Source organism: Macaca fascicularis, chromosome 6 (genome assembly GCF_037993035.2).
Source record: "Macaca fascicularis isolate 582-1 chromosome 6, T2T-MFA8v1.1".
Classification (NCBI taxonomy): domain Eukaryota; kingdom Metazoa; phylum Chordata; class Mammalia; order Primates; family Cercopithecidae; genus Macaca; species Macaca fascicularis.
This window is the reverse complement of record NC_088380.1, coordinates 183,448,632-183,587,768: the sequence shown is the minus strand read 5'-3', so window position 1 is coordinate 183,587,768 and position 139,137 is coordinate 183,448,632. Positions and strand designations below refer to the sequence as shown.

General features: G+C 54.0%; 5 protein-coding genes across 33 annotated transcripts; 2 read left to right on the top strand and 3 right to left on the bottom strand.

The window, feature by feature from the left end:
- Window positions 1-22,559: 22,559 nt before the first annotated feature.
- TSPAN17 (tetraspanin 17) lies at window positions 22,560-34,299 on the bottom strand. 16 transcript variants are annotated; one of them, XR_012414384.1, is made up of 9 exons: window positions 33,999-34,299; window positions 29,938-30,069; window positions 29,704-29,850; window positions 28,698-28,868; window positions 26,586-26,711; window positions 25,477-25,524; window positions 24,791-24,907; window positions 24,447-24,712; window positions 22,560-24,091 (listed from the first exon to the last, which is right to left on the bottom strand). XR_012414384.1 is itself a non-coding variant. In XM_073994764.1 (9 exons), exons 3-9 carry the CDS (start codon window positions 29,767-29,769, stop codon window positions 23,911-23,913), a joined length of 780 nt encoding a protein of 259 aa, XP_073850865.1. In that variant the 5' UTR covers window positions 29,770-29,850; window positions 29,938-30,069; window positions 33,999-34,299; the 3' UTR covers window positions 22,560-23,910. The 16 variants fall into 16 exon arrangements, 9 of the variants coding, with proteins under 9 accessions (XP_073850865.1, XP_073850866.1, XP_005558663.2 ...); XR_278491.5 differs by having other exon boundaries at window positions 25,468-25,524; window positions 29,938-29,988; XR_012414381.1 differs by having other exon boundaries at window positions 29,938-29,988.
- An 829-nt stretch (window positions 34,300-35,128) lies between these two features.
- EIF4E1B (eukaryotic translation initiation factor 4E family member 1B) lies at window positions 35,129-51,659 on the bottom strand. 8 transcript variants are annotated; one of them, XM_065547075.2, is made up of 9 exons: window positions 51,191-51,659; window positions 39,632-39,766; window positions 39,109-39,170; window positions 38,503-38,699; window positions 38,033-38,128; window positions 37,324-37,387; window positions 36,528-36,641; window positions 36,255-36,394; window positions 35,129-35,907 (listed from the first exon to the last, which is right to left on the bottom strand). In XM_065547075.2, exons 2-9 carry the CDS (start codon window positions 39,663-39,665, stop codon window positions 35,793-35,795), a joined length of 822 nt encoding a protein of 273 aa, XP_065403147.1. In that variant the 5' UTR covers window positions 39,666-39,766; window positions 51,191-51,659; the 3' UTR covers window positions 35,129-35,792. The 8 variants fall into 8 exon arrangements, with proteins under 8 accessions (XP_065403147.1, XP_065403146.1, XP_073850870.1 ...); XM_065547074.1 differs by lacking the exon at window positions 36,255-36,394; XM_073994769.1 differs by lacking the exon at window positions 39,109-39,170.
- Window positions 51,660-51,732: 73 nt separating this feature from the next.
- On the top strand, window positions 51,733-61,967 carry SNCB (synuclein beta). Of its 4 annotated transcripts, none has more exons than XM_073994772.1 (6): window positions 51,733-51,981; window positions 52,596-52,725; window positions 55,482-55,511; window positions 55,725-55,843; window positions 60,871-60,960; window positions 61,331-61,967. In XM_073994772.1, exons 2-6 carry the CDS (start codon window positions 52,605-52,607, stop codon window positions 61,361-61,363), a joined length of 393 nt encoding a protein of 130 aa, XP_073850873.1. In that variant the 5' UTR covers window positions 51,733-51,981; window positions 52,596-52,604; the 3' UTR covers window positions 61,364-61,967. The 4 variants fall into 4 exon arrangements, with proteins under 4 accessions (XP_073850873.1, XP_005558659.1, XP_015307763.1 ...); XM_005558602.4 differs by having other exon boundaries at window positions 55,482-55,523; XM_015452277.3 differs by lacking the exon at window positions 61,331-61,967 and having other exon boundaries at window positions 60,871-61,062.
- A 9,693-nt stretch (window positions 61,968-71,660) lies between these two features.
- On the top strand, window positions 71,661-86,492 carry GPRIN1 (G protein regulated inducer of neurite outgrowth 1). 3 transcript variants are annotated; one of them, XM_045394537.2, is made up of 3 exons: window positions 71,661-71,813; window positions 82,398-82,593; window positions 82,747-86,492. In XM_045394537.2, the coding sequence occupies exons 2-3, from the start codon at window positions 82,441-82,443 to the stop codon at window positions 85,480-85,482; spliced, it is 2,889 nt and encodes a 962-aa protein (XP_045250472.2). In that variant the 5' UTR covers window positions 71,661-71,813; window positions 82,398-82,440; the 3' UTR covers window positions 85,483-86,492. The 3 variants fall into 3 exon arrangements, with proteins under 3 accessions (XP_045250472.2, XP_073850863.1, XP_045250471.2); XM_073994762.1 differs by having other exon boundaries at window positions 82,398-82,613; XM_045394536.2 differs by having other exon boundaries at window positions 82,398-86,492.
- CDHR2 (cadherin related family member 2) lies at window positions 86,470-133,640 on the bottom strand. Of its 2 annotated transcripts, XM_005558600.5 has the most exons (32): window positions 133,568-133,640; window positions 117,110-117,176; window positions 116,780-116,851; window positions 113,695-113,834; window positions 113,502-113,552; window positions 111,507-111,596; window positions 108,912-109,001; window positions 107,874-107,999; window positions 107,657-107,803; window positions 107,501-107,576; window positions 107,274-107,389; window positions 106,925-107,158; window positions 105,439-105,594; window positions 105,195-105,356; window positions 104,222-104,283; window positions 103,709-103,952; window positions 100,798-101,037; window positions 98,123-98,192; window positions 97,367-97,972; window positions 96,384-96,455; window positions 95,568-95,617; window positions 92,615-92,766; window positions 92,359-92,467; window positions 92,179-92,267; window positions 91,653-91,721; window positions 91,469-91,546; window positions 91,314-91,374; window positions 91,113-91,237; window positions 90,477-90,590; window positions 90,316-90,396; window positions 89,512-89,569; window positions 86,470-86,764 (listed from the first exon to the last, which is right to left on the bottom strand). In XM_005558600.5, exons 2-32 carry the CDS (start codon window positions 117,159-117,161, stop codon window positions 86,624-86,626), a joined length of 3,933 nt encoding a protein of 1,310 aa, XP_005558657.3. In that variant the 5' UTR covers window positions 117,162-117,176; window positions 133,568-133,640; the 3' UTR covers window positions 86,470-86,623. The 2 variants fall into 2 exon arrangements, with proteins under 2 accessions (XP_005558657.3, XP_045250469.2); XM_045394534.3 differs by lacking the exon at window positions 86,470-86,764 and having other exon boundaries at window positions 89,192-89,569.
- Between the last annotated feature and the right edge of the window lie 5,497 nt (window positions 133,641-139,137).

Genomic DNA, 139,137 nt, shown 5'->3' with positions numbered 1-139,137 from the left:
AGTCTCGCTCTGTCGCCCAGGCTGGGGTGCAGTGGCCGGATCTCGACTTACTGCAAGCTCCGCCTCCCAGGTTTACGCCATTCTCCTGCCTCAGTCTCCCGAGTATCTGGGACTACAGGCGCCCACCACCTCGCCCGGCTAGTTTTTTGTATTTTTTTTTAGTAGAGACGGGGTTTCACCGTGTTCGCCAGGATGGTCTCGATCTCCTGACCTCGTGATCCGCCCGTCTCGGCCTCCCAAAGTGCTGGGATTACAGGCTTGAGCCACCGCGCCCGGCGACTGGTTTTCTTTAAATCCACCCTCCCTGGGGGGCCACACCGAGCCGTTCTGCATGGCGCCCTCTGCTGCCGGGTCCCAGGTCTCCAACCCTCGCGGATCCCAAGGGCGGAGTGCAGGCCCCGTGGCGCAGAAGCCACCCCGGGTGGGCGAGGCCCTTACCGGATGCCTGCCCCTGGGACCCGACTCGCGCCCCTTGGCCTGCAGCTCGGCGGAGACGCCTCCCTGGGACACCGCCCCGCACCCGGGAGCCGGCCCAGGCGGGTGGATGCCTTTCTCCAACCGCGGCGGCTCCCGGGAGGCGCGCTCCACGCAGCTGATTCTGCGACCTCCAGTAATAAATTGCAGCGGAGGCGAAAGTTGAGCGGCGGGGCGGGAGGTGCGGGGCGAGGCTGGAGGCTGAGACTCGAACCCCGAGAGGCGAAGTGAAGCGGGGCGGGGGAACGGGCAGGCTGCGAGGTGCCGGGTGCGGAGCGGGCAGGGAGCTGGACCCCAGTCCCATCCTCTGAGCTGCGGGGAGGCGGCAAGGCCGGAACAGAGCGGCACTGCAGCCTGCAGGAGTCTAAACAGGGATCCGCTAGGTCTTCTGGGGATTAAACAAGATGAAGCCCGAGCCTGGCCTCTCTCTCCGCCTCTGCACACCCAGTCACATCCCCAGACCCTTTGCAGGACGAGCCTTGCTCACTCACGCTTGGCGTCCGGGATGGCTCGGATATGTCCTCCTCCTGGTGTTGACAACCTTCTGCCTGGCAGCTGGGAGAGCCCCAGGGTGACAGGGAGAGGAGCTATCCTGGCCCTGTATGGAGTCTGGGGATCCCAGGAAGGGGGATGTCCGGGAGGGAGCAGTGGGGCCCACGGAGACACCCACCCATCAGGTCTCCAGCCACCAAGACAGCCCCTCCTAACTCCTGTGGGAGGGGCCTGGACAGACGGGTTGGGGGCAGCTTAGAGTCCCCATGTGCCCCACTGAGGCAGAATGTATGTTTTGAAGCAGAGGGGTCACCAGATTGGTCCTGGGATGTGACGGGGGACCCTGGTGGTCTAAGAGGGGCATGTGGCAGGGATGGATCCTGTACCAGGCAGGATGGAGGACTGTGTGGAGCCAGCGTGGAAGGCAGAGACCCCTGGGCTGTGGGTGCAGCGTGGACGTCACACAGATGTCTGGGGAATTCGGCCCCACTCAAGGCCTTGACCCTTCCTGGGTCCCTCCTCCACCTGAGTGCAACCACAAATGGACCAAGAACACCCCAAAATGGGCCAAATGTATCCTGAATTTACTCTAATGGGGACTCAAGACAGAAATTAAGTTTTGTTTTAGAAAACCTGAGCAGGGATTTTCGCACCCCCGAGATGTGACCTTGGAGACTCTACCCCACACCAGACACAGAGTTCTCAGGAGCATCTGGTGTCCAGGCAGGACTGCTGAGCATCTGCTCTGTGCTGGGCCCTGGCTCGGGAAGCAGCACAACAGGGTCCCTGCTTTGGGGGGCTGATATCAGAGGAGGAGATGGTCAGTGAAAGTAGCTCAGGAGCTCATTCGGATGCTGGCGAGTGCTGGGAAGAAATGCAGACATAGGGAAGGCCCTGGGACAGGACTGGGGACTGTTTTCAAGGGAGCGGGATCGGCCTCTCTGAGTAGGGCCACCGGACTGAGCATCAGATGAGAAGGGCTGAAGGTGAAGGGCAGAGGAGAAGGCACCCCAGGGAAGTGAACAGCAGGTGCAAAGGGCCTGGCAGGGACCTGGGCCCAGCTTGGGGAGATCAGCAAGGAGGGGCCCACCAGTCTGTGTGCTCACTGCTCAGCTCAGCCACCTTGGCAGAGAGCCAGCTTCCCTCTGCCAACAGTTCCAACAGGGGTGCAAGAATATAGCCCCGTTGGCCAGGCCTGAAGCCAGAGGCCAGGGTCAGCCTTGCCTAAACCACTGGGAGATGAAGGTTTGCCAAGTGAGAACCAGGAAGGAGAAAGATGTGGGCCAGGCAGACATGTGGAGCCCACCTTGTTTGGGGTGAGGACCGGAGGCTCCGATTCCTTAGGGAATATGCCCAGGAACCCGAAGTGGATTCTGGCTCCTAAGTCCGCTGACCACCACCCAATGCCTCCTCTGAGCCTTCCTCTCCCAGCCTCCTCCAGGCCTCTCCCTCTCCTGTGGCCACCAGGTCACCCAGGTACCTGGGACTGCCCCCTTCCTTCCTAGTCATCACTACCTGCCCTCCCAGCTCTTACCTGCTCCTGGCAACATCCTCACCAAACGGGGACTTGGGGAGCAGGAAGATAGATGGCTGTGTTCACCACTCACCCAGCCCTCTCTGTTCCCCTGACACCTACCCCCGGAGGGAGAGCGAGGAGGGCACGCTCAGCTACGCACCGGTGCCCATCGCATGACCAGGGACGGGGAGGAACAGCCACCCCGCCAAAGGCTGCGTTCACTGTCCCACATGCAGCCCCGGGTTGTGGGTGTGAATGTTCAGGCCACTCACGCAGGTGTGCCAAAACCACCACCTTACTTTCCTACTCTCTGCATTCTTCCTTTCCAACCTCCATTTTCTACTGAGTAGCAGAAAAGTCTTGATGAGTTCAGTTCAGCTCTGTCAGCTTCAACTCAGTTGATTCAGGGCCCCTCCCCCATCTCTTGCTCCCCTCAGATCCCAGCAAATATGGGTGATGTCATAAACATCAGGGGAGGTGGCAGATGGGTCATCAGTCGATGTCATCCCTACTGGCACCCCCAAGACATACACTGGGACATCTGGTTCCTGGCCATCATCTCCCTTCCGAGTTGGCAGCCGATGCGCTGTCTGTGTCCCCATCTGGTCTCTGCTTGGGAGGACCAAGCAAGTTTTGGCTGTGGCCTCCTCTTGTCACAACTGGGACGCCCTTCCAGGCCCTTCTTGGGAACTTGGCCGCTCCCTACAGGAGAGCTCGCTGGGCTGTCACAGGCCCTCTGTTGAGCCACTGCTCACTCCCTTCCAGTGTCTCCTGACCTCCTCAGGGCACAGGGCGCCTGGCGACCTTGCCCCTCCCAGGAAATGAGGTTCAGCCCCACCAATTCCGAGATCAGAGCTGCACTCCCCCGGGGTGCTTATCCTTCCCCAGCCGTACCCCCACCCAGCCCAGGAGAGCCCTCGCCCTTAGTTCCTTATACTCTTCTCTCCTCCCAGCCAATGTTTAACCTCATCTGTCCACGCTGAGGGGGAGACACGTGCTCTGCAGACAGCGTTCCAAATGTACTGCGTGTGGTAGGACCTGGACTTTGGAAGCTCCACAGCTAAGGTTCCCCTTCTCTTATTTCTCTGCTTCTCTGTTCAGCCTGCGTCCCTCAAGGATAGGGCCTAGTTGTTGTGGTAGTGGGGCATGTGACAGGAACAAAACAGCCCTCACTAGGGGTGACACCACAGTGTCACCCCCTGGAAAACTGGAAGTGGGGGCAGCCCTGGGGGGGTGGGTGCTACAGAACCGGGTGGCCCACTGTGGGGCAGGTCCACGAAATCAGCGAGATGCCTGGTTGGGGACCCCCGACAGGGGCCAGGGAAAGCTGCCCTGTCGCCCAGCAGCAAGTGGACATAGAAATCAGGACGTCCAACCCAGCAGTTGGTGAACAAAACCCCGGGGCTGAATTTGGGGTGGAGGAGCCAGGCGGGGCTGGGCCTGAGCCTCTGGAGTCCTTGGTTAGGTCCCTGCTGCTCTCCTGGGCATTCAGGAAGGCTTTGTTAAGCCCCAACAGTAACAAAACTGTGTTCAAGGACCCAAGAAAAAGGCGGTCCTTGTCAGAGCCAGGATGCATAAAGGGGCGGTGTTTGTCACAGTCCCCTCAGGGCTGGGTGGCATCATCACCACACCCCAGGGGGAGAGTGAAACTCAGAAAGCAGTGGTGTAGGTTTAATGCCAGCAGGAGTCCCTCGCAGGGCTCCCAGCTCAACGGAGGGGCTTGCAGATTCCAGGCGATGGGCTCATTGGTCTGGTCAGGCCAGGGAGTGTGACGTGGGCCCTGGCAGGCTCCCAGACTCTGAGCCACTCAGGAGGACTGATGGGACCAGTCAAGTATCTTTAGGTTCCAAGTGACCAAAGCCCTCCTGGGACCGTCTTAATCGTAAGAGGAAATTGCGGACTCACAACTGACTGTCAAGAGGAGGCCACTCAGAGTCCCCCGGGGCTTTGCAGGAACCGCTGGGAGGGAGACTCCAAGCTCCAAGGTCAGATCAGGAAGTGGCTGGAGCTGCTCGTGTGGCCAGGGTCTCACTGAGATGAAGCCAAGGCAAACTCCCGATAGTCCTGTGGTCCTGGAGCCCAGAGGTGCACCAAGCTAGCTCTGCCACCTGCTTTTTTCTCTTTCTTTTTCTTTTTTTTCTTGAGACAGGGTCTGGCTCTATCACCCAGGCTGGAGTGCAGTAGCACGATCATGGCTCACTGCAACCTCAAAGTCCTGGGCTCAAGTGATCCTCCTGCCTCAGCCTCCCAAGTAGTTGGGACTACAGGTACATGTCCCCGTGTCCAACTAATTTTTTAATTTTTTGTAGCGACAGGGTCTCGCTATGTGGCCCAGGCTGGTCTCAAACTCCTGGGCTCAAGCCATCCTCCAACTTTGGCCTCCCAAAGTGCTGGGATCACAGGCGTGAGGCACCTCACCTAGCCCCACCTGCTTTTGAAGTTTCCTCAAAAAGCAACTCCTCCCACTAGGATGACTAGAATTTAAAAGTCAGATAATGCGCCTTGGTGAGAAGTGTGAAGTCAGAACCCTCACACCCTGCTGGTGGGAATGTGAAGTGGCTGCAGCCCCTGTGGAAAACAGTCTGGCAGTTCCTGAAACAGAGCCACCAAATGGCCCAGCAATTCCACCCGTAGGTACACACACCCAAGAGAAATGAAAACATATGTCCACGTTGAAACGTGTACACGAATGTTTATAGCAACATTATTCATAGTACAAATGCTCCTCTACTTACGATAAACCCATTCTAAGTTGGAAATAATCGTAAGTTGAAGATGCATTGAAGTCACCTAACCTTCTGAATATCATAGCTCAGTCTATCCTATCTTAAACATGCTCAGAGCTTTGACATGAGTTGGGCAAAATCATATAACACAAAGCCTTTTTTGTTTTTATTATTTTTATTATATTTTTATTTTTATTATATTACTTTTTTCAATTATTATGATTATTTTTTTTTTGAGATGGAGTCTCACTCTGTTGCCTAGGCTGGAGTGCAATGGTACGATCTGGGGTCACTGCAAACTCTGCCTCCCGGGTTCAAGCCATTCTCCTGCCTCAGCCTCCTGAGTAGCTGAGACTATAGGAGCCCGCTACCACATCTGGCTGTTGTTTGTATTTTTAGTAGAGACGGGGTTTTGCCATGTTGGCCAGACTGGTCTAGAACTCCTTATCTCAGGTGATCCACCCACCTCGGCCTCCCAAAGTGCTGTGATTGCAGGCATGAGCTACCTACTGTGCCCAGCCCCACAAAACCTTTTTTATAATAAAGTGTTGAACATCTCATGGCAGAATGCTCACATGGGTGCTCGGAGTACAGTTTCTCCTGAATGGATGTGGCTTTCACACCACTGTAAAGTTGAAAACCATTAAGTCAAACCATTGTAAGTCAGGGGCCATCCGAAGTCAAAAAAAGGTGAGAATAACCTAACTGTTCATTGACTGATGAATGGATAAACAGAAGGTGGTATATCATTCGGGCTCAAAAGGAATGAAGTGCTGGTTATAGGCTCCAGCGTGCATGATCCCTGCAAACATGGTGCCGAATGAAGGGAGCCCAGTGCAGAAGGCCACACACCATGTGCTTGCTCTCCTGTGAAATGCCCGGACCAGGAAAACCTGTAGCAACAGCATGGAGATTTGTGATCGTGGAGATAGGGTGATAGCTAAAGGGTTTCTTTTGGAGGTGATGAAAATGTTCTAAATGGACCGTGGTCATGGTGGCACATGTCTGTGAATATACTAAAAACCACTGAATTGTATACTTTAAGGGGGGCAAATTGTATGGTATGTGGATTACATCTCAATAACGCTGAGTTTTTTGTTTGTTTGTTTGTTTGTTTGTTTAAGAAACTCCTTGTAAGTCTTGCAACTGGACTCTTGAGAGGGTTCTGGAACCTGAGAGTCTCCCAGGATAGAGAGCCCAGTTCCCAACAGGCCACCCGCCCCCTTCCCCCACCTGCTCCCATCATATCTCTGAGGGCTGGGACCAAGTGCCATCCCATGGTGGGGGATGGACAGCCTCAGCAGGGAGCCTCAGCCCCATACCTGATAAGCCTCGATTTGTCTCCCATGCTTGGAGGGAACCCTCCCCGTCTCCGTGCTGCCATGAGGGAGCCAGGGCCCCTGGAGGACTCTCCATGCCCATGCTCTGCACACCCCTGCCCTGGGCTGGCACCACCCAGAGACCTGGGTTTTGCCTTTGCCCTGCCCCCTTGGCTGTGCTGGCGGGCTACCCTGCCAGCCACCAAGTGCTGCTGATTTTCACCCAGCCTGAGCCTGCGGCCCGCCTTCACATACCAGGTCTGGCCCGTTTGCCCTTTGCCTGCCTCCCAGGAATCCCATCCACCCCCACCCAGTGGGGTCGCACCTGGAGCTCGTGGGGTCCCCTGGAGCTCTGTAGGTCCCACCTCCCCACTTCTGCTCTGACACCCTGTCCAGCCAGGGCTTTGCTGTTCCCCTCTCTGCCACCAACTTCCTGCCCAAGACGACCCCACAGGGAACGTTTGTGCAAGAGCAGCTGTGCGCTTCCCCTCGAAGCGGCCAGCTGGGTGCAGCCCCCACAGACGCTTTGGACAGCAATGGGACAGTGTCTCCTCCGGCTGAAATGCACCCTCCCCATCAGAGTTCACTGCTCACCTGCCTCAAGAAAACCTTGCTCAGACCTCTCGAAGCATTCTTTGTCACTGTGAAAAGATGGAAGCCACCCAAGGGTTCATCAGGGGGCACCAGGGGGCTACAGCACAGGACAATCACAGACAGGAGCACCCCAGACAGCTCCAGGAGTGACCGAGACCCACACAAGGCTCAAAAATACGTGCAATGAGAAAAACCAAGGTGCTGAATGAGATAGCGTGACACCTTTTAAGAAAGGGGTGAAGGACTAGGTGCGGTGGCTCATGCTTGTAATCCCAGCACTTTGGGAAGGTGGCTTGAATACCGGAATTCAAGACCAGCCTGGGTTGTGAATACAGGGAGACCCCACCTCTACTAAAAATAAAATTAGTCAGTGTGGTGGTACACACCTGTAGACGCAGCTACTCTGGAGGCTGAAGCAGGAGGATCGCTTCAGTTCAAGAGGTCAAGGCTGCAGTGAGCTGAGAGCACACCACTGCATTCCAGCCTGGGCCATAGAGTGAGACCTTGTCTCAAAAAAAAAGGAGGGGGATGGTGGGGCGGGAATTCACAAAAGAGTATTACCTCAGCCAGGCGCAGTGGCTCATGCTTGTAATCCCAGCACTTTGGGAGGCAGAGGCAGGTGGATAACGAGGTCAGGAGATCGAGACCATCCTGGCTTACATGGTGAAACCCATCTCTACTAAAAATACAAAAAAAAAAAAAAAAAATAGCCGGGAGTGGTGGCGGGTGCCTGTAGTCCCAGCTACTGTGGAGGCTGAGGCAGGAGAATGGCGTGAACTCGGGAGACGGAGCTTGCAGTGAGCCAAGATCACACCACTTCACTCCAGCCTGGACAACTGAGCAAGACTCCGTCTCAAAAAAAAAAAAAAAAAAGAAAAGAGTATTACCTCTTTTAAGGCATCTTTATATATTTGTAAAATCAAGAGGAAAAAAATCTTAATAGTTGTTACTTCTGGGAAGGGTAAAGGGGGCTGGGATTGGGGCTGATAGTCACAGGGTCTTTACCTGCGAAGTTCTAGTGTTTTCAAAAGGAGAATGAATCCTTGTGTGACATGTGTAATTTATCATAACCCAAGAAAGACAAAGAATTCCAACAGCTGGGCCACATGCCCCTTGCGCCAGCCTCATTGCTGTTTCCCTCAAGGACCCTCCGGGTGCCCAAGCGCCCCCGCCCCGTGCCCCGCCACACTCCCTGTCTCAGCCCCCAACCCCCACGCCTCCCTCAGTCCTCTGCCTCTCAATGGACCTAGAGCTGGAGGCTGTTAGATCTTCCATTTAAAACTCCTCTCCGCACCCGCACTGGGGAGTTTCTTATTCCCTTTCAGATGTAACTGTCTGTCACCAATAATAGTCTTTTTCGATTTCATTTCCTTCAGCTCCTGCCAGCCACTCTGAGAGCCTCCTTCCCATCCCTGCTGCCCCCCCAGCCCCAAGTCAAGGGAAAAAAATACATTTTTGCCTTTACTATGATGTATGCGATCCCATAAAATAGTGAAACAGATATGAAAGGTTGAGAGAAGGTAGATAAATGGCTCCTATTATTCTACCAATCAAATGAAATACCTCTCCACGTCCTCATTTGAATGATAATAAAACTCAGAGAGGCTGCTGGTTCGCTGTTGTCGTTGCCGCCAGCAGCTTGAGCCACGGAGCCATAGGCCAAGGTAACCTTGGGGTGTCCTCTGCAGGACCTGCAGGGGCCTGCATCCCCCCCACCCCATCTCCTCGCCTCCCCACTGCCTGCCCCCCACAAGAGCTCCTCCCTAACCGCACCCTCCCCTTCCTGCCGCACCCCCAGGTCACCTCTGTTTGCCCAGCCCTCTGCTCCCTCCAGGGTTCACAGGGTAGAGTCAGGGCCCAAGAATCAAACCCCCGTGTGTCTCCCCGCAGGAATGCCCTCCTTTCTGCCACGGCCTTGCCCTACACTGCTCAGCCTTCCTGGCCTCCTTTGAAAGCCCGTGCCTCGCATCCAGGTGGGTCACCTCCTCGGGCATTCCCCAGCCCTTGCCACACACCTCAGTGACCGGCTGGTAGCCTGCGCGTGCCAGGTCTCTGCAGCTCGCTTCTAAATTCCTAGCAGGTGGGGCCAGGAGAGACTGCCGAGGCCCGTGTGCTGGGCTTCATTCGTCCCACGCGAACTTCACAAATGTGCATGAAGACCCTCCCGTGTGGAGCCGCTGGGTCAGAGAACAGGTGGGAAGTCCTTCCCCGGGCTGGCCACCGTGTGGAGCCGCTGGGTCAGAGAACAGGTGGGAAGTCCTTCCCCGGGCTGGCCACCGTGTGGAGCCGCTGGGTCAGAGAACAGGTGGGAAGTCCTTCCCCGGGCTGGCCACCGCGTAGGTGGCAGCCACTTCTGGGGCTCGCAGTGCCGAAGACTCCTGCTGTTTCTGCCCCTTGGAGTTCACAGGTCTGTTTCCCGTGCATGGAGTGCCTCCGGCAAGCCCCACCTGACACTCCGCTCCCACTCCACCAGTGTCCCCAACCAGGGGACACTCAGGACTTTTTCCTTCCCTGCATTTCCCCCACGTTCTGGGGAGCCCACTGCAGGCCAGCTTAGCCGCCTGTCAGTCATGAGACTCACCCTCCACCCTGGTGGGTACTCACCCCTCTGTGCAATTTCGAATCTCAGCGGAATTTCTCATCTGGGAGGCCACACCGTAGAGAGGCTTTCCCTCAGTTCTCACCACCCGGCTCCCCAGCATGGCCCTGACTTCTGCCCTTTCCTTCCAATTAATTCCCCGTTGCACTAAGGCAGTCAAAGTCAGGCCAGGCACAGTGGCTCACATCTGTAATCCCAACACTTTGGGAGGCCGAGCTGGGTGGATTATTTGAGATTAGGAGTTCAAGACCAGCCTGGTCAACATGGTGAAACTCCGTCTCTACTAAAAATACCAAAAAAAAAAAAAAAAAAAAAAAATTAACCAGGTGTGGTGGTGCGTACCTGTAATCCCAGCTGCTTGGGAGGTTGAGGCAGGAGAATCACCTCAACCTGGGAGGCAGTTGCAGTGAGCCAAGATTGCACCAGTGCACTCCAGCTTGGGCAACAGAGAGAGACTCTGTCAAAAAAAAAAAAAAAAAAAAAAAGTAGTCAAAGTCAGTTTCTGGTACCAGGACTGGCCAAAGCATGGACAATGCCCCAAGTTGGTCCCCAGAGCATTGGGACCTCCTCTGTCATCTCCAAGGTCTGCAACAATGCATCTGCCTCTCCTCCATCAGGGCAGGGGCCTGTCTGGGTCCCTCTCCTCCCCTGATCCCCAGCCTCAGGGACAGTGCCTGGACCCACAGGAGATGGGGTCAATGACAATGAATGAAACTGTGGAAATGGCACCAATTTTAGAGGTGAGGAAGATGAGCCCCAGAGGACAAGCAACAACTCAGCACCCAGATCTTCGTCCTCGTTCCCTGGGCCTGGGCTCTTCCCTCTGCATCAGTTGCTGTCAAGTACCAGGCTGTCCCCTCTCTGGGGCTTCCTTGCACCAACAGAGGGGCAGGAGGTGGAGTCCAGGGGAAGGGTTTGCTAAGAGACAAGCCGGTGCTGAGGCCTTAGGGGCTTGAGGGAGGGGAGCATCCACTGTGTCATGCAGGGATCGCTGAGTGCAAGCAACGGAAAGCTTCCGGGAGGCTTTGGGAGGTTGTCAGGCAGCTTGCTGGGTAGCTGGGAGACAGAAACCTGGGCCTGGAGAGGGTGCAGAGCGAAGGCTGCCTGGAGCCTGCTCTGGCCATTTCTCAGTCCCTGTGTCAGTTCTCTGCACAAAGATCAAGGCCCCACCATAGAGAAGGGCCAGAGAAGACAAGCCCTCGGCATGTGGGCCTCCTCCAGAGAGTGTAAGGCCTTGGTGGAAGTCCCCACTGCTCATCCCCTGCAAATGCTAGAGGAGGATGAACCCCTAAAGCGAAAACAGGTGGCGTCACCTCCAGCAGGGGAATGCATTCAGGACAGCTGAAGCCCTAGAAGCCAGCCAGCCAGCCCACCCAGCCTGTCAGTCTTGGCTGTAGCCCTGCTCGGCCTGTGAAGGGCTGCAATGGGGCTGGGGTACAGCCCACTGCTGTGGCTCAGGCCCCAGCAGGATTTGAATCACAGGCTTGGAGCTCAGGGATCTCAAAGGGGACTGAATCTGCACTTTGCAGCTGAGGACCTCTAGGCCCCTGGAGAGGCAAGGACAGAGCCTTCCCACCCACCACAGAGCCACGCTGAATAGGGACCCCCAGGCCTCCCCCAGAGAAGAGACTGTGCACCGGTGGCAGTTGCTGTGAGCCATGTGATATTCAGCAGGCCACCATAGCTCCGCTCTGAGCCCAACTCCTTATGCATAAAATGAGGCTGCTTTGCAGGGCTACTGTAAGCATTAAGCAAGTAATATGTGTATGTGCTCCTATGCTGACAATTAGAATGGAAATGAAAACATAGGTCCACACATGGATTTGTACATGAAAGTCCACAGCAGCTTTGATCATAATCGCCAAAAGCTGGAAAGAACGCCAATGCTCCATCAACTGCTGAGTGAATGGAGAAGCTGGCGTAGCCCCACAATGGAATACTCCTCAGCAACAAAAGGAACAACAGGGATGAATCTCGGCAGCGTTATGCTAAGCGACAGAAACCAGACTCAAAAGGCAGCATCTGTATGACTGCATATATGGCCGGCTCTCATGCCTGGCAGTAATGTTGGGTGACATTCCCGGGAACACTGAATTCGCCAGTATGGAAGCATTACTCCCAGGGAAATGCAGACTTAGGTTCCTGCGAGGCTTTGCACACAAGATTTTGGTCATCTGACCAATGCATACTTTGTGGCATGTGTGCTTATGTTTAAAGATACCTTATTTGATATAGAGGCTGTTGATTTATGAGCATGAACTCATGGCCACAGCACTACAACTCATGACTCAGCAAAGCTTATCCAACACACGCATTTTCTCTGAAAGACACATCGCAGCCTTCTAGCATAGACGAGCACCAGCCAGCGCCTCACTCCGATGCTTGCGGGCCATTTTCAACAGCGAAATCTCCAACAAAAAGTACAAAAATGCGGGAAAGGTGGCCCTGAGTAGATGGGGGAAAGGCACTCATTGAGTTTGACCTCCGCAGGAAACGTGTGCATCCGCAAATGAAACTTCTCAGTGCTCTGCTGATGTCCAGGAATGATCACAAAAGTGTGAGGATTGATCTGGGGGTTACAAATGCATTTTTGCAAGTCATCAACTTCACAAATATGGAATCCGTGAATACTGAGGATTGCCTATTTGCAAAACTTTAGGGAAAAAAAAAAATCTAACCCACGGTGACAGAAAGCAGCTCAATGGTTGTTTAGAAGCAGGGTGGGAGCAGAGATTGACGTGGAAGGACCACAGGGCACCTTCTGGGTGATGGAAATGTTCTCTATCTTGGTGGTTACACAGGGGAATAAATTTGTAAAACTCACTGAAATATGCATCTAAAGTGTGGAGACTTCGATGTGTGTAAATCAGACTCAATAAATTGACTTTACAAAATCTCCTTAGCATGATGCCTGATCATTCCTCCACTCCTCTAGGGATCTTGGATCAGCTCCCTTGGGAGGGGCGCTGTGGGACAGGGGAAGAAGCAGGGATCGCCAGCTTGGGCTCCATCTGGAAGTGGTTTACATCTTGCCCCCGCCCTCGAGAGAGGGCATGTCTGACCCAGGCCTTCAACTTCTCCCTTCTTTCCCACTATGTCCATCAGGACTTTCAGTTGAAGATGACAGAAACCCAGCTCGGACCCCCTTAGACAAAACAATGGCTCTGCCATAAGACATGGTTACCCCTAGAGCTCAAGTGCCATCACCAAGCCAAGGTTGTCCACCTTCTCTGGACTCTATGTTTCTCTGTCAGCCTCACTCTGGGACCACAGGCAGGAAGGTGGTCACCAGCAGCTTTTAGAACTCCAAGGGGAGGGAGCGGAGCCTGTCTGTCCCAGGGAGGACCCAGGAGCAGGCATCCTCTGCCCCCTCCACGGCCAAGGCCGTGGAACATGCCGATGTCAGGACTGGGTCCTATGCCTCTCCCCTTGAAGAACACGAATCAAGGATGGAGGGATTCTCCCCAAAGGAAAATCTAGGTGCCACCACCAGAAGTTGGGGGAGAGACGGGGACCAGGCAGAAGCAGTAGGTGCCCGACACACAGCTTGCCCTGAGCCAGGGCTACCTTTCCTAAGTGTGTCATAGACACATCAAGAACCCAAACCTGGCAGTGAATAAACAGGAAGTGGGAATTAAACTCAATATTCTAGAACCCCATGGAAAACAGCAGCATATTCTGACACTCAGTGTCCCAGGGCAAAGAGTGAAAAGGCTTCCTCTTCTCGCTGCAGCTCCCCGTGGCTGGAAGACACCGCCTGGCTTGTTCCCCACAGCTCCCTGCTCCCTCTTCAGAATCCAGGGGCCATTGAGTCCTCTGCCACAAAGACTCCGCCAACCCAAACATCTTGCCCCTGTTTTTGGATCAGCCTCAACTATTTTGAAAATGATTTTCCTGGCATCCCAAGAGCTCTCTCATTCTGCTCTGGTCTTAGGGAAGTATCATGCTTCTATCTTTTTGGCAGATCCATGACCAATGGAACTTCTTGAAGACCACTGAATTTTTCAGACTCTAGCTACTCTGCTAGACTCCATTCTGCTCTGTCACTTTCAAGAACTTTCTTTAAGGATATAATGAATTTTTCTTCAATTTAATACAATTTATTAGGTATCTGCTTAATTGGAAACAAGAGGACAGAGATGGTTCCTGCCCTTGTCTCCTCCCTGCTAATCTCTATCCTTCTTATTTATTTTCTTGTGTTACTGCATTGGCTAGGACTCCATGACAGTGCAGAACTGTAGCACTGAGTCAGCATCCTTGTCTTGTTCCTGCTGCTAACGTTTCAACATGAAGTATAAAGTTTCTTCCATATGTCTGGTACATGCCCTTTATCAGGTGGAAGAAATTCCCTTTTATTTCTAGTTGCTAAGAAATTGTGACTTTTTTTTTTTTTTTTTTTTTTTTTGAGATGGAGTTTCGCTCTAGTCGCCCAGGCTAGAGTGCAATGGCATGATCTCAGCTCACTGTGACCTCTGCCTCCCAGGTTCAAGCAAGTCTCCTACCTCAGCCTCCTGAGTAGCTGGGATTACAGGCATGGGCCATCACGCCCAGCTAATTTTTTATTTTATTTTTTTATTTTTTTTAGTAGAGGCGAGGTTTCACTATGTTGGCCAGGCTGGTCTCAAACTCCTGACCTCAGATGATCCACCCACCTTAGCCTTCCAAAGTGCTGGGATTACAGGCGTGAGCCACCCCACCCGGCAATTTTTTTTTTTAATTATAAATTGATGCGGAAATTTATCAAATATTTTTTCAAGATCATATTTTGCTAGCATCCGTAATCCAAACACTATTCTATTTTTTTTCTCTGTCGAAGAGACGAGTCTGCTGTGGTCCTTTCATGTGAGACCCTCCCCTGGTTTGTGAGCGCCTGCCCAGTGAGGGTCGAGGGCACGCCTCAGCCCACAGGAACTGTGGTGGCAACATCCAACCTGGGTATTCGATAGTGAGGTCAGCACACATGACAAAAATCAAAAGAACAGTCAAGATCACCCTTGAAAATTGCTTAAATTGCCCGTAAGAAACATACATGGGTTTTAGGTCTCAAACCCTGAAAGAATTCTTGAGTGTCCGTGCCTGCTAGGCTGGCTCCATCCGCCTTCAGTACTGAGCTTTATTGTATAACCAACGCTCAGGCTGGGCACCGTGGCTCATGCCTGTAATCCCAGCATTTTGGAAGGCCAAGGTGGGAGGATCGCTGGAGCCCAGCAGTTCAAGATAAGCTTGGGCAACATAGTGAGATCCCGTCTCTACTTAAAAAAAAACAAAAAAAGAGTCAGGCGTGGTGGCACCTGCCTGTGGTCCCAGCTGCTCAAGAGCCTGAGGCGGGAGGATCGTTTGAGCCCAGGAGTTTGAGGCTGCAGTGAGCCATGATCTCACCACTGCACTCCAGCCTGGGCAATGGAGCAAGATCCTGTTGTAAAAACAGAAACAAAAACTTTAACTCTCATGAATAGATTTCTTAGTTGCTGGGAGCTGGGTTCTCAAGTCAGACAGAAGCGGGACGAGACAGGAGGTCACTGAGCCATGCCTGCAACAGGGGCCCGATGGCTTCTCCTAGAGTGACCAGGAAAGCCTCTTTGTATCCTGTGCATTTGGCCATGGCTGGCCCAGACCCCCGGGGCCTCCCCTCTCCCATTTGCAGGCACAATGACCAGGCAGTGATGGAGTCTTCCCAAGCCTGGCTTCCCTTAGGTCCTCAGGCCCAGCTGACCCAGGAAGGACCTCACTCTCAGCTTTTGTGTATGGTCCATACCACTCAGGAAGGGGGTCCTGCCCACTGATCCCTTAGACCTGGCACCTGGGCTCTGGTCTTGACCGTGACTTTTTTTGCTTTCCTGCCACCCATTTCTCAGCTCATCTCTTCCTCACAGTCCACACTGCAGCCACAATGGCCCCTTCTTTTTCCTGAAATGCCCAAGCCCATTCCTACCTCAGGACCTTTGCACTGCCTGTTTCCTTTGCCTGGAATGATTTTTTTTCTCACCATGAAGGTTTCAGCCCACATGCTGCCTCCTCAGAGAGACGTCCCTGGAAATCTTCTTCAAGTAGGACCTCTGTCCCATCACCCCATCACATAACCCTGTTTACTTTCTTCTGAGCATCTATCATCATCTATGCCCCCATCCATGGAAGAAGATCTTGACTGTCTTGGCCACTTCATACGGGCACCAGTCCTTGGCACAGTGCCTGGCACATGTAAGCACTTGGTGTTTGTTGACTCACTAAACAACGGCATCCTGCCTGCCCCATGCTGCCAGGTCCAGCTTTGGAGTGTCTCCCTCCCTCCCCGACACTGACTCCCCTCCGACACTGCCTGCCTAACCTTGGGGTCGCAATGCTCATAGCCTTCCTGGATGCCACCCCAGAACTCCAGTTCCACTTTCTAAGGCTGGGCCCTAAACCCAAGGCCTGCTCCCACCCCCATGGGCAGCTGAATTCCAGAGCTCCCCTCCTCCGAGCCGCATCTCCCACATCTGCTCATCCTGCCGCAGGACCCAGGTTGGCCAGCAGTCCCAGCTGCGTGTGGGGCCTGGCTCTGCACCTCTCCATCTGCCTACATCTCCGCCCTGTGTGGGCTACCGGGTAACCGTCCCTCGGCGGCACCTCCTGCCCCATTCATCCTCATTAGCCGCTGTCCACACTGGGCCCGAGGGAGATCAATTCCCAGCGCCAGCCACTGAGCCGTGTTAATGAGGATGTAAGTGCCCCTGCGGCTGGTGTGGGTGGGAGGGGCAGGAGGAGTCCAGGAGGCGGAGCGGGCCGTGGGGGATTCCTCACTGAATGCTAGGGGTCATGCTCCCTCTGGGGATGCTGGAAGATGCCCCCTGTGGGGCGGAGACCTTCTCCCAGCCCTCCTCCGGGAACCACAGTTTAGCTCAAACAGAGAAAGAGAGCAGAGGAAGCAACCTGACTGGGGCCTTAGGGGTCCAAGGAGCAGGGGCCATGTGGCTTGCTGTTGAGCAGAGGGGCCAGGCCAGGCCCCCCTGCCACCCACCCCTCTGAGCCTTTGCTCAGGCCGGTCCCTCCACCAGGAGCACCCTCCTTGCATCTACCCAACACACCACCGACCTGCAAGACTCCCAGACCACCAGCTCCCTCAACCCACACAGAACCACTCCAGCCCGGGGGGTTCCCCGCCCCTGGAGCTCGCTCTGGTAATTCTGACTATGTCAAATCGCACTGATCTGCATGGAAAGATGCTCAGCCTCTCTCATAATAAGAGCCATGCAAAGGAGAACCACAAAGAGAGACCATTTTTCTTCCATCAGGTTGACAAAGATGAACCGGGTGGGTGAACGGAGGGCAGGCTCCGGCTGCCACTAGCGGGAGGGCAGAGGTTCCACACAACAGTATCTGTGGCACCATAAATCAGTATAACCTCTTCTGAGGGCAATTTGGCAACAGCTATGTAAATTAGAAATGCACCTGCCCTTTAACCTGGCAATTTGGCCGGGCGCGGTGGCTCAAGCCTGTAATCCCAGCACTTTGGGAGGCCGAGACGGGCGGATCACGAGGTCAGGAGATCGAGACCATCCTGGCTAACACGGTGAAACCCCGTCTCTACTAAAAATACAAAAAATTAGCCGGGCGTGGTGGCGGGCGCCTGTAGTCCCAGCTACTCGGAGGCTGAGGCGGGAGAATGGTGTGAACCCGGGAGGCGGAGCTTGCAGTGAGCCGAGATCGCGCCACTGCACTCCAGCCTGGGAGACACAGCGAGACTCCGTCTCAAAACAAACAAACAAAAAAAAAAAAAACAAAAAAAAAACCTGGCAATTCACTTCCAGACATTTATCCCACAGAGATCCAAGTGCCCAAAGATAGAATCCAAGGGTGTTCACTGCCTAGACACCTCCTGCATGTGCAAGAGGATGGGCTGAGTGCGTCAGGCAGTGTCCACCCAGTGGGGCACTCCTGGCTTCCTCGCCTGTGCAGCAAGACCAGCAGGTGCCTATCCCTTGAGTTCTTAGGAGTAGATCAGTTAATATAAGCAAAGTGCTCTGAGAAGCGTCCAGCACATAGCAAGTATAAATTCTTGTTATTATTATCACTTTGCTGTTGTTGAAAATAACTGAGTAGATCTATACATACTGACATGTCATTATCTCCCAGAAATGCTGGTCAGTGAGAAACGCAGACAGAGTGTACAGAAGCCTCCGGCGGGCCGTGCAGGTCTGTGGATGTGGCTCTGGCCTGCTTTGTTTCTTGAGGAACTCGGCTTTCTAAGGCATAGCCCGCGTCCAGGGTGGCACAGATAGCACTGGCCACAGTCGCTGTCCTTGGGAGGGGAAGGGGACCAGGGAACAGGGGAGAGAGGGGATTTGCACTTATCTTTCCATGCAGTGTGTGGTTTTTAGCCACCTGCCTATACTACCTATTTGAACAAATCAATCACTTTTAAAGCCTGGTGATGTACGTGTCTGTGTCTCCCCCGGACAGTGAGCCCCTGGAGCGCAGGGACTGTGTTGGAGTCACTAATGAATTCCAGGTGCCCAGCACTACCTGGCGCACAACGTTATTTGGTGAACATTGGCTGATGGCAAGCTGGCTGAATTCCACGTGGTCCTGCTGGAGTGGACTGCACCCACCCCAAGAATGATTCCAGGGAGGTTCCCACAGATTGGGAGTGGGACAGACTGGAGCATCCTGGGAAGGGGCTGGTGGAGGAAAGCAGATCTCTGGCAGGGAGGACCTAGAGAGCTAATTCCCAGAGAGGATGATCCCGGGAAGCAGGACCCAGGTGTGCAGGTGCAGCCAGGCCTCCGGCACCCAAGGCAGCCTCTAGTCAAGGGCTGGATGCTTGGGCCACAGCAGAGGCCCCTCTCTTTGCAGGGTGCTGACATCCCTATCTCTCCACATGGCTGCCAAGGGGGCCAGGGAAGCATTACTGTGGCAACAGCCTTGGCAGGCAAGGGGTTCCTCTGTGACTTTCCCATCTCTGATGGGCTGATGCCCAGACCCTCCAGACCTGTGGTCTGCCCATCAAACCAACGCCTGGGCTGAGGAGCAGAAATGAGGCCCCTAGGCCTGAGCTGGGACCTGCTGGGGCCACCTCCATCATCAACCCTGATTTGGGGCCACTTCCCATGTCCTTCGTCTTCCTGCCCAATGAAGCAGAAGGTCTTGGCCATGCCTTGTACCAATATGCCTTGGCGTGGGAAGGGCCCCAAAGTGGGCACAGCCTGACAATCCTCATGCATCGGGTAGAGAGGAAAAGCATGGCTCACCCCTGCTGGGAGGCACCCCTGCAGTCATGACACGAACCGGCTGAATGCATGAACTTTATTTATTTTTTTTTTTTGAGACGGAGTCTTGCTCTGTTGCCCAGGCTGGAGTGCAGTGGCATGATCTCAGCTCACTGCAACCACCACCTCCCAGGTTCAAGTGATTCTCCTGCCTCAGCCTCCCAAATAGCTGGGATTACAGCCGCCCATCAACACGCCTGGCTAATTTTTTTTTTTTTTTTTTTTTTTTTTGTATTTTTAGTAGAGACAGGGTTTCACCATGTTGGCCAGGCTGGTCTCACACTCCTGACCTCAGGTGATCCACCTGCCTCTGCCTCCCAAAGTGCTGGGATTATAGGCATGAGCCACCACACCCGGCCAATTTTCTGAGTAGAATGGGTTCCTATTTCACTCGTGCTGTCAAAAATGTGTTACAGTTAAAATGAAAGGTCTTTGCTCCATCTGGCATTGACAGCAAGGCCCGCTCCGACTGACCCATTTAGTGCCAGGCCTGCCCCTGCCTCACCCTTGCTTGGTCCGCTGTGTCCCCACTCGCAGCAGGGCAGGCTCACGTGATGATGTTCACCGTGCACCGTGCCCTCCCTTCCTGGACCTGAGTCTGCAAACTCCAGCCATGAGGTGGATCCCACCCTTTAACTGTGTTTATAGAGCTCGAGAGCCAAAAACGGTTTTCTGTTGTTTAATAGTTGAAATTCAAAAGGAGGATGATATTCATGACCCATGAAAATCACATGAGGTTGGCCGTCAGCGTCCACGAGTACGATGTGATGGGGACACTCCACCCGGAGCTGCTTTCCACCATGAAGGCAGAGTCAAGGGGAGCACGGCCCCACAGCCTAGTGGATTTAATTAGGTTGGTGCAAAAGTAGTTGCGTTTTGGCCATTATATGTGACCTTTGGCAGACAAAGCCAGCTGCTCCCTGGCCTGGGCTGTGAGTTCCACGAGGCGGGGCCTTTGTTTTGTCCCTCACGTGAGTGCCCGCGGCAGTGCCTGGCAGCGACAGGGTGCTCCGTTGCCCTGGCTGAATGAGTGAATGGAGGTGTAGGTTGTGGAGCGCATTGCGTCATCCTCCTAGAGAGAGGAAGGCTCGCCTCCTTCTCCAGCTCTGTCTGGCAGACACCACCAACCGCCCAGCCCAGCAAGTGGGCTCGGGGCCTGTGAGCACTGAGAGAGGCACCCGTGGGCAGGCAGCATCATTTGCTCTACCCCCTGGAGAAGACAAGGCAGAGGGTGGTAAGGCCTGGATTTGACGCCAGCAGGGTGGGCCCCCGGGTCTCTGAAACGATGGCATGGGCTTGTTTGGCCCTAGGAGTCGCCCCAATGACCCTACACAGAGCCCCTTCCGCGAGCTGAGCCTGCTGTGCTGCGTAGGCGGCACTTTGGTGCCCTCTGGTGGTAACTGGGAGAGGGAGCTCTCCAGCCCATCTGACCACCTCACCCAGAGATAAAGGAGCTCGCCAGCCTGGGTGCTCTCTGTCCCTTCAGCCCTCTCTATAGGGCATATTGGTGTCACAGGATGTCCTCCCACCAAGCTGACCAGGGAGCTGCTGGCAGCCTCTCCTGTGGTTAGACAGGGGACTCCCAGGCTGCCAGTATGCACCTGTCTCTACCAGTGTGCATCTCATCCTGACGAAGGGTGGGAGGTGACCTTGGTCCCAAGGCCCAGGGACCCTTCTAGAGGGATGGCCAGCCTTACAAGCTCCCTTGTGTTTTTTGCGTATCTGGAGAAGCTGCATCATCTGTGGGTCAGAGCCCCTTGGTGCACAGAACTGCTCTAAGTTCTACTATGGGGACAGGAAATTTGTCTGTAGCCAGCCCAAGACCCCACTTAGCAATGATCATCATGTCCTTGTCACCACGTATACATTGTACATTAGCAAGCGTTCCTTGTCTGCCTCCAACAAGATACTGGGCTCCGGGAAGGTAGGGGCAGGTCTGAGCTGCCTCAGTAACCCCAGCCTCTAGCTAGGGCCTACCTGAGTGAATGGCAGTGGATAGCTGAGTGAGTCAATGGAGGATGAACATGGATGGATGGAGGGATGGGTGGGTGGATGGGTGAATGGATGGAGGAAGGGTGGGTGGGTGGATAGATGAATGGGTAGGTGGGTGGGTGACTGGATGAATGGATGGGTGAGTGGATGAATGAATGAACGAGTAAGTGGATGGCTGAACGGATGAAGGGTGGGTGAATGGATAGATAAGTGAATGTGTGGATGAATGGGTAGGTGGGAGGGTAGGTGAGTGGATGGATGAGTGAACAGATGGATGGATGAGTGAACATGTGAATGAATGGGTGAATAGGTGGGTAAGTGGGTGGGTGGGTGGGTGGATGGATGGATGGATGAGTGAATGTGTGGATGAATGGGTAGGTGGGTGGGTAGGTGAGTGGATGATGGATGGATAGATGAGTGAATGTGTAGATGAATGGGTAGGTGGGTGGGTAGGTGAGTGGATGATGGATGGATAGATGAGTGAATGTGTAGATGAATGGGTAGGTGGGTGGATGGGTGAGTGAATGTGTGGATGAATGGGTAGGTGGGTGGGTGGGTGAGTGGATGGATGGATGGATGGATGGATGGATGGATGGATGGATGGACATGTGGATGAACGGGTAGGTGGGTGGTGGGTGGGTGAGTGGATGATGGATGGATGGATGAGTGAATGTGTGGATGAATGGGTAGGTGGGTGGGTGGGTAAGTGGATGGATGGATGGATGGACATGTGGATGAATGGGTAGGTGGGTGGTGGGTGGATGAGTGGATGATGGATGGATGGATGAGTGAACATGTGGACAGATGGATGAGTGAATGTGTGGATGGATGGGTGGGTGGGTGAGTGGATGGATGGATGGATGGTGAATGTGGGTGGATGGATGGAAGAATGGATATCCAGTAGCAGAACTGAGCTTTGGATTACTCTGGGTCCCTAGCCAGGGCCTCAACCGCTCCTACTCATCACTCCCATCCCATCTCTTCAATTCTGTTTCCAAACAGATCTTGGTTACACCACTTCCCTGTGCTCATGCCCTTTGCCCCTCCCCACTCCCACATCTCCAGCCACCCCAGGCTCCCTCACATGGAGCCCACCGTGGTTTCAGGGCCTCTACAGAAGCTGGTACTAAAACCTAGAACATCATTCCCCCAGAGAAGCCCAGAGATGGTGCCCCTCCGCTCCCCTTCTCCCAGGCCCCTCTGCAGTCACTCCTGCTTTCTTCATAGCATGTATTACTAACAAAAATGCTGGCCAGCTTGCTTTCTGTGTCTCCCCCACAAGAATGCAGCACACAGGCAGGACCTCCCCCTGCTCTGTATCTCCACCCCTCAGTTGATGTTCAACTCACACTTGGGGGATGAATGAACCACCCTTATTATTTTGAGTACAGAGGTTTTACCCAAATGCATCAGATACACAGCACAGGTGTGGTGCAAAACTCCAGCAAGAGGGGTCAGACTGGTGTCCCTCCTCCCAGCTGTGCGCTCCAGGCAACCTCCCTCCTGAGTCCATCTCCTCAACAGGAAAGGAAATTCCACCACACAGGGTGTTATGTGACTTGAGGGATAAAATTAAAGTGAAAATGCAAGACACATGCACAATGCTGCGAGCTGCATTTATTGTATATGTATAAACCACTCCCAGCCAGCGCCTGTCAGGGGCCCAGGACACTGTCCAGCGGGGCCAAGGAGCCACATTGCTGGGCGCATGCCCCACACCCTGGCCACCCAGCAGCAGTGCCCAGCATCCCTGAATAGCAGAGCAGCCAGGGCCCCAGGGGTGACTGTCCTGGAGGGACCTACAGGGGCATGGGGCCAAAACTGGGCCCTGCACCTTGTTTGGCCTGCAGATTTGATTTCTGAATTCGTTTCTGCCAACAACTTAAAAAATCAGGACATCTCGCATACAAATCTGTATCTCTGGCTTCTCCAGATTTCTGGCATTAGGCCTGTATTCCCACACCACAGCAATTAGCTACATCTGAATATGGCAGCGGCCACTGTCAGATAGGGACCCGTGCTCTGCCCCCATCCCCACCACACTCTGTTGGTCTCAAGGTAAGTGGCTGTTACCGACTAGCTTGTGAGAACTTTCTCTCATCACGATGTCTTTGTCTCCAGCAACAGACGTAAAGTCACAGTGAAGCAGGCTCCCAACTCAAGGGCCTGTTTCATCCGTTTATACCACCTACGTGGACCCAGGGGCATCTGACTTTGAGATATCTGGATGAGCCCAGGCAGGGGGCGGCAGGATCACTCCACACATACCCCTTCACATAGCTGATGAGGCGGAGCTGAGGGCAGCAGTCAGCCTTCCCAAGCCTGAGCCAGTTGGCTCTTGAGAAATTCCCAAACTCTCGGAAGCCCGGGGCGCTAGTAGGCAGGCACAGGCTCTACCACAGTGAGGTTGCAGGAGGAAGCCAGACCCAGGGAGTGTGGGGCTGGCGCGCCCTCTAGTGCCCATCAGGCAGCTCTGCAGCCACGGCGAAGATGCTGAACTTGATTCCTAGGAATCAACCATCCAGAGCCCCCAAACAGGCTCCCCCCAGTCCCATGGCTTCCAGCTGCTTCTTTTGCAAAATTGTCCTGACCCCAACCCACCCCTCAGACCCTCTCCTGGGCACTCTACTCACACCGCAGTCCCCAGCAAAGCCACCCTTCCCAGGCTGCACCCTCTTCAGAGTGGGGTCCAGCCTCCCCACCCTTCAGGTCCCTGTGCTGCACTCCAGGTTGGCCCGCAGCGGCCTCGAGGTGCAGGGAATAACCTGCAGCGGCAGGAGAGGCCAGCTCCTAGTGTACAAGCGTCAGGCGGCACTTAGGTGAGTAGCACGGGCCAGCTGGGCCCTCGGTGACTGGGGAGGCAGTGTCCCAGGTAGTGCTGCCACTGAAGAGCCGGCGTAGTCAGGTGGTCATTCTTCAAGAGAAGCTGTGGGTCTGGACGCTTATGTGAAATCTACCAATTTTTAAAGGTTGGCTCAGGGTATAAACCACCCAGGCCAAAGAAAGCATGTCGGCTGGGTGGGGCCAGGCCAGGGGCCCCAATCACAGAGTTCTGCTGAGGCCCCGCCGTGGACAGGACCTCGGAAACGGTGGGTGTAAGCCAGTGGTTTTCAAAGTCATCATTCCATTTGCTCCTGAGAGGCAAGCAAGAGAAAGAAAATTCTGGGACCCATTTCAGAGTCTGGGACACTGAGGCTGAGGTGGGTTCCTGGCAGGCTCAAAGTTACAGCTCATAGAAAAGAGTGCTCTGAAGCTGCGTGAGGCGGTGGCTGGGGCAACGCGCCCCATACAGCTGTGCACAGAAAGTGCATCCCAGCATCGGGGGGTGGGGAAGGGGGGGGCCCTCCACACAGCGCCTCCCACCCCGCTTGGCCTGCACCCTCTGAGCTGCACCCTTCCTAGTCCCCTGGAGAGCCCACCACCCCAAATGTAGCCGAGACAGTGGCTCCCTGTGCACATGTGTGCCTGCATGTGTGTATACACACGCACACAGGACAAGCGGCCCAGGCAGAGGCACGGCAGCTTTCTCCGTGGGTGGACAGCACAGCAGCTCAGGCAAACCCCTCAGGGCTCAGTCCCAGCAGGAACGCCTCCTGCAGCCTTGCCCATCACGAGTATAGGAGGAGGGTCCTGGGGGGCCCCCCAGAGGCCTGGGTAGGCCGGGCATGTGGCCATGGCCTGTGGCGGCCTCACCAGTTGGCTTTCACTGCCTTGATGTCACTCACGAGGTTCTGGGCCAGGCAGATGCCAAAGATCTGTAAGACAGAGGACAGGTGAGGGGAGAGCAAGGGCAGCCCCGGCAAGGGGAGGGGCACGTGTGGCCACAAGCGTACCTGGAGGAGGGCGATGCCCACGAAGACTCCCGCCACCACAATCAGGTTGTCCTGCAGCCACTTCTCAAACTGGCCCACGCAGCCTTTGGTGTGGATGAAGCCCTGCTGCTCCAGTTCCTGGGGACACGCAGGCACCAGGCTCAGCCTGCCTGCCCTTCAGGCCGGCTCCCTCCCTCCCCAGGCTGCCAAGCTCACACCCACCCCAGGGCCTAAACCTGCAGCACCTCTCCCCACAGGGCCTCCACAAAGCCGGCTCTTCTCATGGGGTCTCAGCACGGACGCACGCCCCCTCCTGCCTGCCCAGCTCCTCTCCTATTACCTCCCTTATTTTCTTCCAGGCTTTCAACTGAAACCGTCACATGGCTGTTCATACTGCTTTCTCTAAGGGCTTACCGTCGTTCTCCCTCCACTCCTCCAGAGCCGACTGTCTCATGAGCACCAAATCTCTGGTCTCTAGGGCAAAGCCGGGCACCCCAAGGGTGCTCCACAGAGCAGGACTGAGTAAACCCACATCTTCCCAGGCCCAGGAATCTGCTCGCGCTCTGCTGCCTGGGTGTCTGGCTGGTTCCTGGGACCCAGCACCCTCTCCCCAAAGAACACCTCACCCGTTCCAGAAGAGGTTATAGACAGTCGCACTCCCATCCCAGTACCCCCGCCTGCCCCAGCGCAGTTCCTACCCCTCTCACCAGTTTGAGCCGGACGTCATAGCCACACTGGGTATTGAGGACATCCTCCTGAGGGCAGACAGGCCAGTTAGTGACTTGGTGAGGAACACATCCCATGGGGTCCATGGTACCTGGTCATTGCAGTGGCTTTTCCTTCTCAGAGGAAGCAGATAGGCCCGTGGAGTCTGCTGTGTCTGCCAGTCTTAAGTGAGGCTCTCTGAGGCCCATGTGCCTCTTTTATTTTTTTTTGAGACAGGGTCTCACTCCATTGCCCACGCTGGAGTGCAGTGGCATGACCATAGCTCATTGCAGCTTCAACCTCCTGGGCTCAAGTGATCCTCCCACCTCAGCCTCCCAAGTAGCTGGGACCACAGGATTGTGCCACCATGCCTGTCTAATTTTTTTTTTTTTTTTGTAGACCTGAGGTCTCACTGTGTCGCCCCAGCTGGTCTCGAACTCTTGGACTCAAATGATCCTCCCATGAGCCACTGCACCCGGCCCCACGTGCCTCTTTCCCAGACGCTGGAATGCATGGCTGCAATCACCAAGCTAGACCTGCCTACGTTCAGGAATCCTGCCTTATCTTATAGGGAGATAAGAATGGGGAGAAACCTGGCCCTTGGCATCCCAGATGAATTGTGACTGAAGAAACATCACCAGGAGAGGTTTCTGCCCTGAAGAAAGTCATAAGGGACAGAGGTCCCCACTCCCTCCTACCCTGCAATGGTGGCCCAGTGGGGTGGTGGCTGGCAATGGCCCAGGCGACCCCTGCCACATACAACTGTAACTGAGAGTGACAGCCTGGCCAACCTTCAAGCTGGCCAGGGGCAGACAATGGCTGTGGCTGTGTTTCTGTGGATGTACAGGGTGCAGGGAGGCCCTCCAGGCCAGTCCCCATCCCTGTGCCCCAGCGTCCTGCGGTTTCCATCTCATTACAATAGAAAAGACAGGTCTTGCTGAACAGGGAAAGCGGCCGCGCCCCAACAGGCTTCAGTGCCACCCATGTAAAATGGCCTCCCCCAGCATCCGTGCCTCCAGAGCAGGGCAGAGCGGAGCGGGCCCTGTGGGGGGCTTCCCCCGAGTCTGTGCACTGGAAAGCCCCGCACCGCTCCTCCCCCAGCCCCACTCACCGCAGGGTCCCTGACGCAGCAGGAGAAGGGCACCCCGCAGCGCTCCCGGCTGGGGTTCAAGTCAGTGCAGTTGAAGTAGATATTGAGGTTCCAGTCGTTGGGGCCTCGGGCTCCGCAGCAAGACCACTGTGGGGGAAGGGGAGAGCCCCAGGTGAGCCAGGCCCACCCCGGGAGCCTCAGCCTGTTTGGGGACAAGCCTAGGCTGCAGGAAAACAGGGCTGTCAGGGACGGGGCTGGGACAGCCAGGTGGGTGGCCACCTCCCCATCCCCACAGGCCTGGGCCCAACCTCCAGGTTCCAGGTTGGGGAAGCAGAGGGGTGCAAGGGAGGGGATCCTGAGCTTTCCCCCTGGCCCAAGAGAGGCTAGGAAAAGGGAGGGAGTGGGACAAGGATACTGGTTCAACGACCATGGCTTCCTCCAGACTACCTGAGAGGCAGGCGCTGGGCCAAGCCCTGTGGCGGCAAAGACCGCTGGGCCCCATGTCTGCAGCAGGCCTCCCACACTTGCCCCAGAGGTTCTACAAAGCCCTCTTCTCCGCAGTGCAGGGCCAGGAGGGGAGTCCTGCCCACCCCAGCCTGCCACTCCCATAGCCATCCCACCCCATTTCCTCCATACCAGCTGGCATCATCCGCACCCTATCACCCCCACCCAGAACACCCTAAGCTGTCCCCTAGTCAGGGGCAATGGCGAGGTTGGGATCTGCCATGAACTACGGTCTTGTGGGGCACACGGGTGCGCACAGCCTTCACTGAGCAGCAGCACCGCGGCTGAAGAGCAGCACACGGGGCTGGGGGAGCTCGAGCTCGGCAGCAGACAGACAGGCTCCGGGGCCAAGCCAGAGAGCTGGAGGAGCCAGGCCTGCCACATGCCCTGCATGTGCTGGTCCCAGGGCAGGGCTCAGCCTCCACCTGCCTCCTGGCACCTGCTCAGTGCCAGCTGCTCCTGCTAGAGAACACTCTCCCTTCTCTTCCTTCTCCTCCTTTGGGAGGCTTCAAGCTCTCCACGCAGAGGCCTTCCCATTCTCCACCCTTCATTTTGACTCTTACCACAATGTACAATTTTGCACACGTGTGTGTACATGCACACATTCGTTTGTTCTGCTTGTTCACCATCTGTCTCTTCCCAACTGCTATCCCTGAGAGGACAGGTCCCAGCTTTTTTCCCCGCCAAATCCCCAGGGCCTGGCTTGGGGTCTGGCATATGGTAAGCCCTTAACAATCATGTGCTGAATGAATGAATTGCATCATAACTGCTTGGCTATGTCTGCCTCTGCCCTGGGTTGAGAGCTGCTTGAAGCAGGCACCAGCTCTGCCTCATCTCTGGATCCAGAGCTGACTCTTGGTGGTGACTGGTGCCAAGGGCCTGTGGCCATGCGTGGGTGTGATCGGGTGTGACTCATGTGTGACTGTGGGACCATGTGTAGGTGCAGGTGTGATCAAGTGTGCCTGTGAGTATGTCACTGGGTGTGGGTGTGACTGTGGGTGACAGTGTGTGACTGTGTGTTTGTGGTAAGGGGTGAGTGGGCGAGATGGTGCAGGTGGGAGGCAGACAGGGTTTCGGGAACTCTTCTCTGGCTGTTCTTCACTAGGGTTAAGTTTGCAAGCTTGAGGGCAGACCTTCCGTCAGGGGTCTAAACTCTAACATGCACAGAGGCCAAATACAGTATAAATGAGAGATAAGGGCTGACAGATATAATAAAATACAGAGTGTTGGGAACAGTGGCAAACAGAGCCTCTGCACCAGTAAAAGGGCGGCAGCAACAGCTCCAGCTGATACTGTGGGCCCAGGGTTGAGCAGAAGTAGAAATCTATATTTTTACGTCTCATTTTCTCCATTCTCCTGTGTGTCGCGGGCCCTGGCGTGGGAGCTGCCAGTGTGGAGTCCATGCCCTCTGTTCCCCAAGGCCGTGGCCCTATGGCACTAGGCAAATGGGGAGCCATAAGGATCACCAGGGGCTGGCTCTCCTCGGACAAGGACACTCCTGGGTCTCTCTCCTGGGGCCCGCTAGCCCAGGTGGGTAAGGAGATGGTCCCATCACAGGGAACTTGCTTCCTCATTCGTCTGCCAGGAAGGTGCCTCCTACAAGTGTCCCAGGCTGGACACTGGACTCACGTATTCCTGAGCAAAGTCAATGAGGTTCTGGAGGTCAATGTCGTCCCGGTAGGCCTTGACGTTGTTGTTGATGAAGAGGTTGAGCTGGTCTCGAATCCAGTCCTTGAAGACAAAGGCCAGGATCCCTGTTGCCAGCTCCAGGAAGAAGATGAGGCCGAGGAACACGGAGAACTGGGGTTGGGGCACACAGACAGTGGGGGTTGGAGACGCAGGGCTCTGGTGGCCTCCCAGGGCTTGAGTGTGCCACAGGGAAGGGTTCCATCTCTACCTCCACCAAGACCCAGAGGCGCCCAGGGTCCCCACCTTCTATTATTTCAGTATTGTTATATGATGGTAAAAGGCATCTGTTCTTACCTACCCATCCAATTCCCTTTGTCTGCTCTCTGAAAAATCATCCTCCATGCAAACCTCTAGTTTCCAAGGTTCGGATGGAGCCACATCCCCGCACCCACCAGTCCCAGATACAGGACTGGCAAGTGCCCAAAGCTCACCAATCAGAGCACTACCTCCCTCGGCCTCCAGGGATTGGTCCAGAGGCAGCCAATCAGAGCCAAGGAAATGCAATTAAAGCACTTTGGGAAAACAGTTGGGAAGAGAGCTCTCAGCCTCCAGCAGGAGTTCCTGGGAGGGCATGGGGAAGCCGGCTCTGTTCCTGAGCCTCCTGCTACCTAGGAATGGAGCCAAAACGGGGGAGCGGGGGGACCTGAGAAACAGAGAGAAAGCAGGCCAAGTGACACTGTAGCAGTCCCTGGATCAAAATGCACCGGCAGCCAGCACACCCCTGGACTTTTCTTATTTGAGTCAATAAACATTTTATGCTTGGGCCACCAGGTCTCGGTCACTTACCATACCACAGAAAGGATCCTAGTAAATATAGATAACATAAATCTAACGATGACGATTATAGCATAATAATAAAGCTACACATCATTAGGCTCCAACTGTATTGCAAGAACTGGACGGGAGGAGATTGGGGTTCCCAGTGGATCTCGAGGGCAGCACTCACAAACTTGAGCAGGAAGGTGTTCTCCCGGAGGGCCCCGATGCACCCAGCAAAGCCCAGCACCGACATGACGCCGCCAACTACCACAAACAGCCACACGGGGTCAAGGCCTCCCAGATCTGTCAGCGCTGAGATGTTGGAGAGTACACCCTGTGCCGGGCAGCAGAGGCAGGTGTGGGGAGCTGACCTTCCCACCACCTCGTCCCACGCCCGCCCCACGCCCACCCACTGCCTTACCTTCTCACCCCAGGCCCAGAGGCCGATAGCCAGGAACAGGGCTCCCAGTACCTGCAAGGGCAGCAGCAAAGAGCTCAGGGCTGGGAGCAGCCCCAGGACTCTCCCGGCTCATCCTTCCCCAGTGGGCAGGGCCTTTGGGAAGCCAGTGGAGAGAGGAAGAGGCACAAGGGCTGTGAACAGGATCTGCGGTCCTTTCCATCTTCCCAAGAACATATCCCAGTGCTTCTTCCCCACAGGACACAGCCTGGAGGACTGAACCCTCCCCTAGCCTTGGGATGGACATCAGGGGCCCCTTCCTGGAACTCCAAACTGGAGCAGACTGTGGCCAAGACACTCCTGCCAAGGAGCAATAGCAGCAGTGGCAGCAGGGGTAGTGACGGCACCAGCATACTGAGCCTCTACTCCTGACCGAAGCTGGTGTTTGGGTCCCAGGCTCCTAGCCTCCGTTCTGCACCCTCCCAAGTCCAGCTCTCCTGCTGCCCTAGAGTCCTGTGACTGCTGCCCCACCTTCAACACTCCTCCCCAGCCCCATCCTACTCCTTTAACTGCCTGCCAGAGTCAGTTTCTGTGGCTCACAATCAGATGCCCTGGAATGACGAGGAATCTCAATGATCCCCAGCAGAATCCAGAGGGAAAAGCCTGTTCCAGGAGGAGGGTTGGGCAGAGGCAGAGGCCCTGACACAAGACCACGTCTAGTTCAAGGAACAAACTGAAGGGCAGACAGTCCGGACCCACAGGGCCCTGGAGGCTGTGGAGAGGAGACTAGACAGTACTCTAGCAGCAGTCAGAAACCATGAGCCGGATGGCCGGGCGCAGTGGCTCACGCCTGTAATCCCAGCACTTTGGGAGGCATCCGGCCTATGCCAGTGGCTTTGCCCCATGGTCACAGCTCTGCCTGGGCCTTCAGAACACCAGCCAGACTCCCCACCGGGGCAGTCCAAGTGCCCCTCCTCCATCCTCAGCTTTCCCACCTTCCTGCCTCAATTCCCTCCTGGGAAGAGCCCTGGATATCAAGGCTGGTTACCCTCACACCTGACCCTGGGCAGGTCCCTGGGCATGCGGTCTCAGAGGGGCCAAGCCTGGGGCCATGACCCCACCTCCTACAACCTCCCCACCCACCTGCTTTCTCTGCAGACTCCTTTCCCTCAGCACATAGCCTCGGCCAAGGCCTCTATCACCTTCCCTTCCCTGACCTTGGGCTCCCCACACTGCTCTATTCTTTCTCTGGAAACATCTTCCCTTCCATTCTACCTGGTAGGTCTGCTGATGTGAAACCAAACATCACTTCTCCTGCCTCCTCCCACTTGGCCTGCCCTTGGCCTTCGGACAGGGGACTGAGTGCCACTGTCTCCTTCCTGAACCCCACCTTCAGTTAACTCAACCCCATTCCTCCCCGAGCTCCTTCCCAGGATGCTCTGCCTTCACCTGCCCCACACCTGCAGCTAGTCCCACGGCCTCCAGCCTCAGCCTTCTGCCGTTCTTCCTCCTCACACTCGTCTTCCATCCCATCATGGCACCAGCATCTCCCGATCTCCACCCAGACCTCACATTGGTCCCACACCCCTTCGTCCACCCGCCTGCAGCAAATACCTCCACAACCCACCGGCACTGATCCCCGCCATGCCGGGAATTCACTGGTGAATAGGACGGACTCGACCCTCACGGAGCTTACACTCCAGCAGGGGAGACGGACAGTGAGCGAGCAGACAGGGAAACTTCAGATACAAACAGACCCCTTAACAAATATCGAGCAGGGTGATGAGAGGGGGGATGCTGGGGTTGGAGGTGAGCTTTAGAGAGGGCAGGAGGGAGGGTGGGGGCATTTCAGCTGAGGTTTGAATGATGAAAAGAGCAAGAGGGAAAAGCCTGTTCCAGGAGGAGGGTTGGGCAGAGGCAGAGGCCCTGACACAAGACCACGTCTAGTTCAAGGAACAAACTGAAGGGCAGACAGCCCGGACCCACAGGGCCCTGGAGGCTGTGGAGAGGAGACTAGACAGTACTCTAGCAGCAGTCAGAAACCATGAGCCAGATGGCCAGGCGCGGTGGCTCACGCCTGTAATCCCAGCACTTTGGGAGGCCAAGGCAGGCGGATCACCTGAGGTAAGGCGTTCGAGACCAGCCTGACCAACATGAAGAAACCCCATCTCTTCTAAAAATACAAAATTAGCCAGGTGTGGTGGCACACACCTATAGTACCAGCTACTTGGGAAGCTGAGGCAGGAAACTCGCTTGAACCCGGGAGACGGAGGTTGCAGTGAGCCGAGATTGTGCCATTGCACTCCAGCCTGGGCAACAAGAGTGAAACTCTGTCTCAAAAAAAAAAAAGAAAAGAAAAGAAAAAAAGAAACCACAAGCAGGTTCCAAGCAGAGCAACACCAGGGTCTGCCTGACATTAAACATGAAAACCTCTGGGCCTGTTTCACAGGCATCCTCCCTTAGGCCACCTTGACCCAAACCTGAAATCTCTCCAGGCCCCAAGTGACCCAGCCCAGTCAATTCAGCCTCTTGACTTTCCCAGCAGCCTTCCTCACCTTTCCCACCTCACCATCCCAGCTTTGCCCCAGCCCTGCCCCCGTTCCAAACCTCCAGGCCCTACCCCTCACCTACCCTCCACACATCAGCCAGGCAAGCGGTCTCCAGCACAGAAGCCAGATCAGACCCATCACCTGAAGCCCTCACTTCTCCATGCTGCCTTAACATAACACCCCACGCTCCGCCCCAGCAACAAACCCGGGTCTCTCACACCTGCTCCCCCTCGGTATTTGAGGTTGCTTCTGCTCACAGCTCTGCCTCACCTCCACCCTCAGCCCACTGGGCTGTCACCTTGGCTCTGTACTTTCTGGCTGTGTGACCCTAAGTAAGTGACTTAACTTCTGTGTGTATTCCTTCAGTTTCCCCATCTGTAAAATGTAGATAATAAGGTAGTTGTGAGAACACAACAGATTGAACTGATTGTATCTGCCTAACAGCCCTCCCAGGCAGATTTTTTATCATCCCCTCCCGGGCAGGAAAGCTGAGGCCTGGAGAGGAGAGGTGATTTGCCCAAGGTGTCCCAGCCAGGCCTGCTACAGCCAGGCCTTCTGACTTCCTTGCCAGTGCTCCCACACACTGCCCACACCCTCAAGAGCCTAGCGCTGCAGTGCAAGGGCACCCACCACACCAGTGAGCTCGGTGGCATGTGGGTGGAGGGCAGTGCCAGAGTCTTGCTGAACACAAGTGGGAGGGCCTGGCATCTTGACCCAAGGCCTCAGGAGCAGAGACTGCAGAGGCCACAGCTTTGGAGAGATGGGAAAAAGACTTGGCATGGCCCAGGGGGACAGACACCACCCTAGGAGGGGCACTAGCTGCTCCCTTCCCCCGTAGGGGCAGCTCCGCCCAGGAGCCTGAGCTTGTCAGCTGTGGAATGTTGAATTCTGTTCCCCAAGGCCAGCTCCCAGGCTCTCAACCGGGGAGATCCCCTCCCAGCCACCAAGGACTCGCTATTGCCCCTCCCTGCCCATCCTGGCAGGTCAGCCTCCTTGTGCAGGACTGAGGTGGGGAGAGGGCTGTGACCCACCCCACTTTGCAGGAGCCTAAGGTGAGGCACCCGACCCAGGTACTACTGGAAGGGAAAGGAGGCTGGGTAAAGGGCCCGGTGGCTCCCTTCACGCCAGAATCTCCTCCCTACCGGCTAAACCAGTGGTGGGGCTTGGCACACATCCCACATCCCACATCCCAGGGAGGGCAGGAGGGCTGGGCGAGAGAGGGGGCAACCTGCACCTAGCACGCCCCTAGGGTCTTCAAGGAAACACCTTCCCTTTCTCCACAGGGCCTCGGGATTACTCAGGGAGACTCCCTACCCCAACCCCCACCCCACGCTGTAGCTGGGACCCGCCCCCAGCAATCCGGGCCTCTGTAGCTACCTCGGGTAGTCCTGGAAGTGGGCGTGGGGGTGGCAGAACTGGGGGGATGGTTCCGAGCTCCAAACTCTTGGGGCAGGGAGTGGTCTCCCCCAGCAGAAGACTGAATCTCCCTCTCCCACCACCCCCCAGCACAGGGGAAGGCGCAGACCCCGCGCTCACCCAGAAGACAATGTTGAAGCCAAACAGGAAGTATTTCCCGCAGCAGCCGACCTCGGGTTCCTGGAAATGCTGGTGCTTGCCGGGCATGGTGAGCGGCCACCCACCGGCCCGGAAACCGGAGCCGGGAGCCAGGCCCAGCGCCCCGCGGGCCGCCCTGGGCTAGAGCCGCCCAGGGCCTAGCCGGGCGGCTGAGGCTTCATCGCCTCGGCCACACAGAGCGCCGGTCGGGCCCCGCCCGCCCCTCAGGGACCGCCCTCAGCATCCAGACCGCCTTGCCCGGAGCCCTGCTGTCCCCGCCTCTGTCCGAGCCCCGCCTCTGTCCGAGCCCCGCCTCTGTCCGAGCCCCGCCTCTGTCCGAGCCCCGCCTCTGGACCGGGCTCCGCCTCTGCATCAGGCTCCGCCCCCATGGCCCTTAGTCCCTTTGGAGCCCCGCCTTCTCACCTGGCTCCGCCCCCATAGCCCAACTCAGTCCCGTCTGAGCCCAGCCTCTGGATCTGGCTCCGTCCCCGAGCTCCGTCCCCGCAGCCTGATACGGACCTCCTCGCAGCCCCGCCTTCGGCCAGGCCCCGCCCCCGCGCAGGCCGCAGCCGCCGCGTTTCCCAGCGTCCTGCAGACCCGCCTGGGACGCCGGCTGATGGCACCGGAGGCTACCTTGCTTCCCCTGCTAGGTACCAGCGCCATCCCGATCCCCAGCCTGCTGTTGGAGCCCATCCCAAGGGAAGATTAACTGCGGCTCCGGGAGGCGAATGGGGAAGCCGGTCCGGATTGAGTTTTTAACACGTGCAGGACGTTTTATCATTGTGGAGTCGCATCAGGCTCACCTTCACCCAGCGGAAATTCAGCTCTACTTATTCTGGCTCAAACTCAGGCCAAACGAGGGCCTGGGCCTTGGTGCCACGCCGGCTGCACCCTGCCAAGTGCATATGCCGCAGCACCTGGCTCAATCCCCTTTGGTGGCTGAGTTCCCCCAACCGCACCCCCTATCCTCCATACTGGCCTGGGTCCCGGTCAGGCTCCTTGATACCCAGTGATCTCACATGAGCCCCTGTAAGACGGGACACGGGCAGATCAAAGTTTGGGGGAATCTGAATCTTACTCCAGTTTGAAGCGCTCTTAAAAATAATTCCAACTTTGTTCAGAAGTATTTATTTAAAACAGGAACAGAAACATGCTTAAGCTTTTATTATCAAGTTTATCCACTTCTACCAGAACCTTGGTGAGGTCTAGCCGAGCATCCCCCCACCTCTACTTCAGTCTGGTCCTGAGGCAGGCAAGGCCCAGACAGCCTGGCCACAGCTAGTGAGAAGGGGAGCGGCCTTGCAAGGCTCTCTCAGTCCTCAGCAACCCACATATCCCTCTGTACAAATGATGGCGTTCACCCTCCAGAGTGTCTGTGCCCTTGAGCCCCCCACCCATGGGAGAGTCTGTCTCTCAGGTCACCTCGCCCCCTTCTTGGGTAGAAACAGAGTAAACACTGGACTATGGGCTTCTTCCGCCTACCATAGAGCTCTCCTTCCCCCCCATGACTCACCCCACCCCCGGGAGTTTCCTCCACCCTCCTGCTGTCCTGTGGCCCGGGACAAGCTAGGTCCTCAGACTGCCACCACTACCCCCACCTGGCCCCTAGGGCCCAGGCCCCAACTCATGTTAAAGAATGTTTGCATTCCTGTTCACTTGAGGACAGGTAAGAACTAGGGCTGTCTGATCCCCAGTCCCACCCCACCCCACCCCCGCAAAGTAATGAGGCTCGGGTGGTGGCTGTCCCATTACAGAGAAGGGGTGCCAAGGCCCCCCTCACACCACAAACTTGTTCTTGGCTAGGGAGTTGCTCTTGGTGGCTGTGTCTGCGTGGGCCTGGTACCCAATGATGGTCTTCGGGGAGAGGCCCAGGCGCTCTTTGTATACACGCCTGCAGGTGTGGGGGACACAGGAAAAGAGACACAGGTAGTCATCAGAGGGTCCTAGAGGTAACCTAGGCCACCAGACTCCTACCCTCATTCTGGCCACAGCCACACCTGTTGTGTCTTACCCATGTGGAAAAACAAAGTATGACCCCCTTAATGCAAAAGGAGAACTGCACTGCCATAATAGAAAGTTAGAAATCTGGACACCAGACCCTTCCATACAGGTGAGCAAGGCAGAAAGGAGACAGGCTATGGAGACTTCCAGAGGTCTCCCTTGCAGGTCAAGCCACCTCCACCCACCTTCCCTCTAGAAGAGACCCAGCCCCCACTCCGTGCCAGAGAACCTCCTCACCCAATGTGCAGCACGCCCGCCTGGTTTTCTGCCTCCCTTGTCCACACAGCGATCTTGTCCCCCTTGGTGCGGATGTTGACGACAGCCCCACATACCTCCCTGCTGTGTTCCTCAAAGCTCTCCCCGATCAGACACAGCAGCTGGACCGGAAGTAGGGAGTTGTGAGATCACCGGCTGGGACATAGGGACTGGCCTGCCATCCTTGAGACCACTGCCACCATGAGACCCACACAGCCCGTCTCTTCCCCTGAGGACCCTCCTCCTCCAACTCACCGTCTCCAGCCACAGCCGGTCCAGCTCAATGTGGCGCTGCTGCTTGGCCAGGCTGACCAGCCAGCGGCCACCCCGCTTATTCCTGCTGTCCTCCCACATGGGCTCGATGCCATCCTGCAAGGCAGATGGCAAGTCAACTGCCTCCCTGTGTTCAAAGGGAAGTGGGGACCCACCTACCATCCCAGTCTTATCCGTTCTCTGCTGAGGCCCTAAGTAGGCCAGATTCTCTTATCCTCCTTCCCTCTGTGCAAGCAGGTTCCACCCCCAGCTACTCAGCCCCCGGACAGACAGCACTGGTCACCTTGTATAGCGTTGTATATGTGCATGTCTCCTTTACTGAGTTTCTAGAGACAAGCATTCAAATGGGGGTGGATTATGGAAGCCTCAGGGGGCAGACCCCAGTGCAGGCAAGGGGGACATCCCGGGCTTGGCTGCATGGTTCCCAGGCAGGGCAGAAGTCACCTGGGGAGATCTCTAAATGTCAGCCCTCCAGGGATAGGTGTGGCATCAGTGAGTGTCCTCAAGCAATTCTGATGCCCTTCCCTAGTTAAGGAGCCAGGCCAGCAATCTCTCTCCCTCCCTCTTCCCCTTCCCGCCTCTTAAGGTCCTCCAAGGTGCGGCTTGGGCCTGACCTACTCAGTATGGGGTCCTATAAAGCATTTCCTCCAGTCAGAAACCGCAACTGTGCTGAGAGGTGGCCCGTAGCTCCCCACCCCCACCCCTCTGAGGGATTAATGCAGTGGAAGCCGGGAGGGATCAACCCCTTGTCCCTTTGCAGGAGGGAAAGGGAGCTTACCTTGAACAGGGCATAGTCACAGCCGGAGGAGAGCTTGCTGGCCAGCTGGATGTGACTGTAGAGCCTGGACAGAGCCCCCCGCCCCCCCATGCCAAAAGTCAAGGCTTTTTAGGGCCTGGTTCCAACTGGGCTCAGCCCTCCCAACTCCTCATCCGACCCCATGGCCTCCAAGCTTTTGCTTACACTGGCCTGCCACCTGGGATTTCACCCCCCGTTTATCCAAACTCTCAAGACCCACCTTCTCCACAGAGCCTTCCCAGTGAAGGCTGAGCCAACCCCTGGGGAGGGTTTTGGACCCCCTCGTGCACCCCCCTCCAGCTACAGCCGAGGCCTTCTCGCCCTCCCTAGGGCTTAGTGCAGCCCTTTCAGAGCCACTCCTGTGAGCACCTGGACACTGGGGCAGCCGAGTCCTCCCCTTGCAGCTGAGACAGGTTCAGAGAGGGGAAGGAACTTGCCCAGGTCACGATGTCATGGAGTGGCTGAGTCAGGGTCAGCTCCCTGCTCCTCCCACTCCCCAGGTTCTCTCCTTGAGCCCAGAGAAGGTGGTGGGGTGGGGGGTGGCTGTGCTCTACACCCCCTGGGCAGAACCCACCAAGCCCCAGCCCTCACCAAGGCTGAAAGGCCCCAGGGAGGGCTGGCTCAACCCGGAGAGAGGGAGCCCAGAGCTCAAAGACCCCCAACTCTAGCCCCACTGGGGACAGACACTCACGCCCAGAAGTCCTCCACACTGTCCACCTTGGTGACCAGGTGCAGGTTGTCCTGCCAGGCCCGGCTGCGGTCATTCTTGAAGAACCACAGAGCCCACCTGGTGGGGGAAGCGGGAGGTAGCCAGGCGGAAGCAGAGAGCTCCTGAGTCCACTCCTGGGACACCTGGACTGACAGGGAGGACCCTCCCCTTCAAGGGCGAACCGGGAGATGAGATTTGGGGCGCAGAATTCCGCTCTTAGTTGAATGAAATCAGTTGTCCTGAAGGGCAGGGGAGGAGTGGGGGTGTTTGACCCACAGTCTCTGAGGGGTTAGGGCTGGAAGGGTCAACAGGGCCCAAGGCTTAGGTCAGCTCTGGCCTCCCACGGATGAAGAGCTAGGGCTGAGAAAGGAGCGGTTGCCCAAGGCCACGCTGCCAGCACAGAGTCTGCCTGAAAGCAGGGGGCTGTGTTCCACCCGCAGGTTCCTTCCTACCTGTTCTGCAGGGGGTGCAGCTCCAGCTTGACTTCCATGGGGATCCCCATCCGGGCCTTCCCTCTCAGAGACAGCAAAGTCCTGGGAGAGTTTGGAACCTCTTCTCCCATGGGCGTCCTCTCTGCTGCTTCCTCCTCCTTCTCCTTCTCCTTCTCCTCCTCCTTCCACTCTTGGATTCCACCCTTAGCTTCACTCACCTGAGCAAAAAAAAAAAAAAGGAGTCAGGATGGGTAGTGAGCTCTGGCCCTGCTTGTCCCTGTGCCCACCCTGCCCGTCCCCTGCTCCAGGAGGGGAAGGCAGGAGCACTCACAAGGCCTGCAGTAGCCATGCCCAGCTCAGGCTCCATGGAGGACCCAGCATCTGAAAAGCCCCCAGCTACCAGCTTTTAACCCACCAGCACCTGCCCCGCCCAGCTGGGGTGTGGGAGAGGGCGGGGCCGTGGTGCACTGGGGTAGAGAGGCCAGCCTGATTACCTCAACAGCAAACATTTAGTGAGTGCCTTCTCCACGCAGGCCTGGGGCTGGGGAAGCAGCTGTGACCAAGCCAACCCAGCCCCACACCGTGGGGGCCAAGACATGAAGGTAAGGGTCAATATTTGGAGTCTACCTGAAGGGAAAGCAAGGTCTGCATCCCATGGAGGGTGACCCCAGAATGTGAGGTGGATGGCCCTGCAGATGGCAGAAGCAGAGACACTGACATGGCCGTGGGGCCTCTGGCACCATCCCCATCCTCGCATCAGAGCAGGTATTCATCTGGTCTCTGGAAGCACCTGAGTTTGTTTGTTTGTTTGTCTGTTTGTTTGTTTGTTTTTAAATAAAACATCTTTTTGACTAGAGATGAAGGGATCTCACTGTGTTGCCAGGCTGCTCTCAAACTCCTGGGCTCAAGTGATCTCCCATTTCAGCCTCCCAAAGTGCTGGGATTACCAGCATGAGCCACCATACCCAGTGGCATCTGAGTTTTTTAAAAGTTTAATCATCTGCCAACATTTAGACATAGGGGGATTTTATACTAAGATTCACATTTTTGGTTTCTCTTGAGAATTTGGAAAGGTCCTCCTGAACCTACTGCCTCACAGGCCCCTAGTCCCTTTGGAGACACATGAGGCTCCCTACAGCCCCCACCTTACCTCCTGCCCCACCTGAGTGTTCTCTGCCTGACATGGATGGTGAGGGTCAGGGCCGCAGCCACACAGCCTGGGTTCCAGTCCTGATTCTAGCCTGACTGCAGCCAAGCTGGCACTTCATCGAGTCAGTTTCCCCATCTGTAAAATGAGAATGTTAATCATACACAACTCAGAAGCTTGTTGAGGGTATTACATGATATAGAACCCATAGAACAAGGCCTGGCTCCTGCTCAACAGAAGTCAGCTGAGGGTTCTCCCAGGTTGTGGAGGTTGGGGACTGGGATAGGGAAGGAAGGCAGGGAAGCTTTGGACACCTTTCTCAGCCTTCTGAATGACCCCTTTTCTGTGGAGGCTGAAGCCTCCCCAGGTCCTTTAAAGTTTTGCATCCTCCCCTTGGGCACTTTTAGGATCCCAGACGTATAAAAGGCCCTGCTCCTCCCCGGCTCGTGACCATCTGGAGGCTGAGTATTTGCTCAACCCACATCCTTAAGCCCTCATATGTGCTAGGCACAGGGTTAGGTGCTGCTACGGTGATGAGCAAAAAACAAGCGGGCTCTGCGCTCAGGTTTATGAGATTACGCATCCATCAGACAATCTGTTTCATCACAAACACAACCCACTGAAGGAAAGGGATTCAGGGCTGGGAGAACCTAAAAAGTCCACGATCCAAGCTGGGGCTTCAGAGCAGCAGTTCTCAGGTGTGTACATCAGAATCACCTGCACGGCTCGCTCATCACACGCTGCTGGGCCCTGTCTCAGAACTTCTGACGCCTTAGTTCTGGGCTTGGGCCTGAGGATGTGTCCGTTTTATTTATTTATTTATATTGTTTTGAGGCAAGGTTTCACTCCAGCTGCCCAGGCGGGAGTGCAGTGGTGGCATCTCGGTTCACTGCCATCTTGACTTCTCGGCTCAGGTGACTCGCCCACCTCAGCCTCCCGAGTAGCTGGGACTGCAGGCATGCACCACCATGCCCAGCTAGTTTTTGTTGTTGGTGGTGGTTTTGTTTTGTTTTGTAGAGGTAGGGTTTCTCCATGTTGCCCAAGCTGGTCTTGAACGCCTGGACTCAAGCAATCTGCCCACCTTGGCCTCCCAAAGTGCTGTGATTACATGCGTGAGCCAATGCGCCTGGCCCAGGATGTTTGTTTTTCTAACAAGTTCCCAGATGCTGCTGGTCAGGGACCCCGTTTTAAGAACCACTGGGTTGGAAGAAGCTCACTGAGAGGTGGTATTTGAGCTGAGATCTAAAGCATGAACAAGAAATAATAGGAAATAATTAACTGGGTGGGGGATAGCATCTCTGGGAGTGGGAACAGTATGTGCAAATGCCCTGGGGCAAAGGGATTGTGGAATACCAGAGGACGAGAAGACAAGCCAATGTGGGCGAAGCCAAAGGGGGAAAGAAATGGGTAAGCCTGATCCTAGGAGCAGTGGGGAGCCGCTGAGCATTTCGAGTGTGTGCAGACTGGCTGGGGAGGCCATCAGATATGCTTTTCAGCAGGTTCTCTGGATTGCTGTGTGGGAAACAGAACCCTGTGGCTGCAAGAAGATGTGGGGAAACACTGACTAGGATGCTAATGTAGTCGTCTAGGTGACAGATGGGATGGCAGAGAAGATGGAGAGATGATGATAGATTCAAGGGGTATGTAGAAGGAAAACTCAGTGATATTTGGTAGGCCCTGGAGGGGTGAAGCACTGTGTCCCATTTATCTATTGCTGCACAACAAACCACCCCAAACTTAGTGGCTTAAAACAATCATCATCATTTATTATGCTCACAAGCCTGCAATGTGGGACAGCCCAGCTCTCCTCCAAAGGGAGGTCAGCTAGGGTGGCTTACAGGTTGGGGCTGGAGTCATCTGCTCACTCACACGTGGGGCAGCTGATGCCAGCTGTCCGCCACAGCCTCAGCTGGGGGTGCTGGCCAGGATTGCTCTGCGTGGCTTCTCCATGTGGCTGCTTGGCTCCCTCACGGCGTGGTGGCTGGGTTCCCAGAGAAAGCCTCCCAGGAGACAGGAAGCAGAAGCTGCCAGTTTCTTAAGACCTGGGCCTGAAACCTGGCACCACATCAGACCCACTGTATTCTACTAGAGTCACAGGCCCAGACTCAAGGGAGGGGACATACTGCCACCTCTCCGTGGGAGGAGCATTGAAGAAATTTGGACAGAGGGAGCACTGGAGGAGGACCAGGCTGGGAAGAGATCACGAATCTAGATTTTGTTGTTGTTGTTTTGAGACAGGGTCTCACTCGTTGCCCAAGCTGGAGTGTAGTGGCATGATCACAGCTCACTGCAGCCTCAAACTCCTCGGTTCATTCTCCCTTCTCAGCCTTCTGAGGAACTGGGACTATAGGTGCACACCACCATGTCTGGCTAATTTTCAATTGAAAAAAAAAAGAGATGGGGTCTCAATATGTGGCCCAGACTAGTCTCAGATCAGCCTGGGAGGGTTCAAGTGATTCTCCTGCCTTTGCTTCCCAAAGTGCTGGGATTACGTGTGTGAGCCACTGTGCCGGCCAGGAATCTAGATCTGATGAAGAAAAAGGAAGGAAGGGCTCTCCCCCATTACCGGGCATGGTCTTAGCTACCTTACAACTGTGGCCCAGAGCCCGGCATGGAATGGCCCTCTCAGCCACAGCACCCCTTCCACCACCTTGCACAGCTTCCAGCCTGGGGAAGCTGCTGGAATCTTGGATTGAGGTGACTAAGGAGAGACCTTAAGAGCAACCCCCTGGCCCTGCAGGCATCCTGGCCTCTCCCTGAGGCCCTCCCAAGTCTGTCTATGGGGCACATCTTCATGTCGGGATTGAACCAGCAGGGGCTCTTGAATCCCAGCCCTACCATCCTGTTCCTAAAATATCTTGAATCTGCTCATTCCTCTCCCTCCCGACTCCCCTGACCCCAGGGAAGTTGGCTATGACTTTGGCTGCTACATGAGTCTTTCCTGACACTCCATTTGCTTCTACTCCTGCTTTCCTACAGAAAGTTCTCCAGGTTCCTCGGGGGGATCATTTAAAATATTAATCTGGTCACATAACTTCTTTGTTTAAAACCAAAGCCAGGTGTGGTGGCTCACGCCTATAATCCCAGCACTTTGGGAGGCCAAGACGGGTGGATCACGAGGTCAGGAGATCGAGACCATCCTGGCTAACACGGTGAAACCCCGTCTCTACTAAAAATACAAAAAAATTAGCTGGGCGAGGTGGAGGCGCCTGTAGTCCCAGATACTCGGGAGGCTGAGACAGAAGAATGGCGTGAACCCGGGAGGCGGAGCTTGCAGTGAGCCGAGATCGCGCCACCGCACTCCAGCCTGGGCGTCTGAGCAAGACTCCGTCTCAAAAAAAAAAAAACAACAAAAAACAACCTCTAGGACACCCAGGATGTGATCCAAAGTCCAGATCCTGGGCTTGCAAAGTTCTTGGGCGATTCAGCCTCCCATACCCTGAGCACATGGAGCCTCCAAAAGGCCAGATTTGTTCCTGCCTCAGGGCCTTTGCACTTCCAGTTTTCTCTGCAACTTTTTACAGAACTTCTCCTTGTCCTTCTGGGCTTGGCTCAAATGTCACCTTCTCAAAGAGGCCTTCCCTGACTGCTACCCTATCTAGAGAAGAACACTCTCCCCCATGCCCTCGAACTCATCACCCTGTTCTATTTCTTTCTTAGCGCTTAACACTACTTATTTCGTTTATTCATTCAAAAAATGATGACCTACCAATTACTTTGTGCCAGACACCATTTTAGGCTCTGGGAAGCACAGCTGTGAACAAAATGGATGGTTTCTCCTCTTTGCATCAGAAGGCCCTAGGACTCAGCCCTGGCACCTCTTCTCTGTTCTCTCAGTACTTGCTGTTTCATGCCCTTATCCAGTAATGGGCATTGAATGTCATTGAGACGGTGACATGCTTAGCCACCACCAGAAATCCAGAAGAGCATATCCAACTGCCTGCCCGACAGCTCCATCTGGGTATCTAACGTGCATCTCAGAGCTACCATGTCCAAGGCTGAATTCCTGACACCTCCTCTGCCCCACTCCAGACTTGCTCTTCCAACCGTCTTCTCCACCCTTCCAACTGCTCAGCTGAAAACGTTGGAATGGTCCTGGGGCTCTGTCTTTCTCACCTGTTAGCACATGCCATGACCAGTTCTCCCTTCAAAACATCCAGGACCCAACCACTTCTCTTGGTCTCCATTGCCACCATCCCAGCCCAAGTGACAGTCGTGCTACCTGTGTGATGGTGATGACCTCTGAACTGGTCCCCAGCTTTCACCCTTGCCCAAGAATAGTCCACTCCCTACTCCCTACACAGCAGCCATTAAAATGAAATCTGGATCACTCCCTCCTCTGCTCACAGCGCAGGAGCCCACAAGGCCCTCATCCCTCCAGCCCTCCTCTCCCTCCCTCTGCTGCGACCATGGTGGTCTTCAGTCATGCAGATCTGCAGATGTGCCAGCCACCTCCTGCCTTAGGACTTCCAGAGGCCGTCCCCTCCCTTCCTAACCTCTCTTAGGGGAGGCGATACCTGCCCATCGTATGTGACTATTCAACCCCTCAGCCCCAGTGTAGCAATTCCTCTGCTTCTCCTCCCTGACTGCCCCCAGGATTTGTCACCTCCTGACACACCATATATTTTACTGATTTATTTTACTCATCACTTGCCTTCCTCAAAGTCCCCAAGGCCCTTTTATTTTATTTATTTATTTATTTTTGTTTTTGAGACGGAGTCTTGCTCTATTGCCCAGGCTGGAGTGCAGTGGCACGATCTCGGCCCACTGTAACCTCCGCCTCCCGGGTTCAAGTGATTCTCCTCCCTCAGCCTCCAAAGTAGCTGGAATTACAGGTGCACATCACCACACCTGGATAATTTTTGTGTTTTTAGTAGAGACAGAGTCATGTTGGCCAGTCTGGTCTTGAACTCCTGACTGTAGGTAATCCACCCATCTTGGCCTCCCAAAGTGCTGGGCTTACAGGCGTGAGCCACCGCGCCCGGCCCCCAAGGCCTCTCTTGTTCACAGCTGTGTCCCCAGGGCCTACAACAGCATCTGGTTGATGGGAAGTACTCAGAAGTCAGAGGGAGCACGGAGGATTGGTCAATAGATTTAGCAAAGTGAGTGTCGCTGATGATTTTTACAAGAGCAGCACAGTGGAAACATCTTTTGTGGTTACTAGTTGTGAATTGTCTGCCCATCCTACTAGAATGCTGAGTTCCAGAGGGGCCCTTGCCCCTCTGCAGCTCCTGTTCCTGGAATGATATTGGCACTGGGTAGGCACTCAGGGAAAACTGATTGAAAAGAACAAAGGCCAGTGACTTTGCCTCTCTGGGTCTCAATTTCCTTATCTGTAAAATGGGAATGAAAATGCCTGCTTTGAAGGACTGCTGTGAGGACGTCATGACATAATGGATGGAGTACTTGGCGCTGTGGATGTACTTGGCATTGTAGATGTTCAGTAAATGTCCCCCATTCCCCTCCCTGTTCTCAGCTCCCCGTCCTGCCTGCCCTGCAGGACTCTGAGGCCTCTGGACAGCAGAAATGTTGCTAAATGTTTAACCTGCCAGGCGCCACACACACAGTTACAAAGGCACATCTGGATATTTGCAGAACCCAGGTGGGGCTGGGATCCCCAGGATCTGCTTAAGAGAACTCTCTGCTCCAGCTGCCCCAACCAGGATTTTCTCTAAAACCCTTTCCCACCTTTTGTCACATTCCCTTCCCAGAAGCTTCCAGAGTACATTCCTAGGAAGGGGAGAGGAAGAAAAGAACGGAAAGGCCCATTTCCTGGGGAAAGAGAGAACAAAAACAGTGAGAAGTCCTGAGGACCTGCAGGTTTAGGAACTGGCCACTGGAGGCCCATGAGCCCGAGCTTTGCCACCCCATGCTCTAAAGGGTGGTAGGGGTATGTGGCGGGGGAAAAGATCCATTCTGCTAGAAAGTGGTGACCCAGTATTCGTGCCCCCTTCTTCTGAGGGAAGCACATATGGAGCAAGAGAGAAAAATGTAGCAAATGTTAATAATTGGTGAATCTAGCCAGGAACGGCGGCTCATGCCTGTAATCCCAGCACTTTGGGAAGCTGAGGCGGGCAGATCACCTGAGGTCAGGAGTTCAAGACCAGCCTAGCGAATGTGGTGAAACTCTGTCTCTACTAAAAATACAAAAATTATCCGGGCATGGTGGCATGTGCCCGTGGTTCCAGCTACTCAGGAGGCTGAGGCAGGAGAATCGCTTGAACCCGGGAGGCGGAGGCTGCAGTGAGCCAAGATCACACCACTGCACTCAGGCCTGGGCAACAGAGCTAGACTCCGTCTCAAAAAAAGAAAAGAAAAGAAAAGAAAAGAGAAAAGAAAAGAGAAAAGAAAAGAAAAAGAAAGAAAGAAAGAGAAAGAAAGAAAGAAAGAAAGAAAGAAAGAAAGAAAGAAAGAAAGAAAGAAAGAAAGAAAGAAAGAAAGAAAGAGGAAGGAAGGAAGGAAGGAAGGAAGGAAGGAAGGAAGGAAGGAAGGAAAAGAAAGAAAGAGACAAGTGGCAGGTATTCTTTTTACCCTCCCCTCCCCTCTTCCTGCTGTCTGCATTGACATGATGGCAGGAGCTGCTTCAGCCATCTTGGGCCATTTGGATGAAATTCATGTACTAAGAATGGTACACCAGAAATGTAGGATTCTTGGTTCCTGATAACTGTGAAGTCATCACACCACCTGTGGACTGCCCACCACTGAACTTGTTTAAGTGAAAGAACAAATGCCTGCTTTGCCTAAGCTTCTGTGCTAGCAGCCAAACGAACTTCCTGCCTGACTCAGAATTTAACCTATTTTCTGTTACCTTGACACTGGACTTTCCCACCTGCTAGATGCCTTGCTGGGAATGGTCACCACCACCTGTGAGGTCCTTCTCATCTTTCAAAACCTAGCTCGAATGTCACTTTCTCCTGCAGGCTGTCCCCTGCTGCCCCTTCCCTCTTTGGGCTCACTGCTATTCAGCTTCCCAACTACCCACTTGCTGCCCATCCATTGCAGACTCTCTACTGCTGGTCTCCTTCAGCCTCCCTCTAGCATTTATCTAGTTGATCGCTATCCCCAAGGTCTCTGTGCACTTTCTTTAGCTTCTCTTTCTTTCTCACTGCCAGGGCCTTCTCAGTCTTTCTCCAGGTTACTCTGCTTCTGACCCCTGAAGATTGCAGCATCTTAGGAGTCTGTTCTGGGCACTCTCTTCTTTTTACTCTCTATGCACCCCCAGAGGATCACACTCAGCCCTGTGGCTCCAGCCACCACCTCTATGCTAATGACTCCAAACCCAGTGGGGCACTGATCTCACTTGGCTCACAAGAACAATTGTTAAAACTTCAGGAATTGGGCTGGTCACGGTGGCTCAGCCTGTAATCCCAGAACTTTGGGAGGCCAAGGTGGGTGGATCACCTGAGGTCAGGAGTTTGAAATCAGCCTGGCCAACATGGTGAAACTCCATCTCTACTAAAAATACAAAAATTAGCCAGATGTGGTGGTGGGCGCCTGTAATCCCAGTTACTTGGGAAGCTGAGGCGGGAGAATCCTTTGAACCCAGGAGGCAGAGGTTGCGGTGAGCCGAGGTCGCACCACTGCACTCCAGCCTGGGCGTCACAGCAAGACTCCGTCTCAAAAAAAAATAAAAAAAATAAAGAAAGAAAAAGAAAAACTTCAGGAATTGTGTGAGCCAGTTGTTAAAGCCATTACACTGTTAAAAATTAAATTATATAAAGTTATAGTTAAATTATGTTAAAAACATAGATAATACTCAAAACACATAACTTCCTAGTTATTTTACTATTATCTGTGCTCTTAAGGTTATTTTTATCTACTTTATCTGTATCACGAAAATTCTAGATAACTGAACCAATTTTCTGTTCAGTGACATCACACTGACAGCTTAGAATCAACTGTAGTGGGTGTATTTTACCCCACAGACATTGGCAAACTATAAATGTAGGTGTTCCTTCCTGCCTGCCCTTCTCCCATCCCAACCTTGGAGAGCCATTCGTGTCATTTGTTAAAGAATTCTGAGTACACTGTAGCTCAAATTTGCACCTGAAGCCAGCCTGGAGTGCTTTCCTGAGCTCTGGGCTCAGATACCCTACTGTCTGCTGGACACCCCCTCCAGCTTGTCTGTCATTCCCCCAGGCAAGCTCATCATCATCTCCCACCAAGCTGCTCCACCCCCTCAATGCCTGTTTCATTTTGCAGCAGCATCACTCACTCCATTGTCCAATCCAGAAACCTGGGAATCTTCCTCGACTTGTCCTTATCCCTCTCCCGTAACACCTAATAAGTTACTCCCAAGTGATATTCACATCTCTCCTTCCAGCCCTGCTCCAGCCCCACCGGAGCTTCTGTAGTTCAGGCGTCCTTTTCCCTCCTCTAGAGTCTGCCCCAGCCTCCTACTGATCTTTCTACAGCCAGCCTTATCCTCCTCCAACCCATCTCCGTTTGGCCCCATAAAATGTACATCTCATTAGGTCTCTTGTGCTTAAAATCCTTCAGTGACTTCCCGTTTCCTGTGATCTGAAGTTCAGATACACTTCATTTCATCTTCTTTCTCCCTTCCTCCTTTCCCTGCTCCTCCATCCTCCTTCATCTTTCTTTATCTCATACTCTGGCATCAGGACTTCTTAATCCCAAGCCACAGAAATCACTTCTGGGTGATTTAAGCAGATAAGGAGTTTATTAAATACTGGGCAGCTCATGGGCCAGGTGCAATGGCTCATACCTGTAATCCCAGCACTTTGGGAGGCTGAGGTGGGAGGATCACTTGAGGCCAGCAGTTTGAGGCCAGCAGTTCGAGACCAGCCTGGGCCACCTAGTGAGACCCCATCTCTACAAAAAATAAATAAGTAAATCACAAACAAATACCCCATCTCTACAAAAAATAAGTAAATCACAATCAAATAATAAATATTTGTTAAATTAGTCAGACATGGTGGCATGCACCTGTAGTCTCATCTACTGAAGGGGCTGAGATGGAAGAATCGCTTGAGACCAGGAGTTCGAGGCTGCAGTAAGCTATGATTGACTGTGCCACTGTACTCCAGCCTGGGTGATGCAGTGAAGCCTTATCTCTTAAAAAAAGAAAAATACTGGACAGCTCAAATAATCTCCAGGATAGCTAGAAAATCCACATTGGTGACCACACAGCCTGAAATGATGCCCCAAATCCCACTACCAGGCAGACCCATGAAGAATCCCAACACCATGGCTGGGCATGGACAGTGCAGCTTGTCCTGTTGGTGTTGGACACTCCCACAGTGAGTGTCAGTGCTGCCAATGATCCTTGGCAGGAGCTGCCACCACCACTTTTCCACACCAGAACACACCCCCGCCTCCTTCCCTGCTGCTTCCTGGGACTAGCTTCAGGTCCCAAGTCTGGAGCTGCACCTGTCAGTCACATGTCCTGGTTGCAAGGAAGACTGAGAAAGCAATTATTTGGTATGGTCATCTCTCAGAGGGGAAGGTGGGTTCTGCCTCAGAAGGTGGGGGACCCCTTTAAACATGGGAAGGGGGAATTCTGATGCTGACAGACCAAAAATAATTACAGGTATCCTCCATGCTAGTTCTTTTTTTTTTTTTTTTTTTTTTTGTGATGGAGTCTCGCTCTGTTGCCCAGGCTGGAGTGCAGTGACACGATCTTGGCTCATTGCAAGCTCTGCCTCCCGGGTTCACGCCATTCTCCTGCCTCAGCCTCCCGAGTAGCTGGGACTACAGGCGCCCGCCACTACGCCCGGCTAATTTTTGTATCTTTAGTAGAGACGGGGTTTCACTGTGTTAGCCAGGATAGTCTCGATCTCCTGACCTCGTGATCCGCCTGCCTCAGCCTCCCAAAGTGCTGGGATTACAGGCTTGAGCCACCGCACCCGGCCACTAGTTCTTAAAATAATACAAGTAAAATACTATCCAAGGGAAGATAATCAAACAGCACCAGGAAGGAAGGCAATGGAATGTGAAACTTCCTTCCCGGAACCCTCTCAGTCCCATTTCCTAGGTGCAACGCCCTTTAACAGTTTTTTCAGAAATTATTACAGATGTGTGGCCAGGTGAGGTGGCTCACGCCTATAATCCCAGCACTTTGGGAGGCCTAGGAGGGCAGATCACTTGAGGTCAGTAGTTCGAGACCAACCTTACCAATATGGTGAAAACCTGTCTCTACTAAAAATACAAAAATTAGCCAGGTGTGGTAGCACATGCCTGTAATCCCAGCTACTTGGGAGACTGAGGCAGGAGAATTGCTTGAACCCTAGAGGTGGAGGTTGCAGTGACCCAAGATTGCACCACTGCACTCTAGCCTGGGTGACAGAGGGAGATTCTATCTCAAAAAAAGAAAAAGAAAAAAGAATTGTATATCTAGCCATAAATATGCGTATGTTTGTATATAAAGTGTCTGTGTATAATGTATATAGTATGTGATAAGTATGTATATGTTAGTATATAATATATATTTGACACATAGAAAATTATAAATACTTATACATAAAATATAATTCCCTTTGTATCAAAATTGGCTCATTCCACACATTGCAGTTTGGCACCTTGCTTCTCCCACTTAACACCACATCTTGGCACACTCCCATGTCAGCACACATGGGTCTAGCTCATCTTTCCCAACCATAGTGTGGCACTGCACTGGGTGGACATGCCACAGTTAATTAGCCAGTCCTGTACAGGTGATCATTTAGATCATTTTCAGTTTTTGGCTACAAAAAACCATGCTACAGTGAATCCTTGCACAGATATCTTTGTGTGCATGTACGACTAGAGTCACACGGGATCAATTCCTGGAAGGGGAGCTGCTGGCTCCAAAGGCGCATGCATTTATGCTTTTGGTAAACACTGCCAAATTGCCTTCCAAAATGTCTGCGCCAATTTGCAGTTCTACCAGCGGCCTGGGAACGTTTTTTGTTTGGTTGGTTGGTTGGGTTTTTTTTCTTTTTCTTTTTCTTTTTCTTTCTTTTTTTTTTTTTTTTTTTTTTTTTTTTTTTTTTTTTGCAGTCTGGCTGCTGGTGGCCCCCTTACCTAATTACCTGTCACTTACACACCCTGCATTTCTGGCCACAGTGCCTTTGCCCATGTTGTACCCATAGCCAAAAATTCTCTTTCTCCCTAGCCTGCTAGATGAAGTGTTCCCCTTCCTGCCAGGCCACAGTTCAGATGTCACCTCTTTTTATGTCCTTTCCTGACTCCCCTGAGCTGTCAGAGTCCCTTTCCTCTGGGATACTACAGCTTCTTGGGCATAATTCTATCATAGCACCAACTGAGGGCCTACTGTGTGCCTGGCATTCTGTGATCATTTTGACAGTCCCCACCATAAACACACAAAAAAGTGGTTTTGTTCTCCACCTCCCTCCATCCTGGCTCTCCAGCTGCGCTGTCTTTTGTCAGCACAGCACTGCTTTGGGGCGTTTGCATTTGCACTCTCTATGGATCTTGTCCTCACCCATTGTGGTGCCATGGTGCCTCTCTGGAGTCTCTACAATTCACCTGCTGGTGGAGGCTTTCCCTGACCACCCTGTCTCAAGCACCCCTCCTCTAGTCCCCGTGTTACATCACCGTTACCTTCACAAATTACAAGCTGTAGTGACCTTGTTGCTTTCGATGTTGATCCGTTTATTTTCTGTCCTGTCTTCCCCCGCTGAGCACACGAACACACACACGTACAAACACCCCCATGGTAAGCTTCCCCAGACCAGGAACCTTGTTTTGCTTTTCCACTGCCTCCAGCCTTGAACCTGCACCACTTGTCTAAGCGCTCAGTAAACATTCGTTGAATTAACCATTCCTGTTTTACAGAGGAGGAAACTGTCATTCAGAAAGGAGAGCCAAGTAGCTCAAGGTCCCACGGTTAATAAAAAGCACAGCTGAGATTCGAGCCCAGCAGAACTCCAAATCCAATCGCGTGATTTCTTCCCCACTCTTCGCACGCCGCATTGTCCCCCTCCTCCACCTCCCAACAGACTACGAGAGTCTCACGGCCGGGGCCCCCAGGGGCGCGTCCCGGGCCCGCCCCGGGAGGCTCATCGGCTACGCGCAGTCACCCTCCCCGCCCCCTGTCAGTCAGGCCGAGGGGGCGGCGCGGCAGCCAGGCGGGTGCTGAGCTCAGAGCTGCCGCAGCGCCAGAGCCGGAGCCGGAGCGCGCGAGCTCGCAGGGCGGGAGGAACTAGCGGTGGCTGGCGACGCACCGGAGACCCGGGCACTGCTGCGCTCCTGCTGAGGACCCGCGACCCAAGCGCCTGACCCCGGCCCTATCCCCACTCCGGCCCCTAGTCCACCCCGGCCCGGCCTAGCGGAGCCCCCGCGTCCGCCCGCCGCAGCCACCGTTCCATCCCCAGCCCCGGCCCCGCATCCAGGTGAGGCGGCCGCGCGCCGGGGATGGGGAACGGGATGAGGGTGGAGAGGGGACTGAGGCGGCAGGAGGGAGCTGGGGAAGGGGATGGAAAATGGAGGGGGGTCCGGAGGATGCACATCAGTGTGCACCCCGGAGTATGTGAGTATGCTCCGGTGTTTGCAGCTGCCCGGGCGGCTGTGGGGACGTGTGTCTGCGCCCGTGTGGGTCGGGGTGTTCGTGAGCGTTGGAGCGTCTGCGTGTCCTGTGTGTGCACGTGAGCTTGTCCGTGGTGTATGTTTGTGTGCATGACCGTGTGACTCTGCCGTGCGTGTACAGGCGGGTCCTGGATCTTCGCGCCGAACCAGCACTCCGGTTCCACGGGGCTGCAGGTTGCAGGGCCCGGATAACAGAGGCAGTGGCCCCTCCCGCATTCCCGGGTTTCAAGGACGCTAGGACTCTCCGCGGCCCTGAGGCTTCGCACTGGGGAGTGGGGTGGGATGGGGGAAAGCGGGACGGGGCTCAGGGTCCAGAAGGGCGCCGCGGTCTCGGGAGGAGGAGGGGACCCACGTCCCTCGGAAGGGGCTGGGGTGAGGGTGCGGGGCCAGAGCACCGGTGCCCGTGTATCGCCCTCCCCAGGTCGCCAGGATGGACGTGTTCATGAAGGGCCTGTCCATGGCCAAGGAGGGCGTTGTGGCAGCCGCGGAGAAAACCAAGCAGGGGGTCACCGAGGCAGCGGAGAAGACCAAGGAGGGCGTCCTCTACGTCGGTGGGCGAGGGGCGGGGTTTCTGGGGCTGCAGAGCTGGGGATCCCCCAAGAGTGTAGAGCTGGGGCCGGGTCCCGAGAAGGGGGGTTCTGGGCAGGAGAATATGAGTCAGCAGATGGGGCGGGGTCAGCAGGGGTCACGGGGGACATAGCCAGCCCATAGAAGCCTGGGTCTGTATCCGGAAATGGGGACACGGGGCGGGCTGATGAGGGGGAGCTCCAGCTGAAAGGCCAGGGACCGGTGCAGTGATGAAAGCAGAGAACCTCCTTTTTCTTATCCTTATTACCATTATTACTAGTTACCTGGTGTTGAACACTTGCTGTATGCCAAGTACTGGGTAAAATGTCATAACATCCATTTCCTCATTTAATGCTCCAGCCCATTCTACAGATAAGGGAAACTGGGCTTCCCAGAGGTCTAAGTACCTTGCCCAAGGTCACCCAGCTGGTAAATGCTGAAACTGGGGTTTGAACGAGCTTTATAGAGTCGGAAGCCCCACCCCTTCCCTTGTGGCGCCTCCCTCCAGCACCTCCAAGGCTGAGTTGAGTTGTGTTCCAGGTCCGCCTGCATCACCACTCCTGTGGTCTTACCGTTGCCATCTCTCCTCCCCGTCCGCTTTCCTTGCAACCACCGGCTGGTATCAGGAGAAAGGCCAGGGTTGGATAACTTGCCCAGGGTTGTAGCATATTTGGATTGTGGCCATTTGAAAAATATTTTGTGTCCACTTATTATGTGCCAGGCCTCCTGCGAATGCTGGGGTTTCACAATGAACAGGAAAGAATGGTTCCTGCTCTCCTGATGGTGATACAGAGCATTTCAGTAGTGCAAGTTGACATCCAGTGGCTCCCCGAAGAGAATGCCTCATCCCTGAGTAATAAGAGGGGGCAGGGCTGCAGAAAAGCCAGGTGCAAAGGCCCTGGGGTGAGCTGGGGGCAAGGCAGGAAGTAGTGGTAGGAGGTGAGGTCAGAGTGATGGGCAGGAGACAGTTCACGAGGGCCCTTTGCAGGCCAGGGCAAAACGTTGTTATCATGGCCACGAGAGATTGTAAGCAAGGGACTGCCATGATGTGATTAGTTTAGAAAGGTCGCTTGGGCCTCTGGGGACAGAACAACTGCAGAGAGGTCTGATGGGAGATGGTAAAGCCACAGGATGAGGGTGGCAGGGACGAGGGCGGTGGCAGTGGAGACCGGGAGAAGGCTAAATTGCATGTCTGCTTGATACCAGCTCTGGCCTCCCTCCTGCCTCCTCCCCAACGTCTTTCATTCCTGCTGGCCTCTGGCTCCCTGACATTGTCTCTCTGATAATAGACTCAGCCCCTCCAAGCCATACTGCTCTTCCCCTTAGATTGGCACTTCCTGTTCCTCCCTCTGCCTGGGAGCCCCTGATGGACCCCAGTTCCTACAAGTTAAAGCCTCGGCTCCCTGTACCCTAGCATTCAATGCCCTTCATGGTCCTGCCTCAATTTACGTTTCCCACCACACCCATGGCTCCTGGCACATGGACTGTCCTGAAAGCACATTGCTCTGCCTTGTCTAAGTGGGTCCCTGGGCCTGGGATACCCTCTGCAATTTCCTTTCTGATGTCTATCTGCTCCCCATTTCTCAAGGCCCAGGCAGTGTTCCTTCCCTCCTCACACAGTCCTTGGAGGCTGGAAGTCCTCTCCCCACTACTTGAGGTCCAGGAACTGAATCTGTTCTCTTACCCACTTTAGACAGTGAGAGATTGGTCCAGGGCCTGGCACAGAGTAGGTGGAAACTGATGTTTTGTGGGAGGAGTGAAAGGGGAGCATGCAGCCTGCCCCTCCTGTTTCTGGGTGCTGGTTGGCCGTCGCCCTGAGAACCCTGTCTTCCCACGCCAGCCTCTCACCCCAACCCCCTGCCAGGCTCAGCCTGCCTAGACACCCAGTTCTGGCTCCATCACTGTTGTCTGTGTTGCCACATTGTCAGACGGGATACTCCCCGCCCCGTTTCCGGCTCCATCCTCCAGCCCAGATCAGGCCCTCTGGCCTTCCCAGCAGCCCCCAGCCATTTTGATGTGACTAAGGTGCTACCCTCCTAGGAAGGCCCAGCCAATGCCATGGGTGCCAGTCACAATCTGCACATCACCTTTAGACCCACCCTGAGCCTGACACCCCCGATTTTGGCCAGAAGAAGGGGTTTGCACCCCTGTTAGGAGAAGAGACTCTTTAAAGGAAATGGAATGGGGCAGTGGGCTGTGGGCAGTGGTGCATTGGGCACAAGGGGAACCTTTCAAATATATAGCTTTGTCGCCTCCCAGCTCCACCCCTACTCCCACCCCCCACCTGCCTCCCATCCTGGGCTACATGCTGTTAGAGTGGTTGGTAGCTGAAGTTTGAGGGCCAGAAAGGCCGGAACTTGAATGTCAGTTCAGCCACTTCCTAGTGGCGGAACCCACACTGAGCTTCCATCTGTGGAACAGGGACAATAACAGCACCCGCCTCCCAGGGCTGGGGAAAAGCGAAGTGCAACGGGGCAGGCAGAGGACCTTACACAGCACCGGCCCTCAGCCAGCATCCACTAGAGGGGTGGGGTATCGCGTCAGGCAAGAGAGAACTGCAACTCCTGCAGACAGAGCTGTGGGGGCCCAGTGCAGTGATAAGAGGGGGGTTAACATGAGGGTGCAGGTTGTAGGATGTGGGGACAGTGACGGGATGCCCACTTTGTCATCACCATGCTGTGCTGGAGTTTCTGTTCCCTCAGCACAGAGCCCTTAAATGTGCCGCTTTTTCTCCCTGCAGGAAGCAAGACCCGAGAAGGTGTGGTACAAGGTGTGGCTTCAGGTACCAGCCCAGCCCTGGCACCAGCCCCTTCTCTCACTTAGGCCGGTGATCTGGCCGGGAACCAGAGGGCAGGGGCGGGGGAGACCCCCAAGGCTTCTGCGGGAATGCGCTGTGGGAAGGGCAGGTCCCGGGATACAAGGTGGGGCATCGATGGTTCCCCCTTGCTCCCAAACCCCTTCCTCAACCCCCTCCCTGCTCCAGTGGCTGAAAAAACCAAGGAACAGGCCTCACATCTGGGAGGAGCTGTGTTCTCTGGGGCAGGGAACATCGCAGCAGCCACAGGCCTGGTGAAGAGGGAGGAATTCCCCACTGATCTGAAGGTAAGCGATCCTCCTGACCCGCACATGCGCGCACACACACACACACACCAGGCACACAAATAAACCTGTCACCATCCCCGCCCCCCCAGTCCTGCCACCAGCATGGAACACAAGCTACTTTGCCTGCCATCCTGCAGGGCCGTGCTAGACTCAGCTCAGAATGCATCTGAATAAAGGCGTGCATGGGTGTGATGTGTGATGCTCCCAGTGATGGGGACCCCCAGACCTGGCTGTCTGTGTGTATCGTGCTTGCCAGCGTGACCCAGATGACTACTGGCCATGTCTGCATGTGTCAATGATTGTTCATTCATTTCTTTTCATTCAACAAGTATCCATGCCAGAGAGGAATTGTCGTGGAGGCTACCGCAGTGAATAGGTTCCTACGTTCCTGCAGCTGACATTGTAGTGGGGGATGATAGTAAAACGCAAGCCAGCAGGCAGGATGCTTTCCACGGGGATAAGTGCTACAGAGAAAAGACAGAGAGAGCAATGGGACAGACAGGCAAGGGGTAAGAGGGCTATTTTATTCAACTGGTTCTTCTCTGAGGAAGAACCAGTTGAGCTGAAACCCAAAGGATGAGAGAGGCAGCCTTGAGATGTGTGGCAAGCGAATTTCAGGCCATAGGAACAGCAAGTACCAAGGCCCTGAGGCAGGTTGGAGCAGGTGGGAGCTGTGCTGGGGTGGGTGTGATCTGTGCAGTTGTGTTTCCTGGGGGCCACTCATGTGTGCATGGAGACAGATCCCCCTACTAGGACTCCCTGATAAAAGGGGATTAAGAGTTGTGAGCTCTGAACCCACCTACCCCTAACCTCAGCTGGGTTTGAATCCTAACTCCGCTACTTCCCGGCTGCGTGACCCTGGGCAGGTCCCACCATGTCTCTGAACCCGATAGTTCGCTTGTAAAATGTGAGTGAACACAATAGGACTCTTATGCAGATTGGAGATAATATAGATTAGATATTCTCAAAGCTTGAGTGTGTATCAATCACCAAGAGGCTGGGTTAAAATACAGATCATTGGCCCCATCCTTACAATTTCTGATTCAGTAGGTCTGAGGTGGGGCTGGAGGATTTGCATTTCTAACAAGTACCCAGGTGATGTTGATGCTGCAGTTCCAGGGAGCGTACTATGAGAACCATGGATGTAAAGAGCTGGGTTTGCATACTGTGAGTGCCCCGCAAGAGACTGTGGCCACGTGATCACGCAAGCAGTCTGTGTCTGCCTGCAGGGGATCCTGTGACCACAGGTGTGCCTGGAAGTGGACCCCCATGACATGTGTGTGCAGGCATTAGCTGTGGATGCTCTGTGCCTGTCCACGGACATGTGCAGACCCTGCCTCCATGGGGATGGGGGCTCCTTCTGCAGCGTTTGGTTTGGGTGACCAGTGTACGTTCAGCATGAGTGCATCCACCAGGCTGTGGGAGACCCCATGCTGCCCTCCACTCCTGCCATTTTGCATAGTTGATTCCTTCCACTGTTGGAAGTCAGGGTCTTGACTCAGAAGTTCTAGTTCCAGCCCTGTCTCTTTTCTTTTTTATTTATTTATTTATTTTTGAGATGGAATTTTGCTCTTGTTGCCCAGGCTGGAGTGCAATGGCACAACCTCTGCCTCCTGGATTCTAGAGATTCTCCTGCCTCAGCTTCCCAAGTTGCTGGGATTACAGGCACCTGCTACCACGCCCAGCTAATTTTTTGTGTTTTTAGTAGAGACGGGGTTTCACCATGTTGGCCAGGCTGGTCTCGAACTCCTGACCTCAGGTGATCCACCTGCCTCGGCCTCCCAAAGTGCTGGGATTACAGGCATGAGCCACTGCGCCCAGCCATGACTTCCCATTTCTTATAATCATGTTACCATAATCACTCCCATTCATTGATCTCTTTCATGAACAGGCACTGTCCTAGATGTTTTACATGAACTAACTCATTGACTCTTCACAATGTACCTATATGGCACCATAACCAGCCCATTTTACAGATGAAGACACTGAGGTTTAGAGAAGTGAAGTCACTTGCCCAAGACCCCAGTTCCTGCCTGCCTCCCTCATAAGGTGGTCAGGAGGATAAGCTCAGGCCATGTCACTGGAGTTGCTTGGTGATGGCACAGGGCCAGTCCTAGTGCTGTGAGCTGGGGTGCAAAAGAGAGGCAGGTGCAGCCTCTCTGTCAGCCCCAAGGCTGTTTGTGATGTGGGTGGTTGAACAGAATCATTTCTGTCTGGTCACCTTTCACCTACTGGTGCTTGTTGACGCCTCAAGTCTACTCTCCCAAGGGAGCCCAAGATCGTAGAGTTATAACCCAGACAACAGCTCCTTGGGCACCAGCAGCATGGGGGGACTCATGCAGACCCTGGGTCTGCATTTCTGAGACTCTCTGCTTCAAGCTTGCTTTCCATCCATCATCATGGAATCCTCACCAGCCTCGTTTCCCATGCAACGCTGCTGAGAGTAGAAGCAAAATCACTTGCCTGATGCCAGGTAGCTACCAGGTGGCCAGGCTGGGGTTGTTTGTTTGTTTTCTGAGATGGGGTCCTGCTATGTTGCCCAGGCTGATCTTGAACTCCTGGGCTCAAGCAATCCTCCTGCCTCAGCCCTCCAAGTATCTGGGATTACAGGCTATGGGATTTTTTTTAAGTGAACTTTTTATTGAAGTACAATGTACATGCAGAAAACTGGCAGCTCCATGAAATATTCACAAAGGGAATTCCCCTTGTAACCAGCAGCCAGCTCGAGACAGAACATTATCCCCCAGGACCCCACCTTGTGACCCCTTCCAGTTCCTATCCCCAGGGCCAGGACTAGGGGGAGACAAAAGAGGTGTCTGGGGAACTCGCTCATGGAGTCTCACTTGCACGGCCAGGAGAGGGAGGCCAGGCCTCCCTGACGTCTGCACTCCAGGAGCCTCACCCGCCTCCCATTAGTCCTGGCCCTGCCTATCCCCCTCCAAGGGGAACTGCTTTCTGACTTTTTGTTTTAGATGGAGTCTCACTCTGTTGCCCAGGCTGGAGTACAGTGGCACAATCTCAGCTCACTGAAACCTCCACCTCTTGGGTTCAAGCGATGCTCCTGCCTCAGCCTCCTGAGTAACTGAGACTACAGGCATGCACCACCATGCCTGGCTAATTTTTGTATTTTCAGTAGAGACGGGGTTTCATCATGTTGGCCAGGCTAGTCTCAAACTCCTAACCTCAAGTGATCTGCCCACCTCGGCCTCCCAAAATGCTGGGAGTGGTAACAGGCATGAGCCACTCTTCCTGGCCTTGCTTCCTGGCTTCTATCAGCACAAAATTAGTTGGGTGTTTTTTGACTTATTGTAAATGTTATCATGAGGCTGGGCGCAGTGGCTTATGCCTGTAATCCCAGCACTTTGGGAGGCCGAGGTGGGAAGATCACCTGAGGTCATGAGTTTGAGAATAGCCTGGCCAACATGGCGAAACTCCATCTCTACTAAAAATACAAAAATTAGCCGGACATGGTGGCACATGCCTGTAATCCTAGCTACTTGGGAGGCTGAGGCAGGAGAATTGCTTGAACCCAGGAGGCGAAGGTTGCGGTGAGCAGAGATTGCACCACTGCACACCAGCCTGGGCTGCAGAGCAAGACTCTGTCTCAAAAAAAAATGTTATCATGAAGTCCATGCTCTTCTATTCTGTATCTGGCTTCCTCCATTCATCAGGAAGCTTGTGAGACTCAGCCCTGCTCTTGTATGCATTGTTGTTCTTCATTCTTGTTGTGTAGTATTCCATTGTGTCATTAGCTCACAAGGCACACATCCATTCTTCTCATGTTGGACATTTGGGTTGTTTCCAAACAATGTGCTCAAGCTGGCTTTTTTTTTTTTTTTTTTTTTTTTTTGAGATGGATTCTCACTCTGTTACCTAGGCTGGAGTGTGCGATCTTGGCTCACTACAACCTCCGCCTCCCGGGTTCAAGCTATTCTCCTGCCTCAGCTTCCCAAGTAGCTGGGACTACAGGCATGCGCCACAGTGCCCAGCTATTAAGCTGGCATTTTAAACACTACATTCCATCCCTGGGTTCTGGTCATAACTGGGTGACTTGGGGGCAAAACAACGTTTCCCCACTTCCTAGGCCTTGGCATACCCATCTGTGCAGTGGGGAAATGAGCCAGGTCAGGAGCTGGAAACTCATGTGCCCACAGGGCCCACCTAGACAGGTAATGTGAAGGAGCTGACGCTGCCTGGATGGGACTGGGACACCCAGGGTGCAGATGTGGTCAGGGCAGGCTTTCCTCCGCACCATTGCTCCTGGATCCCAGGTGTGTGCCAGCCCACAGGAGGCCCTGCACAGGTTGTACATGGATCCCAGGCTGTCGCGTGTGCTTGTGTGTGCAGCCAGCTCGGTCCCGTGTTTGTTCACATACATGTGGTCGTCTGCAGGTGTCTGGCCATGTGTCTGGCAGCCCGCCCACATGCATGCCCGCTGGTCTGCGCCTATCTGGGCAGCAGACGCAGTGGGGAGGGGAGAGTCTTAGCTCACACATCCAAGCAACACCACGAGCTGTGGCTTCCAGCTTATCTTAAAATAGCAACAGCTGAAGAAATGAGGCCACACAGGGCCTGGGGGAGGGATGAGTGGAAGGTAGCAGGGAATGGCTCAGAGCCCCTGCCCAGCCCTGTCCCTGAGCCTCCAGCTCCCTTCAGCCCAGGGGAACCCCCAGGGTTATCTCTGGGGTCCCGATGCCCAGAACAGAGCCTGACACAAAGGATGAGGCATAAGCTGGTGACTGAGTATCCAAATGGTGGAAGTGCAGAGGCCACCATGCATGGGGGGAGCACTGTGGAGAGCCAGCTCCCGCTCCACACGGTCACTTCAACTGTGATTCAGGGGAATTTCCCCCTTAACCTCCCTCCCACTTCCAAGGCATTCCAAATAAACAGCTGAATTAGAAATTATCCTTGCTCTGCCAACCCACCCTAGCCTTCCCCACTCCAACCAGCCCAAAGCTTCCCAGTGTGGGTATTTGGGGGGCATCCTGGCTGTCCTCACCAGCCCTGCCCTTCTCTGCCCACAGCCAGAGGAAGTGGCCCAGGAAGCCGCTGAGGAACCGCTGATTGAGCCCCTGATGGAGCCAGAAGGGGAGAGTTACGAGGATCCACCCCAGGTGAGGGGGCAGCAGGGCTGGGCGGGACTTTGGGAATCCAGGATGATTGCTGCCGTCCCTAGCTGGGGTGGGACATCCCTGGCATGAGATGGTTGGGCCCGGGAGCTTGACACCCTTCTTCTAGAACCCAGGCCCCAGGAGGTGGGAGCAGGGAGGAGAGGGCAGATAGGGTCTAGCGCTGGGCCCCAGGAACCCCTGCCCAGGAATTCTCTGCTGTCCCCAACTTCCAGGCTCCTCCCCTGCCCAGGAAAAGGGGAAGGTACTATTCCTCCTTGAGGGAGAGGGTTATTGGGCCAGGGCTTGGCCATTTGGTCTCCAACTCCTCCTCCCTTTTGCTCTTCTCTACTTCACCCCCATCCCTGTGATGCAGGAGGAATATCAGGAGTATGAGCCAGAGGCGTAGGGGCCCAGGACAGCCCCCACCAGCAGCACAATTCTGTCCCTGTCCCTGCCCCGCCCCCTAGAGCCAGGGCTGTCCTTTGACTCCTTCTCCCCAATCACGAGATCTTCCTTCCGCTCTGAGGCAACCTCCTCGGAGCCTGTGTTAGTGTCTGTCCATCTGTCTGTCCTACCCACCCACGTCCAACCCTGGGGCGTGGACAGGGCCGGGGTTGCGGCCGCGGCTGGGAGCCTCGCCCCTGCAGTGTTGCCTCCTCCTGTCCAGCGTCTGCGCGGATGTAGCATGTTCTATGTGTTTTTAAACGAAGATCCGAAGCGACGGCTCCTCCCCGATCCCCGACAGTGGCTCTCCAAGGGGCCCCCGGGCAGCCTCAGAGCACCCCGCCCCACTCCCATTAACTCCGAGAACATTTTTTTTTAACCAAAACCAGGAGCCAGGCTGTGCCATGTCCCCCCTCCCACCGCCCCCAGCCGGCCCGGTCCGAACGCGGGCGTCGTGTGTTGTGATTGTGGCATGGAGAGTCCCCATCCCCCCCGTGTGAGCGTGTCCCGGGCGGGTGGGCCCGGCCGCCCCCCGCGAGTCCATGAATAAAGCTAATCTGTCTGTAGCCGGCGCCGCACGGGCAGGGCTGGGCTGGGCGCCGGGTGGGGGCGGCACGTGGCGGCGGGTGTTCCAGGTCCCAGTCTGCCCCTCTGCGCTCTTCGGGGTCTGGCACACACAGCCGAGGTACAAGACTGGCCACCTCTGGCTTCGTGTCTCCATCTTCTACTCTGTCCCCTGATGGCAGGTCGGGGAGGGTGCTCCCCGGGCTGGGAGGCGGGAAGGTGGCCTCGGGCGCCGCCTGCTAGTCCCTAAAGTGCCAGCTGGGAGTGCAGGATCTAGGGAAGCCCCATGACGCCGCAGTGTTGGGGCGGAAGGGCTCACATCTGGCCGCACAGGCAGCGCAGGCGCGCCGATGCCCACTCACGTGCGGACCCCGCGTGCCTGTCCGTGGGTCCAAGTGCGCGAACCCGAGTGTGCGCACTCTGGCTGCGCAAGCGTGCAAACACGCGTGCACGCACGCTGGCCAACACGTGCAGACCAGCGCGCTCCCATTCGAGCGCTGAAAGACCTCTCCCACTCCAGAACGTGGACACGCACAAAGCCCCGCGCATACCTACCCAACGCAGAAAAACCTGTCTAAGGGGAGGGGAAATGGGCAACTGCCCCTGGAGCCAGCAGAGCCCTGGCCTCCGGTGCTCCACCCTCCCACCCCCACGAAGGCGCCGGAATGTTTGAGGCCAAAAGTTTGAGGTGGGCGAGGGCCCGCAAAGGTCTGGGATGCCGCCTGGGAGCCTTGAGCGGATCAGGATCAGCACTAGGGGGCCCCCAACACCGCCTCAGAGTGAGACAGATGGAGGCGGAGATACTGCTGGCTCCGCGCTGAGGCACCGCCCCCCCATGTGCTGCCTTTATTGGCACAGGCACTCCCCGCTCGAGGCCCCGCCCCTGCCCTCTTGCCGCAGAGGCCTTATTTCCGAGCTTGCACAGAGGCCCCGCCCCCACCCGGACGGGATATTGGCGTGGCTGTGCCGCAGAGGCCCCCAAACTCGCCTGCGCAAGACCCTACCCTATTCTAAACCTCGGTGCGACCTCAATTCCGTGCCGCAAGACTGCGTCGCCCTCCAGCCCCTAGCTGGAAGAAGTTTGCTCTATTCAGTTAGCCCCCGAGTGTTAGCGCCTCTTTCCCTAAGTTGTTGGAGGCGAGAAGTGGTGCCAAGCTGGGAAGAAGGCCTTGAACGCTGCGGGAGACCGTTCTGCTCAGGTCACCTTGGCCCGCAGGGTAGGGACCTTTATTTCCTGAAGTAGGAGGCAGCTGGCAGACGGGGTGCGGGGGGTGGGGGGGGGGGGCGCGGGGAACAAACCGGTGGTCTTGGATTCTCTGAGTCACTTACGTGAGGATGTCACGCGCTCCAGATCCCTTTTGGTTGAATTAAGATGCTTCTCACAACCACAATCCGTGGGGATTGCAAATTCGTGGCCCTCAGGCTGAATTTGGCCTGTAGATATGTTTGATTTGCGAGCACAAGGTTTTAAAATTGTGAAATTTGAATGCCTTTAGGCTGGACACACCTTTTCCGCTTGGCCACGGTCTGTCCCCTCCTTTTGTATCACACCCATCCACTTCACTCATTTTCATGCACTGCCTGGCCTCTAAAGACTGAGTTTGCCGCCTCCAATCCAGCTACCAGCACCTGACCCCCATTTTTAAACGCCAAAAACCAGGTTTGCCATCTGGCTTGTGGGGAGATTCATTCCTGCTTCCTGGGTGCCAAGCCTCACATCTGGTCCCACTGAGAATGGTTCTGCTCAGAGACCAGTGTTCTTATCTGCCAGGGTCAATGCATTCCAGGCACAGGCTAGAAGTGTCAGCCAAGATACCAGTCTTGTGTCAGAAGCCTTGACCGTGTGCATGTGAGAGGCCACACATCTCATGGGCTCTCCCCTGTGACAGGGACCAAGCCATTTCCGAAGTGCCCAGTACATCCCACCATGAAACGCTTATCTCCAGTAATTTCACTGGAAACTGCCCTCAAGTCTTTCTTGTTTTTTACCCCCAATTTATGGATGAAGGAATGAAGGCTGGAGAGGCAGTTACCCTGCCCACTGTCACCGTTGCTGGGAAGTGGCAAAGGCCACATTCAGCCCCAAGCCTGTCTCCAAAGCTCAACTCCTTTGGAATTTCCAAAAGGGGACTGCTTTGCCTCTGAGGGGAGATAAACAAAAGACACGAGCAACAGGAAAATGTGGAGGTAGCAGTGTGGAGATTACGGACACTTGTGCAATTTCATGGAGCCAGGGAGCGAGGCTATGCACGTGGGTGGGTTTGAGCTGTGTGTGCACACTTACAAAGGTGGTATGGGCATGAAGTGTGCTCTGTCTGCATCAGTGTTCACGCATGTACACATGTTGCCCACAAGTGTTGTGGGTTCGTTTAGTCCAACAGTGTGTGTGGCACAGCTGCTCTGTCCTTAGATGAAGGAGGGGCTGCAGGGAACAGCCCTCAGGTCACTGCTCCAACTAGAGCTCACCTAGTGATCACAAAATGGCCAAGAAATACGTGGAACGAGGTAATCTTGAGTTTTACGAAGAACAAAGCAGAGCAGTGTGAGAGAATGTGATGAAGAGGAGGTGGTGAGCAACCTTAAAATAAGGCGACCAGGTCAGTTGTCTGAGGAGGGGAGGTTGGAGCTGAAACCTAGTGGAGAAGAGGGTGGTATGGGAAGACCTGGGGGGTGGCAAGTGTCACGGGTGGAGGAAAAGCCCACCTCGCTGTGTGTCTGTGTGTCCCCAGCAGTGTGGTCATGAGGCTGATCCCAGATCTCCTGAGATCTGTGGATCCAACCCCACCTCACCTGGCCCATGATTTCCCTTTGTCTGCCGGCCTCCTCCTCCACCCAGACAGCAGCCGTCACCTCTGCCTGCTGCAACCCTCCCTCTTCTGAGCTTTCCTTAGTCCTCTAACTGGAAGTGATTTCTCCTCCTCACCCCCATCCTGCTTTGCTGTGCACATAGAGACTGCCTTTCCACCTGTGTCAGCACCCTGAGGACCCTTGCTGGGCGGCTAACCTGAAAACTGCCCTCTCCCACTGATGGAGGGCTGGGGAGGGTCCCCCGTCCCCACTGTTCGTCGGTCTCCCCACCCCCACCCCCAGTAATGCAGCTCCACAGCTTTCTCTGGAACTTTATTTTTGTTTTCTCCCTTCCCTATTTATAGCTCTCTCCCCTTCAAACCATCCCTGCATCCATCCTGTTGCCTAGAAACGGGCTCTGGGCTGAGGGTGGGGGAAGGCCAGGCCGAGCCCAGGCAGGGGAAGGAAGAGCTGTCACCCACTCCCCTGTTAGCACCACCCCCAGGCTCCCAGAAGCCCACCCCTCCCTCTGCCCAGCACCCATGGTGTTTTTTTAAAAGAGAAAACAAAATGTGACAAGCAGCAGCCTTTGGGAAGTCCTCCCTGGCTCCTCAAGGGCACCATGATTATGATTTCACTCGCACCTCTCAATAGCCTATCCTGCCTGAAGCCTGGACCCATTTTTTCAGATGAAGAAAGGGAGGTTTCAAGAAGCAAAAGTCTTGCAGCCCAGGTACCCTCTCAGTGGCAGCTCCATGCTGTGGGGTTGAGAGCCTTGGGATATCGGCCTGACACACTGAAAAGAAAGCTTGAAAGCATCAATCATTCTGTAATTATTTACTTACAGAAGGATGGAGGGAAAAAGTTTACAACAAACCTGCCACACAGCAAGCCACTGGCCATGCATCCACCATGCCCTCTACCATGCGCCCTACCATGCCCCTGCAGTCCCCCCACCTACCTCCTACTGTGCACCCACCACACCCAACTGCAGCTTAACTTCTGGCCCTAGTGCTTCCTTCCACAGATTGGACCAGGCCTGCTTCCTGACTCCGTCACGCCACCAACTGTGGCAGCAGAAGTTCACATAACCTCTCTGAGCCTTGGTTTCCTGAGTCCCAAAATGAGGACTCCCCATAGGACTAGTAGGAGAATTACATGCAATACTGATGAGAAAGTGCTTTGTAAATTATAGAGTGCTGTAAATTGGGAGTGATCAGTTAGAATAGTTAATATTGTTTATTGTTGTTGTCGTTGTTAGGGCCAAGAGGTAGGGCAGGGGAGCCAAAATCAGCCCTGAGATTAGAGAGGGAGCCTCTGGCCAGTGTCCAGGAAGAAGGACTCCTTTCCCTGGCAGAATGAGGGACATGGGTGGGGGCTGCCTGGGCACACCTGCAGGATATCACGGAGTGGAGGAGGGCACAGAGGTCCTCTTGTGCCCAATTTCTCCCTCTCAAGTGCTCCATCCCTTATTGTCCACCCCCAACTCATTGTCCCCTGCCCTAAGGTTCAACTTTGCTTTCCAAATAAGCTCTCTGGGATAACTTGAGCCCAGGAGTTCGAAATCAGCCTGGGCAACATAGCAAGACCCTGTCTACAAAAAATACTAAAAATTAGCTGGGTGCAATTGCTCACACCTGTAGTCCCAGCTACTTGGGAAACTGAGGTGGGAGGATTGCTTGGGCTCAGGTACTGGAGGCTGCAGTGAGCTGTGATCATGACACTGCGCTCCATCGTAGGCAAAGCAAGACCCTGTCTCAAAAAAGAAAAAGAAAAAGAAAGGCTCTTGGGCAGTATGGGAGAGAGGGCTGCCAAGGAGCAGCTGGGCCATGATTCAGCCTGAGTCACCATCCAAATCCTGGAGCCTCCCTCATCCAGGTCAGGCTGCAGCTGCTGGGGGTGAGGGGGTGCAGCGAGTGGGGAGGGGGCCTGTGTGAGCAGCAGGCTGTGTGCATATGTGCCCAGGCCAGGGCTCTCGTGACCACCAGTGCAGCACTGTGAGGGCCTGGGGGCAGTGCCTATGAGGAGATCAGGGTGGGGAAGGTGACCCGATGTGCATCAGTTATCTGGGCTGACTGAGAAGGTCGGGTTTCCTTGTGTGTGTGCATGTGTGTGTGTGTGTAGCATGTGCACATGTATGAGGTTGTTGTATGTATGTCTGAGCGGGGCTAGAGTTTGACTCCCAACTTTGTTACTTTCTAATTGTGCAACCCTGGCAAGTTACTTAACGTCTCTGAACTTTTTAGTTTCCTCACGTACGAAATGGGAATAATTGTATTGTCTCACATGGTTTTCTTTAGGATTAAATAGAATGAGGTGAAGACTGTAAAACACGTATGTACAGTAAGTGGTATACTACCATCGTTGTCATCATCTGGGGAGTCCTGGGTGAGACATGGCACACAGGAGAACGGGTGTGGGTCCGAGTGTCTGTATTCAGAGGGTGCAGGTGTGTGGGGTCTGGGTATTTGTTATTTTTATTTTTAAATAAATTTTTTAAAAATTTCGTTCAATCTTCATAGCCAGCTATGGGTAAGTATTTCTTGAAGGAGCGTGTGCGTGTATCTGGTGTGTGCATCCCTGAAGCAAACACAAGAGCTTTACAGAAAGTTGGGTTTGTATGGCACTGCCTGCCCTCCACCACCCACACACACACACACAACCCACACGTGCACATACACACAGCACACACCCCTAGTGGCTTCAATTTGCTGAAATATGGCCTAGACCAGGGCCAGTATCCAGGCAAAGAGTTCAGGAACTGTGGATGCTGCTGTGTTGGGAATCTCAGACCTTCTCAAAAGTTTTAGCCTCAAACAAAGCTAGAGTGGGAGTAGCCGCCTGGGTGTGGGAAGGGGATTGTGTTTTATGGAGGAGATATGAACGTGAAAGAGAGGGGGAAAGAGGGCAAGATACATATTTTGTGTGTGTGTGTGTGTGTGTGTGTGTGCAGGGGTGGCTTTGGGGGGTGGCTGCTGTCTCTGCTCTGGTACGGTCTGCTTGTCTCCATGGTGCCTGTTGCCACACACGCTTGCTTTTCAGAAAGTCACTGGGATTGTTTATTCCACCCCCGGCCTGGGCGCCAGCCAAGAAGCTGCAGGCACTTGTTTATCTTGTGGTGCGTACGAGTGTGTATGGCTCCCCAGCGGCAGAGCAACCCGAGATACATACACACACTCACATGGGGGTGAGTGACCATGTCGGTTGTCACAGGGTGAGCCTGAACCCTAGGATGAGTCACAACCTGGGACCAGATGGATTTTCTCCACACGGGGACAACGATGACCCCCAGCAATTCCAGGTGTATGCAGCACCGATTCAGCAAGGCCCAAAATTCCAGGAGAGTGGGAGAGGCAGGTGGTTTTGGTTCTGTGCTCCATCCCTGACCCCCCCCCAGAACAAATCAGTGACCTGGGTCACTGCCCACCCTAGAGCTGGCACTGGGATCCATCCCACCCCACCACATGGGCTGGGGTGGGGAGGTGGTCTCCCAAGGAAAATGGAGGTGCCGTAGTCAGAAAAGGGTGCGCAGTGCTGGGCTTGCCATAACACTGCTGTCCACAGCAAGGGCATTTGGTGTATTTTTCATCCCTACATCTTCCTTACAGCTCTGAGAGCTAAGCATTGTATATGATGATATCGAGGGTAAGAGAAACTTCAACCAAGGCTACACAGCTAGTAACTGGCAAAGCCAGGACTGAACCCACATCAACTGCCTCCGTACCTGTTTTGAGCTCCTCTGCATTAGCAAGTGCTTTGTTTTGTTGTCTGGAAATTTTCATTATAAAAATGTTTTTATCAACAAGTCCCTATGGAACAAGAGTGGTTGCAGAGCATGGCAGAGGACCTAGATTGTAAAGAGGCTCCGATGTCCACATAGCAGGCACTGCCAGAATTCCGACCACATCCCCTTGGGTGCTCTTATCATTTTTGTGCCCACCAGCAGGACTCCCAGCAGCAGTACTGCATCTTTGTCAGAGAGATGCTGTCAGGCTGCTGGGACCCACTTTGCCCACATTCACTGTGGGCCAGGAGTGCCTGGGAATTAACACACAGCCCATGCAACACATTCCAGGGATGGCCCTTAACCAACATCTGCTGGTTTTGGGATATAAATACCCCACCTCCCTTGCCCTCAGCCAGGAGAATTCCAAAATGTGTATTTACCCCATTTTCCAAGAGTTCGCTGCAGGATTAGGCTTCACTCACTCACTGTGGTAGCCGACTTAATAATAACCTCATACTGGCTGCCTTCCCTTCCTGGGTCACCTTCCCACTCCCCTGCTGGTGTCCTTGCACCTCACAAATAAACCACATGCCTTTGATCTTTATCTCCAGGTCTGGGAGCTGCCCTGGGGTTCTGGAGCCTATCCCTGCCTTCCACCTGAGCATCCAGGCCCAACCCTGGTCCTCTCTTTTGCTGACACCTTGCCCTTTCCCTCTGTACTGGGCACCTTCCATCAGAATTTAAATGCCTTCAAGTCCCCTTCATCTCAAAATCCCATCCCTCTGGAGAGACTGTCATTCCTCTTTTCTCTCTCAAAGCCCAGACTTTCTGAGGAAGTTGTCTACTTGCCCACCCCATTTTCTTACTCCCATTTCCTCATCAGCCTACCCCCGACCATGGCTGCCTTCCACCCCCCTACTCCACTGACTGCATCTCATCAACTTTCAAAGTCCAGAGGACACCTTTCAGGCCATATCTTGTCTTCTTGATGTGGTTGACCCTGCCTGCTTTCTGGAACACTCTCTCCCTTGGCTTCTGAGATATAACACTCTCCTGGGCTGCTTCTGGCTTCTCAAATCACTGCTTCTCATTCTTTGCTGCAGCCTCCTTTTCCCAGCCAGTCCCTTCATGTTGGTGTGCCTCAGAGTTGGCCTAGGGCCCTTGTGTCTCCCTGCCTGGTGTGTACTATCCTCCCACGTGCCGACACCCCTCCCATGACCTCCAGCACCAACTGGAGGTGGATGGGCTCCCTTGTCTGACTTCAGCTTTGGCCACTACAGAACTCAGTTCTGGACTCAAATATATCAGCACGGCCATCCTATAAGCCCCCTTTTCCCCCCAGAACTCGTAAGTTATCTGTCCTTCATCCACCTGGCTCCCCAAGGCAGAATCTCAGAGAGACAGCAGAGATCTCTCTCCCCTCCCACCCACATCCACCTCATGGTCAAGCCCTATTGATTTTAACCCCTAAACAGTTATCCAATCTGACCCCTCCTCTCCATCCCCTACAAATGCTGCCGTGGTTCAGGCATCGTCATCGCTCACCTGAACACCTGCCACAGCCTCTTCACTCCTGCCTAGTCCCTGCTCCTGTCCACCCTCGTCCTGTCCCAGGGGGACCTTTTTCGATCACAGGTTGGTTCTTGCCACTTTTCGCATCTGTGAACTTCTCCAAGCCTTAATTTCATTTGTGTCATGGAGCCAGTAATGTTTACTTTGAAGGGCTGTAGGGAGAAAAAAATGAAATGATGAATGTGGAATAAGGGTTTGTAAGCTCTGAAGCGAAATGGCCTTGTGGGCAGTGAATGAGCAATTTTCAGGACCGGAAATGTGAGGAAGCAGCCCCGGTGTGGTGCTGTCCGTGGTTCTGAAACCGGTCCGACACGCTGAGGTTTTCTCCTTCCCTGGCGTGCTGCCTGGAGACGCCAGTCCCACGGAGTTTCTTCATTTACCACTTAGAATTTTATATATATATATATTAAGGATCACGGTGACTTAGGGTTCACTAAGTAAGAGAGGGGAGTAAAACATAAGAATAAGACGTGACGTTTCAGGAGTTAGACTGCATGGGTTTGTAATCCTAGCCCCACTACTAACTAGATGTGTGACTGCAAACAAGTTACTTATCTGCTTCTGTTTTCTTACCTGAAAAATGGAGATATAATACATTAATATTAACTTGCTCCTAAACGATTGGAAATTGAAATTAGATAAAACCTGTAAACAGAATCTTAGCGCCGTGTCTGGCCCTACATAAGCATCATTGCCAATAGTTGTTACCGTTAATTAATAGATGGTGGTGGCTTCATAGTACCGGTGCGAGAGGGTTTTGTCACATCTAGGGCAATTACGGAATTATTTTTTCTCCTCTGGGAAGTCAAGGGGAAGGGAACTCCTTCTCTGCAGGAAAATGTGGAGGGGGTGGGCAGCGAGTCTCCGTGTCCTTGGTGATTCAGATACCACTGGAAGTCCCTGAACACCTACTTTGCCCTTCCAAGACCACCACGAGGTGCTTAATGTTAGTTCTGTTTTACAGATCGGGAAACTGAGGTGCAGAGAGGTGAAATAATTTGCCCGAGGGTACCCAGGGGGAGGGGGCGGGCCCCCCGACTGGGAGGCCGCAGCCAGGGACTGGAAGACGCCTCTGCCGCACCACTACCTCCAGGCGTCCCCGCCATTCGCTGGAGCGTGGGCAGCGGCGAGACAAAGGGCCGGGGGCGGGGAAGAGGAGGCCGGAAGTGCGACCAGGGGTGTGGGGGGCGGAGGCGGGAAATTTCCTCGCTGGCGGAGCCGGGAGATCGCGCCGACCTGGGTCCCCATCCAGGCGACGCGAGTCCTCGGCAGGCGACTGCCCCTCTCTGAGCCCCAATTCCCTCCTTGGTCAAGCCAGGCGAGGGCATTCGAGGGGCTGGACTGAGATCTGCGAGACGGCGCGCCCCGCCCTCAGCAAGCGCGCAGCAAAGGGGCAGCCTCTCCGGCCCTCAGTCTCCCTGTCTGTGAAGTGGGAACCCGCCTGAGGACGGCGCGGAACCCAGGAGCCCAGGGGCCGCAGTTAGGGTTGGCCAGCGAGGGGCGCCCCTCCCTGGCTCCCTCGGGCCGCGGTTTCCCCGCGGTCACCGCCCCCTCGCGGTTCCGAGGCGGCCGGGCAGCCAGTGCGCATGCCCGGGGCGGGGCGCGGGGCGGGAGCGCAGAGCCGGCGCGGGGGACGGCGGCGCGGAGTCTGCGGGTCCTCCCGCCAGCCCGGCCGGAGGCAGCCGAGGCCGCTCGGGCGGCGGCGGCGGCGGCGGGAGCCGGAGCGCAGCGCGCCCAGGAGCCGGAGCAGCGGCACTGCCTGGTAAGCGCCGCGCCCACACCCGCTGTCTTTCCCGGCGGGCGGCGGCAGCCCCTTCATCCGCTGGCTGCCGCCCCGGAGCCGCTGTCCAGGGTCCTCGAAGCCCCGCGGCGGCGGGGCTCAGACATCGCGCGCGGCATGAGCCCGGGTGTGTGCGCGCGGCAGGGGGCGGTGGGGGTCTTGTTTCCAGGCTCCTTGCCGGGGCGGGTGGGGCGGGGCGGGGGCGGGTCCCGCAGCCCCGGGCCGAACATCCGAGGGGCCTGGCGGGCCAGGCTGCCCTGGCTGCGGGGTCGGCCCCGCGCCCCGCCTCGCCGCCGCCCGCTGGCTTTGTTCGGCACGGCCGCGCGGGAGGGGGGCGCTTCCCGCCACTGGGGGGAGGGCGTCCTCCCGCGTTGATTCATCTTCCCCGGAGCGAGCTCAACGATCCACTGGCTCCACTCGCACTACTGAGCACACTGGCCGTCACACACCCATTGTGGCACACACTCCGGGGCGCGATCACACACTCACCACCGCGTTCACGCACGGGCGCCTCATTTCCTCCAGTGAGGCCACAGGTCTACACACACACACACAATGGCTGTTGGTCATTCCATTAGACTCATACACACAGCCACCTGTCACCCAGGGTACTGGGTGGGAGCCTTGCGTACACACCCAGGCACAGCTACGCACTCAAACCAGCCATCGCGGATCACAGCATGGTCCACTCAACAATACTCCCCGATCACAACACACTCGGGGCCACCCTGCCCTGGCCTGCTCACCCCTGCTCATGGTGTCCCTTGCGTACCCGGAGACCCTGGAGTAGACTGCCACCCTTGTGCACACACTCCCTGTTACACACACACTCCTTAGCGTGCTGCCCACTCCCACCTACACTGTCCCACGTTTGCACGTCCATGAACGTCCCTTCTTGCCCTCCTATGTATGTATGTATGTATGGTCTGAGGACCGTTTCTGGAAGAAGGTCTGGCTAACACCTTTAGATTCCTTCTGCCCCGACATCCCAGAGCAGGAGACTTTGCTGCTCTGAGGGCACTAGGAGAGAAGGGGACAAGGGGCAGCAGACTGAGATTCTCAGACGTACACGACTGCCGAAGCCCCTCAAGCCTTTGTTGGTCTTGTCAGCATAGGAAGAGGTATTTGCAGGTGCTTGGCAGCTCTGGCCCTGTTTATGGGTGTAAGGATGGCTCTATGCTGGAAAGAAATCCTAGAGGGAAAGGAATGGCTGGCCAGGTCTCTGTGGCCTGAATGGGCAGTCATAGGGGCTGCTGCTCTCCCTGGGAGCAGGACACAGGCACCTGTGCAACACCCAGATAAGCTCTCCCAAGAGTGAGATGCCCACAGGGTCCAAGTAGCCCCCATGAGGCACAAACACACAGGCCATTCTGCACATGCAGAGTGGACATACACAAAACAAGCTCTTCTTGAGCAGAACACAGGAGCCAGGTCCTGGCCCCAGAGTGGCCCAAGCTGGTACATATATCCACAAGCAGTCTGCTCACTCCTCTGCACAGCAGGTGAGCCCGCCCACATACCTAGCAGTCATTCCTACCTTCTGCCTCAGTCGGGCCACACTCAGCCTGTTTGTGCCCAAGTGTGCAGGCTCATCTGCTCAGAGGGTGTGCACATTCCCACAGCTGGGGGAATGTAAGCAGGGGCATGGGGAGCTCCTGCTGCTTCTACTGCGTGCTCCTTGGCACTGTTACTTGGGAGAAGCCTTGGCCTGACCTCAAAAACCAGAAAGGGAGTTTTAAGAACCAAGTGTCAGGCCAGGTGCAGTGGCTCATACCTGTAATCCCAATACTTTGAGAAGCCCAGGCAGGAGGATTGCTTGAGGCCAGGAATTTGAGACAAGCTTGGGCAACATACCAAGACCCCCATCTCTACAAAAACATAAACATTAGCTGGGTGTGATGGCGCATGCCTATAGTTCCTTAGGAGGCTGATGAGGGAAGACTGCTTGAGCTGAGGAGTTGGAGGCTACAGTGAGGTATGATTGTGTCACTACACTCCAGCCTGGGCAACAGAGTGAGACCCTGTCTCAAAAAAAAAAAAAAAAAAAAAAAAAAAAAAAAAAAAAAAACAGAGCCAAGTGTCAGTGTCCACAACCTTAGAAAGAACCCAGGCTTTGTGCTTGGGCACAGTTGGCTTTGAACCACAGCCTTCCTCCCTCCCACCACAGCTGTGTGCCCTTGGTCAAGTCTTCTCCCTCTGACTTCAGTGGCCTCATCTGTGAAATGGGATGATAACACCACCCTCATGAGATTGTTGTGGGATCCAGATGATAAAAAGAGACTGAGACTGGGTGCAGTGGCTCACGCCTGTAATCCCAACACTTTAAGAGGCCGAGGTAGGTGGATCACTTGAGGCCAGGAGTTCAAGACCAGCCTGGCCAACATGGTGAAACCCTGTCTCTACAAAAAATACAAAAGTTAGCCTGGTGTGGTGGCACATGCCTATAATCCCAGCTACTCGGGAGGCTGAGGCAGGAGAATCACTTGAACCTGGGAAGGTGGAGATTGCAGGGAGCTGAGATCATGCCACTGCACTCCAGCCTAGGCAACAAAGCAAGACTTGGTCTAAAAAAAAGGAAGTCAGTGAGCATGCTGGGCCCAGGTAATGGAGCTAGATTGTAATGGGATAGTCGCAGGGAGAGAATGTGGGGCCCCAGGCCTGGGCTGCCTCTCGGAGAAGCAGCTCGAGGATCCTCAGGCCTCCCTAAGATCTAGGAAGGGCCCAGCAGAACTGTGAGCAGTAGAGCCTCTGGGAATGGTCTTGGGGCATTTCTTAAACCCAGGGCTGGCCTATAGCTCTTCCAGATATAACTACCTCCCTTCCCCCATTTCACAGATTGGAAAACTGAGACCCATCGAGTAGAAAAACTTACTCGGAGTCATAGAGGATGTCAGTGACTAAGCTGGGGCTTGACCCCACATCTTTCTACCTCCCTGACCAGGCTCTCTGTCCCTACCCTGGACTTTATCCCATCTCAGAGGCTGGAAAATACAAGTTGGAGATGGGGAAGCCTAGGGACTTTCAAAAGGGGCACGTTATCAGCTGAGCCAAGCTTGCCTTTCAGAACCTGTTTCTTCCTCTGGAAAACAGGACTACAACACCTGCCTGGCAGGTGGGTGGGATTTTCACATAGTAAGGGCTTGATTTGTACAAGGTCACCTCCTGCCTTTCTTGGCATCGAGGTCCAGGGTCCAAACTCAGGTGGCTACAGGCCAGGAGGGTGACATACATGAAGGGCCGGCTGTGAGAAAAACGACAGTGCAAATTCCATGATTGATGGCAGCAGACAGTCAGCCTCAGTGTCTAGGACACCATGGGGAAGGGGGGCGGATTGTGGCTGTTTGGGGAGTACACCCCCATCTAAGGAGGCTGTCCCTTCGGGGCTCCAGCTGAATGTTGCCAGGCAGGAAGCACGCTCAGATTGCCAAATTTTCGTTTTCCAAGAGAAGCTGGAAATCTTACTGTCAAATGAAATCTTCTAATGTTTAGAAGTTAATCAGTTAATTCCTTTTTAAAACTGATTTTAAAATGTGTTTAGCGCTGTGGGTCAAACAAGCACGTCTGAGGGTCAGGTTTTGCTGGTCTGTGTCTGCTGCAGGCCCTTTCCTCCCCTGCCCCCTCCTGGGAGCACAGCTGGGCTCTGACAGGCCGAGTAGATAAAAACAGGCCTTCCACAGACACAGACCAGCCCTAAAGTGAGCAGAGTCAGGCACACCCCTCATTTTCTTTAATTCTCATTATAGCCCTCGGGGAGCAGGAGGTGGGCTCTTCAGGGTCCCCTAGGAGGAGAAGGGCGTTGCTTGAAGTCACAGAGCTGATAAGCGGTGGGCTGGCCTGACTTTCTGCCCGGGCTTCACCCAGGAAGAGGAGCTTGTTGGCTGGGCTGGTGTGTGAGGACTCCAGGGTTGGGCTTCCAGGGCTGAAATGAATGGTACTGAGGGCCCAGAGCACCCTTCCTATATCCTTTGCTGACTTCTTCCAGCTCCAGCTAAGCTTCCTGTACACCAGCCAGGCAGCTGTTGAATTCCTATTTTCCAGAGAAGGAAACAGGCAGGCATGGGAGGCAGATCCTGGCCCTCACTGGAACCTGGGCCCTTTCTCTCTCTCCCTGTCTCTCTGTTTTAAAGACAGTTTCTTGTTCTGTTACCCAGGCTGATCATAGCTCACTGCAGCCTCAAACTCCTGCACTCAAGAGATCCTCCTGGCTCAGCCTCCGGTACAGGCAGGACTATAAGTACATGCCACCACACCTGGCTAATTTCTTTTTTTTTTTTTTAATTTAAATTTTTTGTAGAGATGGGATCTTGCTATGTTGCCCATGCGGGTCTGGAACTCCTGGCCTCAAGCAATCATCCCACCTTGGCTTCCCAAAGCACTGGGATTACAGCCGTGGCACTCAGCCCCAGGGCCCTTTCCCTTGACCATCTTCCCAGTCACCCTGGTGTATAACGTCCTTTTCCATAGCCCAAGGGCCAGATGGATCAGAGGTTGCAAGCTGGCAACCTAGGGGTCAAAGTTGGCTCATGAAAGTGTTTTGGCCGGGCGTGGTGGCCCATGCCTGTAATCGCAGCACTTTGGGAGGCCAAGGCAGCCAGGTCACTTGAGGCCAGAAGTTCAAGACCACCCTGGCCAACGTGGGGAAACTCCGTCTCTAATAAAAATTTTAAAAATTAGCTGGGTGTGGTGGTGTGTGCCTGTAGCCCCAGCTACTTGGGAGGCTGAGGCACGAGAATTGCTTGAACCTGGGAGGCAGAGGTTGCAGTGAACTGAGATTGTACCACTGCACTCCAGCCTGGGCGACAGAGTGAGACTTGGTCTCAAAAAAAAAAAGTGTTTTGTTTAGCCTGTATGATATTTTTAAAATGAGCCAATATTTAAAATACAGATATCCAGGCTGGAATTACAGGCTCATGCCTGTAATCCCAGCACTTTGGGAGGCCAAGGCAGGCAAATCACCTGAGGTTGGGAGTTCGAGACCAGCCTGACCAACATGGAGAAACCCCGTCTCTACTAAAAATACAAAATTAGCTGGTCATGGTGGCGCATGCCTGTAATCCCAGCTACTCAGGAGGCTGAGGCAGGAGAATCACTTGAACCTGGGAGTTGGAGGTTGCAGTGACCCAAGATAGCATCGTTGCACTCCAGCCCTCCAGCCTGGACAACAAGAGCAAAACTCTGTCTCAATAAATAAATAAATAAATAATAAATTAATAAATTAATAAAAATACAGATATCCAGATTTATGACTTAGCTTAAAAAAAAATTTAGGAAACCTGGAGGCACAGAGGCCACATTCACTTCCCTGCTTAAATACTTCCAAGGGGCAGGACACACTGGCTCACTAGGTGCTAGGTATAATCCTATTCTACAGACGGGATCTTGCTATGTTGCCCATGCTGGTCTGGAACTCCTGGCCTCAAGTGGTCAAGGTATAATCCTATTACTTTGGGAGGCTGAGGTGGGAGGATCGCTTGAGCCTAGGAGTTTGGCTCTTAGACCAGCCTGGGCAACATGGCGAAACCTCATCTCTACAAAAAATACAAAAATTAACCTGGCATGGTGGCACGCACCTGTAGTCCCAGCTACTTGGGAGGCTGAGGTGGAAGGATCATTTGAGCCAGTAGGTCAAGGCTGCAGTGAGCCGAGATTGAGCCAGTGCACTCCAGCCTAGGCGACAGAGTGAGACATTGTCTCAAAGAAAAAGAAAATACTTCCGGGGTTTCCGGTTCCCTTAGGCTAACCCCCCTCCTCCACCACGCCTCCTGATCGGCTGCCTCCTCTTCCGCTGCCACCCCCTTTCCAACTCCACTCCGGCTCTTCATGGCTGGCTCAGATGGTAACCGCCTCAGAGGGGCTTTTCTTGACCACATGTCTAAACCAGCTGCCCACTCCTTTGTCTTCACAGCATCCATTATTTGAAATAATATGATTTATTTGCTACTTGTTTATTACCCTCCTCCCAATCTTTCTGCATCTATAAGGCAGGGACCCCACATTTCTTATTCACTGCTGTATCCCCATTCCCAAGAGTAATGCCTAGAACATTGCCTGTGTGCTCAGTAAATGCTGAGTTAATGGAATAATTCCTAATTGGCCACAATTGGCAGGAATTGAGTGCAGTTGCCCCTTTAGAAGGGGCCAGTGCCCTCTAGTTTGCCACAGTCCCCACCACTCCCTTTTGTCTCCCTCAGTCTAAGGATATCAGGAGTCTTTCATTATCTCCCTTGCTCAATTGTTTTTCTTACAGGAGAAAACAAATATTTATCTGTGCCCATATCACTATCAAAAGGCCAAAGATGAAGATGGACTCAATTCATGCCACTCAAATCTGATGCCTGCCTCACCCCTGCAGGCTGGTGACCATCCAGTGATCCCAAGAATTCCACCAGACCTCTCCCGTGCTTCTGGCCTGCTTCCTACTGCCTCCTGGATGTCACCCTCCTTAAGCCCATGGGAACTCCAGTTCCACTTCCGAAACCCAGTGCCCCATCGTCCTCTGCAAAACTGTTCCTCTTGGCCGGGCGCGGTGGCTCAAGCCTGTAATCCCAGCACTTTGGGAGGCCGAGACGGGCGGATCACGAGGTCAGGAGATCGAGACCATCCTGGCTAATACGGTGAAACCCCGTCTCTACTAAAAATACAAAAAGCTAGCCGGGCGAGGTGGTGGGCGCCTGTAGTCCCAGCTACTCAGGAGGCTGAGGCAGGAGAATGGCGTAAACCCGGGAGGCGGAGCTTGCAGTGAGCTGAGATCCGGCCACTGCACTCCAGCCTGGGCGACAGAGCAAGACTCCATCTCAAAAAAAAACAAAAACAAAAAAAACTGTTCCTCTTCCTGTGTCCTCCTCTTAGTGATGGTCCCCCTCCCCCACCTCATAAGCCAGAGCCTGGGAGACCCAGTAGTGCACAGCATCGACTGCGTCCCCATCCAGAGACCTGAGGTCTGGCTAGGGACCCAGAGGTGTAAATGGCTAGATGCAGAGTGACATGAGCCTGTTACAGGAGGAGCAAGAGGCTGCAGGAATCCCCAGGAAGCTGGTAGCCAAACAAGACCCACTAGAGGAGGAGGCGTTTTAACGGAGACCTGAAGGTGTAATAGAGACAGCCAGGCCAGAAGGGAGGGAGAGATTCCTCCAGAAGAGGGTGTGTAGAAGCTGAGATCGTGGGGGAGAGACAGCGTGTGTGTGTGTGTGTGTGTGTGTGTGTGTGTGTGTGTGTGTGTGTGTGTGTGTACATGTTTTAGGGGTGGGAGGGGGTAATGAAAGATAAATCCCAGCACTTGAGTAGAAACATAGGGGCTTAGGAGCATATTAAAGAGTTGGACTTTACCCCAAATGTAAGAGGGAGTCATTAAAGATTTCTCTATAAGAAAAAAGAAAGGACTAGGCACACACATAACCACAATTTAAACATCACAAAGGGGCACACAAAGAAAAGTTTCTCGCACCCTCAGATCCCTGCTCTTCCTTCTGGGAGACAGTCACTGTCAAAGTTTTATAGGATTCCATCCAGAAATTCTCTCTTTATAAATAAACCCATCCATGTGGGTCCTTTTCCTTGGCTACACGCGTGGGATCCTAGTGGCCATGCTGTCCCCTGGTTTTTTCATTAATTTATCTTGGGTGCTTTCCCTCATTACCCCACACCTTCTAGTAGCTGCCCGGTGCCCCGTGTGGTTGTCCCACAGTTCACAGAACCTGCTTCCCAGTATGGTTCTTATCACTAGCCATGCCCTTGGGTACCCCAGGACCATCTTCAGGACCCCAGGTCTATCTTTAGGACCATGCCTAGAGGTGGGCTTGGTGGCTCAAATGCTATGTGTGTTGTAAACTTTGATAGAAATTGATAAATGTCCTTCCAAAAAGATTACAACCAATTTACATTTCCGGCAAGAATGAGGAGGGTTTTGAGCCAGGGAGGGCACGGTTGGCTCTGCATCTTAGGTCATTCAGTCATTCATGGAACAAATCTGTATGGGGATCTTCCTTGCTTACTGCATGTGTGCGAGGTCTCAACTCTGGGATATATCAGATAGCACAGCGAAGTCCCACCTCCCGGAGCTGGCATTTTAATGAGAGCAACACACCACAAGCAATAAACGAATGTATGTGATATGTCAGATGGTGACAGGTACTATGGAGGAAAACTGAGCAGAAGAGGGTGGAGAATGCCAGCCAGAGCTGGGGAGGAGGCGGTTTTACATTGCATGGGTCAGGGAAAACCTTGGGGAGCCGACCATGCAGATGTTTGGAGAGAAATCTCTCCATGCAGAAGAAGCAGGCAGCGCCAAGGCATGGAGGCAGGCGTGTTCAAGGCTCAGCGAAGCACCCAGCGTGGCTGAAGCAGCGGGAGGGAGAGGGAGAGCAGCAACAGAAAGGGCAGAGGAGGTGATGGATCCTGAAGGTGCAGGGACTTCTGAGCCATTCTAAGGAGTTTACTTTTACTTGGCGTGCCATGGGGAGACACTGCCTGGTTCCAAGCAGAGCGGGGACATGATTTGTCTCGGGTTTTACTAAGATCCCTCTGGCTGCTGTGTTGAGAATAAGCTATGGGGCAAAGGAAAACGTAGGGATAATCCAGGTGAGAGATGGTGGGGGTTCACCGAGGGCAGTGGCCAGGTGCTGGATATATTCTGAAGTTAACTCCATTATGTTTTGCTGATAGACGTGGGGTGCGAGAGTCAAGGGTGATTTGGGATTTGGGCCTGAACATTAAAGCGATGGTTTTGGAGCAGGTTTGGAGGGATCAGGAGCTCTACTCCCTTTGGCTACTGAATGTGTAATGGAACGGGGTTGCTTGTAGGTCCAGCTGCCTGCTGGACCCTCTTCTTCGATATCCTCCAGGCACCACAAACTCAGCTTGTCCAAAAACGGATCTCCCCCTTTCCTACATCTCCTGCCCAGCACCATCACCCACCAGCCCTCACCCTAGCCAGTACCCTGCAGACCACGCCTGCTGTTACCAATACAGCCTATTGGTACCTGTCAGTTTTCCTTTGGATTTCTCAATTCGGCCTTTAACTACCATCTCCAGGACCTCTGCTGTGCTGTCTCTCATCGAGATTCCTGCAACTGCTCAGGGCCTGTTGCAGGGAAAGGGCTAGGTGAATGAATGAAGGATTAAATGGATGAAAGATTAAATGAATGATTTACCAGCTTCCTAATCAGTCTTGGCCAACTCCTGTCCTCCTTCAGCCCAGCCTCCATACCATCCCAGGAGAACCTTTGAAAACACACATATCTGACTATGTCCCTTCCTTGACTATAAACCATTCACAGCTCTCCAGGGCCTACATAGACATAAACTGGTGGCCTACAGGCAAGTCTTGTTTGGCCCACCTAGTGTTTGGGGTTTTTTTAAAAAACCTTGAATTTATTAGAATGTTTTACATCAAAGTCTGGATTTCTCACTTAAGCAACCGGAAGAACTGGTGCTACCAGCTTGCCTTTTTCCAGGATAGCACTTGGCTGATGCAGTAGTGGTTCTCCCTTTATTATTTTTATTTATTTTTGTTTTTATTTGTTTATTTTTGAGATGGAGTCTTGCTCTGTTGCCCACTCTGGAGTGCAGTGGCACGATCTTGGCTCACTGCAACCTCTGCCTCTCGGGTTCAAGCAATTCTCCTGCCTCGGCCTCCCGAGTAGCTGGGATTACAGGCGTTCACCACCACACATGGCTACGTTTTTTGTATTTTTAGTAGAGACGGGGTTACACCACGTTGGCCAGGCGGGTCTTGAACTCCTGACCTCTAGTGGTCCATCAGCCTTGGCCTCCCACAGTGCTGGGATTACAGGCGTGAGCCACCGCACCCAGCCATTGCTTTAGACAGAGCATGTGCTCTCTAATTTGCCATAGTCCCCACCACTCCCTTTTGTCTTATACCTAACCCACTTCCCTCACTTAAATTACCTACCTGATCCCTGGACATCAGAGTTTGCAGCCCCTGGCCTAGAGGACAAAACATAACTTCTGGATAGTGTGTTGCATGGGGTGGGGTTGAACAGGGAGGGGCAATGGTAAGCAAAGTTGAAAAGTTAGGCTGTGGGTGGGGCACAGTGGCTCACGCCTGCAATCCCAGCCTTTGGGAGGCCGAGGTGGGTGGATCACCTGAGGTTGGGAGTTCGAGATCAGCCTGACCAACAAAATACAAAATTAGCTGGGCGTGGTGGCACATGCCTGTAGTCCCAGCTACTTGGGATGCTGAGGCAGGAGAATCGCTTGAACCCAGGAGGCGGGGGTTGTAGTGAGCTGAGATGGCACCATTGCACTCCAGCCTGGGCAACAAGAGCAAAACTCTGTTTTAAAAAAAAGAAAGAAAGAAAGAAAAAGAAAGTTAGGCTATGACCAAATTGTGAAGGGCCTTGAATGTCATTTTAAGATGTCTTTATACAGAGGGCCACTGGGAGCAGTGAAGCAGGGAAGTGACATGCTTGGGTTTGTGTTTTTAATCCAGGTCCTCTGACAGGTGGGGACCTGACGGGACACAGCACTCAGTGAGGAAGGGGAAAAGGAGAGGCTCCTCCCGCACTGAGCTTTGGGAAGTCTGAGTCAGCTCTCTCTCTGTTTCAGAACCAGACAGCAGCCTTGGGTGCAGGCGTGGTCCTGAGGGCAGATGGGCACTGCTGAAGACCCGGCCTGGCTCCAGCTGCTTCAAAAGGACTCCAGCCCCCCAGGACCCCGACCCACAGCCTTCTTCTGCCCACAGGATGGGAGCCTGGGGGCTGGCGGCCCGGCCATGAGGGATTACTGCCCCTCCCAGCAAAAGGCAAGCCCTGCACCCCCCAGGTACACCCCTAACCAAAGTCCAGGCATGGAGTCTAGACACAGAAGCCCCAGTGGGGCTGGGGAAGGGGCCTCCTGCTCTGATGGCCCCAGAGGGAGCCTAGCCTGCCCCTCCCCAACCTGCTTCTCTCCCCAGGAGGCACCCTCCGAGGAGACCTTGGAGGCACATGGAGCCTCCATCTCAGGGACACCAGAAACCACCATGTCTGGGAAGCCAGAGCCTGTGTCCTCCGTGAAAACTGAGCCCAAATCCTCAGATGACAGAATTCCTATGTTCTTGGAGAAGATGGATTCCAAGTCCTCAAAGCAGGCCGATTCCACTTCCACAGGAAAGGAGGATCCTGGGTCCTCGCAGAAGGCAGATCCTATGTTTACAGGAAAAGCAGAGCCTGAAATCTTAGGAAAGGGGGATCCTGTGGCTCCTGGAAGGATGGATCCCATGACTCTAAGAAAGGAAGATCTTGGATCCCTGGGAAAAGTAGATTCTTTGTGCTCCAGCAAGATGGATACAGTGTCACCGAGAAAGGAGGATCCTGGGTCTTTGAGAAAGATGGATCCTGTGTCCTCAGACAAAGTGGATCCTGTATTCCCAAGAAAGGAGGAGCCCAGGTATTCAGGAAAAGAGCATCCCGTGTCCTCAGAAAAGGTGGCTCCTACATCTGCAGAAAAGGTAGATCTTGTGTTGTCAGGAAAGAGAGATCCTGGGCCCTTGGGAAAGGCAGATCCTGTGTCCTTGGAAAGCATGGATTCTGTGTCCACAGGAAAGACAGAGCCTGGACTCCTGGGCAAGCTGACTCCAGGCTCATCCAGCAAGAATGGGCCTGTATCCTCTGGGACGGGGGCTCCTAGGTCCTCGGGAAGGCTAGATCCCACATGCTTGGGGATGGCAGATCCCGTATCTGTGGGAAATGGAGAAACTGTGCCCACCACAAAAGAGGACTCCCGGCTCCTGGGAAAGATGGACGCTGCCTCCTCAGGAGAGGGGCGTCCTGTGTCTGGCCACACGGATACCACGGCTTCAGCAAAGACAGATCTCACGTCTTTCAAAAAGGTGGATCCCGTGTCTTCAGGCAAGGTGGATCCAGTTTCTCTGGGAAAGATGGACCCCATGTGCTCAGGAAAGCCAGAGCTCTTGTCTCCTGGACAGGCAGAGCGTGTGTCTGTGGGAAAGGCGGGAACTGTGTCCTCAGGAAAAGAGGACCCGGTGTCCTCCAGAGAGGACCCCATATCTGTGGAAAGTAGAAAGACATCATCTGAAACAGTGAATCCTGAGTCTTTGGGAAAGACAAACCCTGTGTCTTCAGGTCCAGGTGATACCAGGTCCTTGGGGACAGCAGGTCCCCCATCTGCAGTAAAGGCTGAGCCAGCGACTGGCGGAAAAGGAGATCCCCTGTCTTCGGAGAAGGCAGGTCTGGCCGCCTCTGGAAAGGCGGCTCCCACAGCCTCAGGGAAGGCCAAGCCCCTGGCGGTAGGCAAGGAGGACCCTGTGAGCAGGGGAAAGGCAGACGCTGCCCCCTCTGGACAAGGGGACTCTGTGTCTAGAGGTAAAGTGGTCTCAACTCCAGGAAAAGCAGTCCCGGTGCCCTCGGGGAAGGTGGATCCCGTGTCCCTGGGAAAAGCAGAGGCTATCCCAGAGGGAAAGGTGGGTTCTCTGCCTCTAGAGAAGGGGAATCCTGTTAACACCACAAAGGCGGATCCCAAGGCCTCAGGGAAAGCAGAGGCGCAGTCTGGCGGCAAAGCAGAAACGAAGCTCCCTGGGCAAGAGGGCGCCACAGCACCAGGAGAAGCAGGGGCTGTGTCTTTGAAAAAGGAGACACTGCAGGCCTCAGAGAAGGTGGATCCTGGATCCTGCAGAAAAGCAGAGTCCATCTCCCTTGCTTCAGGGAAGGGAGAGCCTGTGTCCCTGGGGAAGGCCGACTCTGCACCTTCCAGAAAAATGGAGTCCCCATCCTTGGGGAAGGTGGCCTCCCTGACCCTGGAGAAGACCAAGCCGCCCTCCTCCTCCAGGCAGTTAGACGGCAAAGCCCTCGGCTCAGCCCGGTCTCCCGAGGGAGCCAGGGGCAGTGAAGGCCGCGTGGAGCCGAAGCCCGAACCCGTGTCCAGCACCGAGGCCTCCAGCCTTGGCCAGAAAGACCTGGAAGCTGCTGGGGCCGAGAGAAGCCCCCGCCCGGAGGCCGCAGCGCCCCCACCGGGACCGCGGACTCGCGACAACTTTACCAAGGCGCCATCGTGGGAGGCGAGCGCCCTGCCGCCGCCGCGCGAGGACGCGGGCACTCAGGCGGGCGCGCAGGCCTGCGTCTCAGTGGCCGTGAGCCCCATGTCTCCGCAGGACGGCGCTGGGGGCCCGGCCTTCAGCTTCCAGGCGGCGCCTCCCGCGCCCAGCCCCGCACCCAGACCGCCCTCGCGCCGAGATGCGAGCCTGCAGGTGTCGCTGGGCGCCGCCGAGACGCGCTCCGTGGCCACTGGGCCCATGACACCGCAAGCTGCCGCGCCGCCCGCCTTCCCCGAAGTGCGGGTGCGGCCAGGCTCAGCGCTGGCGGCCGCCGTGGCGCCCCCGGAGCCGTCTGAGCCCGTGCGAGACGTGAGCTGGGACGAGAAGGGCATGACGTGGGAGGTATACGGCGCCGCCATGGAGGTGGAGGTGCTGGGCATGGCCATCCAGAAGCATCTGGAGCGACAAATCGAGGAGCACGGCCGCCAAGGGGCGCCCGCGCCGCCACCCGCTGCCCATGCGGGCCCCGGCCGTTCGGGCTCGGTGCGCGCCGCGCCGCCCGATGGAGCCGCCAAGCGTCCGCCCGGCCTCTTCCGCGCGCTGCTGCAGAGTGTGCGCCGGCCGCGGTGCTGCTCGCGAGCGGGACCCACGGCCGAGTGATCTGTCCCCATTTTGTACGCCCGAGTTTCCGACCTTCTCAGGCTCCCTTCTTGATCACAGGCCCCTAGAAGGGGTCCCCTCTGCGTGCCACAGGCCTCCGAGGGGATGTGCAGCCTCTAGGGCTGTTGCGTCCCCATCTTTATAGCCCCTCCCATCACAAATACAGAAGAACCCCTTCTACCAAGCTCCCTTATGGCCACGAGCCCACGAACCCGGCCAGCCCTGACGCCCCACTGTTCCCTCACAGCCCTCAGCTCTACTCCCGGTCACACTGGGCGACCACGGGGACCTGCTCAGCACCCCCACCTCCCACCCCCTGAGAGCTGGGGCAGGCTCCTGGGATGTCCAGACTGGTGCGTTGTGGTCTCCGGTGGGGCCAGATCCCCAGAACAGGGAGAGACTGCATGCAAGTCTGAGTGGCAGAAGCTTCAAGTGGGTGAGGATCGGTGTGTGAGACCCCCGAGTGGGCACGGCTCTGAATGTGAGGCCCCGGGCGGCACGTTAGGTAGAACAAATGTGAGCATCTCCACTCTGGCTGACCCCGTGGCCGGGGCGTCTCTTGCATGCTGTTGGTGGTCCTTCCCCAGTTCCTATCTCCCACCCGCCTGGTTCCAGCCCCATGCCCTCTCCCACTGAGTCACAGGTTTGAGATTCCCAGAGAGGCCAAAGACAGCTGCAGGAAGTACCCTGGGGGCTCAGCTGAGAGAGAGAGAGAGTCACAGAAAGGCCAGAGGGTCTCAGGAAGGTCTGGAGGTCACAGCTGGGCTCACAGAAGCTCTTGGGCCCTGGCATCCTGGGTGACAGCTGTTCTTAGGTATTGGGGACAGGACAGAGAGCTCATTCTATAACCACAGTTGTCTTTTAAAGGCCACCCTCTCCAGCCCCTTGTCACCCCGTGCTGTGAGCCCCACAAGTCCCCTGTGACCACTCAGTGCCCCATCCCCACCCCTCCAGCCGCAGTTTTTGGCTAAACTGTCACAGCATACATTGGTAATAAAATGTTTCCCCAACCCCTGTCTGCCATGATTGGCCAAAAGCAGGAGGCAGGGCAGTGTCATATATTTTCATCTCCAGTGAGACAGGTGCAGTTAGGGTGTGGTGGGGCCTCTTCGAGGGGGGGCCAGAAGAGTGGGGGCCTCTGTCACAGGTCTGTGGTGTCCAGGCCAGCGTTGGTGTAGGACGGCCCCTCCAGCTGTCCGCTCGCACCTGCCTGCTGTCTTGACAGGACCACACTCAGGGGCTCTGGATCTGGCTCTGGTGGTGTGTGCGGTGGCCTGTACTCCTGCATGGAGAGGGAGAGGAGGTGTGAAGGGCAAGGTAAGGTGGGGCAAGCGCCCCAGGCCCTAGGGGAGTGCCTGGGCTTCAAGCTCAGAACCAATGGTTCCTTGGCAGGGGTCCTACCCTGCCCCTCCTGGGGCCTCTGGTCCAGGCTGTGTCCCACAGGTGGCCCTTGCTAATGGTGATGCAGATCAGGTGAGGGGGAGGGTGTGGCCTGGGGGGTCCACTCTGGCCTTTCCCCTGCCCACCAACACTGCGGCACTCTGCTATTCGGCCCAGTTCTGGATAATGCTAGGCCCTGTGTCCTGTGTCGAGGAGCCAGCCCAGTGCAGTTCCTGCCCCCAGCACCCCACGGCAGACACCGTGTGGGTCAAGGTCCATCCATTACCTCAACCACCCACAGAAAACCTCTGAGGGAGGGAACATGTCCTCTCTTCACAGATGTGGAAACTGAGGCTTAGAGAGCTCTACTGGTGAAGAGGGGGCAGACCACTGGTCTTGCTGGTTCAAAAGCGTGTCCATGGTGTGACACTGCCCTGGTTGAATTTGACGTCTCTTTGCTGCCCTCAGAGGGCAGCCCACAGGCTGGTCCCACCTGCAGTTCATCATGGCACACACTCATCTCCCCTGGCCTTCCTCTTCCACCTTCCCATGCAACATGCTGTGTGTGTGCACACACACACACCCTCCTGTGGAACAGCCAGGTCCCCAAGCTCAGCTGCTCTGCTACAGAGACACCCACAGGGCCAGAGCCCCAGCCACCACTGCCCTCCCCAGGGCACTCCAAGGGCTTTTTCCAGACTGGGGCTCTTCAGGTCCCTAGTAAACAGTGGAACATCTGAGGGGCCCCGGAGGGCTAAGTATTCTGCCTGTGTTCCTCAGAGCCCTCAAGACAGACCCTGAGTGGAGAGCTGCAGGCTCAGTGCCACCCACGATAACATGACCTGGTGCCAAAGACCCGGGTTCTGGTCTGCTCCTGTCCTGCATGCTGTCCCACTTTGAGCAAGTCAGCACCCCTCTCTGGATGTCAATTTCCTTGCTGGTTATTTGGGGAGGTTAGAGTGATAATCTCTGCAGCCACTCACACCCGCCGCACAGATGTGTGTGGAGCTTAGACAAGTCAGGGGACCAAGAGATTCCTGGGAAAAGGATCCACCTGCGCCACCCCAGCCATGGGAGATCAGGGGGCAGACAGCTCCCAAGAAGGCCCCATGCCTCGTGGGCCTGCCCAGAGACCCACAAGACTCACTCACTCACTGCTGCAGGAGAGACGGCGGAGCCTTGGGCAGCTTCGCAGAAATATAGCAACCCCCTGCCCTCCTAGGACAAAATCTGAGCAGTCTTCTGGCTTTGAAGACTTTCAGTGACTTGTCCCCCTCCCTCTCCAGACCCTTCTCCTAGTTCCCTGCCCCTTCCCAGTCCACAGATCCAGCCGCACCTCAGGGGGTCCTTAACTCCACTCCCTCGGGCTTGGAGCAGCATCAGCCTCTGCCACAGGCCATGCACTCCAGCAGACAAGACTGTTCCTTTGTCTCAGTTCCCCAGACATGTTCATTAGAGTTTTGGCCACTAACCATCTCCTAGCATCTACCCAGAGGCCTCCAGTGCTGCCTGGCTGCCTGCGTTACCACCCACACAACTGTACCTGGGGCCTCTCCAGAGGCTTCTGTGCCAGATTCCCTGCACCGTGTTATACCTGGGCCCCTGTGCAACATTCTACCATTTTAAAGACCAAGAGAGGCTTTGGTTGACCAAATCTTTCCATGTAAGGAGTCCTCGGGGAAAACAAATTCTGAACCATGAAGTCAGGCTGGGAGCCCCTAGCAGGCAGGGACCCGGCCAAGGCCAGATCCCAGACTGGGGGAAAATGTGGGTGAATCCTGCGCAACACCACACACAGAACCTCAGACTATCACAGCTCCAATGGGCCTTAGAGTGTCTCCTCCAGAGGTGGCTTTCAAAGTGGGAAGGAGAGAGGGCAGTTCCTTCTGCTTCCAGAGAGCCACCCCTCCATGTGCAGGACCCACCCCGCACTTAGCCCGCTGACCTGCTCTTGCGGTGTCCACCCTGCCTGCACCTTAGCACCCCCTGAGCAGCTTTTACAACAGGTCCACGCCCAGGCTCCACGTGGGCCATCAGAATCAGAACTCTTGGTCTTTAAAATACTAGAATGTTACACCCATGGACCTGGGTGTGACCTGGGCATCAGTATTCTTCGAGAGCTCCTCAGGTGCTTTTACGTAGCAGACCAGTCTATGAACACTTGATCTCATCCAACCAACTCACCTGTTTAACAGATGGCAGTACTGTTGTTTATTTGAACCTGTCTTCTCTCCTTTGCTAGACTATGCTCTTTCACCTCTGGATCTCTTTCCCCACCCCCAGCTGGCTTTCCTGTAACGGCCATAAAGGGCTGGAGGCAGATTGGTAGCGCTTGTTTGTGCCAAGTGGTTCTTATGCCTGCCCTTATTTAATCCTCACAATGGCCCTGCATGGTTGATGTTCCCAACCCCATTTACAGGTGAAAACACTGAGACGCAGAGGCAAGAAGTCAACCTCTCAGGGTCACACAGTGAACCAGTGGAGGAGCAGGAATTGGACCCCATTCCAAAGCCGCAGGGCTTCCTGGGGCCTGGTGCAGAGAAGCAGAACTGCCCATGTCAGTAGCAGGTCCCTTGAACTCTGTCCTGAACCCCTCCACAGGAGAACCCAAGTTGGAATCTCTAGGCACCAATTCATCCCCCATCTTGCCTTGACTTCCTCACTGTTCTTCTCCACATCCACAGAGTTGTCGTCCAGGGAGTTGATGCTGTAAGAGAGGTGATGGAGCGCAGGTGTTGGCAGGCCCAGTCCTCCCTTGCTGTGCCCAAGAACCACCACCTCCATCATCACCATCACCATCACCACCACAACTACCACCATCATCACCACCACCAGTGTCATCACAACTACCATCATCACTACCATCACCACCATCACCTCAACACCATCATCATTGTCATCATCACCATCATCACCACCATCACTACCATCACCATCACCACCACCATCACCACCACCATCACAGTAACTACCACCACTACCATCACTACCACCATCACCATTGTCATCACCATCACCCACCACCAGTACCATCACCACCATCACCACCACCTCAACGCCAACACCATCACCACCACCATCACCACCATCACCATCACTACCATCACCATCACCACCACCACAGTAACTACCACCACTACCATGACCACCACCATCACCATTGCCATCACCATCACCCACCACCACTACCATCACCACCATCACCACCACCTCAACACCAACACCATCATCACCACCATCACCATCACCTCACCGCCATCACCACCACCACAACTACTACCACTACCATGACCACCACCATCACCATTGTCATCACCATCATCACCACCAACACCATCACTGCCACCAACACCATCCTCATCACCATCATCACCACCACCATCATCATCACCATTACCATCACTACCTGTACCACCACCACCACCTAGCCTGGCTGTGAGGGGCACTGCTTACCTGACACAGTCCAAGTCATTGGAGGAAGAGAGGTACTCCAAGCCCAGGTCTTTGTTGGAGAGGTTCAGCATGGGATTGGCTCTGGAGAGAAAGCCTAGTCAAGTGGCCTGGCCCTCAGCCACCCCACCAGGCCTCTTACCTACCCTTTGACCCCTGCTCACCGCTCATTGTTGTACATGTTAGTCCCTGGGATGGCGGGGGCTGAGGGCATCACCCCTGCTGCTGTCTTCCTGGCCTCCTTGGCAGCCTTCATAGCTCGAAGCTTCCGGTTGTAGCTGTGGGGAACCGGAAGAGGGGTCACACTGTTGCTGCACACCTATTGTGTCCTCAGTGGAGGCCCTGAGTGTGCTGCTTCACAACATCCTGGGAGGTGAATGTTAGCTCTATTTTACAGAGAGTAGAAGTAAGAGCCAGAGAAAGCAAGTGATGTGCTGAAGGTCACATAGCCAGTGACAAGGCTTGAAGTCACACCTAGATAAGGTTGCTGACTCTATACATATTGGAAAAAGCAGCAACATCTATTAAATGCATAGTGTGTGCCAGACGTCTTGCTGGGTGTGAGATGCACATTACTTCCTTGAGTGCACTGAGGAATCTAGTGTCGTGCCCATTCGCAGATGAGGAAACTGAGGCTCAGGGAGGGGAGGTGACTCCCCCAAGATCTCACACTGGGTCACTGGGGAGTGAATGCATGTATACCTGTGCCTAAACCCCAGCTCTTTCTACCCCCGCCCCCCGACATCTTGGGTAGTGGGAGAGGGTGAAGGTTGTAGACACAGAGGCAATGGGAGTCGCACCTCTTCCGCACACACATGAAGGCCGTGGTCATGATCACAAGGACCAGCAGCAAAGCCACTCCCAATCCTATGATGACGCTGATGAGCTGATTCGACAGGTCTGACTCCTGGCTCTCCTGGGAGCCCTGGAGAAGGACAAGTGTGAGGGAGGCTGTGGGGTCCCAGCAGCCCCACCTGCTGCCCCGCCCTGCCCGCACTCACCAGCACCACCAGCCCCAGCTGCAGCAGCTGCATCAGCGAGTCCTGATCATTCCGGATCATCCTGGCCACAGAACTTCACTTAGGACCGAGGGACTTTGGTACACCCCAGGCTTCCTGCTCACCCTCACACCTGCCCCAAGGGCAGCCCCACTCACACGCTCAGCTCATCAAGGGTCAAGGCCGACCCATTGGGGAAGACAAAGTAGGCATCGAGGTAGGAGTGAGCTCGGGCCCTGGAGGGGGACAGAGCTGAAGAGTCAGCAGCTTGGATCACCCAGCAGGCCCCTCCTGCTACCGCTTATCTCCCTCACCCCCACCCCCAGGCCTCTGGGCACTCACCGAGCTGCAGAATCTATGTCCTGAATGTCCACAATGTATACTGTAGTCCTGGTTGCCTGGGTAAGAGCCCTGCAAAGGAGGCATATGTCACCGAGGGGTCTTAGCCTGGGTCTGTGACCAGGGCTGAGCCAATGGAATTAAGAATTGTGTGAGCGAGAAAGGGGCACCTCCTCTGGACAGCTCTGTTGGCTGAGTAGGTAGCACCTCTGTGAAAATTACAAAAGGAAATCCCTTCCTCTGGGGCTGGGTTAATAGCTTAGCAAGCAGAGTACCCTTGTGCAGGGCACAGCCTTCACAACTGTACATGGCAGCCCTGTTCCAAGGCCTTCCTCTGCCCTCGGCTGGGTATGGGCTTCTGGGGACATGCAGGAACGTGGTGCAGGTTAAAGTACAGGGTTAAAGACAGGGACAAGGTCAAACATGGGTCAGGAACAGGATTGAGAGACATCCCATCCAGCTTTTGTCGGGGACCAGGCTCCTACACCCTGTTCTTCCCACCGCTCCCTCCCGGGCCCCCCAGACCTACTCATTAATCGCCTGTCTGTTGGCGCCCACCTCCGCCTTTGGTATGGAGAACTGCAGCCGCGAGCGGTAACTCTGGTCCACGGTGAAGAGCTGAGGGAAGAGGGTGTGCAGGAGATGAGGCATGAGGGACTCTGGGGGCTGGCAGAGGGCATTGGGGGCTGGAAGTGGGACTGGCACTCACATTTAGGGTGGTGTTGGCTTCCAGGGAAGGACCCACGGAAGGTGTGTCCCTGGCCTGGACTGTCACTTGGTAGGTGCCTTGGAGAGTGGAATCAAGGCTGGTCACTGGCCTGTGGAAGGCGGGAGGTGCAGGTCAGTCTTGGAACCCAAGCTGAATCCTCAGGAGACTTGTAACCTCCAGGATGGGGGACTTGCTGCCTGAAAGCTCCTATCAGGCCCCTCCTCACAACCTCCCTCCCGGGGCCACCCGCAGTTACTGAATGCTCCCAGTGAACACGTCGGCCTCGGAGGAGTTGGAGATCCAGAAGATGCCCTGGAAAGGGATGGTGGCCCCGTCCTTAGAGATGAAGTCTACTCGGAGGATGGAGAACAGGATGAGGCCATTGTTCCCTGAATCATCGTCTCTGGCCTGGGAGCAAGAGTTGATAATATCTGGGGGCCCAGCCAGGCCAGGCATCCCTCCACCCCAGCAGGAATCAGAGGCAAGGGTGGCCTGGGAGGCTAGTCCTCGACGTCTCTATCCACCATCCCCACACTGTCCCGAATAAGCAAATGGTTTCAAAAAACAGTGTGCCTGCTCTGCAAATCCAGATTTGGACAAATCCCTGCCCCTGTTCCCCAATTCTAAACAGATCACTGCCCTAAGTCCCTCACATGTTGAAATCCTGCCCTGCTCCCCACACACCCCTGCACTGCCATAGTCTCACACACACTTACACACACACACACTCACACATACACTCTCACACTCTCACACACTCTCACACACACATACACACACCCCTCACACACACTCTCACACACACACACCCTCACACTCTCTCTCACACACCCTCACACTCTCTCTCTCACACCCTCACACTCTCTCTCACACCCTCACACTCTCTCTCACACACCCTCACACTCTCTCTCTCACACCCTCACACTCTCTCTCACACCCTCACACTCTCTCTCACACACCCTCACACTCTCTCTCACACACCCTCACACTCTCACACAAACCCCCTCACACACACTCACACTCTCACACACCCCTCACACACTCTCACACTCTCTCACACACCCTCACACTCTCACACACACTCACACACACCCTCACACTCACACTCACACCCACTCGCACCCACACACACACTCACACACTCTCACACTCTCATGCACACTACACACGCCCCCTCACACTCTCACACTCACGCACACACTCTCTCACTTTAATACACCCACACTTACACAGATGCACACACACACACACCCTCACACACCCTTACACACATTTATTCTCACACTCTCACATACACTCACATACCCTCTCACACTCACACACTTGTCCTCACACACACACACACACCCCCTCGCTCTCACAGGCATTCACCCTCACAAACTCAATTCACACACACACACAAATACACACACTCAATTCACACACACAAATACACAAACTTGATTCACACACACAAATACACACACTCACACAAATACACACACTCAATTCACACACACAAATACATGCACTCAATTCACATGCACACACAAATACAATTCACACACAAAAATACACACTCCACACAAATACACTCAATTCACACACACAAAAATGCACTCAATTCACAAACACGCACAATTCACACACAAATACACACACTCAATTCACATACACAAATACACTCAATTCACACAAATACAATTCACACACACAAATACACACACTCAATTCACATACACAAATACTTGCACAGTAACACACACACATGCACACACTCACAGTCACACACTTATACATACCCACAAACTGTCCCACACATTCTCATACACTTGCTCTTTATACACATACGCACACACATTCACACTTGGACACACACACACACACTGGCACGCACACACACAGCAATGCTCCGATTTCCTAAGCACCTCCCCTGGGATCCCTCATTTCGGTGCTAATGTGAGTACCAACTCCCCTAGTGGACCATGAAACTGGTTGGGGAGGGGACATAAACATTTTTATTCATTCTAGTGCCTTTCAGAGAAAAATTTAACCAGCACACAGAGCTTCGAGTTCACCAACGTTACTGCTGAGGATAGGCCAACACCGGTGCTTAAGTCTTAAAAAGAAGTCTATTTAAAGAAAATTGCCGTAGCTAAACTCATGACATTAGAACGAAATTGGCAGAAGATTGGGAAACTGTCTTAAGGCTTGAAAGTCACACAGTCACTGTCTCTAGCATGAACGTCAACGTAGAGAGGGAGAATTACTATCCCCATTTTACAAGAGGAAGCTGAAGCTCTGAGAGACCATGTCCCTACATTCAGCTCTAAGTGGGGGAGGCCAGCCCTGTCCATCTCCTATATCCATGTCCTTTCCACAGCATAGGGAGTGGCACCCACATGTCACATTCTGGGAACTGCCAGCTTCTTGTCGAAGAGGGAAACGGAGTCCCAGAGAGAGTAGGCAGCTCTCCAGGTCAGTAAGAAGCTCAGCCAGGCCCAGCCCTCGGTGGTGTGGGAGGCCTCATCCCCACACGGCATGGCCGCCACCCCTAATAAACTCGTCCACATCCGACACTATAAACAGCTGAAAGCCTTTTTATGATTTGGCTCTGATAATTTTTTTTTTTTGAGACAGAGTTTCGTCCTTGTCACCCAGGCTGGAGTGCAATGGCGCGGTCTCGGCTCGCCGCAACCTCCGCCTCTCGGGTTGATTCTCCTGCCTCAGCCTCCCCAGTAGCTGGGATTACAGGCATGTGCCTCCACGCCCGGCTAATTTCGTATTTTTTAGTAGAGACAGGGTTTCTCCATGTTGGTCAGGCTGGTCACAAACTCCCGACCTCAGGTGATCTACCTGCCTTGGCCTCCCAAAGTGCTGGGATTACAGGCGTGAGCCACCGTGCCTGGCTGGCTCTGAGAATTATTTAATGACAAGGCACTGGTTTAATTTACAATTGGCTACGAGTTCTCTGTACCACTCAAGAATTCTTGCAGAGTAAGAAATATCTAGACTGCGAGTGGTGTTTGCGGTCATGACATTTTTATGAATGTTACATTTAACACAGTGAAGTTTGATTACACTGATTAGATAGGTGTTTCCCTTCTGGGGTTTTCTTTTTCATATGTTGGAGCCCATATATTTTCTTTCTACCATTAAAGGCCTGAAGGCCTCAGCTCTGTGTCCACTGGGGCTCACGTAACCAACAAAGGCTGGAGCCAAGAACTTACCCGGACAGAAGCCACCTCCCGGTTGGGCAGCACAAGTTCAGGGATGATCACTGCAGGTGTGAATGGGAAGGGGGTCAGCAGGGTTGGGACACTGCCCACCTGGACCAAGGCTGGCCATGAGCACAGCTCAGGGCTCATCCCTCTAAATCTGCCCTCAACCTCTCTACTAAAAGAGACCCCCATTACAGTCACCACTGGGCCAGAAGTTAGCAAGTCATCCACCTCCCATTGTCACAGGCCCACAGGACCATGGGGTAATGGAGGCATAGAGAGGCAAGGTCTGGCCCAGGGCCCGACAGTTAGGTCAGGCAGAGCCGGAATGGAAACTCCAATGTTGGCTGGGCGTGGTGGCTCACACCTATAATCCCAGCACTTTGGGAGGCCAAATCATAAAGCAGGAAAATCATTTGAGGCCAGGAGTTCGAGACCAGCCTGGCCAACACAATGAAACCCCATCTCTACTAAAAATACAAAAATTAGCCAGGCACGGTGGCACATGCCTGTAGTCCCAGCTACTCGGGAGACTGAGGCATGAGAATTGCTTGAACCTGGGAGGCAGAGATTGCAGTGAGCCGAGATCGTATCATTGCACTCTAGCCTGGGCGACAGAGTGAGACTCCATCTCAAAAAGAAAAAAAAAGAAAAAGAAAAAAAAAATTCCAGTGTCGTCTCCTATTGCAGCCCTAGGAAGAGGCAGAATTAGAGGCCTCCCCCCTTTCTAAAAGTCCCCCCTGGGTCCATGGAGGGTCTGTGGGGGTTGCTCAAAGGTGGCCTCATGGAGCAGGGGTACGGTGTGTAAAGGGGGTTGCTGCTTACCAAAAGTCTTATCCTCAGGCAGAAAATAGGGTGCATTGTCATTTATGTCCTCGATGGTAATGAGGAGGCTTCCTAGGAGACAAGATAAGCTGGCTTTGGCTCTGGGCAAGAGCTTGACCCAAGGAGCCTGGGCCTCAACCTGGTGGTCCCCAGCCTCAACCCCATGCCCCACAGCCTTAACCCCATGCCCTGCAGCCTCTCTCCCATGTGTTCCCCATGTCCAGTCCCCTCCCCTGCTCCTGACCCAGAATGCCTGCTCAGTCCCCTCCCCTGCTCCTGATCCAGAATGCCTGCTCAGTCTTCTCTGGCCTGTGTGGGTGGGAGTATCATCCCAGACCTCAGAGCTAATAAGCAGCTTGTCAAAGTCACACAGCAATAGTGGTGGGCCAGGACTGGGCCCAGCCTAGGTAGATCTCACCTATGACATTATATGGACACATTCTAACTATGTAAGCTGGTTGTTTAAATGCCCATTCTCTGCCTCAGTTTCCTCATCTATAAAATTGGATAGGGACCGCCTACCCCACAGGTTGTGCGGAAGTGCAAAAATGCTTACGAGGTGCCCAGTGTAGTTCTTGGCTGTCATAAGGACTCAATATATGCTAGTTGTTAATGTGGCTATTATTGCTATTTGGTGTCAGAAGTGGGATACAAGTACACATCTGACTCTGAAGTATGATCTTTCTTTCACAGCATCTTGCAAAATAATGGCATTAATTTGATGCTACTGCATGCCAGGCACTGCAATAAATGCCTTACATCCATGTTCTCATTGAATCTTCACAGCCAACCCTACTGCCCAACTCCACTGGACAGATGGGGAAACTGAAGCTTGGAGAGGGTTTGGGACTTTCCCAATATTTGCAGCTGGAAAGGGCTGGAGCCAGGATCTGAGCCCAGATCTTATAAGTCCCAGCCCAGGGCTCCTTCCCACAGCCCCTAAGCTGTGGCCTGCCAAGCCCTGCAAGGCCAGGCCACCTTACCATTGTTGCTGTAGGCCTGGAAGCCAGGGTCTGTGGCTAGGTCACAGGCCCGCACAACCAGCGTGACCAGGTCACAGGCCTCGTAGTCAATGGCTTCGCTCTGGTTGATGTACACAGAGCCGTTGGCCACCACTGAGAACCAGCCCCAGCACAGGCTGCCCACATCGACCCCGGCCTTGGTGCAGAGAATGTTCACAAGTTGTATCTCCAGCTGGGCGCTGGTGTCCACATCCGAGGCAACCACCACAGCCACCTGGCCATGCTGTGAGCCATTCTCAGCCACACGGATGCCCCGGAGTGAGGCTACATCCAGGGTGGGGGGATTGTCGTTCACATCTTTCACATTCACGTGGACGTCTACTATGGTCTCACTCCCCTGGGGGTCTGGGTTCTCGGCACTCACTGTCAAGTTGAAGACGGGCTGTGTCTCGTAGTCCAGGCTCACATCCGGGGGCAGCCGGAGGTAGCCCTCAGCCCACCCAGCCCCCAGCACCAAGCCTCGGATCATGAAGTAGTTGGCACCACTCCCTGACAGGCTGAAGCTGATGCGGTTGTTGACTTCCGTCTGGTCTGCATCCCAGGCCTTCACCACGCCTACTAGCACTCCTGTGGACAAGGGGCAGAGCTCTGAGGGACTCTTGGCCCCGCCATAGGAAGCCTCCTCTGCCCTCGCCTCTCTTGGAACTCCAGATCCACCCTGACAAAGCCACGCCAGGCCCCAGCCCCAGTGACTCTCCTGGCCCAGGGAGCAAGTACCTGGATCCTCCTCCTTCACCGTAAAGTTATAGCTGGACTGGTTGAAGATGGGCAGGTTGTCATTGATGTCCTGCAGGCAGAGATAGGTCTGAGTCCCCGGGATCCCATCTCACCCTCCCCAGAGCCAACCTGAGAAACCAATAGTCCCTGTGCTCTGAGGCACGGGTTCTGCTAGTGCCCAGACCTCACTGCCCACTTCCCAGATGAGGAAACCGGCTCTGAGAGGAGGGAATTTGCCCAGGTCACACACCTGGGGTTCGGGACCTACAGTGGGACCTTGGCCTTACATATCCATCCTCAGGAAGCCCTGCTTGCTTCCTGTTTCTCTGACCACAGCTTTAGAATGTTCTAGACCCTGCTTTCTGGAAACACAGTTCTGGGTCCCCACCTGCGGCCCTGCCTGGCCCTGTTTGACTTCCATCTCTCGGATTTACTGTGTTGGCACCAATACCATTATATGTCCACAAAGGCTCCAAGGCCCACACTTTCCCTTGTCCCCTCCTACCCCTGTCCCTCCTGCACACAACTGAGCCCACGACACCAGCTCTGTGCTTAGGCAGAGCTGGGCTCCGGGGACCTGCAGAAGCTTAGACCTGCCCCTGCCTTGGACACCAGCTGTTTTCAGCTCTCACCTCTGTGGCCAGCCCTAGCCCACTGGGCACAGCTGGAGCCCTGCAACTATTGTCACAGCCTGGAGGTGACTCTGCCCTCCCCTGTGTCCCCTAACACTGGCATGTGCTTGGGGGATGCCCTGAGCACGCCAGGCCTTCCCGGGTTTGTGGGTCACATAACAGGTGTTTGTTTTTCTGAATAACCCTAGAGTGAACATTTGGAAGACAGCGTCCTTGCACCTTAGCTAGATGTCTTTTCTGCTGCTAATTTCCCAGAGATGACATCATTGGCTCCATGCACAAGACCAGCTGCATTCTCAAGGTCACCCTAACTCACAGAAGTGGCTAAGAGCGCTGATTCACATCTTGCTGCACCTCTGCCTCATGTGTGACCTTGACCTCTCTGGACCTCAGCATCCTCATCTGCAAAACGGGGTAGTAGTCCCACTAACAGGGCAATTGTGAGGACTGCTCACAGGGGTGAAGAAACCTGTGCACTCAGGAAATGAAGTTCTCTCTTTGCAGCCCTCCCATCCCAAGGACAACCAGCAAGTCCTCATTCTGCTGCGGTTTCTTCATTTCTGAGGTCTCACTCTCTGACCCTTGTGTGAAAATGGCACAGCCCAATCCAGGGGACATGGGACTGCTATGTGCAGTGGTGCTGGCTGTGCACTGCACAACCCTATGGGGTGCCATCTACATCACAGACATGGCAGAGGTGCACATTTGTTACAATACTGTTCCAGAGGAAGGTGACTTGTAGGCTGGTGGCAGCCTTAGAACCAGACTGATGGGAGTCAAAACCCCATTTTGTGACCCCAGGCAAGGTACTGAACCTCTCTGTGCCTCAGTTTCTTTTTTTGAGATAGGGTCTTGCTCTGTCTCATAGGCTGGATTGCAGTGGCATGATCATAGCTCACAGTAGCCTCAACCTCCTGGGCTGAAACGATCCACCTGCCTCAGCCTTCCAAGTAGCTGGGACTGCAGGTACATGCCACCATGCCTGGCTAATTTTTTATTTTTGTAGCGATGGGGTCTCGCTATATTGCCCAGCCCAGTCTCGAACTCCTGGGCTCAAGCAATCCTCTCACCTTGGCCTCCCAAAGTACTGGGGTTTTTGGCATGAGCCACCGCACCCAGGCCTGCCTCAGTTGCTCGATCAATAAAATGGTAATAAGCCGGGCTCAGTGACTTATGCCTGTAGTCTCAGCATTTTGTAAGGCTGAGTTGAGAGGATCGCTTGAGGCCAACAGTTCAAAACTGGCCTGGGCAATAAGTGACACTCTGTTTCTATGAAAAATAAATTTTAAAAATTAGCCAAATTAGCCAGGCGTGGTGGCACGCATAGTCTTAGCTACGTAGCAAGCCAAGGCGGGTGGATTGCTGGAGCTCAGGAGTTCCAGACTAGCCTGGGCAACATGGAAAAACCCCATCTCTACAAAAATAAAAAAATTAACCAGGCATGGTGGCATGTGCCTATAGTCCCAACTACTCAGGAGGCTGAGGCGAGAGGATCACTTGAGCCTGGGAGGTTGAGTCTGCAGTGAGCCATGATGGCACTATTGCACTCCAGCCTGGGTGACAAAGGGAGACCCTGTCTCATAAATAAATAAATAAATAAATAAATAAATAAATAAATAAATGCAAAAAGGTAATAACCACCCCGACCTTGGGGGATGCCCTGATGTGCAGTAGACACCAGCAGTGCTGATTTTCACCCCTTCCCTTTGCTTTTCAATGGTGGCAGGGAGACAGGAGGGTATCAGGTGGGACTTTGTGAGTGACAGTTAGAGCTGATATTTACTGATACCGTCTATAGGCCAGGCATGCTACCAAGCACTTTCCATTCATTAACTCACTTCATCTTTAACCTTTTCACCCCCGTTTTATAGACGAGGAGCCTGAGTGCTCAAGGAGGTTGCGTAATTGCCTGGGACCATACGAGTGAGCGGGACTGTAACCCAGGCAGGCTGGCAGCAGAAGGCAGAAGTGTGACTCAAGCTGGAGGGGCTGGCCATCGGCTTGGGAGACCCCCAGGCCCATCCTGGCTGAGCCAGGTCTTACCTCCACAGTGATGGTGACATTGACTTCGGTGCTGAGGACGGGCTCTCCGCAGTCAGACACAAGCACTGTCAGCACAATGCGGCCCCCCAGGGCGGGGTCGATGGCCTCTCTGTCCAGGGGCCCCAGGTTTCTGAGGAGCCCTGTGTCGGGGTCCAAGGAGAAGTTGTGGTTGTAGGGGCCAGGCAGCAGGCTGAAGAGCAGACGGCTGTTGTTGGTGCCCGGCTCATCATTATCGTGGGCCTGTGCAGGTAAGCAGGGGTTGGCCATCAGCCATCGGCCACGGGCATTCCCAGCCCCCAGCCCCTCCGATGCAGCCAGACCCTCCTCTCCAGCGCTGGCCCACGCAGGCAGTAATCAGGCCTGGAGCCAGTGGGCCCATCTCCCAGCCTCAGTTTCCCATCTAAGGGGCTCAGTTCAACAGTGTGCAAGAGCTTCTGAGATCTTCAGCACTGAGGTCATTCTTTCATCTCAAAAACGGCCACTGTGGACCTACGTGCCCAGCCCTGTTCCAGGTGCAAGGAATAGAACCCCCATCAAGACAGGCCCTTTTGCTACTGATACTCTAGCAGGAAGCGGGATATGGGGACAGGAAATTGTAGACATTCAAAGAAAGTTTTAAACTCGTAAGTGTGAAGTCCAGCAAGATTCTCATTTTCCCATAATGACTATGTCAGTGCTATATACAGAGTTTTTTCTTTTTTCTTTTTTTCTCTTTTGTTTTTTTTCCTTTTTGTTTTTTCTCTCAGACAGTTTCACTCTTGTCCCCCAGGCTGGAGTGCAATGGCATGATCTCTTTCGCTCACTGCAAACTCCTTCTCCTGGGTTCAAGCGATTCTCCTGCCTCAGCCTCCTAAGTAGGTGGCATTACAGGTGCCCACCACCATGCCAGGCTAATTTTTTTTGTATTTTTTAGTAGAGATGGGGTTTCGCCATGTTGGCCAGGCTGGTCTTGAACTGCTGATCTCAGGTGATCCACCCACCTCAGCCTCCCAAAGTGCTGGGATTACAGGCGTGAGCCACCATGTCTATCCTTTCGTTTCCTTTTCTTTTTTTGAGGTGGAGTCTCGCTCTGTTGCCCAGAGTAGAGTGCAGTGGTGTGATCTCAGCTCACTGCAGCTTCCAGTTCCTGGGTTCAAGTGATTCTCCTACCTCAGCCTCCCAAGTATCTGGGATGACAGGCGTGTGCCACCACACCCAGCTAATTTTTGTAATTTTAGTAGAGATGGGGTTTCACCATGTTGGCCAGGTTGGTTTCGAACTACTGACCTCAAGTGATCCACCCACCTCAGCCTCCCAAAGTGCTGGGATTACAGGCATCAGCCACCATGCCCAGTCATCAGTGCTATATGTTTTAAATAGCTGATTCTTCACCCACTTTGTACGTCTGTGAGTGTGTGTGTACGTGTGTGTTCCTGCCCTGCCAGGGCCCTGAAGGCGTGCTTGGTTTGCCTTTGGGGTGAACCAGCGTGGATAACACAATGGGTTCCTCCATGCTGCCAGGACTTTGCAGATTCTGTTCCCTCACCCCGATGCCCCCCACAACTTCCCTGCCTGACTCCAGGCCAGGTTGGCTCTTTCTCTCGGTCTCAACATAGCACAGGTGACACCGCTGGGTGACTGATGCCCTCTTCCCAACTGGGAGCTGCCTGGGGACAGGAAGAGTGGTGGCCTCATCTCTGAGGACCCAGGACCCAGTCAAAGACTGGGTAGGTGCTCAGCAAACGTGGCCTTGAATCCAGAGTGGGACCACTCTGACTTAACCAATTCTTTCCTTCCTCCCTGCTGGTCCCCACCTTCAGCTCCTCCATTTCGTTCTGCTGGGATCTTGTTTATTACATGCATCATTTGAAAGCAGCTGGAGACGTTTTTTTCCCAAAAGCCTGACCCTGTCTGCTCATCCCGTGGTGCCCTGAACTCAGGTCAGTTAATTCATCGAGTGCTTCCTGGGGCTCACACTGGGCACCATGGTTACAGCAGCCGACCGGAAATGCTCCTGCCCCAAGGAGCTCACAGACCAGGGGAGAAGTGCCAAGCAGGAAGGAGGAAAGGCCAAAGCTTCAGGGCCAGAAAGGTCTGGGCTGCAGCCCCAGCGCCGTCATTTACTGGCTGTGTAACCATAGAAAATCACTTAACCTTTCTGAGCCTGTTGTCTCCTGCAAAATGGGAAGTATTAGACTGCCTGCTTCAAAAGCTGGTCAAGAGATCAGGGATAGGAACATGGTCTGGAAACTACACAGTGCTGGAAAGAAGGGAGGGCTCTGTGGCCGCCAGATTGTCACTCTGAGGACCTGGTTTCTCACTTCTCACAAGATGCCTCAGGGGCGAAGCTTCCAAACTCCTCAGGACAAGGGAGGAAGCTACTCCCTGGTGTTTCTCTGGAGCCACTAGTGGGTTTTTATCTCATGAATTCTGTGAACCTGGCCACTGATCTCATTTCCCTTTTTGCTTTGGCCTCCACGAAGCTCAGATCAGAAATCGCAGCTCACTCCGAGCAATTCTGTAGCACTGGGTTCTAATTTTACCTTTGTGCCCTTTAACAAATGCCACCCTTATTTTCTCTTTTTTCTTATTTCTTTCATATATTTATCTTACTATTTACCTAAGCCACCTCAAGTCATTTTTGGAGTGGGGCAGGTGGGTAAATAAAAAAGAAGTGTATGTTTTTGAGGGATTGCTCTGTGGCAGGCCCAATGCTGAGCTCCTCACACAAGTCATCAAATTATTCCCCAATGACCCTGAGAGTAAGGCTGTAATTTTCTTCATTTCCTGAGAGGAAACAGGCCCAGAGATTCTGAATGACTGTCTCAGAGCCACACAGCAGAGCCCTGACTTTACCCAGGGCCAGCATACCCACAGAGCAGGCTCGGTCCCCTCCCCCAGCCCTACCCACCAGGTCCAGGCGGGCTCACACCTGGATGGTCACGGAGACATTGCCCTCCTCCTCCTGGACAAAGATGTTGTAGGAGCCGCTGACCACGGGCGCATTGTCATTGATGTCCAGCAGGTGGATCTGCAGCATGGTGGAGGAGGACAGGTTCCCGCCATCTGTGGCCTGCAGTGTCAGGTAGTACACGGCCTGGATCTCCCGGTCCAGCAGCTCACCGTTCCTCACCGTCACCGTCCCTGAGACGGGATCCACTTGGAAGAGGTCTACCCTGCTCAGAGGGGCCAGGTTCAGCAAATAGAGACACAAGATGGCCATTTCAGTGTGAATTTCAGATATACAACAACAAATATTTCAGCATATCCCATGCAGTATATGCAACATATTCATTATTTTAAAAAATCATTCCTTGCTTATCTGAAATTGAAATATAACTGAGTGCCTTCGGTCTTCCCCAGCTATTCTATCTCGGCGGAGAAGCACACAGGTGGGCCTGGGCCCTGCTCACCCACCTGCCCACGGCCCACCCTGAGCCCTTACCCATTTCCTGGGAGCAGGCTGTAGGTAATTTGGCCCCATGCGCCCGTGTCTGGGTCCGTGGCCTGTGAGGCAGAGACACGGCAGGGTGCTGTGTGGAGGCAATGCACACACTACCACCCATGCCATTCGTGGGGACAGAGCTGTCATGCTTCCTGACACGAAGGGAGAATCCCCAGCACACTCGGATTCACTCATGGTCACCCCCATCTCACACATACACACTCACACACTCACACTTACACTCTCACACTCACACACATTCTCACATACTCTCACACTCACACACACTCACACACTCTCACAATCACACTCACACTTTCACACTGTCACACTCACACACTCACACTCACAGTCTCACACACTCACACTCACACTCTCACACAGTCACACACACTCACATACACACATGCTCTACACAGTCACACACACTCACACTCACACGTTCACACACTCACACACATACACACAATCACACTCAAACTCACACTCTTACACACTCACAATCACACACACTCACACATACACTCACAATCACACTCTCACACTCACATCATACACACTCACATTCACACACTCACACACTCACTATCGCTCACACTCACTCTCGCTCACACTCACACACACTCACACTCACACTCTCACACTCACACTCACACAGTCACACACTCTCACATACACACACGCCCTACACAGTCACACACAGTCACACTCACACTTACACACATACACACACAATCACACTCAAACTCACACTCTCTCTTACACACTCACACACACACTCACACAATCACACTCTCACACACACACACTCACACACTCACTCACATCATACACACTCTCACATTCACACACACACACTCACACTCATACTCTCACACACTCTCACACTCTCACACACACACACACTCTCTCACACACACACGCATGCCTGCTTGCTGGGACCCCACAGCCCCACCGTGTCCACATCACTCACGTGGATGCTGTCGGTGACCACAGAGCCAGTGGCGCTGTGCTCCGGCACCCTGAGGATGTACAAACTCTGGGGAAATGTGGGCCTGTGGTCATTAATGTCTCTAAGGTGGATGGTCACCATGGCGATGGAGAAGTTCTGGCTGACTGAGTCTGTGGCCACGACCTGGAGGCAGGGGAGGAGGCAGCAGCTGTGGGGCCCAAGTGCCCCACAGCTTCTGCCCCCGGCACTCCAGAGCAGCCCTCACCTGCACCACCATCACCGTCTGCCTCTCGTAGTCCACCAGCGCGGACACTCTCACCAGCACCTGAATGGAGGCTGAGCCCGCTGCCCGCTCCGGGGAGACACTGAAGGCTTCTGCGTTGGGGCCCCCCAGCGACAACAGGAAGGTCCCATTGCTGCCCTGTAAAGGTAGGCTGTCTAGCAGGGACCTGTCCCCCCTGCTCTGCCTACCTGCATCTTCCCCCAGTCCCCAGGCTCTTATCTCTGGATGCCCCACCCGATGAGGTCCCATGGAAGGGGCCTCTCAAAAGACTGCGAGAGAGGGTGCAGGAGGCTGGGCTGGTGACCAGACCCTGCAAATGTGGGCTCCGTAGAAGACAGCTCCCTAGGCACTGTGGGTCCCAGGCCTGGGCTAGAGCCTGGACACACTCCCCTCGCCCCTGTCAACTGTCCCTCCCACCCACACTTCACATCCCCCACCCCCAACCCCCACAGCAACACCAAACACCACTCACACCCTACATCACCCCCCTGGCCAGTGCCACCCTTCTGGCCAACCTAACCCTGCCCGACGCTGTCCTCCATGCAACATTCCCACCCCCTCAGTATCACCTAACATCACACACCCTCCAGAGTTACTCATCCTCCAGCGCCACCATGTAACCCACCTCTCACTGCAGCCTCCACTTAAGGGTGCCCTCCCATGGCCAGTCATGGTGACTCACGCCTGTAATCCCAGCACTTTGGGAGGCTAAGGTGGGTGGATCACTTGAGGCCAGGAGTTCGAGACCAGCCTGGCCAACAGGGTGAAACTCCATCTCTACTAAAAACAGAAAAATTAGCTGGGTGAGGTGGTGCACGCCTGTAATCACAGCTATTCGGGAGGCTGAGGCAGGAGAATCACTTGAACCTGGAAGGCAGAGGCTGCAGTGAGCCAAGATTGGGCCATTGCACTCCAGCCTAAGCAACAGAGTGAAACTCCATCTCAAAAAAAAAAAAAAACACCCTCCCACCTCACACCCTCAAACCACTTGTCCCAACACTGCTCAGCCTCCTCCAGTTCCCATGACTACCCAAATCATGGCCACCCAATGCCAGGAGACCTTGTCAGCCACCCATCACCACGGACAATGACGTTCTACTCAGCATCATCTGACGTTCAACATCAGCCTCCACTCAGCACGGCCTCCTATTCAGCCCCACATGGATTGCCCAGAGGATGACATTGCTTACCGACGAAGGTTTCCAGAGAGCACACAGCACCCCCATTTTCCGTCACCACGCCCTGCACCACCAGCACCACCACCCAGCACCACATGGCACTGTCACTCAATCCGGGCTTCCACTGGCCTCCCCCAGCCACCCCTGCCCACACCCACGCCACCACACCTGCCTTGTCCGGGTCGTAGGCCACCTTGCCACCCCCGCCCACACCCACGCCACCACACCTGCCTTGTCCGGGTCGTAGGCCACCATGCCACCCCCGCCCACACCCGCACCACCACGCTTGCCTTGTCCGGGTCGTAGACCACCATGGTGAGGTCATCGATGGGGATGCGGGGGGAGGCATGCTCGTCCACGTAGCCAGTGAAGTTCACTTGGGCCTCTTCGGGGGTGAAGGTGCAGGCTGGGAGGCTGCAGTTGTAAAACTCAGGTTTGTGGTCATTGACGTCCAACACTCTCACTGTCACCCAGATGCTCACCTTGGCCTCCTGCCCGTAGATGTTGAGGTGTGTCTCGGTGGCCTGAGGCACAGAGCAGAGGTCAGAGGTCAGAGGTCAGAGAGCCAGTGCTCAGAGAGACCAAAAGCCAGAGGTTAGAGAGCAGGATTCTGACAGGGGTGGTGGGGCCTTTGCTCACCGTGACCTGCAGCTGCACCTCCTCATCCTCCTCCAGCAGTTGCTCACGGTCCAGGGAGCCGTTGACCCTGATCACCCCATCTGCCCCGATGTCAAACCAGCCGGGCCACGTGGAGTCTGGCAAGCAAGGAGACAGGTGGAACAGCTGGAACAGCTGCTCCAGTGGCTCTGACGGAGCACTGACCCCGGCCCCGGCCCAGCCCTGGCCTGGGGACACCCCATTCTCACTGGAGATGCTGTAGATCACAGGGTCATTGATGCCTTTGTCGCCATCCACAGCCTCCACTTTCAGCACCGAGGTTCCCTGGAATGGTGCCTGGTCAGTGCTCCTCAAACTTCCCCCGCCTCCCGCTTCCACTCATACCCCACAGGTCCCCTGGGCACCTTGGCTGCGTCCTCAGCCACAGAGGCCGAGTAAAACTCCCTGACAAACTGGGGGTCAAGGTCAGGCTGGTCCACCACGGAGATGGACAGGAAGGCAGGCAGGGAGCACTGGATGGTGAAGCTGTTGTTGAACATGCCGCCCAAGTCCTGCGGGGAGATGGCCGCCCGTGAGCCAGCGCCGTGGGTCCTAGGCCCCCCCTCTGGCACCCCCACTCACACAGGCCTTCAGCTCCAGCTGGTAGAAAGCGCTCTTGTTGTTGTAGCTGAGGCTGCCACTGAGGATGATGGAGCCATTGGCCAGGATCCGGAAGAGATGCTCGCTGTCCCCAGTGCTAGGGATGACCTGGGGCAGAGCAGACTTGGGTCAGTCTCCCTAGGGACAGCCCTGCCCCGAGGATCCCACTCAGCAACACAGGGAAGGCCCCAGCTCTACCACTGACCAGTCACGCCACTGGCACCAGGTCGTATGACCTCTCTGAGCCTCAGTCTCCAGCTCTGGGAAATGGGGCTGGTGACAACCCTCAGTGGGTTGAAAGGAGGATCCAATAAGATGCAGTCAGCCTTCCATCTCTGTGGGTTCCACATCCACACATTTGACCAGCCACAGATCAAAACTGTAGCTATGCTCACAATGGTTGTGTCTGTACTGAAGATGTACAAACTTTTTCCCTTGCCATGATTCCCTAAACAATATAGCATACATAATACGCTATATTTACATAGTATTTGCATTGCATTGGTATTAGAGGTAACCTAGAGGTGATTTAAAGTACACAGGAGGATGTGTCTAGGTTACATGCAAATACTACCCCCATTGCATGTCCAGGGACTTGAGCAGCCAGGGATTTTGGTGTCCTCAGGGATCCTGGAGCCAATTCCCCACAGATACCAAGGGGTGACTGCATGGTATGTGCCAGGCACGCGGTTGGTGCTCGGTAAATGGCGCTATCAACAGCAACTCTGTTTCCATGAGAAATGGGTTCACACGCCCCTTACTGTCTGTGGAACCTGGACAAGACCTGGGAGCAGGCGGGCGGGAAGAAGGGTCTGGTCTGCAGCAGGCACCCTCTTTAGGCAAGTGGGCAAAGTGAGGTTTCCGGGGAGGGGGGCTGGTGGCCAGAGGAAGGTTTGGGGGCCAGGGCTGGGCCAAGGCACGACCAACGTCCCCACCCCAACGCTCGGGCCCCGTGGGTTGTCTGTGGATATGCTGCCCCCTGGCGGTCACGAAGGCGGTCAGGGCCCCCTTCATACTCACCTTCTCTATGGAGTACACGACCATGCCGGCAGGTCCCATGTCTTTATCCACGGCCAGCACGGAGAACACCACGCTGCCCACGGGCAGGGTCTGCAGGGAGGGACCCGTCGCTTACCAGCTCAAACCCAGCTCCTCCTCTCCCTCGTCTGTCACTGCCCCCCGAGCTTCAGTGTCCTCAGCTGTGCACTCAGGGGACAGTGTTCCCCTGTCCTTCCCACCAGGGCTGCGGGTGGAAGGCAGCTGGGGGTGCGGGGCGGCAGGGAGGATCTCCCTCCTCCCCGCCCCACACAGCCTCTCCACCACCTGAGCTGGCTTCTGATTTTCGGAGCCCCTCAGAACCAGGACGAGGGATCATTCTAGAGCCCAGCCTCACAGTGCCACTGCACACTCAGACATCCCATGTGCTCTCTACAGCCTATAGCCATGGGTTTCAAACAGCACCCTACAGAGCTGGGGGCTTCTTCTGGGAGCCCTCTGCTCCTGGGCTCCTGTACACACGACCTCTACTTCCTTTTTTTGTTTGTTTTGTTTTTGCCTGAGACGGAGTTTCACTTTTTCGCCCAGGCTGGAGTGAAGTGGCACAATCTCGGCTCACTGTAACCTCTGCCCCCTGGATTTAAGCGATCCTCCTGCCTCAGCCTCCCCAGTAGCTGGGATTATAGGCACCCACCACCAAGCCCAGCTAATTTTTTTTTTTTTTTTTGTATTTTTAGTAGAGACAGGGTTTTGCCATGTTGGCCAGGCTGGTGTCGAACTCCTGACCTCAGGTGATCCATCTGCCTCAGCCTCCCAAAGTGCTAGTATTATAGGCGTGAGCCACCACACCCAGCCATGACCTCTACTTCCTAATGGTGGCCAAAGAGATCTTTGAAAATCATGAATCAGACCACATCACTCTTGTGCTTCAAATCCCCCAAGGGTGCCCCCATTCTGCCCAGATCACAGTCCAGACTCCTTCGAGCCTGGGCTGCCACCAGCCTCTCTGACCTCACCTCCTCCTACCCCTTCCCCTCCAGCCGCACTGGCTGAGCTTGTTCCTGCCTCAGGGCCTTTGCACCTGTTGTTCCCCCTGCCTGGAGCACCCCTTCCTGGAGCATCCCCTGCCAGCTCCTTCTTGCCATTCAGGTCTCTGTTCAGATGCCCTCAACTCAGAGAGGCCTTTCCTGACCCTTCAACCTAAAGTAGCGCCTTCTGCAGCCACTTCCTTCACTTTGCCTTCTCTCGTGCTCGGGGCGGGGCTCACCACCACCTGAAATCATTTTGCTCATTTTGTTTCATTGGTTCCTGTCTGTGGCCTTCCCTAGATGGTGAGCTGCTGAGAGTAGCAACCAGGTCTGTCTTGCTCCCCAGGTAACCTCAGCACCTAGGACAGTGCCGGGTGCCGAGGCATTCCATCAGAGCCTGTCACATGGCTGTCCAGACCACACGTGTCTGGCCTGGTGTGGGGCCCCCCACCTGGAAGGTCTTTGCAGGCACATGGCAACGGCAGTTCAGGAGTGGTGGTGTTTACTGCCCAGTGACCATTGGGGAACCTCCTTTCCACCCACGTAGCTTAAGTGGAACTGGCCCCACTCCTCCCCCTTGCTATGGGGAAGGCCCATGATGCAGACCTAACCTGTGAAGCCTTCCACACCCCTAAATTGACTCAAGGAGAGCACATGATCTAAAATGAGCCAATGAAAGTCAGCCCTGGGCTTTGGGCTGGAAAGATTGAGAAAGATGGTCTCTTCAATGTAAGCCTGTTCTTTTTTATTTTTTATATATTTTTATTATTGATTTATTTATTTGAGATGGAGTTTCACTCTAGTTGCCCAGGCTGGAGTGCAATGGCGCGATCTCGGCTCACTGCAACTTCTGCCTCCCAGGTTCAAGCAATTCTCCTGCCTCAGCCTCCTGAGCAGCTAGGATTACAGGCATGTGCCACCACAACCGGTTAATTTTTTTTTTTTTTTTTCAGTAGAGACGGGGTTTCTCCATGTTCGTCAGGCTAATCTCGAACTCCCGACCTCAGGTGATCTGCCCACCTCAGCCTCCCAAAGTGCTGGGATTACAGGCATGAGCCACCGCGCCTGGCGAGCCTGTACTTTTATCGCCACATGAGAGACTTGCCTCTCATCCCCCAGGTTGGAGGCAATGAGAGAAGCAGAGCTGAGAGGAGGAGAGAAACTCAAACCATATCTTGATGTGATTTGAGTACCTGGATCCAGCCATGCCTGAAGATATGATTTCAAATCAAATTTCACGATATGATTTGGCTCAAATCAAATCAAGATACGATTTGAGTGCCTGGATCTAGCCATGCTGAGGTACCTCTACATTTTTCAGATACACGAAAAAAATCAACTCCCTTTTTTTTTTTTTTTTTTTTTTTTTGCTTTCATCACTGAAATAATTCCTAACCTGATCGACTGCAAAATATTGCTGTCACCATTGTTTGTGGGGTTGCATCCCCCTGGCTTTGGTTCTTGAAGATGCCCCTGCTAGGAGAGGTTTTTCCCCACCCTGAATGCCCCCCTGACTGCCTCTGGCTCTTCCTACTCTGAGAAGCTCTTTGGGATGCCCCCTGCCCCACAGACACGTTAAGGCAGGCGTCACCTCGTTGATGCTGGTGGAGAATGCGGTGTTCTGGAAAACGGGTGCGTTGTCGTTTCTGTCTTCCACAATCACCTGCATCTCCTTCTGCACCTGCAAGTGAGAAAGCCCAGGGGACCCCAGAAAATAGAATTTAAAACACCAGAAAAGTTGCAAGTATTGTACAAAGAGCTGGTGTCCTTCATCCAGATCAACCTACTGTTTGGTCTCTCTTTCTCACCATATGTTTTTGGGGGCTTTTTTTTTTTTTTTTTTTTTTTTTGTAGAGACCAGGTTCTCTCCACATGTTGTTTTCTGAACCATTTGAAAGTAAATTGCAGGCATCATTAGTTAATTTTTTTTTTTTAAGACAGGGTTTCACTCTTGTTGCCCAGGCTGGAGTGCAATGGCGCAATCTCATCTCAATGCAACCTCCACCTCCCAGGTTCAAGCGATTCTCCTGCCTCAGCCTACCAAGTAGCTGGGACTACAGGCATGCACCACCACACCCAGTTAGTTTTTTGTATTTAGTAGAGATGGGGTTTTACCGTGTTGGTCAGGCTGATCTCGAACTCCCAACCTCAGGTGATCTGCCCGCCTTGGCCTCCCAAAGTGCTGGAATTACAGGCGTGTGCCACCACACACAGCAGTTAATTTTTTAAATATAAAATGTGCCAGCCAGCCAGGCGCAGTGGCTCATGCCTGTGCCCTTTGGGAGGCCAAGATGGGAGGATCACTTGAGCCCAGGAGTTCAAGACCAGCCTGGGCAATATGGTGAGACTCTGTCTCTACAAAAAATTTTTAAATTAGCTGAGTATGGCTGGTGAGCGCCTGTAGTCCCAGCTACTCTGGAGGCTGAGTTAAGAGGATTACTTGAGTCCAGGAGGTAGAGGCTGCTGTGAGCGGTGATTGCACCACTGCACTCCAGCCTGGGCAAGAGTAAGATCCTAACTCAAAAAAATAAAATAAAAAATTGGAAAAAAGTTCCTGTCCTATTACAGGAATGTGCATTTTCACTTTGTTTGCCATAGTATAAATCTGTGAACAATGATGTGGCCACCAGAGGGGACCAGCTTAAGAGCGGCTCCCACCCTAGATACAGACGTTACAAAAATTAGGGATTTGTATGCAGACCCAGAGATAGCTCTAAGCTCAATCGCTGAATGGGCAAGGCAGCTTTCAAAACAATATAGACAGCTGGGTCCCACTGGGTTTCAGAAAACACACCAAGAAATGCATGGAGGCATGCACCTCAGCGCTGAGGGCTGTCAAAGCACACAGTGACGGTCGACACTTCAGTGGGAGTGAGCCGGGAAGGATTTTCCAAGGGAACTTTAGTTTTATCTGTAATTTTTTTTTTTTTTTTTGAGATGGGGTCTTGCCCTGTCACTCAGGCTGGAGTGAGGTGGTGCGATCTCAGCTCAACACAACCTCCACCTCCCGGGTTCAAGCGATTCTTGTGCCTCAGCCTCCTGAGTAGTTGGAATTACAAGCCGGCGCCACCACGCCCAGCTAATTTTTGTATTTTTAGTAGAGATGGGGTTTCTCCATGTTGGCCAGGGTGGTCTTGAATCCCTGACCTCAGATGATCCGCCCACCTTGGCCTCCCAAAGTGGGAAATAAGAGTGTAGTCGCCAACACATTCAGCCAAAGCAGTTGAGAGTGATCTTTTTGCCTCTGGAGCCCTGGGGTGGGGAGGCATTCGGCACTTTTCTAATCAATATTTATATACATTAATAATACATTTAATTTCTATTTAAAATATAACCAATATATTTATATGTAAACAAAAAAGCCCTCTATGATACAAATAATATATTTACATAATTTAAATAAAATTTTAAAAATACTGACATCTTGATAATATCAGATGACAAGGAAATGGACTCGTATAATCTTGATATAAATAGACATTAAATTCACTGTTAACTGGGGCTCTCTCCCTTGCCAGAGGTGGGGACGCAGTCAGAAACGGGCTCTCGCGATCCCTGTCGACCCCCCCGGCACCTCCCGACTCACCTGGGTGTAGGGGTCGCTCACGGAGATAGTGACTTTGAATGTGTAGAGTGTCTGCGGCAGCCAGAGAGAAGGGGCCGGTGGTGAGCCCATCCTGGGTGGCAGCACAGGGGGTGCTGCCACGAGGATGTGGGCTCCCGGAGCCCTCCCAGCCCCTCCTCCGCTTCCCGTGCCCTCTCCGGCTGATGCTCTTTACCTCGTAGTCCAGAGCGCTGGCCAGTTTCACTTCCCCAGTGTTCGGAGTGACAGTGAAGAAGTAGGCATTGGGGCCGCTCATCCCATAGGTCAGAGGGTCATTGTCTGGGTCTTCAGCTACCAACCAGAAGACCTGGGCACCTGGGGATGGGACAGGGGCCACCCAAGGTCCACAGCCACCCTTTCAGTGCTGGTCTGGCCAAGCTGGCTGTGAGGCTGGGCTGGGTGCCTGGCTGCTCCGTGCACAGGCTGGACTTGCCATCTGGGACCTCCCCAGCCCTCAGGGCCTCTGTTCCTCCACATGCATTCTGAGGCCTTTGGATAGCAGCATCCTGACTTCTCTTGTGCCAAGTGGCTTGAAGGGCAGTGGACACAGTGTGGGGGGCGGGGGCTGTACCCAGGCATCTGCCCCTCCCCTTGCCAAGCCTGTGGCCCTGCCCTCTCCGGAATACCGAGTTCCCGTGACACAAGACTAGACGTGGCTGGCGTGAACCTTTCCAGCTGCGGCAGCTGGATGCAGACTAGAGCTTTGAAGAACCTTCCAGGACACCCCCTTTCTGCTCAAAAGCTGTATCCAGTCTGCTGCTGGCCTCCTGAGAGCCCTAACTCTTGTACTGCATGTCTGAGCACAGCAGCAGGCTGGTTGTCCCCTCCCTAGCCTGAAAGGAACTTTTTACAGATTCATCAAACCCACCCTATCCCTGAGCCCCACCTCCTTTACCCCTCCAGCCTCTGCTCCAACACCTCCGCGGGCCCCGCTGTTCATTAGCAAGGAGTTTCTCCTCTTCACGAAGATGTGTTTCCCTTGAGCTCCACCACAGGGCTCCGAGGGCTTCAGCCACTGGCGTGGGAGCCTACACCCCCTGATACTTTCATGGCCCACAAGAAAGTTGAATTTCTTTTAAAAGCAGAAGGCCAGGTGTGGTGGCTTACATCTGTGATCCCAGCACTTTGGGAGGCTGAGATGGGGCATTGCTTGAGCCTAGGAATTTGAGAGCTGCCTAGGCAACATAGCGAGACCCCCATCTATACAAAAAAATTTTAAAATTAGGCCAGGCGAGGTGGCTCATGCCTGTAATCCCAGCACTTCAGGAGGCGGAGGTGGGAGGATCACTTGAGATCAGGAGCTCGAGACCAGCCTGGCCAACATGGTGAAACCCCGTCTCTACTAAAAATACAGAAAATTAGCCAGGTGTGGTGGTGTGCACCTGTAATCCCAGCTATTGGGGAGGCTGAGGCAGGAGAATTGCTTGAACCCAGGAGGTGGAGGTTGCAGTGAGCTGAGATTGTGCCACTGCACTCCAGCCTGGGCTACAGAGCGAGACTCTGTCTCAAAAATAAGTAAATATAAAAATAAAAAATTAGCCAGGTGTAGTGGTGCACAGTGGCTCATGCCTGTAATCCCAGCACTTTGGGAAGCCGAGGTGGGAGAATTGCTTGAGCCCAGGAGTTTGAGACCAGCCTGAGCAATGTAGCAAAACCCTGTCTCTACTTAGAAAAATAAAATACTAGCCAGGCATGGTGGTGTATGCCTGTAGTCCCAACTACCTGGGAGGTTGAGATGGGAGGATCGCTTGAGCCGAGGAGGTGGAGGCTGCAGTGAGCGTGATCGCACCACTACACTCCAGCCTGGGGCACAGAGCCAGACTCTGTCTCAAAAAAAAAAAAAGAAAAAGTCCCATACACTCCTCCCTCTCCAGCCTCCATGGGGTAGACATGAGAACAGCAGTTGCCTATAGGGAGCAGAGATTGACGAGAACTGGACACAGGGAACTTTCTGGGGTGATGGAAATACTTTCTCTTGATCAGGGGATTGCTTGCACAAGTTTTGTATTTGTCAATACTCCTTGGTGTCTCTTGTTTCATCTGGCAGCTTTCGATATTCCTGGATTCCATTTTGCGCTATAACAAAGGCTGTGACTTGTCCCCCAATATCCATTTGTCTCTCTTTTCTGAAAACAATGGAGCCCCAGATTTTGAGCTGGCCACATGGGCAACCAGAATGAAGGCCACATTTGCCAGGTTCCCTTGCAGCTAGGCGTGGGTCTGCAGCTTAGTTTTCGCCAAAGAGACAAAAGCAGATGCAATGTGTGTAAAATCCAGAAAGGAAGAAGCCGTCTTGGCCCCTTCCTCCTTCTGTGGCGGGAATGGTTTCTTGTCTGAGCCATCCTGGCCCATGTGGGTGGGACCATGCCTTAGGGAAGGTGGGGCACTGAACAGGAAGAAGGCCACCCCAAGCCCCACAGGGAGGACAGCCTGATGGAACACGCCCCCACAGCTCCCAGCTCCTGGGTGGCCTCAGGGGGACAGTAATTCACCTCTGCCTTGCTTGCATCTCTGTTATTTGGGGTCCCAACCAATACGGCCACCTATGGTTTCTACTGCCCCAATCTATATCCTGCCTTCTGGGAATCTGATATCTAGGCCCCCCGGCTCCTTCCAAAATAATGTTACCAAACTTCATTTGTTCCTGCGCCACTGCCATGACCTTTGCTGTGACTTTTGCCGAGACCATTGCTACGTCCGTGTTCTATTCCTGGTGCTCGTTCTTTAAATTGACTTTCCATCCCATGTAAAGACATGCACTTTAAAAGCAAACTTTACATCGCAAAACCCATCTCACCTACCATAGATAGAAAGTAACTTTACAAATAAAAACGAAGCAAAGTGAGTCATCAGCTTCTGTGAAAGGGTCTGAGCCTGACACCTGCTCTCCCTCAAAAAAAAAAAAAAAAGCCAGGGTCGGGGTGGGAGAGATTAGCAAGTGTGAGGAAAGAGAAGGAAGCCTGGCCCAAGGGATCCTCCAGTCAGAGACTGAAAGCGATGGGCAATGGGGGAGGCCGGATAATTTGACGCTGGTGTGAGGGCCCCTGGAGAAGCGTCTCACAGCTTTGGGGACACTGCTCTTGACCCAGAATCTGAAGAGGAGAAAACAAACTGCTGGAATCGAAGGAACTGCCTTCAGGTCCTCTCTGTCCCACAATAAGCCGTGGAGTTGCAGGGACGGTGGGGGCTCAAGAGGGCGCCCCAGGACTTTCTTGTGAATCAGGACCTGGCGTGGGGCAGACACAGGGACTGGGACTCACCCACAGGCACGTCCTCGGCCAGGATCACTGACGTCATGTTGGCCAGGAACTTCGGGGCCATATTGGCTGCCACTGCAGGGACACAGAGTGCTGGAACACCCCTGCAAAACCGGCCCCTACCTGCTCCCCTGGGAGCCCACACAAGTCTTTATGGCCACCCAGGCCACCCGTCCAGGCCTGGATTCCTCCCCAGGCCTCCCCAGCTCAGCCAAGCACAGGGCTGGCCCATAGGAGCTGGTGTTCGCTGATGAGGGATCCCCCTCCCTTCCGGAGGGTCCTGCCAAGGGTCTCTAGGTTAGGGCTGCGTGGCCAGGGAGAGGAGACACCTACCAGACACCACGAGAGCAGGAAGCAGGAAGCAGGACAGCCATAGCCGGGCCATCACATCCGCAGGGACCTAAGGGAAGAGGTCAGGGAATGGTTCCTGGACTCAGGCCTCCCTCCTTTTGGCAGACCCCCATCTGCCTGGGTCTGACCCGAGCCCACCCACCACCGCCGCTTAGTAGCTCTCCCCCAGGGCCTCTATCACCCTTTGTCCGTTTTCCAGATGCTCCAGGGTTGGGGGAACCAAGGGGGAGGCCAGGTGGGGTGGGGAGGAGCACGACAGCTGAACCTGAATCCAGGACCCACCATGCACCAGGAACTGCTCCAAGGCACTGGACATGCAATTGTGTTATTCCTACAACTGTGAGGTGGCTGCTAAGACACCAGGATAGGAAGGGGCTTGCCTAAGGCCACAGGGAGTCAATGACAAGACCATGCTTGGAACACAGGCATTTTGGAGTCCAGAGTTCATTCTCTCCACCACTGCACTATCTCCACCTGCCTGTTAGAAGTGTTCAAACTAATAGCATCTTTCAAAATCAAGGCTCTGAAGAGGGACCATAATTTGTCCAGGACCATCCAGAGACTATGGGCGGGCAGGGTCCTCTGTTCACCGGCTGATACATCTAATGGCTGTCTTTGCAGCCTTTCCCAAACTGTGCTCCATGGAACCCTGGCCCTCTGAGATGCGCCACGGCAGAAGGGTTCCCCAGTCAGGTGGGTCTAGGGAGGGTTGCATAACTCTGGGATCCTCTTGTTGATTGACAACTGGACAGAGACCCTTAGAAAACCCTGCTGGGCCAGGCTTTTTGGTCATCTTACATTGCAAGCTGTCCCTCATTTGGGAAAACGAGAAAAGGGGGACTTGATTCACTGTCACAGAGAGACCTGAAACGCCAAGGCTCTTTTAATGCCCAAAGACAAGGCCGGGTGCAGTGGCTCACGCCTGTAATCCCAGCACTTTGGGAGGCCGAGGCGGGCGGATCACCTGAGGTCAGGAGATCGAGACCAGCCCGACCAACATAGTGAAACCCCGTATCTACCAAAATACAAAAAACATTAGCCAGGTGTGGTGGCGGGTGCCTGTAATCCGAGAGACTCGGGAGGCTGAGGCAGAAGTGTTTGAACCCGGGAGGCGAAGGTTGCGGTGAGATGAGATCACGCCATCACATTTCAGCCTGGACCACAGGGTGAGACTCCGTCTCAAGAAAAAAAAAAAAAAAAAAATTCCCAAAGACAACTGACGTGTCACTCCACAGAAAGCAGGAGAGCAGGAGGGGCCCCCACATGTTTTGTTTCTTGCTGTCTAGAAAATTGTCTGTATGCTCTATGTTCGCTATGCTACTCTATAATCTTTTTGTTAGACAGGGCTTTTTACTGTATACTTTTTTCTTTTGAGATAGTGTCTCACTATGTTGCCCAGGCTGGCCTTGAACTTCTGGGTTTGAACTCCTGAGTAGCTAGGATTACAGACGTGTGCCACTGTGCCCAGTTTTTTACTGTATACTCTTTTGTGCTAATTGAATATATTAACTTTTCCAAAAATGAATTAAACTAAAGCTTGGAAGCAAACTAAGGAACACATTTGCTACTGTAAACTAAAAATAAAATCGTACACCTCCCGCCGACTAAATGGCCCCGCTTGTGGCCCAGGAGACCCCAGTAAAACTTCGAAAACTTAGTTTCCAGGCCGGGCGCAGTGGGTCACGCCTGTAATCCCAGCACTTTGGGAGGCCGAAGTGGGCAGATCACGAGGTCAGGAGATCGAGACCATCCTGGCTAACATGGTGAAACCCCGTCTCTACTAAAAATACAAAAAAATTAGCTGGGCACGGTGGTGGGCGCCTGTAGTCCCAGCTGCTCAGGAGGCTGAGGCAGGAGAATGGTGTGAATCCGCGAGGCGGAGTTTGCAGTGAGTCGAGATAGCACCACTGCACTCCAGCCTGGGCGACATAGCGAGACTCTGTCTCAAAAAAAAATAAAAAATAAAAAACTTAGTTTCCAGCCACGGCGGGATGAGGGGATGAGAGGCCAATCACGCCTCATTACACCCTTCTCTTTTACAGTCGACACACAATAACTGACCAGCATTAATGTTAAAATAGAGATCGCAGGACTGAAAGAATAGACATTCCGTGGCAGTAAGATGCCAAATTATAAACAGGACCTGAGGCCATGCCAGGCCAGGGTGAAGTCAGGCAGCCCTAAAGAAGAAACTCTGTTCTAAATGCCACGAGGGTTTTCTTTTTTTCTAGCAGCTAAATAAGCACTGGCCTAGCAGCTAAATAAGCACTGGCCTCGAGAAAAGCCAAATTAAAGCAATTACAGCTCATCCAGTTCACAGATGCTGACGAACTGAGCCCCTGTTCTACCAGCCATAGCCGCAGCTTTTTTTGTTTGTTTGTTTTTGAGATAGTCTTACTCTGTCACCCAGGCTGGAGTGCAGTGGTACGATCTCGGATCACTGCAACGTCTGCCTCCCTGGTTCAAGTGATTCTCCTGCCTCAGCCTCCCAAGTTGCTGGGATTACAGGCACCCACCACCACACGGGGCTAATTTTTGTATTTTCAGTGGAGACAGAGTCTCACCGTGTTGGCCAGGCTGGTCTTGAACTCCTGACCTCAAGCGATCCACCTGCCTCGGCCTCCCAAAGTGCTGGGATTACAGGTGTGAGCCACTGCGCCCAGCCCATAACCACAGCCTTGACTGGACAAGAGACTGATTTCAGTAACTTTCTCCTGATAAGAGCCCACCGACCACAGACTGGCTCCAGCTCATACAGAGATTGCTTACTCATGCAACTTCCGTGTCTCAAAAAGACGTTTTGATGTACAGGGCGTAATTGTGATACATTTCAATTTTAAGTCGCCACCCCAAGTGAGCATGGATCCTATGTTACATGCACGTGTGTTCAACATGCATGTGTCAGGAGCTCCTTTATTAACATGCGTAGCTCCTCCTGTAACCTGTTGAATATGTATGTGTAGCCACCCTGTCTAGCACCAAGCTCCTTTCCCAAACCCCATTTCGAAGTGTCTGTCTCTGGTCTTGGCCGGAGGGATGGCCACCTGCACACAGTCCCCTCTCTTTTTCTAGATTGATATTTTGTGTTTTTTAAGAAGTTAACACTACCAAGCACGCTCACCTGGTCCTGGGCACCTCTTCACGTCCCTTTCCCTCCTGCCCCAGAGCATCTGAAGTGGGCAGGCAGCCCTGGGGAGGAGTGGGGAGGAGGATGGCTTCCAGAGCCGAGCCCTGATGGTGAAACAGCATCAAAAACCAGAGCTCCTCTCCTTCACACCGCCCACCCCTCCTCCCGAGCTCCAGCCTCGGGGAGCCACCCACCTGCCCACGCCATTCTGACACCTCCTTCTCCTGAACACCCACGCCCAATCCGTGCAGCCTACTCTGGCTCTTTCTAATCAGTCTGCATCTGTCCATCCCATACTGGCTGCCCTCCCTGGGGACACTGTCCTCAGCCTCCTCAATGCCTCCCTTCCTCCAGCCTCTCAAATCCATCCCACTCAACCAAACTAATCCTTCTGCACGCAATCTAATCTTTTCCGCCCTCGCTCAAAACCCTTCGATGGCTCCCCGTTGCTAGAGTCCAGACTCCATAAAAGGGCTTCTCAAAGACTAGCCTCGACCTCTCCAGCTTCACCTCGAACCGCTCCCTGCATCGCAGCCCACCTCTCGTCTCCCGTGAGCCCACGGGCTCCCTCTGCCTGCCCTTACTACTGCCCATCCCTCTTTTTGGAATGCTCTTCCCCACCTTGCTACCTGATGAGCTCTCTTCATTTTTAAAAGCCAGTTCCAAGGCTGGGCATGGTGGCTCACGCCTGTAATCCCAGCACTTTGGGAGGCCGAGGCGGGTGGATCACTTGATGTCAGGAGTTTGAGAGCAGCCTGGCCAACATGGTAAAACTCCATCTCTACTAAAAATACAAAAATTAGCTGTGCAAGGTGGCACACACCTGTAGTCCCAGCTACTCAGGAGACTGAGGCAGGAGAATCGCTCGAACCTGGGAGGCGGAGGTTGCAGTGAGCTGAGATCATGCCACTGCACTCCAACCTGGGCGACAGAGGGAGACTCTGTCTCAAAACAAACAAACAAACAAACAAACAAAAACCAACTCCAGGATCCCCTTCTGTCCAGACACCCTCTCAGTGCTCCCACGGAGGAGCTGCCTCCTCCACCCATCCGTCGTGACCTTACAGGATGCTCCATAGACCCTCGAATAACCTCTGTAGCTCTTGGTGTCTGTGATCTCCTTACAAACGAACCTCTCCCACCAGGCCAGAAGAGATGTGAGGGCAATGTCCAAGTCTGATGCACCTCTGTGACCCCAGGACCAAGCACCGGGCTGAGCCCAGTGGAGGCTCAGTGAGTATTTCTGAAAGGAATGCATGGATGAGCCAGTGAGTCACTGCAACCCCAGGTGGCTTATCCAGAACACCCACGAGATAAAGCAGAGTGTAATGTGGTATGTGGACCTGAGAGCCTGGGTCCAAATCTGGCGTAACCTCGGGCAAGTAACATACGCTCTCTGGGCCTCAGCTTCCTCATCTGTAAAATGGGAATAATAACAGCACCTACACCAGGGGTTTGTGTTGAGGCTTACACAGCGCCTAGCTCACAGTAAGTACGTAATGAATGTTAGAAGTTATTGTTGCAGGAAAAGGAAAGTCTGTCTCTTGCCCTTCTCATTGTTGGAGTTCCTATTCCTGGTCCCTCCCTTCTGGGGAACTCTGCCCTGGCCAGCACTGGCTAGCTGCAGGCCCTCCTCCCCGAGTGTGCCCTCAACAGTCAGAGATCCTGCTTCTGATCTGGCTGTGTGCTCCCCGGGCATGGTTGGCACCCCCACCCTGAAGCCCCAGCACAGCATTCTCTCTTTTCATTCAGATTCATCTCGCCATGCTCCCCCGAGACCTGCTGGGGAAACATGGGACATCAGGAAGGCTGACAATCTTAAATAGCGGCTGGCGTTTCCTGAGCACCTACTATGTGCCGAGTACCCTGATTGACTCATTCATTCCCGCAGTAAATAGTTATTCAGTGTCCATGAGCTGCTACCTGCCAGACCCTGCTCCCAGCAATGGGAAGGCAATGGTGAGCAAAACAGTGCAGGTTCTGAATGAGACAGACTGCAGACGAGTAAACAAAGTCCCATCTAATAGTGCACTGCGTCCCTGCTGTGGAGGAGGGAAATGTGGGCACTATGAGAGTGAAAGGAGGCAACCACTTTAAGTGGCATGGCAGACAAACAGGACCACAGATCTTTTGACATACCTCCCTGCAAGAGGTGAGGACTGTGTCTTCTTCCCTTGAATCTGGTATATTAATCATTCTTTTTTGGCGTATTATTATTATTATTATTATTATTATTATTAAGACGGAGTTTTACTCTTGCCGCCCAGGCTAGAGTGCAGTGGTATGATCTCGACTCACTGCAACCTCCATCCCCTGGGTTCAAGTGATTCTCCTGCCTCAGCCTCCCAAGTAGCTGGGATTACAGGTGTGTGCCACCATGCCTGGCTAATTTTTGTATTTTTAGTAGAGACAGGATTTCACCATGTTGGCCAGGCTGGTCTCGAACACCTGACCTCAGGTGATCCGTCTGCCTCGGCCTCCCAAATTGCTGGGATTACAGGTGTGAGCCACTGTGCCCAGCCATTTGTTTTTATTTTCTCTGTTTTATGATGCTTTGACATCTTTGGGGCCTTGCTGGCTAGGGAGAGACTGGCTAATTCCCGGAGACGGCAAGCACCTTGCCTTTAGACCTGCCTCTCCTATGCAAACCAACCAATCCAAAGCCATGCCACAACCACCCTTTATCTAATTCTCACATACCCAGCCGATATTTCCTTGCTGTTAAACACCTCTGGCCTCTACCCACTAGATACCAGTAGCAACCCCCAAGTTGCAACACCCAAAAATATCTCCGGACATTGCCAGATGTCTCCTGATGGGGGACGGAGAGTGGTGGTAAGATCACCCCTAATTGACAGCCACTGTTATAGATTAAAAAAATCATAATGCAGGAATTAAAAATGTAATGGAGGGATCAGAATATAAAATTGAGATACGGAAACTAGGAGAGAAAAATAGGAAATTACAGGATTAATCCAGGAGGTCCAATGTGTGATTAATAGAAGTCCCAGAAAGAGAAACAGAGAAGGAAAACAGGGAAAGGAAACTATCAAATGAGGACAAACAATAGATTTTGTAGAAGTGAATAACACATTTCCAGACTGAAAGAATTCCAAGAACAAATTTTAGAAAGGAAGGAAGAGAAAACCCAAGCCAAAGCGTTTTCAGAGTACTAGGGACAAAGACAAGACCCTGAAATCTTCTGCAGAGAAAAACAAGTGACATACAAACACCCAGAATCAGAAGGTTATGGGGCTTTTCGGTAACAATCCTGGAGTTAATGGAGCTGTGTGTGGGAGATTAATGGTGTCACAAATTCTTTGACATTCCTTCTATTGAGTAGTGGAGTCTAATCCCCTCCTGTTGAATCTGAGCTGGCCTTAGTGACTTGCTTGATCAACAGAATGTGGTAGAAATGCAGCATTCAGAAGCTTTGCAGCTGACACCTGGGCCTCTTGGGCCACTTTGCTCTTGGAACCTGGAGATACCTTGTTAGAAGTTCAACTACCCTGAGGCCGCCATGTTATAAGGAAGCCCAGGCTACCCACGTTGAGAGGCCTGTGCATTGAGGGAGAGCAAGATGTCCAGCCAGTCCCCACTGTCCAACCCCTAATCTTTCACATACCCCCAGCTGAGGCCCCAGACACCATGGAACAGAGTTGAGCAATTCCTGGTATGCCCTCTCCCAACTCTCATCCTATAGAATCAGGAAATATAATAATAAATTGTTGTTTAAGCCACTAAGTTTTGGGGCATTCTATCAAGCAGCAGTAAATAACCAGAACACGACGCCTGCAAAATACTGAAGACAAATAATCTCCAACCTAGAATTCCACACCCACCAAAATTATCAGTCACATATGAGAGCAAAATAAAAACATTTTTAGACATGCAAAGTGAAAAATGCTACCTCTTCTGCATCTTTTCTTGGGAAGATAAGAACATAATCCATTCTATGAAGGGAGTAAGCCAAGATAAAGGAAACAGAGAGATCAACACAGAAGAGAGGGAAAGGGGCACTGAGACCACAGCGGGTCCCGATGGGAGGAAGGGCTCAGCGAGCTTTCGAGGGCTGTCTACACACATGGAAATAGAACTGATGGCGTGAACATTTCGAGGAGATTTACACCTCTGGCTAGGGCGAAGGGATGAACTTGTGATACCATGTAAAAAACTAAGCGAGCAGCCGGGCACGGTGTCTCACGCCTGTAATCCCAGAACTTTGGGAGGCTAAGGCGGGCGGACCACAAGGTGAGGAGATGGAGACCCTCCTGGCTAACATGGTGAAATCCCATCTCTACTAAAAATACAAAAAAATTAGCCGGGCTTGGTGGTGGGCACCTGTAGTCCCAGCTACTCGGGAGGCTGAGGCAGGAGAATGGCGTGAATCTGGGAGGCAGAGCCTTCACTGAGCCGAGATGGCGCCACTGCACTCCAGCCTGGGTGACAGAGCGAGACTCCATCTCAAAAAAAACAAAAAAAGAAAGAAAGAAAACTAAGCAAGCAAAACCAGTGACCATGCAGGAAAGGAAAGCTGTACTAGAAAGAATCCAGGAACATCATTCGCCAGTGGCTTAGCTGGGACTGTTCCCATGGTCGATGGACCACAGTCTTACTGTACGCACTGGGAAACTGTGTTGGGCTGTAAGATAATAAAATCCTCATCTTTCACTTTAAGAAATTAACAGATAGGCTGGGCGCAGTGGTTCACACCTGTAATCCTAGCACTTTGGGAGGCCGAGGCAGGTGGATCACAAGGTCTGGAGTTTGAGACCAGCCTGGCTAACATGGCAAAACCCCATGTCTACAAAAAATACAAAAATTAGCCAGGCACAGTGGCAGGCACTTGTAACCCCAGCTATTTGAGAGGCTGAGGCAGGAGAATCGCTTGAACCTGGGAGGCAGAGGTTGCAGTGAGCCAAGATCACGCCACTGCACTCTAGCCTGGGTAACAGAGCAAGACTTGTTTCAAAATTTAAAAAAAGAAAGAAAGAAAGAAAAAGAAATCAACAGATAATGACTTAGCCTAGGAGGTCGAGGTTGCAGTGAGCCGAGATTTTGTCATTACACTCCAGACTGGGTGACAGAGCAAGACCCTATCTCAAAAAAAAAAAAAATCTAAGAAGGTGATAATAAAAAAGAAATAAACAGATAATGTCTTAAAAATTATGAGGCCGGGCACAGTGGCTCACGCCTATAATCCCAGCACTTAGGAGGCCAAGGCAGATGGATCACTTGAGCTCAGGAGTTTGAGACCAGCCTGGCCTACATGGCAAAAACCCGTCTCTGCAAAAAATACAAAAATTAGGCCAGCATGGTGGCACATGCCTGTAGTCCCAGCTACTTGGGAGGCTGAGGTGGGAGGATTACTTGAGCCCGGAAGCTTGAGGCTGCAGTGAGCCATGAATGCACCACTGCACTCCAGCCTGGGCGACAGAGTGAGACCCTATAAAAAAAAAAAAAAAAAAAAAAGCAAAACAGCAAAATATTGTTAAATAACAGGCCAGGTGCGGTGGTGCACGCCTGTGGTCCTAGCTACTCGTGAGGCTGAGGTGGGAGAACTGCTTGAGCCCAGCAGTTTGAGGCTGCAGTGAGCCAAGACCTCACCACTGCACTCCAGCCTGGGCAACAGAGCAAGACCCCATTGCTAAAAAAAAAAAAAAAAAAAAAAAGGGAAAGGAAGGAAGAAAGGAAGGGCTGGACATGGTGGCTCATGCCTGTAATCCCAGCACTTTGGGAAGCCGAGGCAGGCGGATCACCTGAGGTCAGGAGTTCAAGACCAGCCTAGCCAACATGGTGAGACCCCGTCTCTACAAAAAATACAAAAATTAACCAGGTGTGGTGGCATGTGCCTGTAGTCCCAGCTATTCAGGAGGCTGAGGCACAAGAATCGCTTGAACCTGGGAGGCAGAGGCTGCAGTAAGCTGAGATCGCACCACTGCACTCCAGCCTAGGTGGTGACAGAGCAAGACTGTCCAAAATGAAAAAGAAAAGAAAGAAAGAAAGAGAGCAAGAGAGAGAGAGGGAGGGAGGGAGGGAGGGGAGGGGCAAAGGAGGTGAAAGCAGTTGCTTCTAGAGAGTGGATACTGGGGACGTCGGGTGTGGGTCGGGAAAAGGCCGGCTTTTGTTATAAACCTTGTTGTATTGTTTGATGTTTTTGTTTGTTTGTTTTTAAGGCTAGTCAAGTGAAGCAGTCTGAGTGGAGAAGGAATAAAGCGATCTGCAACGGGTTGTGATAAATTAGCTGTAAACACCACTGCACTTGGACCAGCCTGTTAGGTGTTTTTTGAGACACGTTCTTGCTCTGTCACCCATTCTGGAGTGCAATGGCGCTATCCTGGCTCACTGCAGCCTCAAACTCCTGGGCTCAAGCGATCTTCCCATCTCGGCCTCCTAAAGTGCTGGGATTACAGGTGTGAGCCACCGTGACTGGCCTATTTGATTTTTTTTTAAATTAAATACCCATATTGCTGTGATAAGGTGAGCACTGTTATGGGAGAGTCCCAAGTAGCACAAACAATATGAGAGATGGCCTGGGCCAGGGAAGAACCAGGTATATTCCAGGAGTTCAGAGAAGGTCCCTATGGCTGGGTTGCAGGGAGACAGGTGGAGAATGACGGGAGGGAGGCAGATTCAGAAATTTTTCAGGGCCAGAGCATGCTCCACCCTGTGAAACACAGGAAGGATATTTCATTTTATTCTAAGAAAAACAGAAAACAGGAAAACAGAAGGTCATTTCAGAGGGTTTTTGTTTGTTTGTTTTGAGACGGAGTCTCGCTCTGTCTCCCAGGCTGGAGTGCAGTGGGGCAATCTAGGCTCACTGCAACCTCTGCCTCCCGGGTTCAAGTGAGTCTGCTGCCTCAGCCTCCCGAGTAGCTGAGATTACAGGCGTGTGCCACCACACCTAGCTAATTTTTGTATTTTTAGTAGAGACGGGGTTTTTTCCATGTTGGCCAGGTTGATCTCAAACTCCTGACCTCAGGTGATCCATCCACCTTGGCCTCCGGAAGTGCTGGGATTACAGGCATGAGCCACCCAGCGCACCTGGTCCATTTCAGAGTTTTAAGCAGGGGAGTGGCAGGGACTAATTTCCTCTTAAGATCTTTCTGGCTGCTGTGTGTCGCCGGGCTGAACCGGGGGCAGCAGGGCTGGAGAGAAGAGGCAAGAGCAGGGCTGTAGTTTGGAGGTAGAATATTTGGGATTCACAGAATTTCATCTTCACAGCAACTCATTTTGCAGACGAGCAGACGGGCTCTTGCTGGGAGTGTGCTGCTGGGGCCCTCACAGCTGAAAGCGAGTGGGAATCACAGCCGCTCTCCAACCCCAAGGCCCTCGCCTCTCCCTGAGGCAGGGAGAAGGAGGCAGCCCTCCCGTGGCCCCAGGGCCCTAGCAAGAAGAGAAAACCCCAGTTCAGATGTGGACCCCAAAGCTTCAAAATGTTCACCCTGTTGACCTACTCATCCAACTAACATAAAATAAGAAGCTCTTTCTGCAGAAAGTTGTTCACCAGGAGTGATTATTTATAATCATGGGAAGCTGGAAGTGACCATAACATGAAACACAGGCAATGACGAAGAAAGATGTGGACAAGCCCTGGGTGGGATGTTCAACAACTGTTAAACATTACGGCACTGAATAGCAAGAGACCCATGGAGGAAGCACCTCCCGCCTGCCAGAACTTGAGCCGGGCGCTAATGTAATGCTCACAAAAACCCCTGGAGGCCGCATGTGGTGGCTCATGCCTGTAATCCCAGCACTTTGGGAGGCCGAGGCAGGCGGATCATGAGGTCAGGAGTTCAAGACCAGCCTGGCCAACATGGTGAAACCCCGTCTCTACTAAAAATACAGTAACTAGCCAGGTGAGGTGGCGGGCGCCTGTGATCCTCAGGAGGCTGAGGCAGGAGAATGGCATGAACCCGGGAGGTGGAGGTTGTGGTGAGAAGAGATCGTGCCACTGCACGCCAGCCTGGGAGACAGAGCAAGACACTGTCTCCAAAAATAACAAAACAAAACAAAACAAAAACAACAAAACAAAAACCCTTCTAGACTGGTACCATTCTACCCACTTCACAGATGGGGAAAACGAAGCTCAGAGAGGTGAAGAGGCTGGCTTGAGTTTAGAGTCAAGAAGCAGCAGAGCTTCGTTGGGCAGTTCACTGCCCTTCTCTAAGCGTTCCCTCCCCTGTGAGAATAATAACCCCACTAAGTGATGAGGGTGGGCAGCGGGGATGAGTGGGAATAAGAATGTGCCACCTCAGCGCCTGGCACACAATAGGCGCCCAGCAAATGCAAACCTTCTTCCTTCTATGGGGTTGTCCTCACCTTATGCCTGCTCCTCCCACTGCAATCACCATAGAAACAGCTTCCTCCCTCCCTGGTGACTGTCCACGCTCCCTGGGGTCTGAGACTGCTTGCAGAGGTCAGAGCTAAATGGGCAGGGCCAGGGCTATGTGTGGAGGGGCCCTGGGGCTCTTTCTGATGCTACCTTCCATGTGACTCTAGCCAGGGGAACCTTGGGAAGTTGCTATGGAAAATGCTGGCTTGCCAAGAACCCCGGAGATGACAGCTGGGGACAGCCCACATGCTGGACGGCAGGGCTGCACTCAGCCAGACTGATAAATACAGTTGTGCCCCTCTGCTCAGGGGAATTAGTAAGTTCTCAATCCTCAGAATACCCAGCAGTGCTGAGCCACAATCCTCAGTGAGACAGGGACAGAGATGTGGCTACAGCTATGCCCTGGAGGGCGACAGGTTAGCGCTGGAGTCAAGGGCAGTGGCTGAGGTGGTCATGGAGGCAGGGTCCAATATCAGGATAGGGATCCCTCGGGGGTAGGGGTGGCACTGGTGGTGGTAAGTGGGGATGGACGTGCTGATGACGTGTGTGCTGATGAAGGTGGAGACGCAGGTGGAGGTGACAGTTGTGGGAGGGAGATGGTGGTGGTGGCGGGCTGGCGGTGGAGATGCAGGTGAGCTGCGCATTAGTGGTAATGCTAGTCTACAGGCGTCTGTGGTGTGAGGAACAGCCAGGGGCTGGATGCATGCAGCCCTGGCATCCCTCTGAGGCTGTAATCTGGGACCTAATTCCCTCATCACTTTTTTCTCTCATGTTCTATCCTTCAGAAATGAGTCAACTGCCACAGGACAATTAGTCAGCAGGTGTGCAGCCAGCAGGCGTCAAGGTGGATTCATCATCATTACAAAGTTCCCCTGGGTCCAGCTTGCAGGACAGCAGATTCCTGCCCTCAGGGTCCCTCCTCCCAATCCCAGAGGCAAATGGGACCCAGCAAGGAAGGGCCGCGTGCTGAGGCTAGCACTTTGCCCCCATTACCATTTAATCCTCAGCAAACTGAGGTCCAAGAGGGGAAAGGGCGTGGCCCAGCCAGTAATGGGACCAGAACCCAAGCCAGGCCTGTGCCTTCTCTCTTTTCTAGGCTCCTGGGTTTTCCTTCTTGAGCTGCCCGATTTTCCCACAAGCCACGCTGAGCCCACAGACATGTGACGTTGAGAGAGAACAGCCCGAACCAGGACCTTCACCCAGTCCCCAAGGGGCCTGTCCCTACAGCCCCTTCCCCATACTCGCCACACTCCTCCCTCATGGAAGTGTCTCCCAACTCTCCTCTCCCCATTTCATAGGGCAGGACGGAGGGTCTCGAGAAGCCTGTGGACCCTCACTCAGAGCAACAGCGACAACCCTTCGCATCTGCGTGACGCACACGCAGTCTTGCCCCCGCATGTGGGCCCCGCCGCCCCCTGGAAGGAAGAGCTGGATTTATCGATCCCCTTTATGCACACTGACATGAGCGCGGGAGGCCAGGGGTTCCTGCCCAGCAGCTCCCAGGGTGTCAGAGGCAGAGCAGGGGTGCCACACTGTCTGCCTCCCAGGCCAGCGCTCTTTCTTGCCTCATCCCTGCCTCGCCTGCCTCCTGCGCTGCTGGGGTTGGCCCTGGGTTTCTCGCAGTCCTGCCTCCTCATGATCATGGTGAGGCTGGTGTTCTACAGTCCAGAGCATCCGCCTCTGGATTCAGACACCTGGGGAAAGGCCCAGTGTCTGTGTGGGCTGGGGAAGGCCCCCACAGCCTGGCGGGCGAGGTCCTTTAAGTTCCTGGGTCTTGCTTTCCACACGAGCTGCTCTCTCCCACTCTGAGGTTCAGTGGTGTTGAATGCTCCTGGTCTCGGTCCACACCCTGCATTTTCCTTCCTCCTTCATTTGTCTAAACCGTTCCCTCTGCCCAGAATGCCTTTCTTTGCCTTCTGCCTATGTGCAAATTCTCTCCGTTCTGTAAGGCCCAGGTCAGCTATGGAGCTGTGTTCAGGCAGTTGGTGGCCCCCCCTCTGGGCTCCTAATTTCCTGGTACCCCAGCAAGGGGCAGGAGCAAGGGGCAAAATGGAAAAGGAGTGAATGGAGTTGCCCCTGGGCTGGGACTTGCGGACAGACACCCACTTCTCCCTGCTGGAGCAGCCTCAGGCTGATGCATGGGTGTGAAACGAGGCCCCAGTCACTGCACAACCACGTCCCCGGGCTCTTTTCTCTGTTTGCTCTTTTAAAAAATGGGAACTGGCTGGGCGCGGTGGCTCACGCCTGTAATCCCAGCACTTTGGGAGGCCGAGGCGGGCAGATCACGAGGTCAGGAGATCGAGACCATCCTGGCTAACACGGTGAAACCCCGTCTCTACTAAAAATACAAAAAATTAGCCTGGCGTGGTGGCGGGCGCCTGTAGTCCCAGCTACTCGGGAGGCTGAGGCAGGAGAATGGCCTAAACCCGGGAGGCGGAGCTTGCAGTGAGCTGAGATCCGGCCACTGCACTCCAGCCTGGGCGACAGAGCGAGATTCCCTCTCAAAAAAAAAAAAAAAAAAGGGAACTATTGGCTGGGCCAGTGGCTTACGCCACCTTGGGAGCTCCCAGCACCTTGGGAGGCTGAGGTGGGCAGATCACAAGGTCAGGAGATCGAGACCATCCTGGCTAACACGGTGAAACCCTGTCTCTACTAAAAATACAAAAAAATAAAAAGAAAAAAGAAAAGAAAAAGAAAAAAAAATTAGCCAGGCGTTGTGGTGGGTGCCTGTAGTGCCAGCTACTCGGGAGGCTGAGGCAGGAGAATGGCGTGAACCTGGGAGGCGGAGCTTGCAGGGAGCCGAGATCGCGCCACTGCACTCCAGCCTGGGCGACAGAGCAAGACCTCGTCTCAAAAAATAAAAATAAAATAAAATAAATTAAAATGGGGGTCACCTACATTCCAGAAATTACTGCTTCCTTGTTCCCAAGCCCTCTGGCCACTCCTGTTCTTTCCGGCCTCTCAGAAAACGTCTGAACCAGCCTGACCAACATAGTGAAACCCCGTCTCTACTAAAAATACAACAATTAGCCAGGCATCGTGGTGCACACCTGTAATCCCAGCTACTCAGGAGGCTGAGGCAGAAGAATCACTTGAACCGAAGAGGCAGAGGTTGCAGTGAACTGAGATCGCGCCACTGCACTCGAGCCTGGGCGACAAGCGAGACTGCGTCACACACACACACACAGACACACACAGACACACACACACACACACACATTAGCTGGGTGTGGTGGTATGTGCCTGTAATGCTAGCTACTCAGGAGACTGAGGCAGGAGAATCCCTTGAACCAGGGAGGCAGAGGTTGCAGTGAGCCAAGATAGCGCCATTGCACTGCAGCCTGGGAGACAGAGTGAGAGTCCGTCTCAAAAAGAAAGTGCTTAGGGAAAGACCAAAAAGGACACAGGAGAATCAGGGAGACTCTGGCCCCCACACCATGAGATGTGTAGTCTCCAGGAACCCTCACTAGTCCCACCTGGCCCAGGAGGTGCCAGCTCTTCAGCCTTGGCTAGGAGGGGGCTTCAGCCGCATCTCAGAGCAGTCCACAGTGCCAAGATTTTCTAGAACTGGGAACCACTGGGAGTGAGGATACCCGGACTTCCCAGGGCCTCCAGGAGGGTCAGGGTGGGGAGGTGGGTACTCCTTCAGTGCGGGGAGCCCCCGGGGTGCAATCAGCCACGATGCTACAGAGCTCCCCCAGCACCACCACCGCTATGGCCAGCTCGCCATGCACTTTCACTTCTGCTTTTTCATTGACTTCTCACAGCTGTTCCCAAGCAGGAATTATCCTATCCTATTATTCCAAGGAAACCAAGGCTCACAGATGCCCAGAGATGGATGAGCCAGGGGCAGCAGGTTAGACCCAGGTTGCCTCCAAATCCAGGGGTCCCTGGGCAAGCCTTGGTCTGGGCTCCGTTGATCCAGGAGGCCATGCCTGCACCCACAGAGCGGACTCCAGCTGAACCTGGGTGCGCGGAGCAAGGATGTGGAACCTGAACACCAGCTCCCCGCCACAAGCCTTCCCAGTGCCTATGGCCCAGGCCACCTGGCCCAGCAGACACATACAGAGTCAAACGGCCCTGGGTTCAGATGCCAGCATTTCACATATTTGTCATGCAACTCCAAGCAAGCCCTCTCCCCTCTCCAGGCCTCAGTTTCCCCTGCTGATAAATGGAGTGAGGATAAAAATCATGGAGTCTACACACGGGCCATGACCTGTTTCCATCAATGGGACCTCAGTGCTCACTGGGACCCTGCCTTGTGCCTGGTACCCAACCCAGCACACGCCTGCCTGAGGGATGCAGCGTGGCGCCGACTGTCAGCTGGGTCCCCACCTCCTCTACCAGGGCAGAGAGATGTGCAGGGCCCAGACTGGGCAGAGCCGGGGCCGGCCTGGGTCAGTCCCTGCCTGACACTTCCTAGTACTGGCTGAGGTGGCACTGGGCTCAGTCACGGGCCACATGCCCACTTTCACCTCAGGGCTCTTCAGGCCCTTTCTGGAACTCTTCTCATCTCCATTTGATAAATGAGGAAACGGAGGCCCAGAAGAGTGAAGTAGCCCACCAAGGTCAGGGTGGAGCTGGGATGTGAACAGAGCAGCTGGGGTAAGAGCCCAGGTCAGCTTCCCCTCCTCAACCCCCAAGCATCCTGTGAAGGGGCCAGGCCAGTTCCCTCATTTCCCAGGGGCACCTGCCTCCCTTCTATCCTGCGAAGAATCATCCTGCGAGGACTTGGATGGGAAGGGGGCCATCAGCCCCCAGGGAAGGAGGTATTATTATCCCACGTTTACCAAAGAAACAGGCCTCACAGCAGGCTGGGACTCCAGCCGGGTCTGCCCCATCCAGCGTGGGACTTCCCCTGCCCAGCTTCAGGGGAGACTTTAAAGACCCCCAAGCTTGCCTTGGCTCTAGGGACCTCCCCCAACCCCCACCAAATATCTCTGGCCCAGAGACTCCCGATGGGCTGGACGGTCCCTACCTGTGTCCCCTTCGCCACGGAGGTGGCAGGCAGGCACCAGACAGGTGCCGGGGCACAGCTGAGCACCTTCTGCGGCCCGCAGCTATGTGGCCAGCAGACTTTGGCACCATCTCCACCTCCACTGAGCAATTATTAACCCTGCCAGAGACCACACCTCCCAGGAGCGGGCTGACTCCTAATGGGGCACTGAGTAGAGCTGGGAGCCCCGGACAGGAGGAAGAGACCAAAGCGCCAGAGCTCCTGGTGCTCCTGGGGCTGGAGGCCCACACCACAGGAGAAGGGGCCTGACCAACCCTGAGCCCGGAGGACCTGGGAACAAGGCCCAGCCCTGGGGCAGGCTGGAGGCGGGATGGTGATAGAAGGTGATGCCAGAGCCCCCGTCCCCTGCCTGCTACAAGTCTGCAGTGACAGGAGATCTGTGGAAAAGTAGGGGGTTAAGTCGGGAGAGGGAAGTGGTGAAACAGTGTTACAATCAAACACTGCGTGGCCAGACCATTCCCTGTGAGGTTCTCATGGAGGAGTGGGGGCTACCTGAGCCTGGACAACCCACTTTCCAGCCTATTGACACTGACCCGACCCCGCACTGAGTCCCTCCAAAGGCATCTGCCCGTCCCCAGGGGCTTCATCCACCCCCCCCAGGCTGCCTTTTATTTATTTATTTTTGAGACAGTCTCACTCTGTCGCCCAGGCTGGAGTGCAGTGGCACAATCTCGGCTCACTGCAACCTCTGCCTCCCGGGTTCAAGCGATTCTCCTGCCTCAGCCTCCCGAGCAACTGAGATTATAGGCATGTGCCTCTACACCCGGCTATTTTTGTATTTTTAATAGAAACAGGGTTTCACCATGTTGGCCAGGCTGGTTTCGAACTCCTGACCTCAGGCGATCCACCTGCCTCAGCCTTCCAAAGTGCTGGGATTACAGGGATGAGCCACGGAGCCCGGCTCCCAGGCTGGCTTTAAGCGCTGTCCGATGTGGTGGCCTCCCGCAGGGACTCAGTCACAAGTCCTCCTTATCCTCCCTTTGGCTCAGCCATCACAGTTGACACAGAAAGGCGACCCTGGGCACAACTTTTTTAAGGCACAACACTGGGTCATCACCATTGGGTGGCCCTCTTCTTGTGGGTAGAGGACATGTCTAATTCACAATAGATACATAGTCATGCACCATATATCTGTGTTTTGATCAACGACGAACCACACATACAATAGTGGTCCCTTGAGAGTATAATACCGTATTTCACTGCACCTTTTCTGTGTTTAGATGCACAAATGCTTACCACTGCGTTACAGTTGCCTGCAGTGTCTGGTTCAGTCCCAGGCTGCACAGGTTAGCAGCCCAGGAGGACAGCTGGTGGCATACAGCCTAGGTGTGTAGTAAGTGGTACCATCTAGGTTTGTGTAAGTCACTGTATGATGTTCACACAACGACGAAATTGCCCGATGACACATTTCCCAGAAGGTGTCCCGTTGTTAAGAGATGTATGACTGTGTATCAGGCAGTTGCTATAGTCAGGCGTTTTAATAGTTTGTTTCCCAACTCTCCAAATGTAAAACATATTAACAAAATATATATGCCATGAGCAGAGAAAGGAGAAGAAGCCCAGATGAAGGGAAGCCAAGTGAGAAAAACAAGGGTAATCTATGCCTGAATCGAGGCCACAAAATACTTGTCTTGAGCTGGGGGCAGTGGTGTGCACCTGTAGTCCCAGCTACTTGGGAGGCTGCAGCAGGAGGATGGCTTGAGGCCAGGATTTCTCTGCTGTAGTGCACTATGTTGACAGGGTGTCCACACTAAATTCAGCACTAATATGGTGAACCCCAAGGAGTGGAGGACCACTAGGTTGCCTCAGAAGGGGTGAACCAGCCCAGGTCAGAAACGGAGCAGGTCAAAACTCAGGTGCTGCTCATTAGTGAGATTGTGCCTATGAATAGCTACTGCACTCCAACCCAGACAACATAACGAGATCTTGTCTGTCAAAAAATAAACGAATTATATATATATTTGCCTTCAAGTTCTGGGTAATTGTATAGGTGGGTCATGAATCAGGTTCTGAGCTTCCCAGCAGGCAAAGCAAAAAGGGAATTGAGATCCATTAAGTCCAGCATCCATTCATTTTAAAACATTTGCATAGGCTGGGCATGGTGGCTCATGCCTGTAATCCCAGCACTTTGGGAGGCTGAGGTGGGTGGATCACCAGGTCAGGAGTTCGAGACCAGCCTGGCCAAAATGGTGAAACCCTGTTGCTACTAAAAATACAAAAATTAGCCATGCACGGTGGCAGGTGCCTGTAATCTCAGCTACTCAGGAGGCTGAGGCAGGAGAATCGCTTGAACCCGGGAGGCAGAGGTTGCAGTGAGCCAAGATTGTGCCACTGCACACCAGTCTGGGTGACAGAGCAAGACTCCGTCTAAAAAAAAAAAAAAAAAAAAAAAACTACTTTGCATATAGCAGGTTCTGGGAGCTATGAGCTATGATGCAGTTCTGAGTTTTGATAGCCAAGAGACTTTTCCTCTTTTTGAGAAGTATTTCTGAGGAAAGGAGGCTGCAGACACTAGGTAGCACTTGATATGACTATTACAATGCAGGGGTTAAGAGACCAGGCTCCTCCTGGGGCAGACAGCTGTGTTCAATTTTTTTTTTTTTTTTTTTTTTTTTTTGAGACGTAGTTTCACTCTTGTTGCCCAGGCTGGAGTGCAATGGCGCAATCTTGGCTCACTGCAACCTCTGCCTCCTGAGTTCAAGCAATTCTCCTGCCTCTGCCTCTAGAGTAGCTGGGATTACAGGCATGCGCCACCGTGCCTGGCTAATTTTTTGTATTTTTAGTAGAGATGGGGTTTCACCATTTTGGCCAGGCTGGTTTTGAACTCCTGACCTCAGGTGATCCACCCATGTCGGCCTTCCAAGGTGCTGGGATTACAGGCGTGAGCCCCTGTGCCCGGCTACAATTTTTTATTTTATTTTTATTATTTTTGTTTACCTACTATATACTCACAAATGGGTTCAATTTTGGCAGGGCAAGTTACATAACCCCTCTAAGACTGTTTCCTTATCTGGAAATTGCAGGTAATCCATGATGCCTACCTGGGAAGGTGGTGGTGAGGATGTAATGAAATCACGCATTGAAAGTCCCAGGCACAGTGCCCAACACAGTAAGGTCTCGATGAATGTTAGTTTTCATGGTGGCATGGTGGCGACCATTGCATTATTACTACTAATATCACCTCATTTAATCCTGCCAGTAACTCCAGGGATGATTTTTTTCCCCTATTACAGATGGGAAAAGAGACACCTGGACAGGTTAGATCACCACCCAAGATTACAGAAGGTGGCAGAACCGGGATATTAGCACATGTCTGTGCAACGATTCTTGCCCTTGACTTTCCTGCCACAGCCATCAGATTCCTTTCTGAAGGAAGTAGGCACTAGTCATCACTGGTGGCTTAACTGGTAAGAGGCGAGGCAGGTGACCCCACCCAAGGCTCCAGGCTCCCCACTCTGCCTCAGACCATGGGAGTCAGCTTGGTCACTCTGCTGTGCCCCAAATAGGGCAGACCCCAATCCAAGCCCCTGCCCTCCCTCCCTGCCCTTACGGCTGAGGCCGACAGCTCCGAGTCACTGCTCTGGCTGCCAGAGGTGTGTCCTGGCCTGCCCAGACCTTTGGACCCATCAAGATGTGTGGCCAGATGGTGCCCTGCCCATCTCAAGGGGCACCATCCACCTGCCACAAGGCAACCTGGGAAGCACACGGGGATCTGGGCTGTGACGATCCAGGTCCAGGTCTAGGTCCAGGGTTGGCTTCATGGAACAGCAGGCAGCCAGGCAGAGTGGAGCTAAGAGCCCAGGATATGGACTCAGGTGACCTGGGTCCTAATCCCCCCCACCACTTACCTGCTGGGGGCTTGGGCAAGGTACATCATCTCCCACATTATTGGTGTCCTTGTTGAAAAGAGGCCTAATGCAGACTCTACCTCATAGGCCTCCTCTAAGGAGTAATGATGTAATGCATGACAGCACTTAGCACAGGGTAAGTAATGGGGTGATGTACATGAGGCAACAGTTTAGATACACATCAGGGTTCCTTCACAGTCACTGTCTGAAGTGTGTGCCTTAAAAAATTTTTTTAATCAGAAAAATTTCTCAGCCGGGCGCAGTGGCTCACGCCTGTAATCCCAGCACTTTTGGGAGACTGAGGTGGGCGGATCACTTCAGGCCAGGAGTCCAAGACCAGCCTGGCCAACATGGTGAAACATGAAACATGGTGAAACCCCGTCTCTATTAAAAATACAAAAACTAGCCCAGTGTGGTGGCACGCACCTGTAGTGCCAGCTGCTCAGGAGGCTGAGGCACAAGAATTGCTTGAACCTGGGGGTGGGGTGGGGTGAGGTTGCAGTGAGCCAAGATTGCACCACTATACTCCCACCTGGGTGACAGAGTGAGACTCTGTCCCCTACCCCCCCAAAAAAAAAAGAAAAGGAAAAGTTCTCATTACCTGTCTTTGCTATGCGCACCCACTACATACTGAGAAATTTGTCAAGTCGAAATCAAGTGTTAGCTTGCCCCGGAGCTGGGCAAGTGTCTCCTTCCCTCTGAGCCGCCATTTCTTCACCTGCAATATCTCTGACGCCCACCTAGTGCACAGCCTCAGAGAGGACCTGCAGAGTCTGGGCTGAGGGGGACTCCCTGGTGTGAATGCATTCAATCCCTCAACTCCCCAGTCCTGCCCAGAAGCTGCACTCTGAAGGGTACAAAGTCCCTTCATTGCTCTTACAAATAACCAACCCAAGAATATCCCCGTGATGTCACAGACTCACAGCCTTCCACCCTAGAAAGAACTTGGGGGCTGGGCACGGTGGCTCACTCCTGTAATCCCAGCACTTTGGGAGGCTGAGGCGGGCGGATCACGAGGTCAGGAGTTCAAGACTAGCCTGGCCAACATGGTGAAACCCCGTCTCTACTAAAACACAAAAAATTAGCTGGGCGTGGTGCCATGCACCTGTAATTCCAGGTATTCGGGAGGCTGAGACAGGAGAATCGCTTGAACCGGGTGGCAGAGGTTGCAGTGAACCGAGATCGTGCCACTGCACTCCAGCCTGGGCGACAAAGTAAGACTCCGTCAAAAAAAGAAAGGACAGAGAAAGCAAGCAAGCAAAGAAAAGGAGTGAGAGAGAGAGAGAGAGGGGGGGGGTGGGAGAGAGAGAGAGAGAAGGGAGGGAGGGAGGGAGGAGGAAAGGAAAGAACGAACTTGGGGACCCATGAGACCAACTTCTCCCCACCCCAGAGCCTCCTTCCAGCGCACTCATTCCCTCTAAAGCTCTCCTTTAGTTGGCTGTTCTGTCAACGAACGGCAGCTTTAAAAATTAAGTAGACCGGGAGGCAGCCGCTCCACTGTCTAATCAGCCCTCCGCAGAGGACCTAAACCTGGGCTGAGAAGACGACCTCGTTGGGCAGCCTGCAGGAGGCGCGGTCTGCATGGACTACCACCACCTGCACGCCAGCCAGAGCGCGGCCCGCGGCAGGGTGCACCCCTCGCTGGCCTAATGCGCCCAGGGGGCGGGGGCGGTGGGGCTCCCC

Excerpts from the sequence above, each read along its gene's own strand:
- CDHR2 (XM_045394534.3), bottom strand. The coding sequence starts at position 117,161 with ATGGCCCGGCTATGGCTGTCCTGCTTCCTGCTTCCTGCTCTCGTGGTG. Across the intron at positions 92,468-92,614 it reads GTGTTCACTGGGAGCATTCA|GCCAGTGACCAGCCTTGATT; the intron begins GTAACTGCGGGT and ends CGCCTTCCACAG. Across the intron at positions 91,722-92,178 it reads AACAGACAGGCGATTAATGA|GGCTCTTACCCAGGCAACCA; the intron begins GTAGGTCTGGGG and ends CCTCCTTTGCAG.
- EIF4E1B (XM_065547074.1), bottom strand. The coding sequence starts at position 39,665 with ATGTCAGGCAGAGAACACTCAGGTGGGGCAGGAG. Across the intron at positions 37,388-38,032 it reads AGTGTGGAGGACTTCTGGGC|GCTCTACAGTCACATCCAGC; the intron begins GTGAGTGTCTGT and ends GGCTCTGTCCAG. Across the intron at positions 36,642-37,323 it reads GTGACTATGCCCTGTTCAAG|GATGGCATCGAGCCCATGTG; the intron begins GTAAGCTCCCTT and ends TCTGCCTTGCAG.
- GPRIN1 (XM_045394536.2), top strand. The coding sequence starts at position 82,441 with ATGGGCACTGCTGAAGACCCGGCCTGGCTCCAGCTGCTTCAAAAGGAC.
- SNCB (XM_015452276.3), top strand. The coding sequence starts at position 52,605 with ATGGACGTGTTCATGAAGGGCCTGTCCATGGCCAAGGAGGGCGTTGTG. Across the intron at positions 52,726-55,481 it reads GGAGGGCGTCCTCTACGTCG|GAAGCAAGACCCGAGAAGGT; the intron begins GTGGGCGAGGGG and ends TTCTCCCTGCAG. Across the intron at positions 55,844-60,870 it reads AATTCCCCACTGATCTGAAG|CCAGAGGAAGTGGCCCAGGA; the intron begins GTAAGCGATCCT and ends CTCTGCCCACAG.
- TSPAN17 (XM_045394540.3), bottom strand. The coding sequence starts at position 34,085 with ATGCCCGGCAAGCACCAGCATTTCCAGGAACCCGAGGTCGGCTGCTGC. Across the intron at positions 29,989-33,998 it reads GCTTCAACATTGTCTTCTGG|GTACTGGGAGCCCTGTTCCT; the intron begins GTGAGCGCGGGG and ends CTGCCCTTGCAG. Across the intron at positions 28,869-29,703 it reads ACACCTTCCTGCTCAAGTTT|TTCTCCGTGTTCCTCGGCCT; the intron begins GTGAGTGCTGCC and ends CCCCAACCCCAG.